The sequence below is a fragment of the Grampus griseus genome (assembly GCF_964374135.1).
Source record: "Grampus griseus genome assembly, chromosome: 21".
In the NCBI taxonomy this organism is placed as follows: Eukaryota; Metazoa; Chordata; class Mammalia; order Artiodactyla; family Delphinidae; genus Grampus; species Grampus griseus.
Genome location: NC_139015.1, coordinates 25,598,465 through 25,742,643, shown reverse-complemented (window position 1 = coordinate 25,742,643; position 144,179 = coordinate 25,598,465). Strand labels below are relative to the sequence as shown.

Below are 144,179 nucleotides of genomic sequence, written 5' to 3'. Positions count from 1 at the left end.
ATGTCACTCTGCTGCAAGCAGTAATCTTACAGTGTGTTTGCAAATCCTATTATTAACCATGTTTAGACCATATGAACCTTGAAAGACGTGACTGGAATACAGTAAAGCTGTAATCACATCAGTTTTTACTCTTGGTTGAATGAAAGGGAGCAAACATTTCTTTTTTACTTCCTCTCATTTTTGTTTTTCCTTATGAAGAGGTTTTCACCTTAAATCGTCAATCCTATGGTCTTTGAAAAACTGAGAGGTATTACTAAATGTTTAGCCACAAAACCTCTGGAATTTACTGCATTCTTCCATTTCTCCTTAAAAGAAAGATTTAAAACTCTAATCTCTTTATACGTAACCACATTCATACATAATTTTACATAAGTATAAAAATATAACCACATATATGCTTTGTAAAAAGATGCGGTCATTTTTTCTTTCTGTTTAGTTTGGTTTTGCTGAGCTCCTCCATCGTCCTCTGTCCCTTCTTTACCTCACATCAGCACCCAAGTGTGTCTGTGCGGAGAACCTGGAATGTAGCCTCGCAAATGTCCTCCTTATGCAAGTACTCTTAGACCTGAAGGCATTCACTTTTTTTTTGTTGCACCACACGGCATGCGGGATCTTAATTCCCTGACCAGGGATCGAACCCGGGCCCCCTGCAGTGGAAGCGCAGAGTCTTTTTTTTTTTTTAATTTTTAAAAAGATTTATTTATTTTTGGCTGTGTTGGGTCTTTGTTGCTGCGTGCGGACTTTCTCTAGTTGTGGCAAGTGGGGGCTACTCTTTGTTGCAGTGCGCGGGCTTCTCATTGCGGTGGCTTCTCTTGTTGCAGAGCACAGGCTCCAGGCGCACAGGCTTCAGTAGTTGTGGCTCGCGGGCTCAGCAGTTGTGGCACAAAGGCTTAGTTGCTCCGCAGCATGTGGGATCTTCCCGGACCAGGGCTCGAACCCATGCGCCCTGAATTGACAGGCAGATTCTTAACCACTGCGCCACCAGAGAAGTCCTGGAAGCATGGAGTCTTAATCACTGGACCTCCAGGGAAGTCCTGGCATTCACTTTTTAAGGCATTGTCTTATAACTGGGATATCATAGTATCTCTTGCATCTTACACTCATCACTGAGCAACGCCTTGTGGAAACCCCTCCTGGTCCTCTGGCTCCACTTTTTATTCTTTTAGTAAATAGCTGGATGATTCCCCAGTGGGGATGTGTCCTTGATGAACCTTCACTTTGTTTTCAGGTTTTTGCCCTATGAACAGTCACACAAAGAACCTACTGTTCATCCTTGTGGTCTTGAACCCATATCCTTACATAGAGTTATTTGTATCCGATAGAGTCTCAAGACTACAGTTGTCACTGCATTCATTTATTCTGTTAAGAGATGTTGCCAGATTGGTTTCCAAAAGCTGGAGGAGGAGAGTCAAGGAGAGGAAGCCAAATGTGGATAACACGCCTACTCCATGAATTTAAGTTGTGTGGATTGAATGAAGGGACAGGTGCAGAGTAAAGACCAGTACAGTTGACAATTATTATTAGTTCTTTTCCTAAAGACTGTGGGCTCCCCAGGTCACCACCTGGGTCTCTGCTGGTGGGGGGCATTCACGAGGTAACACAGTGGCAGTGACATTCGGGATTGTATACCTGGCAGGTCTACAAAAAAGGTGTAGAACCGGGAAGAGCAAAGCCTTGGAGGGCTTCCCTGGTGGCGCAGTGGTTGGGAGTCCGCCTGCCGATGCAGGGAACACGGGTTCGTGCCCCGGTCCGGGAGGATCCCACATGCCGCGGAGCGGCTGGGCCTGTGAGCCATGGCCGCTGAGCCTGCGCGTCCGGAGCCTGCGCGTCCGGAGCCTGTGCTCCGCAACGGGAGAGGCCACAACAGTGAGAGGCCCGCGTACCACACACACACAAAAAAAAAGCCTTGGAAGTCCAACGGACTCAGCTTTAATTGCATCTTTACCACTTTCCACTGTGAGATCTTGGGCAAGTTTCTGAACTTCTCAGAGCTTCAGTTTCCTCATCTACAGGATGCAGATAATGATGCCAGCCTCCTAGGGTGGCTGTGAAGAGGAAGCAACGGACTTGAGGCCCTGAGCAGACTGCCTGGTGCTCCTTACAGGTGCCACTTTTTCTCAGATGCCTTCATTATCTCTCTTCCCCCAGCAGACGAAAACCTGTTGAAGGCAGGAACTGCATCGAATTCATCGCTGCATTTTTCCCCCACCCCCAGCTGCGTGGCATGATCTTAGTTCCCCAACCAGGGAAGGAACCCACGGCCCCTGCAGTGCAAGCTCAAGAATCTTTACCACTGGACCACCAGGGAAGTCCCCTCGCTGCATCTTTATATATCCAGATGGATATACATATCCTCACTTGGTTTTCCCTTCTACCAACTACCTTAAGGTCTTTTGCTCAGTTAAACCAGCACTGATTAAAAACGAGAGGAAGAACAACAATTCTTTTATTATGGAAAATATCAGACTTCCACTATTATAGAGAGACTAACATAAATAACACCCATGATCCACTCCCACATTCAACACTGTCAACACGTGTTTAACCTTTTGGTTTTTTTTGGTTTTTTGTTTTTTGTTTTTGGCTCTGCCTTGTAGCTTGTGGGACCTTAGTTCCCCAACCAGGGATCAAACCCAGGCCCTCAGCAATGAAAGCATGGAATTCTAACCACTGGACCACCAGGGAACCCTGACCAGATTTTTTCATTCATCTCTTGATCACTCCTTCCCACCACCCCTCTTTATGGAGTATTTTAAAGTGAACCCCAGATATCACATGATATCAATTGTTAAATACTTGTGTAAATTTTCAGTTGCAGTTCTCAAAGTGTGATCTGGAGAACCCTGAGGGTTTTCAACACCCTATCAGGCGGTCTGCCAGGTCAAAACTCTTTTTATAATAATGTTAATATATTGTTTGTCTTTTTCATTCTCATCCTCTCATGAATGTATGGTGGAGTTTTCCAACACAGACTGAATGCAGCAACGGATCTGAGAATCCAGCTTCCTCCTATTAAACCAGGTATGAGAGTTGCAAATTTTTACTGATCTGTTTACAAAAATGTGCTACTGTGTGTACAAAAATAATGCTACTCTTCTCTATGTTTGTTTTGTCTTGAAAAATATAATCACTTTTCATAAAAACAAGTTTTTAGTTAACAGGTAATGGGTTCATTATTGCTATATTTAAAATAATTAAATGGATATATTAAAAATTTGTCAGTTTTATTTTCTAATGTAGAAAAAATACATCTATCAAAATATTTATCTAATGTAAAGAAAGCTCTTTGGGATCCTCAATACTTTTTTCAATTAGTTTTTCCTTTTTTTTTTTTGCGGTACGCGGGCCTCTCACTGTTGTGGCCTCTTCCGTTGCAGAGCACAGGCTCCGGACGCACAGGCTCAGCGAGCCCGCTCCGCGGCATGTGGGATCTTCCCGGACCGGGGCACGAACCCGTGTCCCCTGCATCAGCAGGCAGACTCTCAACCACTGCGCCACCAGGGAAGCCCTTAAATTAGTTTTTCAACTGATACTTAATTCTTCACATAGCATAGGATTCACTACTTCACAGTATAATTCGGTAGGCTTTAGTATATTTACAAGTTGGGCAACCATTACCACTAGCTAATTCCTGATCACTCTTATCACCCGAAGAAGAAGCCCCATACCTGTTAATAGTCACTGTAAATTCTTCCCTCTCCTCAGCCCCTTTCTGACTCCACTGATTTGTCTATCCTGGACATTTCATATAAATGAAGTATTTTGTGTCTGGCTTATTTCACTTAACATAGTGCCTTTAAAGTTCACCCATATTGCAGCAGATATCAAAACCTCATTCTTTTTTATGGTTGCATAATATTCCATTGTACCTATATACCACATTTTGTTTATCCATTCATCAGTTGGTGGACTTTTAGGTTGTTTTCAGTTTTGGCTATTATGAATAATGCTGCTAGGCACATTAGTGTCTAAGGTTTTGTATGAATACATGTTTTTAGTTCTCTTGGCTACATACCTAGGAATAGAATTGCTGGGTCATATGATTAACTCTATGTTACTCTAGATTTAACTTTTTGAGAAACCATCAAACTGTTTTCCACAGCAGCTGCACCATTTTACATTTCAACCACCAGTATAGGAGTGTCTCACTATCTCAACATCCTTACCAAAATTTATTTTCTGTGTTTTTGATCCTGGTCATCTTTGTAGGACTTAATAATTTCTAAAGCGTATAAGGGGTTCTGAGGCTAAAATGTTTGAGAATTGTTTTTCTAACAAATAACTTTAAAAAAACATGAAAGCATTTTTTGTAAATAACAAGTTCATAGAAACAGAGGACAGATTAGTGGTTGCCAGAGGTGGGAAAGGATGCAGGCAAAATGGGTGAAGGTGGTCAAATGGTACAAACTTCCAGTTATAAAATAGATATGCACTGGGGATGTAATGTACAGCATGGTGACTATAATTAATAAACACCGCACTGTATATTTGAAAGTTGCTAAGAGAGTAGATCTTAAAAGTTTTTATTACAAGAAAAATTTAATTGTGTGGTGATGGACGTTAACTAGACTTCTGGTGGTGATCATTTCACAATATATACATATATTGAATCATTACGTCGTACAGCTGAAACTAATGTTAAAAAATAAACATAATAACACTATCGAATTAACAATAATTTCACAAAGTTTTCTGAAACTGCGGTAATCAAGCTTGCCTAGGACAGACTCAATTTACACCTTTGTACCAGCATAACTATTAAAAGTGTCTCCTTTAACTCTCAATATGCCCTGTTTAGATGACAAATTATATGAACACCTTGTAACAGAACTATGTTCAGATTTCCCCAGTTGTCTTAAATATATCTTTACAATGTTTATTGAAAACAATATCCAACATTGCATTTGATTGAGGTGTCTTTAAAAACTATATCAATTCTCTCTTCCACTCCATTTCTTTCATGCTAGTTATTTATTGAAGAAACTGGGTAATTTGTGTAATTTCCTGTATCCTTAGCTTGGCTGATCCTATCGTCTTGGTGTCTTAATCTGTCTCTGTGTCCTTCCTATTTCTTGCCATTTTGTAGTTAGATCTAGAAGTTTGATTAGGTTTAGGGTCAATTTTTGTGCAACAGTATTTCGTTGATGGTGTGTATATACTGTTGCATTGCATCAAGAGGCACGTGGGATCGGGTTATCTCACTTTTAGTGATGTTAAGATAAATCGGTGGGTTCAGGTTTTGTTAGCTTGATCCAGCTATTATAAGATTCCCATCAATGTTCCACTTCATAATTCTAATAGCCATGAATGTTTGTTGCCTAGTCCCAGGGCTTCATTAGGACCTGTGAACAGTAACTTTCTAATTCTACTAGTTCTGTGTCATTTGTTGCCCTTACAAACTATTTGGATATCCTGAAATATATAGCAGAATAAATGCTTGATTTTTTCCTTTTACCAGTTTTCAAAATAAAGAGTAGGTGATCCAAGGATGAATGATGATTTTTTTCTTTGTTAGTATTACTATGAATGAATTAATGGATTTATATATATTAGATTATGTTTCAATCCATTAGTCATTATTCTTTTTTTAAGCCCAAACTGTTCCACTTTGGCCAAAGGGTGCCCCTTCAACCTTGCTCTTGGGTTCTTCTGACATAACCTCAGGAGTATTTGATAGCTACTTTGCTTTCTGTCATAATAAAATGTCACAAGCTCATCTTACACCATCCTTGCTTGCCCCCGTTCTAAAATCAGTCATTTCCTAAAGGAGTCCTGGTTCTTCTTAGTGGGCAGTGGCATTTAGATTATGAATTTGGACACTAGGGCTGCTCATAGGCATTGGACTGTCATTGCTTCTTGGCCTTTCAGTGGACACAGCTAGGATATACGTATTTTGTAAATAGAGAAAAATTAATCATGAATTCATACTACCATTGCCAATTCAAACTTTTGCTTATAGAATTTACATCTAATTTCATTGATTTGATACCTGTTATCTCTTTATCTTTCACCGCAGACCTTGGTTTCTATCAACACTACGATACCTGCTATTGTATATACACACATATGTGTAAAATATACGTGCAACAGCATCTAATTAACAATACCGGTATTATTACTAACAGTTACTATTACTAAATGCAGTTTGATTTCTTTGCCATGCCTTTCTGTTTTTTTTTGGTACGCGGGCCTCTCACTGTTGCGGCCTCTCCCGTTGCGGAGCACAGGCCCCGGACGCGGCTCATGGGCCCAGCCGCTGTGCGGCATGTGGGATCCTCCCGGACCGGGGCACGAACCCGTGTCCCCTGCATCGGCAGGCGGACTCTCAACCACTGCGCCACCAGGGAAGCCCCCGGGAAGCCCCCTTTCTGTTCTTAGGATAAGTCCCACTAAGGATATACAGTCAAAATCATGAGTTTTAAAGTCAGTTTCTTATTTTTCCATGCGGTTATGCCAGTAACTTGAAATATACTTTGATTCATGACTTTCTTTTTCTTTTAGGAAATACTTTGCATTTTCTTTTAAAAACTAATTATGTAAAGTACTTACATGATGCCAAAGTCAAAACTATAAGACAGAGTATACGAAACGAAGTCTAGCTTCCACACCCATGTTTTTCATCTTGTTCTTTTCTTATATGTAACCCTTTTTTATTAGTTTGTAATTTAGTCTGCCATTGCTGCTGCTTTAAAATGTGAGCAAATGCACCACACCTTTCTTAGGAGAGAAGCAACATATACATGGCCTCGGCCTTGCTTTTTTCACTTAAACAATATATCCTAGCGTCCCATGGCCTCCACAGAGATGGTCTTCATTCCTTTGTACGGCTGCACAGAACTGCATTGTGTGGATATACCGTGCTTTATTCAACCAGTCCTCTGTGGATGGACATGTGGGTTCAACAAATATTTACTGCATAACTAAACTGTGCCAGGCACTGGAGAGCAAGGCATGGTGTCTGGCCTCAGGAAACTCAGAGTGTAGAGAGGGTGAACGCTTGCAATACAAGTACTTTCCTAAGGGAGTGAGATCTTGGATCCACTTAGCACAAAGGGCACATGGAACACGGAAGACAGTGTCCCACACAGGAGGGATACACTAACTGTGGATTGCCATCTTACTCCCATAGGGGTCAATATCTGGGAGATCTTGATAGGGGAGAATCCCCTTGGGAGGAGTTTTTAATCAATGTTTGAAACTGCTTAGAAAATGATGAGTGCCACCAATTGGCCGGAGAAAGAAAGACCAAGGGAAAGACGTAGAAAGGAAGGGTCCTAACCATAAAATTACCCTGAAAAGAAAAAATGTAAGTTAATACAGGAGCTGTGGTTTAACAGTAAGAACTAACACCTGTATAAAATTTACTACGGACCAGAAATTGCTCTAAGCCGTTTAAGTATATTTAACTTTAACAATTCTACGAAGTAGGGACTATTACTACCCACGTTTTACCTTCGAAAAAAATTAGGGCACGGAGAGGTCGCCGAACTTTCCATCAAGGTCACAGAACGGGCGAGGGGGGTTGGGAGCGAGAAAGCACTCGCAGTCAAGATCCGCAGATCGGCTATCTGTAAGCGGTGCTGTCTCCAAGGCGAGACGAAAGCCCTTAAGTCTCTCTTCACTCTCACAGCCCCCCGGGGACCAGAGCCTACTCTTAGCGCTCTCCGGGCGCGGCCTCTCCACCCCAAGATCCGAAAACCCCGCAGGTCATGCTCTAGGCGCCTTGTGGTTCGGGGTCCAGAAAAATCCCAAAGCCCTGCGGGACGGTGGGCGTAAACTAGGCCGGCCGGCGGGGCAAGGTGCGTTTGAGCCTCGGTGCGGGGCCGCACGCCGCGCACGCCTCCACGAAAAGCGGCGCCGCCTGCTCTCCGACTCCTTCCGGTGTCCGCCGCCCGTTTCTAGGCGCTCCCGCCCCCGTCTTGGCGCAAATACGGTGTGCTTCCCCGGGCACCTACCACACAACGAAAGTTATGAGAAGTCACCGGCAAACGCCCTGGCAAAGCCGGGGACCGTGACCGGCCCCCGGGGAATCCAAGATCTAGGGCTCTCAGCTCCACCGTCCGAGTAGCCGCAGCAAGAGACCGGCCAGGAAAAAGTCGCACGGGGCCGTGGCTCCTTCCGCTGCCCCCACCCCTACCACTTAGGGGTGCCGACCCCGCCCCGGGAGCCGCCCGAACACACGCGGGGAAACACCTCACTTGCACACCCGCGGGCGGGCCCGAGCCACACCCGGATCAGCCGCGTTTCTAGCGAAATCCCCGTCGTCGCAGACCATTTTCAAACTCCTCGCTTACCAGCAACTTTCGCATTTTTTCCTTTTTAAAAGCCCACGGCAATCAACATTAAAAATCTAGCTGCAGAAAGAGAAAAATCAAAGCTAACGCAGAACTCGGAGTCGAACACGCCTCAATCACGTACTAAACACAGGACGACAAGCACTATCAACAACCAAACCATCGCAGGATTAAGAGGATCCTTCATAGTTCATGTCAGACGGGTAATGTGCCACAGTCGTAACAAGGTTGGAAGGAAGCACATGTCACACAAGCGCGTGAACACCCAATCATCACACTTATGAACTACAAAAGGATCAACGTGACTCGTCGGCTAAGGAGCCCCGGGTACGACCCACTAACTTCTCAGTAAGGGTGACAGATGTAGTGCATATTTACTTAGACTTGATATAAAGAGTCCTGTATATTTTATCACGATCACCGATATTGCCTGATACTTCTTTTGTTTCTACCTCAGTAAGTGAAAACAGAAACCAAATAGCGATGCGGCTATTATCCATGCAAATATACTCTCCATAGCTCCACCCTCTCTTGAACCCGGGTCGCTATTGCTTTACGGTAGTACGTCGTGAAATGACGGAGCGTAGCCGCGGTAATGGCGGAAGCTAGCCTTGTGCTTTGCGGCAACGACGTTTGCTAAGTCGGATCCTGATAGGCGCAGGCGTGCCGGAAGAGCTGAAGGTAACGGCGGCTCTGTTAGTGTCACGCCTTAGAGATTTATTTCTCAGGCTCTTTAGGATTTTTTTGTTTTCTCTTCTTCTTTTTTTTTTTTTTGAGTCTTCAGAGAGGCAAGAGTAATTTCTCCCTTCCACTGTTGGGAATCTGAGCTTCTGTTACTCTCAGAGAACCCCCTTTCCCGCATCTTTTCCTTTATACCTTTACTCTTCTGCGGGCTAGACTCTCCCTCGGTCCTCCAAGACGTCTCGCCGTTTTATTTGATTTTAGTTCTGTTCTTTGAGAGAATCCCAGCCCCGGAGTTATCTTTCCTTCCCTCTTTAGCGGACCCCTGCTCGCCTCCATCCTCGTCCTCGGTCTGAGGCATGGAGCCTGACGGCTCTCGGGAATCCCCACCGCGGGAGGGCTCTTCCTGTCCTGGACAGTGGCCTTTCTCCGCCCTCGGACAGGCCTTCTCCCAGATCTTGCACCAGTTTGCCGGTCAGGAATCCCGACGGGGCAAGGCCAGAAATGCAGCTCTTCGGGACCTCAGTGCTGTACTAGATGCCAAAGAATGTGATCAGTTGTTTGCGGGGAGTGACACCTCGCTCCGTGGAATGCCCGAGATGCTGGGGCAGGTGGCAAAAGCCCTGGGGAAGTATGCAGCTCCTCCCGAGGGGCCGGAAGGGGGAGGTGATCGTCACTCCGAAGTGGCCGAGAAAGCGGCAGCAGTTGGGTTACTCTTCCTTAAGCTGTTGAGGAAAGTTGAGACCGCTAAGAATTCCTTGGTTTGCTCTGCATGGAAGGCAGGCCTCCGTCACTTGGCAGGACCCATCTATATTTTTGCCATCACACACAACTTGGAGCAACCATGGACCAGCCCAAAATCTCAGGGCGTCGCTGGACAGGTGCTCGCCTTACTGCTTCAGGTTACTGAGTGTGGTTCTGTGGCTGGATTCCTCCACGGAGAAAATGAAGATGAGAAAGGGAGATTTACTGCGGTCATGGGGCTTCTCAAACCCGATTTGAATAAGTGAGTACTCCTGCCATAAGGGCCACCGACTTAAGCTTCAGACTAATGTTTTAGAAGGTTAGAGCTCAAAGGAGTCTTGTGTCTGCATCAGCGACATAAAGGTGTTGTAAGCCCAGAACGGTTGTGATTGTGATGACGTTAACTCGGTAGTGGCAAGTTCGACATTAGAACCCAGGTCTTCAGACTTGATTTTCTAGTGCTTTTTCCAGTCCTGACAACTGCCCTGAAATTGGAAGTTCAGTCCCATTTATTTAGACTTAACTTTCTTCAGTTAGATGGGGTTGGGGATTTGGAGAAGATTTAAACTTCCAGAAGATTTAAACTTATGGTTTGAATTTAAACTTAGGAATCTTGAAGCTCATCGCTACTTACTAGATATGGAAGCGTGTTTGGGATGAAAAAATAAAAGTCCTTTAGATTGCTGTTAGCTAAAGTATTTTCTGTGAGTTTCCACTTGCTACTTTGTACATTTGTGTTTGTGACCCTGGAGTGATGAGAAAAAAGTGAGTACATAACTGTCTTTTTACCAGGAATGTGGAGGTAAAAGGCTTAGTTTTGAGGATGTCTCTTGCTTCTTTTTATTGCTTCTGAATAGGACCAGTTTCATTATTTGCAATACAAAGATAACATTACCTGTTACACCGTATTTGAAGATTGGTTATGTGTGTAAACTCACTTTATAAGCTATAAATTGCTGTTTGAATATTGATTCATTTGCTCCCATGTGGTAATAATAATAATAGTGATACTAAAGACATTTCCTTTCCTCCTCTCTCCCTTCTCAACACTTTCTCACTGTAACCACCACCATCACCACAGATTCTTTACATAGCTGTGGTTATAACTGGCTACTTTTTATCGGATATTCTTTAGACCCAGAGCCCTGGGTGATAAATGTATTTAGTGTAAGTTCTGTACGTCATTTTGATCTAAATCTTAAAAATGTATGTTGTTAACATTGAGTTATCTTATGTGGAATGTATTTTTCTTTCAAGTATAAGAAAATATAGTTAGCTTGAACTGGACACCATGTCACTTAATGTGGTTTCACATTTCCATTTAGGGACTCCTGGAAGAGTAACCCAGCCACCAAACATGTTTTCTCATGGACTCTGCAAAAGGTCACTCGACCCTGGCTGAGCCAACATCTGGAAAGGGTACTTCCCCCATCATTGCTCATCTCAGATGACTATCAAACTGAGAACAAAATCCTGGGTGTCCACTGCCTCCATCACATTGTGCTAAATGTGGTAAGTGGCCTCCGTTCTCTGTCATCTGTACCGATGGTGCAGGCTGAGTCATCATGGCCATTCCTCGTTCATGACATCACTGCTCTGCTGCTGCCCATGTTTATATCTTTTATTAACTGGCTTTCTGTTAATGCTGTCATGTGACTCTCACTTCACTAATTTATATTTTTCTCTCTGTATTTTCCTCTGCCAACCTAGTAGGTTGTATCTTATAGGTGATGTATATAAGGAACGTAGACCATCGTCAGACTGAAGAACCAGACTTTGAGTCATTAACAACTGACTTTCAAGGAACAAAAAATTCAGAAGCTGAAAGGGATTTTACCCAAATGTGCAATCTATTACTCAAGGAAACTGCTTTTTTTTTTTTTAAACTGTATATTATGGAGCTTTTAAAATATACACAGAAGTAGAGAGAGTGGTATAATGAATCCCATATACCACGTTCAATCTCAAAAATTATCAACATTTTGCCAACCTCGGGAAGCTTTTAATTGGGTAATTTGTTTGATTGCAGCCAGCTGCTGATCTGCTGCAGTACAACAGGGCCCAAGTCCTATACCATGCCCTTTTCAACCACCTGTACACACGGGAGCACCACCTCATTCAGGTAATGGTAAGATTTGTTCATAACTCTGAGTCTGAGCTCTCAAATTTGAGTAGAAGGTGGCACTATGTGAATAAGAATACTTGGTACACATTTTACTCTTCTAGGAAGGTAAAGATGATAACTGAGAACCACTGACAAATTGAAAATATGGGGGTAGCAAATGACTAGAAAATGTCTCAATACCAAGAGACATCCACATTCCTGAGTCTCCACAGAAAAGCCAGTGTTTTATCTTCATCTGGGTCAATTATATATCACTTGGGGGCAGCTTTATGTCTGAAAAAGTTCTATTTTTTATTTTTAATTTTTTTTTAGTCTCACCAATTTATGAGCAAAAGAGAGATGGGTTCTTTTTCTGCTTTCCTTTTTCTTTATTTTCTCTTTTTGGCCACACAGCTTTCAGGGTATAGTTCCCCAACCAGGGATTGAACCCAAGCCCCCTGCAGTGGAAGCACCGAGTCCTAACCACTTGGCTGACCGGGAACTCCCAAAAATGTTCCATTTTTATTACTTTAAGTGTCTTCACTTCTGGGCTGCTTTTATATCAACACACACTCTGGGAACTCCTTGTATGTTGGGTTTTTTGTGTCATTTATTCTTTCATCCAGTAGACATTGAGTACCTACTGTGTGCCAGTAACCATTGTAGGTTCCAAGAATGAATGAGTCGGACAGGGTTTCTGACTTTAAGAAATCCTTTGGAGAGACATTTATGCAAATATATATACTGTATATTTAAATACAGTACAGAGTAATAAATCTATTAAAAGTTTTCTGTAAAGTGCAGTGGGTGTTGAACAGTAGGCAGCTAACAAGGTTTGGTGGTATTGAGGTGGTTTTAAGAGGATCGGGTAAGGAGGTGATATTTGCTTATAAAGGATGAATAAGAATTTCAGGCGTGGTGTTTGGAATCACACCAGGACAGACGTAAATGATAGGGTCCTGGGCAGGCTGCAGTGCACAGCATCTGCTGTGAAGAGACCTTCAAGCTGGCGGAAGAGTAAGACTTGGAGATCACCTTCCTCCCCACAGATACATCAGAAATACATCTACATGTGGAACAACTCCTACAGAACACCTACTGAACACTGGCAGAAGACCTCAGACCTCCCCAAAGGCAAGAAACTCCCCATGTACCTGGGTAGGGCAAAAGAAAAAAGAAAAACAAGAGACAAAAGAATAGGGACGGGACCTGCACCAGTGGGAGGGAGCTGTGAAGGAGGAAAGGTTTCCACACAGTAGGAAGCCCCTTTGCGGGCGGAGACTGTGGGTGGCAGAGGGGGGACGCTTCAGAGCCACGGAGGAGAGCACAGCAACAGGGGGTGCGGAGGGCAAAACAGAGAGATTCCCGCACAGAGGATCGGTGCCGACCGGCACTCACCAGCCCGAGAGTCTTGTCTGCTCACCCGGCGGGGCAGGCAGGGGCGGGGAGCTGAGGCTCGGGCTTTGGTCGGATCCCAGGGAGAGGACTGGGGTTGGCTGCGTGAACACAGCCTGAAGGGTCTAGTGCACCACAGCTAGCCGGGAGGGAGTCCGGGAAAAAGTCTGGACCTGCCTAAGAGGCAAGAGACCATTGTTTTGGGGTGCGCGAGGAGAAGGGATTCAGAGCACTGCCTAAACGAGCTCCAGGGATGGATGCAAGCCGCGGCTATCAGCGCGGACCCCAGACACAGCATGAGACGCTAAGGCTGCTGCTGCAGCCACCAAGAAGCCAGCGTGCAAGCACAGGTCACTATCCACACCTCCCCTCCCAGGAGCCTGTGCAGCCTGCCACTGCCAGGGTCCCGTGATCCGGGGACAACCTTCCTGCGAGAACACACAGCGTGCCCCAGGCTGTTGCAACATCATGCTGGCCTCTGCCACCGCAGGTTCGCCCCACATCCGCACCCCTCCCTCCCCCTGGCCTGAGTGAGAGAGAGCCCCCAAATCAGCTGTTCCTTTAACCCCGTACCGTCTGAGCGAAGAACAGATGCCATCAGGTGACCTACACGCAGAGGCGGGGCCAAATCCAAACCTGAGCCCCGGGAGCTGTGCGAACAAAGAAGAGAAAGGGAAATCTCTCCCAGCAGCCTCAGGAGCAGTGGATTAAATCTCCATAGTCAACTCAAAGTACCCTGCATCTGTGGAATACCTGAATAGACAGCAAATCATCCCAAAATTGAGGTGGTGGACTTTGGGAGCAGCTGTAGACTTGGGGTTTGCTTTCTGCATCTAATTTGTCTCTGGTTTTATGTTTATCTTAGTTTAGTATTTAGAGTTTATTATCATTGGTAGATTTGTTTATTGATTTGGTTACTCTCTTCCTTTTTTTTAAAATATATACATACATGTATACTTTTTGTCTTTTTCTCTTTTTGTGACTGTGCATGTATATGCTTCTCTGTGTGATTTTGTCTGTATAGCTTTGCTTTTACTATTTATCCTAGGGTTCTGTCTGTCTGTTTTTTCTTTTCTTTTTTTTTTTGCGGTACGCGGGCCTCTCACTGTTGTGGCCTCTCCTGTTGCGGAGCACAGGCTCCGGACATGCAGGCTCAGTGGCCATGACTCACGGGCCCAGCCACTCTGTGGCATGTGGGATCTTCCCAGACCGGGGCATGAACCTGTGTCCCCTACATTGGCAGGCGGACTCTCAACCACTGCGCCACCAGGGCAGCCCTTTTGTATAGTTTTTAATGCTTGTTATCATTGGTGGATTTGTTTTTTGGTTTGGTTGCTCTCTTCTTTCTTTTTTTTATTTTTAACAATTACAAATTTTTTTTATTTTGATTATTTTATTTTTCCTTCTTTCTTTATTTTTTTCTCCCTTTTCTTCTGAGCCATGTGGCTGACAGGGTCTTGGTGCTCTGGCTGGGTGTCAGGCCTGTGCCTCTGAGATGGGAGAGCCGAGTTTAGGACATTGGACCACCAGAGACCTCCTGGCCCCATGTAATATAAATCAGGGAGGGCTCTCCCAGAGATCTCCATCTCAACACTAAGACCAAGCTCCACTCAACAACTAGCAAGCTACAGTGCTGGACATCCCATGCCAAACAACTAGCAAGACAGGAACACAGCCGCACCCATTAGCAGAGAGCCTGCCTAAAATCATACTAAGTTCACAGACACCCCAAAACACACCATCGGATGCGGTCCTGTCCACCAGAAAGACAAGATCCAGCCTCATCCACCAGAACACAGGCACCAGTCCCCTCCACCAGAAAGCCTACACAACCCACTGAACCAACCTTAGCCACTGGGGGCAGACACAAAAAACAATGGGAACTATGAAGCTGCAGCCTGCGAAAAGGAGACCCCAAACACGGTAAGTTAAGGAAAATGAGAAGACATAGAAATACACAGCAGATGAAGGAGCAAGGTAAAAACCCACCAGACCAAACAAATGAAGAGGAAATAGGCAGTCTACCTGAAAAGAATTCAGAGTAAAGATGATCCAAAATCTTGGAAACAGAATGGAGAAAATACAAGAAACATCTAATAAGGACCTAGAAGAACTAAAGAACAAACAAACAGAGATGAACAACACAATAAATGAAATAAAAAATTCTCTAGAGGGAATCCATAGCAGAATAACTGAGGCAGAAGAAAGGATAAGTGACCTGGAAAATAAAATACTGTAAATAACTACCGCAGAGCAGAATAAAGATAACAGAATGAAAAGAATTGAGGACAGTCTCAGAGACCTCTGGGACAATATTAAATGCACCAATGTTCGAATTATAGGGGTCCTAGAAGAAGAGGAAAAAAAAGGACCGAGAAAATATTTGAAGAGATTATAGTTGAAAACGTCCCTAATATGGAAGGGAAATAGTCAAGTCCAGGAATTGCAGAGAGTCCCATACAGGATAAACCCAAGGAGAAACATGCCAAGGCAGATGTTAATCAAACTATCAAAAATTAAATACGAAGAAAAAATATTAAAAGCAGCAAGGGAAAACCAACAAATAACATAAAAGTGAATCCCCATAAGGTTAACAGCTGATCTTTCAGCAGAAACTGCAAGCCAGAAGGGAGTGGCAGGACATATTTAAACTGATGAAAGGGAAAAACCTACAACCAAGATTACTCTACCCAGCAAGGATCTCATTCAGATTCGATGGAGAAATTAAAACTTTTACAGACAAGCAAAAGCTAAGAGAATTCAGCACCACCAAACCAGCTTTACAACAAATGCTAAAGAAACTTCTCTAGGCAGGAAACACAAGAGAAGGAAAAGACCTACAATAACAAACACAAAACAATTAAGGAAATGGTAATAGGAACATACATATTGATAACTAACTTAAATGTATATGGGTTAAATGCTCCAACCAAAAGCCATAGACTGGCTGAATGGATACAAAAACAAGACCCACATATATGCTGTCTACAAGAGACCCACTTCAGACCTAGGGACACATACAGACTGAAAGTGAGGGGATGGAAAAATATTCCATGCAAATGGAAATCAAAAGAAAGCTGGAGTAGCAATTCTCATATCAGACAAAATAGACTTTAAAATAAAGATTATTATAAGAGACAAAGAAGAACACTACATAATGATCAAGGGATCAACCCCAGAAGAAGATATAACAATTGTAAGTATTTATGCACCCAACATAGGAGCACCTCGATACATAAGGCAAATGCTAACAGCCATAAAAGGGGAAATCGACAGTAACACAATAATAGTAGGGGACTTTAACACCCCACTTTCACCAATGGACAGATCATCCAAAATGAAAATAAATAAGGAAACACAAGCTTTAAATGATACATTAAGTAAGATGGATTTAATTGATATTTGTAGGACATTCCATCCAAAAACAACAGAATAAATTTTCTTCTCAGGTGCTCACGGAACATTCTCCAGGATAGATCATATTTCGGGTCACAAATCAAGCCTTGGTAAATTTAAGAAAATTGAAATCGTATCAAGTATCTTTTCCGACCACAACGCTATGAGACTAGATATCAATTACAGGAAAAAATCTATAAAAAATACAAACACATGGAAACTAAACAATACATTACTAAATAACCAAGAGATTACTGAAGAAATCAAAGAGGAAGCCAAAAAATACCTAGAAACAAATGACAATGAAAACACGATGACTCAGAACCTATGGGATGCAGCAAAAGCAGTTCGAGGAGGGAAGTTTATAGCAATACAGTCCTACCTCAAGAAACAAGAAAAATCTCAAACAACCTAACCTTACAGCTAAAGCAGTTAGAGAAAAAAGAAGAAAAAAAACCCAAAGTTAGTAGAAGGAAAGAAATCGTGAAGATCAGATCAGAAATAAATGAAAAAGAAATGCAGGAAACAATAGCAAAGATCAATAAAACTAAAAGCTGGTTCTTTGAGAAGATAAACAAAATTGATAAACCATTAGCCAGACTCATCAAGAAAAAAAGGGAGAAGACTCAAATCAATAGAATTAGAAATGAAAAAGGAGAAGTAACAACTGACACTGCAGAAACACAAAGGATCATGAGATATACTACAAGCAACTGTATGCCAATAAAATGACAACCTGGAAGAAACAGACAAATTCTTAGAAAAGCACAACCTTCTGAGACTGAACCAGGAAGAAACAGAAAATATAAACAGACCAATCACAAGCACTGAAATTGATACTGTGATTAAAAATCTTCCAACAAACAAAAGCCCAGGGCCAGATGGCTTCACAGGTGAATTCTGTCAAACATTTAGAGAAGAGCTAACACTTATCCTTCTCAAACTCTTCCAAAATTTAGCAGAGGGAGGAACACGTCCAAACTCATTCTACGAGGCCACCATCATCCTGATACCAAAACCAGACAAAGATGTCACAGAAAAAGAAAATTACAGGCCAATATCACTGATGAACATAGATGCAGAAAACCTCAACAAAATAGTGGCAAACAGAATCCAACAACACATTAAAAGGATCATTAAAAAAATTTTTAAAAAAAGGATCATACACCATGGTCAAGTGGGGTTTATCCCAGGAATGCAAGGATTCTTCAATACATGCAAATCAATCACTGTGATAAAACATATTGACAAATTGAAGGAGAAAAACCATATCATCTCAATAGATGCAGAAAAAGCTTTTGACAAAATTCAACTCCCATTTATGATAACCCTCCAGAAAGTAGGTGTCAGGGGAACTAGCCTCAACATGATAAAGGCCATATATGACAAACCCACAACCAACATTGTTCTCAATGGTGAAAAACTGAAACCATTTCCTCTAAGATCAGGAACAAGACAAGGTTATCCACTCACACCACTATTATTCAACATAGTTTTGGAAGTTTTAACCACAGCAATCAGAGAAGAAAAAGAAATAGAAGGAATCCAAATTGGAAAAGAAGTAAAACTGTCACTGTTTGCAGATGACATGATACTATACACAGAGGATCCTAAAGATGCTACCAGAAAACTACTAGAGCTAATAATGAATGTGGTAAAGTAGCAGGATACAAAATCAATGCACAGAAATCTCTTGCATTCCTATACACTAATGATGAAAAATTTGAAAGAGGAATTAAGGAAACACTCCCATTTATCATTGCAACAGAAAGAATAAAATACCTAGGTATAAACCTACCTAAGGAGACAAAAGACCTGTATGCAGAAAACTATAAGACACTGATGAAAGAAATTAAAGATGATACAAACAGATGGAGAGATATACCATGTTCTTGAATTGGAACAATCAACATTGTGAAAATGACTATACTACCCAAAGCAATCTACAGATTCAATGCAATCCCTATTAAACTACCAGTGGCATTTTTCACAGAACAAAAAATTTCACAATTTGTATGGAAACACAAAAGCTCCCGGATAGCCAAAGCAATCTTGAGAAAGAAAAACAGAGCTGGAGGAATCAGGCTCCCAGACTTCTGACTATACTACAAAGCTGCAGTAATCAAGACAGTATGGTACTGGCACAAAAACAGAAATATAGATCACTGGAACAGGATAGAAAGACCAGAGATAAACCCACACACATATGGTCAGCTTATGTTTGATAAAGGAGGCAAGAATATACAATGGAGAAAAGACAGCCTCTTCAATAAGTGGTGCTGGGAAAACTGGATAGCTTCTGTAAAAGAATGAAATTAGAACACTCCCAAACACCATATACAAAAATAAACTCAAAATGGATTAAAAACCTAAATGTAAGGCCAGACACTATCAAACTCTTAGAGGAAACCATGGGCAGAACACTCTATATGACATAAATCACAGCAAGATACTTTTTGACCCTAGTGAAATGGAAATAAAAACAAAAATAAACAAGTGGGACCTAATGAAACTTAAAAGCTTTTGCAGAGCAAAGGAAACTATAAAGAAGATGAAAAGACAACCCTCAGGATGGGAAAAACTATTTTCAAATGAAGCAACTGGGAAAAAGGATTTAATCCTTACCAAAGGGTTAAACTCCAAAATATACAAGCAGCTTATGCAGCTCAATATGCAAAGAACAAACAACCCAATCCAAAATGGGCAGAAGACCTAAATAGACATTTTTCCAAAGAAGATATACAGATTGCCAACAAACACATGAAAGGGTACTCAACATCATTAATCATTAGAGAAATGCAAGTCAAAACTACAATGAGGTATCACCTCACACCAGTCAGAATGGCCATTATAAAAAAACCTACAAACAATAAATGCTGGAGAGGATGTGGAGAAAAGGGAACCCTCCTGCACTGTTGGTGGGAATGTAAATTGATACAGCCACTATGCAGAACAGTATGGAGGTTCCTTGAAAAACTAAAAACAGAACTACCATATGACCCAGCAATCCCACTCCTGGGCATATACCCAGAGAAAACCATAATACAAAAAAGAGTCATGTACCACAATGTTCATTGCAGCTCTATTTACAACAGCCAGGACATGGAAGCAACCTAAGTGTCCATTGACAGATGAATGGATAAAGAAGATGTGGCACATATATACAATGGAATATTACTCAGCCATAAAAAGAAACTAAATTGAATTTTTTGTAGTGAGGTGGATGGACCTAGAGTCTGTCATACAGAGTGAAGTAAGTCAGAAAGAGTGCAGTCAGTCAGAAAGAGTGAAACAAATACCATATGCTAACACATATATATGGAATCTAAAAAAAAAAAAAGATTCTGAAGAACCTAGTGGCAGGACAGCAATAAAGACGCAGACGTATAGAATGGACTTGAGGACACAGAGAGGGGGAAGGGTAAGCTGGGATGAAGTGAGAGACTGGCATGGACACATATACACTACCAAATGTAAAACAGATAGCTAGTGGGAAGCAGCCGCATAGCACAGGGAGATCAGCTCGGTGCTTTGTGACCACCTAGAGGGGTGGGATAGGGAGGATGGGAGGGAGACGCAAGAGTGAGGGGATATGGGGATATATTTATACATATAGCTGATTCACTTTATTATACAGCAGCAACTAACACAACAATATAAAGCAATTATACTGCAGTTAAGATGTTAAAAAAAAAAGTTTCAACTATGGGGGGTGTGCAGAGAACATTCTGAAGACAGAAGAAACAAGTTATATAAAATCAGAGGTCGAAATTACCTTGTTTCTTATTTTATGCCTAGTCTCCCTCCTCCCACCTCAGTCTGTCACCTTTCTTTTTTAAATACTATTTTTGGTTTTGAGAACCCAGGCTGTGCTAACAGCCAGAAAGGTGTTAGGGCTCTTGAGATGGTGATTTAAGGAAAAAAAAAAAGGAAAAAAGACATAAAAGAAAGAACAAAGATCCCGGGAGAGCTAAAAGGGAGTGCCTAGACATTGACATTTCAGATAGGGCTGTGGAAGTGGACACAAATAGGATCATCTGAGATTCTGTTTGGGAGTGGTTTTATTGTAAATACTTGTAAATATCACTTAGACTCAGGAATTTACTGACAGTAGACTTAGACTCCTAAGTTTTGGATTAAAGTCTTAGCTCTGCTATTCTTCCAATTTTATAGATTAGCAAAGAATCACCCTGAGAAGGTATTAACTTGAGACAGTCCGATGGAGATAAAAGAATGTAAAAAAAGTTTGAAAATGTAAAGTAATATACATTAAACTTATTACTAGACTGTTTTAGAATTCTATGACATGGACCCCAAGGATGGTAGATTAGTGGAAGTTGCTAGAAAAATATGTGTGTTGTGAATACAAATTCGTTTACTACAATTCCTTTCTATTACTTCCTCCTAGGCTGTGCTCCTGTGTCTGCTGGATTTATTCCCCATCCTGGAGAAAGCCCTGCACTGGAAGGGAGATGCAGCCCGACCCACCACACATTGTGACGAGGTCCTGCAGCTGATTCTGACGCACATGGAGCCCGAGCACCGCCTTCTCTTACGCAGGACTTACGCAAGAAACCTACCGGCTTTCGTGAAGAGGTGAGTCCCAGGGCAGCTGGGCGTGGCCATACTCAACTTCAACTTCACTCTTTGGAGTCACATTTTCTCTGTCATTTTTAGGTTGGGGATCTTAACTGTCCGGCACTTGAAGAGGCTGGATCGAGTCATCATTGGTTATCTGGAGGTTTATGATGGACCCGACGAGGAGGCTAGATTGAAGATATTGGAAGCCCTAAAACTTCTCATGCAGTATACTTGGCCCAGGTATGACAGCCAGCAGACAGGTGTGCTAAGAGGGGCAAAACTCAGCCGATACTCCCTTCAGAACTTGCCCAGGTGTACATTCAGTACAAAGTATTAAGGACGTGCCATATATTTGAATACCTCCTGTTTTTCCATACCAATTGGATTTTGAACTGTGAAAGTGGCATTGAAGATATAATATAGTCAGTTCCTTCAGGTGTACATTTCTCTGGATTTATAATGCATATTAGAATTTTAAAGGCCATTTAGCAGTGCTACAGTAGACGTACTTAACTTTGTTCACCATAATGTTTCTTAAATCTGATAGAGAATGGAGCACTCATAGCACATCACTGAACATCTGTGGTAATCAGAATACTGATCTGGGATATATTTGCTTAGCATTCCAACTCTGGCTCGAGGTAGGTGTCCCGAACAGCAAGCTGGAACCCAAACATGTTGGGTCTGCAGAAGGCTCTCTTGCATGACATGTTTAATTCAGCGAGAGTCCAGTGCCTCAGCAACATGTGCGTGTCTCTGTTCTGAGCCGTATTCTCTCATCTCCTCATAATGTACCCCACAGTCACATTTGTAACGAGGCTGCATTTATTTGATTACTGTTTTTCTCCTCTACTGAACTAGAAGCTCCAGGAGGATGGAAGACTGAACACTTTAGTACACTGAGAACTCCAGAACTTACTCAGAACCTGGTATTAAGTACACAGATATTTTTAAAGTGACTGGAATAGATGCATGAATGAAACTGAATCAGACTAATACTGTCCAAGTAGAAGAGGTCAGCAAGCAAACGTAGAGGTCAGAAAATGAATGTCAATTATGGAGGGGCCGGGGCCTGGGGAGTGGGAAACAGCAAATTGTGTGTTGAGTGATGACAGGTGGAGGGCTGAGCAGCACACAAGTTACAGGAAAACACTTAATGTTTTTTAGATCAAGATGAGGGATGGAAACTTTTCTTCTCCCAGTCACATTTCTGCCCAGAAGTATAGTTTATTTATATTTTCACACTACAAGTTAAATTATTTTTCAGCTTCCTTAAGGCTTTTTAGTTTTTTTTTTATTGTGGTTAAAAAATACATAAAATTTGCCATTTTAAAGTGTACAATTCAGTGGCATTAAGTGCATTTACAATTTTGTGTAATCATTATCATAAAAACTTTTAGAAACGCTAAGTAGAAGTAAATAGACTGGGCCTAACTGGTGGTAATCTAGGATCTAGAAATATAGTGACAGAAAACTCAAATTGACACGTAAGTCTCAAAAGCCAAGCTTATTTCCCTCACTGTATTTTTAATCTCCAGGCCTAAGACCGCATCAAAGCTAAAGAACTATGGACCATTTCCTGTTCTCTGGTCAAAAGTATAGGCCCCTGGTAAGGGAGGTCCCAGTTCTCCCTTTTCAGGAGGGGCTCTTTGCTTACGGTAGGACCATGCTTATGGAAGGAAACTAGGTATTCCTGGGCAGGCCAGAATGTCAGTGTGTATGGGCAGCATGCTGTAGAAAAAACCAAGGGCCTTAAAGTTCAGAAATCTGGAGTCTGGTCTCTAGTTCTGCTTCCAGCTCTGTGGTCTTAAATTTTGACTTCAGTTCCTTCATTTATGAAATGAGGGTTTTCTACTAGATGGCCTTTGAAATCTCTTTCAGTTTTAATATCCTGATTCGGAGTCTGAACATCATTTTTCTTCTTGATTCCAGAGTTCCCTGTAGACTTGTGGTCTTACTGAAGGCTCTCTTGAAACTGATATGTGATGTAGCAAGGGATTCAAGCCTCACACCCGAATCTGTTAAGAGTGCCTTGTTAGAAGAGGCCACAGACTGCCTGATTCTTCTGGACCGCTGCTCTGAAGGACAGGTGAAGGTAAGGGACAGTCTGCGACTTGGCTTCTGATAGGCTTCTTCATCCTCAGGTAATTCCTGTGATTCTAATTTACATTTAAGTGCCTGACCAAGTCTGTAAATGAACGTGGGGGCTTCGAGTCTCTACCTCTGAGCCTTCTAGCCTTCAATGGAGTTTGATTAATACCTTATTCTTCCTTTAAACCTATTCAGAACTGTTTAGACCAAAAGGCAAGAGGATCAGTGGATGTTTCTGGAGCCAGGACAGAGAATGGGCAAAAGGATCATGATCGAGAAATTTAAGTTCTGTTCTAGTGGTCTGAATGAAAAAAAAAAAAAAAACAGGTTGAAATAATGGGCTATAAACCACCAAGGAGTAATAATTTAGGTAGAGTAAGCAATTCAGTTACCAGAAATATTTCCAGTTTTTCAGAGGCAACTGTGTTTTCTACATGCTTACTTATCCACGTGGGAATTCTTCCTTTGGTCTCATATTCCACAGAAGTTAACTTCTCAAAGCCATAGCATACAATAGCTGTGTGTCCACGTATACATAATTTATAAATTACTGTCTCATTTCTTATCCCATTTAGAAATCAATTGAAAGTTATAAGGCAGCATGAAAAGAAATTCATATCCTAAAAATATTTAGGGGTAGCATGGTTTATTCAAATTATTTCATCTTGGCTTTTTAATCTTGGGCACTTTTCAAGCCCTAGATTTAATCTGATTCACCCTGACTGGTAGTAAGCTACTTCTCTGTGCTCCAGTAGGACATTTCCGTTTCTAAAGTTACACCTGTTCTGTGAACTGTGCCCTAGTGTCATCCGTCCTTCCTTCTTTGAGTATGGTACCAAGAAAGAACCACCAAGGTAAAAGGAAAACACGTATCAAACAAACAAACAAACAAAAAACACAGTGTTTGGTTTTATGTTTCAGGGTCTCCTGGCTAAAATTCCCCAAAGCTGTGAAGACAGTAAGGTGGGGAACTGTATCCGAAGAGTGCAGCAGGTTTCTGAAGGAGCTCCCTACAATGCAACTTAAGACTTGTATTACTTTCCTGAAGAGGAAAAGATTTTCTTTCTGTTCCAATTGTTTTAAATGGAATCATTTCAGGAAAAAGGTATATTTATATTAAACATTATAACTTAGATCTTCTTTTTCCTTCTTTCCTTTTTACTCCCATAGAAGTAGGGAAAAGAAAACATGAAAAAATTGAAGTCTGGACATTTCTAAATAAAGGGGGGAGGGGGAGGAATGCAGGGGGAGGATACCAAGGAAACGGGTGGGTAGCATTTAAAATTTAGAAATATTTACACCCACAAACTCATCGGTTACGTTTCTTGGGCTCAAGCTGTTACTCCAGCACACGTAACAATGCTATAAAAATACTCTGTTCACAATTTAGGCTTTTCTCCACTCCCTCCCATATTTTTTGCCCCACAGAAGTAGCATAAATATTAAAAACACAAATATTGTGTTAAAAACAAGATAAAGAGCAAAACCCAGAAGTGTGTATGTGTTTAAGATAAAAAAAAAAGGGAAGAAGTTCAAAATGTCCAGTCCTGTTTATAAACGTCTGAAGGGAAATCACGTGGTTTTGGCCTTGGCCTCGGGCTCTGTCTCCAGCTCGTACTCTATCTCTACGTATGCTTTTTTCCTCCTCAAAGGTCCTTTCAAGGGTGCTTTGCCTTTGTGTTTAGTGTCAACGGCCTTTTCTTCTTCCTCACTGGAGGATTTATCATCCTCATCTTCATCACCGCTGGCGTCCAGTTTATCCATGTCCTAATGTGGGGAGGGAAAAAAATAGGAAAGACGCTAGATTCATTCCCCAAACTGCCTATTTAGAACTAAAACTAGAGAATTTATCTGCTCTGTGTGACCAGAACTCCTCTCCCCCTTTTTTGTCTGAAGCCAAAGGACAGATTTTTACCCATGAACCTCACCTCAAAATCACTTATGTCACTCTCATCAACTTCATCATCTTCCACAAACTCTCTTTTTCCCACATCCTAAAATAAAATGTAACTATTATGTTCAAGATACATAATGAAAATTCAGCTTAGACATCTGGTTTTATTCTTTGATAAGTGCATCAATAACATAAACAGAATGAGAGTCTACTTACTAGGCAAGCAAAATCAACTTATTTCCAAGTTTAATACTTCTGAATTTAAAACACTTCAGGGATATCAATTCTCATGCCTGATTTAAATCATTAGAGATAAAACATCCTCATTTTAAATGGTTAAAATCAATATACAGTACAAGAGCAAACAATTCTTTGCACATTCAACAAAAAGTATTAATTTCAAATATTAAAAAATAGTTTACTACTAGGAAAAGTTACACCTGTGTACCTGTGTGAGTCTATTGTGAATCTACTTGTTAAATTTGCCCTTTACCTAAAAATACTATCATTTAAGTACTTCCCCTATATTAACAGTAAAATTAAGCCCCTTGTAAATTTCAGTAGGTTGCTTAATGTTATATTCCCTTAGCTAATAAGGACCCTTCATTTGTCATCTTGCAGGAAAAATTTTAGAATGCTAATAAATAAGATCAAATTGTCAATGCATAAATAGTTTGTTGGCTGAACCTGGAGAACAAAGCAGCCACTTCTGAACCAAATTAATCAAAAATGATAGGAAAAAATAACCAAATATCTATTTTGGTTAGGGAAATGAAAATGATATTCTCTCTCAATTACATAAAAATAGATCTCATCGGGCTGGTGGCGCAGTGGTTAAGAGTCTGCCTGCCAATGCAGGGGACACGGGTTTGAGCCCTGGTCTGGGAGGATCCTACATGCAGCAGAGCGGCTGGGCCCGTGCGCTGCAACTACTGAGCCTACGCTCTAGAGCCTGCAAGCCACGACTACTGAAGTCTGTGAGCCCAGGGCCCGTGCTCCGCAACGGGAGAAGCCACCGCAATGAGAAGCCTGCACACCGCGACAAAGAGTAGCCACCCACTTACCACAACTAGAGAAAGCCCGTGCACAGCAACGAAGACACAACACAGCCAAAAATAAATAAATAAATTAAAAAAAAAAAAAAAAGATCTCATCCCATAGATTACTGCTTGACAAAGCAAAAACACAAAGCTTACTTTATCTTCTTCATCATCTTTTTCCTCAGCATCTGAAGAGCCACTGTCTGCCTCCTGCTGTTCCAGGGCCTTGTCGAAGGCATGGATGGGGAAGTTGTAGATGTCGCCATACTAAAGAACATAAACGTGGGTCAGCTTTAACCACATTTGGATCTTATGCTTGAAGTCCACTGTCCAACAAGTATATTATTTTCCTCAGTGATCAAACAAGAATAATTAGTAATATTACTATATTATTGTCAGGCCTAGAGCCAGCAGTGTCTTTCAAAAACCCATATTTGACATTTAAATAATCAGCGATTAATACCAAACAGGCACCTTCTATGAAGGATGGATACCAGATCACTTAAAACTTAATAGTCTATAAAACCCATGGATTGGAACAAATGTAATTTTGCTGATAAAGGGGAAATAGTAGGAAAAAGTAAGTTTTATTCATGTTGTTTCTGTAAATGACATAAATTTTTCAAAAGACAATAAAAATTCATTTTAAAGAACCTTAAAAGTCTAGGATGAATAGGCAGGAGGATCGAAACTGTACGGCTTTTATAGAGAGATCTGGAGTTGTTGTGTTTGGGAGGGGGAGTTGGGAATAATGGCAAAAAAGGAAAGGTCTCTCTACTGAAGTATCAAGAGTAACTAAAGTATTTTATGTGCTTGATCAGAAAACTAAAATGAGGAAGCCAGGGCCTATATGATATCTATTTTATTCCAGTAATAAAATCAAGGTGAAGATCTTTCTAGCATCCTTAAAAATAAAACACATTTCCCACTATTCCTACATTTCCTAGCATATTACCACCTAAAAAATAAAATCTGTACCCCAAAGTTCCTAGCTTTCTCACCGTATCTTGTTTCAGTCTCTCTAGCAATTCCTTTTCGATGGCGTTGTCCAGCTGAGCAGCTATTAATGCCTTTTCCTGTAAGAGAAAAAGAGCAAACCCATTTACTTCATTAGACTCATTTTTCAGCCTGTAGAAGTGGGAGAAATCAAGTTTTTATGTGAAAGATGTAATCCCCTTTTCCCTCTTACTGTAATAGGAACTTCTGCCTGTCCAACCAGATATATGTATCTTTAAAAAAATTCCTATGGTTTTATGAATAGATTTTTTAAAATAGTTTGATCATTTATTTTTATTTTTTTAAATTTATTTATTTGGTTGCACCGGGTCTTAGTTGCGGCTCGTGGGCTCCATGGTTGTGGCATGCGTGTGGGATCTAGTTCCTGGACCAGGGATCAAACCTGGGCTCCCTGCATTGGGAGCATGGAGTCTTAACCACCGCGCCACCAGGGAGGTCCCTTACGAATAGATTTCTAAATTAAATTCTACAAATTCTTTGACAGATACACAAAGCAAGTAGGTCTACATACATTTAAGTGTCTCAGAAAATTAGAAGTCCTGAAGCAGACTCCATAAAAGCTGCGAAAAGGAAACAGAGACCTTCACCCATTTATGCTTTCTAAAATGGTGTTAGATTCCATGTGATAGATAGAAAGTAGATCAAAAAATCTCTTCAGTGGTCTTTTGTAGGAAATGATACATGGTATCAACCTTTACACAAACAAAACATAAAAATGTAACCTCAAACTGCCTTTCTTGCCAAAGACTGTGCATTAATTTGAGAGTAAAAATCATAGAGAATGTTAGTGTTACACACTGAAGCTATGTTAGGATGAACAATGCACAGGATCAATTACAAGGCAGGGAGACTGGGAGCACACAGAGCAGTTAGAAGGTTACTGTGATCTACATTTTTCTCTAAAGCGGGTGCTCACACCTCAGGGGTGATCCACTGAGATGTAGCAAGCAAATACTCAAAACTTTTTTGTATATTTTTTTCTTTAAGATATTAACTATTACACATTTTTATGCACACTCACATAGCTGCCTTGACTCTGTCCATAAAGGAAATAGTTGTGTGTCACATTACAGTGAGCAAGATATGCCAAGGGAAAAAATACTGCACAAGAGTTTGAAAGTGGTGGCCTCACTCCTTTATTCAGATTATTGCAGCCTATAGCTATTTGCTTGGTTAAGTGGATTTACAGATGATACTGAATACTTTGCAATAAGATAGGGAGTAGTAGTTTTAAAGATGTATGCTGGTTATTTAATGATTTAGTACTTTAAAAAGAGTTGTAGAACTTAAAGAACCATGCATTTTTCACAAAGAGAAAAATGTTCCAGATTTGTCAACCTTTTCTAAGATGACAGATGGCTGTCAGCAGTATGTAACGTAGCAGAAGTTTTTTTGTTTGTTTTTATTTTTGGCTGTGTTGGGTCTTCGTTGCTACACGCGGGCCTTCTTTAGTTGTGGTGAGCGGGGGCTACTGTTCATTGCAGTGCGCGGGCTTCTCATTGCAGTGGCTTCTCTTGTTGCAGAGCACGGGCTCTAGGCGCACGGGCTTCAGTAATTGTGGCTCGCAGGCTCTAGAGCACAGGCTCAGTAGTTGTGGCGCACGGGCTTAGTTCCTCCGCCACATGTGGGATCTTCCCAGACCAGGGTTCGAACCCGTGTCCCCTGCATTGGCAGGCGGATTCTTAACCACTGCGCCACCAGGGAAGCCTCTGTAGCAGAAGTTTTAAAAAATAAATACACTCACTGTTCTTTCAAAGGAAAGGCAATATTTTAACAGTGAGTTTGAAAGAATTGTTTTTCCAAAAAAACCTTGTTCTGTGGCTAGAACATTTAAAAAAGTGATTACATCTATATGTGACATTGCTGAAAACGTGTCTTCTATAAAAGCTGCAATCACACACTTAAAAAATTTGGAAACGCCATTTCCTAACCCATTTAAAAATCTTCCAAATCTATTTCAGAGGGCTTCAAACTTATTTGGTAAAAATAGAAAATTTTAATTTCTTCTGAAAGGTTTGCAAGAATGCCTGTTTTGACTCAGGGAGGATGAAAACTCACTAGCCAGATTTAAACAAAAATGTCTGCATAATTGGTGGTGGAGAATGAAAAATGAACAGCAAGTACTAAATGCAGGCACTCAAAAATGCCCTCCTGGGCTTCCCTGGTAGTGCAGTGGTTGAGAGTCCGCCTGCCAATGCGGGGGACATGGGTTCGTGCCCCGGTCTGGGAGGATCCCACATGCCGCAGAGCGGCTGGGCCCGTGAGCCATGGCCGCTGAGCCTGCGTGTCCGGAGCCTGTGCTCCGCAACGGGAGAGGCCACAGCAGTGAGAGGCCTGCGTACCGCAAAAAAAAAAAAAAAAAGGCCCTCCTTTCTCTCTGTCTCTGAGCTCTCTATCACTTATAACAGCGCTTAAAGGCAAATTTACACTGCTGAGAACCAAACCTTCACTTCACTACATCACAAACTTTTACTTGTAATACACCTATTGGTGCAAATATACATGTATGATAACATTTACAAGTAATATATTGGGGAGCATATGTTCAAAAATTTTACTGATGGGGTGAGTGATCAAAAAAGTTTGGAGATTCAATCCTGGGTTTCGGCACCAAAAAAATAAGTTTGGAGACGAATGATGTAACAGGTTTGAGATACAGAACTCTATGTGATTAATGGAAACAAAAGCATCAAGATTATTAAAGCTATTTCTTGATAGGATATGACAAATGACGAGGTAAATGTCTGTTGGTGGAAGGATGGTAAGCAAAGCAAATAGCTAGAATTACTGAAAATGTGAACTTGTCAGGAAAAGGTAATTTCTGGGTCTTAAAAGCATAAGAATACTCAGCCTGAGTGAGGTCTCATGAGGTGGACTGGCAGACTGCTCTCTATGACAAAGGCTGGAATTTCCTGACTAGATTCTCCATGGATAGCAAAATATTATCATCACTGTTCACTACTTCAGTAACAAAGCTGACAAGTTTACTTCAAAGAAACAAATAATCCCAATTAATCCCTATTAATCCCTTACCAGCAATTTCAGAACCCCAAAAACCCAGTTTAGATGCCTAACATGACCTGAACTGACATGAGGCTCCTTAAAAAAACATTTTTTAAATTCCATCTAGTGTGTATTCATCTAGTGAAACATTGTTATATTTCACTGCACAGCTACTAGTGTGTTTAATGAGAATGCTCAAAGCTGGCTGAGGGTAATATGTAAAACATAAGATTGGCAACATACCAGAATTCTAAATGTGACCTCAAGAATTTCAGACAAGGAGTTGTGGATCTCTATTTAAGGTATTTTTTCTGTTCTCCATTACACATACCCCCAAAGTACCCACATTTTAACCTGCCCTGAAAGTCATAATCTTCAGATATGGAATATCAGATAGCATATGCAACTAATACTGTTGTCCATAATCTAGGGCCCGAACGGTTCACAGACAGCAGTGACTGAATCGTTCTCATGAGACCTGACTACCTGACTACAGCCCTACCCTCAATGAAAATACAGAACCTACGATTATCAGAATAAGTTACCTCTCTTCTTTTTTCCCTCCGTTCCACCTTCTTACTCAAAGGAACAAGTTTCCTCCTACGGGAAATAAAACACATGATCAGAAACCCCAATTACATGTTCTACGTTCCTTTAAAAAAAAAGATAGAAGAAAAAAAAGGATTGGAATTGATTTTGTAGGGCTCAGCTAAATATAGCAAGATTACATAAAATTTTCTAGATAGTTAATGCTATAAAAAGTCAGGCATTTTTACATATATTAGACATTGTTCATATACATGGCTGTTTCAGGATGCCTTACAATGCTAAAGATTAATGCTTCCGCAAGATAAGAAAAAATAATTTTCTACAGAAGATTGACATCTCTAGCTTTCTCTGCAGGTCACAATGAATTAGGGCCTATCACTCCTTAAAGACGGCATGCAATTAATTCTGTGGATTTCATATCATTTAAAAAAGTAAGTTTTCAGTGAACCCACAGTAAAGTTCTTACACTCCATTTCACATTTTTAAGATCATTTTCAACTCCCTAATTTTAGGATTCCCTCAGAGTTAAAAAGACAATTTACTGAAGCTGATAATCAAGTTGTAGTCTACTGTTTTTAAAATCCTGCAAAATTAAAGGGCACAACTTTAATCTGTGGTAAAGCTACTGCTGCTTAGCATGTCATAAAAAATTACCCAAAGTTGAACTTAACAGAAAACATTACTAGAGGTTTCACAATATCTCAGCTTCATAATAAGATGCATGGAAAGGTAATCTAAAAACAAATAAATGAACGATCAGTACTCACTGCCGCTTTAGTGTAAGTTTTCTAATTCGAATTAGGTACTGGGTGATCTTGGTGAATCTCTGCTTACATTTGTGTCGAATGAAACGGGGCCAGTAAATTAGATTTTCATCTATTTGCTCCAGTGCTTTCTCATAGTTTTTATGAAGCCGGACCTGTTAAACAGAAAGGAAGCTTGAAGGGCAAGGGTCATATTAAGTCTTCGCTGTTAACGACACTTATGGGGCCTAATAAGGACGGCTCCAAGAATTTAAGGTAGACATGGTCAAGGAAGTGAGAAAAGCATGTGGCCTTTTTGCTCTTGATCAATGGTCGTCATGATTTTATGTCCTAAGTCTTACCCGTTCCCAGAGACGCCTAGGGAAAGCTGCTCGTTCTATAACCTTCATATACAAGTAGCACTGTCCTGCAGGATAAATAGTTTTATTATTATTTACGGAGAGACTAAAAAATATCCTTTTAAAAGCTGTTGAGTACTTCTCTTGGAAGTTAAGACCGAGGAGTTACCTTTCTCTTCTTTGATAGTGGCATACTGACTGTTTGCCAGGGGACAGGACGACCGATTACACAGTCCAGTCAGGCTGTATTCATTTCTGCAAAAACTCTGAGTCTTGGTTCTAGAATGAGAGGAAAAGAGCAAAGATTCTAAGATGGGATGCGAAGAGGGCAACTGACGGAATCTGTATCCAAGTTGAAAATCTAGACTCACCTTATTTTGAAGGAACAAAATTGCTTGTTTCCTAGTGTATCCCAGATAACCTGCAAGACAAAGTAGAAACCCATTTCAATTGCTCTTACCTAGCAGATGCCATATTAATCCAAGAGAACAATGCGCTAGGGCAGCACCCTGCTTTACTGAGGAAATGAGTCTTTGAAGAATGAGAGGGCAAAGAAATGCTTTGTAAAATAGTCTGATTTATTTGTTTTTTTACACAAATAACAGATTCTTGTAGGAAAAGTAAATACAAATTAGCGATAACCATAACCTTACTGCCCAGAGATACAATTTCGTAGTGTTTTTTTTTTTTAGATGTTGGGGGTAGGAGTTTATTAGTTTATTTATTTATTTTTGCTGTGTTGGGTCTTCATTTCTGTGTGAGGGCTTTCTCTAGTTGTGGCAAGCGGGGGCCACTCTTCATCGCGGTGCGCGGGCCTCTCACTGTCGCGGCCTCTCTTGTTGTGGAGCACAGGCTCCATACGCGCAGGCTCAGTAGTTGTGGCTCACAGGCCTAGTTGCTCCGCGGGATGTGGGATCTTCCCAGACCAGGGCTCGAATCCGTGTCCCCTGCATTAGCAGGCAGATTCTCAACCACTGCACCACCAGGGAAGCCCCAATTTCGTAGTATTTTAATTTGTATATTATACCAACTAGCGTGCCTATATGTATATTTTAAACAATATGAGATTATATATATAGTAGTGACTTTTTTTTTTTTTTTACTTAATGTGTTCATTATGCATCGTTGTCACACACTACTAGATTTTTGGATATACGTACCACACATACCATGATTTTACCTCATTGACAAGGAAGATCCTCTGTTGCTATCCTCCACTAACTCATATGCTCTATATTCATTCAGCATTTATTGTACACTTAATACTTAAGTAAGACACTGACATTTCAAAGTCCTGACACACAGGAGGCACTCAGGCACGTGCTGAATGAAGGAAGGTACAATCCTTAAAAAGATTTTTCTTTCTAGCTACAGAAAAAGAGATGTAAACAAAGCATCACAAAGCAGCAATCTAAATGCCACAGCAGAGGTGTGTAACAGCGTGAGAGCCTTTGCGTGAGCTGCCTGCAGGAAGTGGGAAAGGCTCTGAAGTAGTTAAAGGGAAAAACACAAAGAAGCATTAAAGAATGGAACAACTTTTTTGGAATTTTACAGGATGTGTGTTTGGCAGGGGATGGTGGGAAACAGGTAAGAGGAAATGAAACTGGAGAAGTAGGAGCTAATTCTGGTTTGTGGCTTTAAATATCATCTCCAGGTTGATGACTCCCAAACTGTCATCTCCTGGTCAAACTTCTCTTCAGAGCACCAGATTTGTATATACATGCAGCTGCTTACTTGACATCTCCACTTGAATATCTAAAAGGCATCAAACACATTCACAGGTCCAAATGGAGCTCTCAATTCTACACCTCTCAAAAGAATACTGGGTTCCTTCCCTAGTCTTCCCCACCTCCATAAATAAAACCACCACTGAAAGGTTTGTTCAAATCCAAAAATCCCTTGATTTTTCCCTCCTTCATTTCATCCATAACCAAGTCTTGCCGGTTACAATGATAAAACAGATCTGTAATTCATCCATTTCTTTTCATGACCACTCCCACCTTATTGAAGCTACTTTCATCATGCTCTAGTCTCCTTGCTTTCATTCTTTCTCTCCTTCGAAAGCCTTTCACACAACTAAAGACATTTTCACAAACGTAAATCAGATGTCACTTCTCATTTAAAAAAAAGCCTTAAAACACCTCCTCCAAGACTCTACATGATCTTGTCCTGCAAAGATACCCAACTTCACTCCCTACCTTTCTTCCCTTGATTTCTATAACACAGTCACACTAATGTCCTTTACCACATTCCTTCTCTCTTACCTCCAGATCTTTGTATTTTACTGTTCTTACTGCCCAGATTGATTGCTTTTCCCTCAGCCCCCAGTGGCGGTTCCTTCTCATCTTTTAGATCTCGCCTCAGATAACCTTCTATTCAGAGAAACCTTCCCTCATCAGCCCTATCCGCATCAACCCGATATTTCTTTCATAGTAGTATTACACGGTTCAACTGTATTTAATTTGTTCACATGTTTATTGTCTCCCCCGCCAGAGCTACAGTAAAATAGAGGTCTTTTGCCTGGCTTAATAACAACCAAATCTCCAGTAATTACTCTTGGCACACTGTAGGCGCTTGAATATATCTCATACAAATAACTAAACGAATAAGTCTAGGATGCTTCCAAAATTTTGACGCGGGCAGAGAGTGGAGCAAACGTAAAAAAAAAAAACCTAACACAGGAAAAGCAGGTTGAAAAGTACGGTGCACGTGGTTGAAAAGGATGCTTAAATTTGGTGTCTAAACTTCCCCGTACCGTCCCCCAGGCCGCCACCCACCCCCTACCCCGCCGCCTCCCGAGTCCCCAGGGGACCATACGCAAAGTCCTTCCTTGCTAGGCACCAAGGCCTGGATACACCGACCCTAGGGGTTGAGGTGGCGGTGTCCTGACCCCTTAACCCCGAAGTGCCCGGGTAGACACGTGAGGGCCCCACGCTCGGAAATCAGGGCTCTGGAAGCCTCGCTTCCGGAGCCACCCTACGCTAATGGGCCAGCTGAGTAGGTGGCTTCTGAGTCTCCTAAAGCGAGCGAGACACACTTCATAAAACCCGGGTGGCAGCGCAACAAGACTCACATCATCTGACTGCATCTTGTCAGCGGTTCAGCAGGCTGAGCCTGGCCAGGACAGGGAAGCAACCATACTGTTTCCGGAGAATCACTTCCGGGAATCCCAGTCTCGCCTATCGCGAGAGTTCTGAGTTCTGCAAGGGTATTACGCGGCGCTCCTTGACTAAGGAGCGGTCTAACTTCTGCGTCCGCCGCCAGGTTGCCGCCGCCACTGGACTGTCACCGCGCGCTCGTACCGCTTAGGTTTTGTCCCCGGCTCCCCTTGGGACTGTAAACCCGGCTAAGGGCCCGTGGGAGCCCGCGCAGGAGCCGGCGGCATTTCGAAGGGCGGAGGCCGAGAGCGCTGGGAGCGCCCCTGTCTAGCGAGTGGTTTGACGGTCCCTGGGTGTTAGCCGCCGGCCCCGGCCGCTGGGCCTTCCCTCCGCGGGGCGCGCACCGCCGCCGGCGGGGCCTCAGCTCCGGGCCGTCGGGGCTGCAGTGTTCTCGCTCCTTCGCTGAGTCTGTGGACCTCAAACGCGGGCTTTTTAGACTTAAGACCCTTGCTTCCGCACTTACCCCCCCCCCCCCGTTTGGTGTGGTATTGGGTCCTGACTTTTGAAATTCCTGGGTCAGATATTTTACCCCCCGCCCCGCGCTTTTTCTTTTGACAGGGGAAGAAGAAAATCTTTACTAGCTCATACCGTTTTTCAAAAGAAAAGCCACTTCAATACCAGTGGAGTAAGAAAGGCACAATCCCAGAGTAAGGATGGCCCTTAGTTTGCATATCACATTATAAAATAATTTAGTATATCATAAATAGTATAATTTTGTTGCATGCAGATGAAAACTAGGCATTAGAACCACCCTGTTAGAAAGCATTGATTTAGCACTGGTTTGGGGAGCCAAATTTAGGTTATAAAAACCAACTTCAGTCTACTAGATGTTTTGGGGCACGTCAGTCAACCGTCAGCAAAGCTGTTTCCCATTAGAAAAATGGGTGTATGCAAGGACTACAGGTACTATCGTAACAGAGAAGCACAAATGTGACTTCATATTGGATCTGCTGCTTTTAGTTCACCTTTGTATTCTCTTGCTTTTGCTACAGCTTAATAACTAAAAGAATGTTGCCTGTAGCCTGAAATATGCGGGAGAGCCCATCCTCAAGGCTCTGACCTTTAAAGGTGTAACCCTTTCCCATTCATATAGAGATAAAGTTTCAGAGCAGAGAACGTTTGCCTTCTTGGAGGCTAATAGGAGCATCTTGACCTGACGTAGTGGACGGCTGCAAGAACAAAGAATTATGGCCCCAAGAAGTTTGCAGCAATCAGCCACACCCCTTCCCCTTTTAGTGTAAAGAAAGCCACTATCTTCTCCATCCGCTGGCTTTCCGAATAAAATTGCTCTTCCTTGCTTCAGTAACTCCTCTTTTGATTCATTGGCCTGCCATGCAGCGGGCAGTAGGAGCTTGGATTTGGTAACAGTATGTTAAAAGCATAGTTTACATTGCTTCGTAAAGAACCAGTGTGATGGTTGTCACTAGCCTACTGCCTTATGCAAGGCTGGTTTAGAGACCAGAGGAAAGTCATACTAGAAATACCCGTACCCTTTTATGTTAGTAAAATCAAGTTTAAAACTGGATTGGAAGTTTGGAAAATGTGGAAGAACTCAAAAGCTGGACGAGACTCACCACCTGGACTACAGCACACTCCCCGAATTAAGTAGGGGAAATAGTGTGTGTTTTCAGTATGATTTACTATAAAACTCCGTCCCTGCTCACCACCAACAGGTGAGTCCCGTAAATAATTTTTTTAAATTGAGGTGTAATTGACATATTACATGAAATGTTATGAGTAAGATATTGGAGATTGTAATGCAAAGCTGCCGTTCATGATTTTTGTGTATAGTGAGTTGGCTGTAGTATTTTACAATTGTCTGTTTAAAAAAAGAAAACTTATATCCCCTTTCAACTTTATTGTATTTAATTCGTACAAATTGTGTGTGTGTGTTTTAGAATACAGACTAATTCTGATTTTTTTAAAAAAATCTCTCAGCAACTTTCAAGTTTGCAACAGTATGATTAATTACAGTCACCATGCTGATTATATGTTATATATATATATCCCCATGACATATGTATATATATAATCTCCCCATGACTTAGTTATTTTATAACTGAAAGTTTGTGCCTTTTGTCCCCCTTGGAGCATTTTGCCCCCATCCCACCCCTCCCCTCTGGCCACCACCAATCTGTTCTCTGTATGAGCTCTGTTGTTTGGTTTTGTTTTGAGGTTACATATTTAAGTAAGATCGTAAGGTATTTGTCTTTCTCTGACTTATTTAACTTAGCGTAATGCTCTCAAGGTCCATCCATGTTGTTGCAAATGGTAGGGTTTCATTTTTTATGGCTGAATAATACTCCATTGTACATATATACTTCATTATCTTTTTAAATTCATCCATCGATAGACACTTCGGTTGTTTCCGTATCTTGGCTATGGTAAATAATACTGCAATGAATATGGGAGTGCATACATCTTTTTGAGTTAGTGTATTCATTTTCTTTGGATAAATACCCAGAAGTGGAATTACTGGATCACATGGTTCTATTTTTAATTTTTGGAGGAACCTCCATATTGTTCCCCACAGTGGCTGCACCAATTTACATTCCCACCAACAGTGCAAGAGGGTTCCCTTTTCTCCACATTTTCACCAATACTTGTGTGGGTGAGAGGGTATTTCATTGTGTCTTTGATTTCCATTTCCCTGATGATTAGTGATGTTGAGCATCTTTTCATGTACCTGTTGCCCATCTTGTGTGTCTTCTTTGGAAAAATGTCTATTCAGATCTTCTGCTCATTTTTTAATCAGATTGTTTGTGGGTTTTATTTGCTATTGAGTTGTATGAGTTTTTAAAATATATTTTGGATTTTAACCCCCTATCAAACATGATTTGCAAGTATGTTTTCCCATTTAGTAGGCCGCCTCTTCATTTTGTTGATGGTTTCCTTTGCTGTGCAGAATCTTTTTAGTTTAGTGTAGTCTCACTTGTTTGTTTTTGCTCCTGTTACCTTTCCTTTTGGTGTCAGATCTGAAAAATCATCGCCAAGACTGATGACAAGGAGCTTACCACCTACGTTTTCTTCTTGGAGCTTTATGGTTTTAGGTCTTACATTCAAGTCTTTAATCCATTTGGGGTTGATTTTTGTGTATGGTGTAAGATAGTCGTCCAGTTTTACTCTTTTGAATGTGGCTGTCCTGTTTTCCCAGCACTGTTTATTGAAGAGATAGTCCTTTTTTCATTGTATGTTGTTCGCTCTTTGTTGTATGTTAATTGACCATATAAGCATGGATTATTTCTGGGCTTTGTATTCTTTTCCAATGATCAGTGTGTTTGTTTTCATGCCAATAACATACTGTTTTTTTATTACTATAACTTCATAATATAGTTTGAAATCAGGAAGCATGATGCCTCCAGCATTGTTCTTCTTTCTCAAGATTGTTTTGGCTATTTGGGGTCTTTGTGGTTCCGTACAAATTGTAGGATTGTTCTATTTCTCTGAAAAATACCATTGGAATTTTGATAGGGATTGCACTGAATTTGTAGATTGCTTTGAGTAGTATGGACACTTAAACAATATTAATTCTAATGCATAAGCACAGAATATCTTGGCATTTTCTTCAGTTTCATTCATTAATGTCTTACAGTTTTAGTGTACAGATCTTTCACTTCCTTGGTTAAATTTATTCCTAGGTATTTTATTCTTTTTGATGCAATTGTAGATGGGATTGTTTTCTTAATTTCTCTTTTTGATAGTTCATTATTAGTGTATAGAAATGCAATAGATTTTTGTATATTGATTTTGTATTCTGCAACTTACTGAGTTCGTTTTTTAGTTGTAACGGTTTTTTGGTAAATAAAATTGACTTGCAACCACCTTAGAAACGGCTCTTAACAAGTTTTCCTCCTAAAGAGTGAGGACTTCAAATGGAAATGCAGAATGTAGAAACATCCTCAAAGTGAGACATATTTTTTAAAAAATAATTACAAGTAATACAAGAATGCAGGCTAGTTTATTTTCTAAAGCCTATTAAGTGAGAAGTAAATGTTTTCTTTCACTCCTCTCCTTCCAAAAGCCTTTAGTTAATTCATCAAATAATTTGGAGTACCTGCTATGTGCCAGATACAGTTCTAGGTGCTGGAGATGCAGCAGTGAAAAAAAAAAGGATCTATGCTCTCATGGAGCTTACTTGGTAGCGAGGAGACAGATAGTAAGCAAATAAATTATATGACGTGATGTCAGGCAGTGGTGATGTTATAAAAAAAATAATAAAGCTAGGTCAGTGAACAGAGATGGAAAGGATGATGCTCTTTTAGAATGGGTAATCAGAGAAGGATTCAGAGGAAATGATATCTAGGGAGCCTCAGTGAAGTGAGGGAATAAGTCATATGAAAACGTATGAGTATCTGTTGAGGCAAATAAAGAGAAAATGCAGAGTCCCAGAGATAAGATGCTTGGAGTGATCAAGGAGTAGCACAGGGAACGTGTGGGCCAGAGGGTGGTGAGAAAAGGGGAGAGAGAAAGGACATGAGACTGGGGAGCAGACTGGGGCCAAATTAGGCACAAGTGTAGTCAGCCTCGCCTTCACAGTAAAACAAACTGGAGGCTTTCAAAAATCCTGACACCAGATTTCTACTTCAAAAACTTTGTAGAGACAATTTTTTTAGTGGAGAGATATATTATGTTCAAGACTTGAATGTTTCACTGTCATTAAGAAATCTGTTCTCCACTGTTTGATCTATAGATCCGGTGCCTTCTAAATCATAATTCCGATAAGATGCTTATAGAATTTGACAAGCTTATCGTGAAGTGTATATGGAAATGCAAAGGATCTAAAAGAAATAGAAAAAAATATGTATGTGTAGGTGTGTGTGTGTGTGTGTATACAGACATACGCACAAACACACACATAGACCAACAGAGAAAGAATGGCCAAGCAAGTGGCACCAAATGTTAACAGTGGTTGAATTTAGGTAGTTAGAAGGTAGTAGGATATATTTTTAAGGTATGGTTCAGAAGATTTGCAGATGGATTGGATGTGGAATGTGAGAGAAAGCAAAGAGTCAATGATGACTCTGCCATTTAGGGTCTGAGCAGCTAGCTAGGTGACCAGAATGTGCTGGGAAGTGTGCAAATTTGGTGGGTGGTCAGTTTTGGACTTGTTAAGTTCAAAATGCCAAATTAGATATACAAGTGAAAATGCTGAAAAGGCAGTTAGTATACAACTCTGGATTCAGGGGAGAAATAACACTATAGATATATATTTGGAGCTCATTAAAACCATGAACCTGGTGAGATCACCTTAGAGCTGTAATGTTGACATTTTTTTCTGGGGTGCTCCCTAAAATAATTTTGGAAAACTGTGTGCTCCATCACACATTATTAAACTGATACCTAGGAATTTTCATCGTAAATTTAAATAGTTAAAATTATGTAATTTATGGTATATTATAAACATGGACATGTTAGAAGATTACATTTGGATTCTTGGAACCTAAATATCATAGAGATTTGAAAACAAAAATCTTTAATTTAAAAAAATGGAATAAACCCTAACAGTCAGAAATATTATATAGTTCCCCTTCTTCTTGAACAAAAATATATTCTATTTCCTCAACAGAATTTTATCCTAATGTAATATATTTTTAATCTTGAGAAGTGCTTTATTGATTATCCTATCATATTCCCTACCAGAAATATTGTTATAAATTGAAATAGTTTTTAAAAAATATCCGGTAATCTTAAAGGTCTATGTATTATGAAAAAAACGTTATGGAATGAGTTATCGTTGTGATTATTATCAGTAGAAAATTGACTAAGACACTTCTGTTAGAACTTTTCAACATGTCTCGTATGTCTCTTAAATTTTACTATAGTCAGTTATATATTGCCCTCCTTTTTAATGGTTCCTAGACCATTTTTCCTCCCCACAGCCCTGTGCAACTGTTGAAAGCTCTGCTCAGCATCTCAACATCCTTTCAGCTACATATTTTTGCTCACCTTCTAGGCCTTTGGACTGCCACCTTCAAAATGTAGGTTCCTTGAGGGTGTAAGTGGGCTCACCGCTCTGGCTTTCCCTTCCCTTCAGGATGTAAGCCTGGCAAGTGTTCATATTTTGTCATCTTTTCATCATATTCTGTCAGCTTTAACAATTGTTCTTGGTAGTAGGGTGGGTCAGAAATAAGTTAGACTACTTTGGAGCCTTTCTTGATAATTTTTAACAATGGTAATATCAACCACCTTCAAGGGAGATAGCTGTCCTGCTACAAAACACCTAATTGTGAGGCACGGGACAGATGAACAAGGTGAATACCATTTCCTGACAAGATATTAAAATTTATTTTAGGGCTTCCCTGGTGGCGCAGTGGTTGAGAATCTGCCTGCTAATGCAGGGGACACGGGTTCAAGCGCTGGTCTAGAAGGATCCCACATGCCGCGGAGCAACTAGGCCCATGAGCCACAACTGCTGAGCCTCCGCGTCTGGAGCCTGTGCTCCGCAACAAGAGAGGCCCGCGCACCGCGATGAAGAGTGGCCCCCGCTTGCCACAACTAGAGAAAGCCCTCGCAGAGAAACAAAGACCCAACACAGCAAAAATAAATAAATAAATTAATAAGCTACCCCCAACATCTAAAAAAATTTTTTTATTTTAAACATATAGTATTTGCAGCAATGTGCAATGGCACCAAGTTTTAGAAAGAGAATAGTGGAACAGAACAGAGAACCAGAAACATTTCTACTCATAGAAGGAAAGCCAATATATGACAGAGGTAGCATTGCTGATTAGTGCAGACTGGATGAATTATGAATAAGTTGTGTTGGGACAATGGGTCATTCATGTGGAAAAAGATAAAATTGGATATTATATTATAAAAATTTATTTCATAGAAGAATAAAGACCTAAATGTGAAAACAAAATGTTAAAAAGAAAATAGAGGAGGATATCATTATGATCTCAATGTAGAAAAAGATTTCTTAATTAGGGTACAAATAGCACAGACCATAAAGGAAAAGATTAGTAATTATAACCTTTCACAAAAATGAAAGGCTTGTGGGCATTAAAAGTCATAATAAAGGGACTTCCCTGGTGGTGCAGTGGCTAAGAATCCGCCTGCCAATGCAGGGGACATGGGTTCGATCCCTGGTCCGGGAAGATCCCACATGCCGTGGAGCAACTAAGCCTGTGCGCCACAACTACTGAGACTGAGCGACACAACTACTGAGCCCATGCGACACAACTACTGAAGCCTGCGCACCTATAGCCCATGCTCTGCAACAAGAGAAGCCACTGCAATGAGAAGCCTGTGCACCACAACGAAGAGTAGCGCCCGCTCACCGCAACTAGAGAAGGCCCACGTGCAGCAACAAAGACCCAACACAGCCAAAAATAAAAATTAATTAATTAATTAATTTTTTAAAAGTCAAAATAAAATGAAAAGAAAAAACAGGGACTATAAGCAATTTGAAATGTATATTATTGAAGAAGAATTAGAATCCTGAACACATGATGAATTTCTACTAATCAATAAAAAAGAGAGAAACATCAACAGAAAGTGGGCAAAATATGTGAATAGGTACATCACAGAAAAAGAAACAGATGGTCAATAAACACAGGAAACGATGTGCTCATTCTAACCTATAATTGTGAAATGTGAATTACAAATATAACTAGATACCATTTTACATCAGCAGAATGTCCAAAGTACACCCCATCAATCATAAAATCACAGATGGAGAGGATAAACCAAAATTCTTATTCTGATATGATATATACAATATACACAACTCCACTTATGAAGTATCCTCACCAAAAACCAATTTGATTTTGAATCTGATTAAGTTTCATGATTTAAATATCATTCTGCGTGAAATAGGAGGGATGTAGGAATATGTTGGATGACATCATAGCCATGTGTTGGGAAAGGTCATCAGAAAGACGTGACCCCAGGTTTGGCCTTCAAGCTGGACCCGGGCATTCAGCGGCTGCTCACTCCCTCCCTGTCCTTGAAATGTGCCCTCTGCTTGCCTTCCCCAATCTAGAAGCTGCCCAGGGACACAGCCTGGAGACAGTCATGCAATGTTGAGACCACATGGACTGTGTACATGACCAAGCCCAGTTAAACTTCTGGGTAAACTTGTAAGATTTGGTGGGTGGGTATGGAAATCTACTTGTCTTACAGCCTCCGATGTAAGTTCCTTTGCTTATTGAACCTGCTGCCCACCAGTCTGGAGTGGTCTGCCTCTTTGGTTTCTCCCTTCCCTGCTTATAGTGGCGGTGGTGCTGGGGTAGGGTGGTGATTTCACGTTTCACCCAGGAAGCTCCCTGGGAGGCTGCAAACCAACAGCGGAAGAGTGAGCCAGGAGACCAAAGAAATGGGCTGTAGGAAAGAGGGATCCACAGGGGGAGATCTCAGGTGGGCCCTCCACCTCTCCGTGGGCAGGCGTGGCTGATGTGTGGGATGCTTGTGGGCCAATGCATGCGTACAGGGGCGCCCTGAGAACGCCGGCTGCTGCCATGCGGTGTTTAAGGAACTGTGCAGAGTGCCCTGTGACAAAGAAGGTAAACTTGTGGCTGCCACGGGGGGCTGGCCTCTACTGGGGGCAGTTCGGGCTGGGCATCGATGCCCAACTAGAGGCTGAAATGAAAGTTAAAACGTTAAAGGAAGAGCTGAGGTACGGAAGGACGTGCAGTATTCACTGCTCTGCTAGCTCTGGGCTGACACACAGGGTGGGAGAGCAGGTTGGTAAGTTTAGAGACCTGAGCTTGTGACAAAACCTGGTTAGGATACCAAGAGGTGGAGTTTCTAGGAAGAAGAAGAAAAAGAGGAGGATGTTGAAGTGATTGATGAGAAAAGAACAAAAAGCCTCTTGCCATCTGACTCCTAATACAAAGGGAAACTTTAAATAACAATTACCCCAAAGCCTAGGAGAAAACTTACATTTGTTCTCTGTCCCTTGTGGTTGTAAATCTTACTGTGTTTTTAAAACGTAAACACTCCAGGAGTTAAACAAAACATTGCCCATAGATGCTAAAAAAAAAAGGGGGTGGGTGAGTGGATGGAGGGCTTTTTCATAAAAGTTCTCTTGCCAAAATCGATTTGTAAAAGAACTAAGGTTTTGTTTTGCTTTTTTTGTTTTACAAAGCTAGTAGAAATAATAAGGATGAAAAAAAAATCAGTGTATATAAAAAGTAGAATGTGTGTTTCTGGTAAAAGAAGGGTGAGATGCACTTCTGGTAAAGAAAATAAAATGTATTTTGTTTTGTTTTTAGATAAAAAATGTTGCACAACGTAAAAGCTGAGGATTATGCTTTATTGGAGGACATTAGTGAGGAACTGTTGCAAAGAGGTAAGGGAGGAGCCTAAATATAGGAGTTTTTGCAACAAACCAAAACAAACACACAAAAACTATGTAGTCAAACCTCAAAAGATTACTGCTAATCACAAAAACAGACATCTCAAGTTAATGATTTTAGTGCTTTTCTGTGTATGGGAAGATGCAAGCGTCTGGGTTCACTGAAATTTTTCCACTGATATGCACTTAACTATCTAGGCCCAGTATCCTGTTTTTTTCCATTCTGAATTCCCCTTAGGGTACACCATCAGGTGTGACTGTGGTAGCTGATGGACTGATGGTGGGGAACATTTGTTGTTTACTGGAATGTCAGACATCTTTTTGTCCACAGATATAAAAGACATGTTTTAAATTAAAAAGATAATAATTTTGTCCTAAAATAAAATTATTATTTCAAAATTTAAAAAGATAAAACCTAATGAGATATAAAAAGTTACAAAATGTTTACGGAAATCACAAAAGATTTGTAAAATCACAAGTTTTGTAAAAATCAAAAGATTTGTGAAGGAAAAACCTTTAAAAAATTTATTTGTGGTCAAGCTAAGATTAAACTAAATTATTTAAATTTAAGAAAAAATTAATGTCAAAAGTACATGGTACAAAATTAAAATTTGGTTTTCTCTCTGTTAAAAGAATAAATTTTTCTTAGATTATTACTCTGCTTTTTAAAAATTGTGAACAAAGGTTTTTCTTTACCTTTAATATAGTCTGCCTAGAATACAAAGATTTTGTGTCTAAAAAATTTTTATCAGCTCTTTAACCATGGCTATTTTAAAGTCTTTTGTCATTTACAGACAGTTACTGTTTTACTGTGATGCTTTTACAAAGGTGTTTCTACAAAGGTGCTTCACCTTCATAGAGATTTACAAAAAAAAAAAAAAAAAAAGCTCCAACAAGTACACATTTCTGATAACTAAGATCAACTTGCCTTCGCATGGGAAAGACAATAATAAACCTTTCAAGTGCTTCCCCCAGGTTACCTACACAGGTTACGCATATGTCATGGGATGGTAACCCAAGACCTGTCCCTGGTCTCCTTCCTCACATTAGTAAAATGGGCCAGTTACATTAATGATATAATATTAACATGTGAAGACTTGCCTCTGTTGCAGGACACTTTGTAGGTTTTGCTGAAACATATGGGAAAAAAAGAAAAAACAAAAGATGGACAGTGAACCCGGGGAAAATTAAAGCTCCAGACACCATATAAGGTTCTGAAAGTCATTTGGTCAGATAAGATGCAAGTTATCCCCAACACGGTTTTTGGTAAAATACAAGACTATACAACTCCTAAAAATGTAAAAGAATATAAGCCTTTGTAGGGGGTTGGGGTTTTAGAGAACTTTTATTCCCCGCCTGCCACAATGCCTCTAACCCTTATGCCACCTGGTAAAAAAAAAAAGGACATGTGTGCAACTGGGGGTCAAAGCCACCTTTAAAAAATAGAAAATACTAGTAAAACAGATTAAAGCTCTGGACATCTCCCAAGCAGGACTACATTTGAGTTAGATGTGTCTGTGAATCCACAAGGTCTGGGTCAGATACTATGACAGAGATGACAAAAGAGGAAAATGCCCCTAAGATTTTGGTCCCAACTCTGAAATGGGACAGAACCCCAACCTAGAATCCTATAACCGGTAAAAATATGGAATGAAGGAGAAATCAAGACATGCTCAGATGAAAAACTAAGAGAATTTGTCGCTGGTAGATGTATCCTAAAAGAATGGGTAAAGGAAGTTCTCTAAACAGAAATGATCAACATTGGAGTATCAGGAGGGAATAAAGAACGTGGTAAGAAAAATTATGGATAAATACAGTAGGTTTTGCTTCTCTTCTTGAATGTTCTAAATTATGTTTGACAGTTAAAGCAAAAGTTATAACATTGTTTAATGTGGTTCTAAATGTATGTAGAGGAAGTACTTAAGACAATTACGTTATAAATGGTGAAGGGTAAAGAAATGTAAAGGGAAATAAAGCAAACCTAAATGTGTATGCACCAAACAAAAGAGCTGCTCAATATATAAGGCAAAAACTGATAGAACTGAAAGAAGAAACAGACAAATGCACAATTTTAGCTGCACTTCAACAATTGATAGAACAACTAGACAGAAAAGCAGCAAGCATATAGAAGACCTCAACAACACCATGAATCAATGGGATCTAATCAACATTTATAAATTACTCCACTCAACAATAGAATGCATTCTTTTCAAGTGCACATGGAACATATACCAAGATAGACCATATCCTGAGCCATAAAACAAACCTCAATAAATTTAAAAAGAATTGAAATCTTACAGAGTATGTTATCTGCCTACAATGGAATCAGACTAGAAATTAATAACTGGAAGAATAATAGGAAATTTTCCAGACATGTGGAAAGTAAATAATATATTTATAAATAATCAATGTAGTCCCAAGGGAAATCAATGCATACATTGAACTGAATGAAAATTAAAAATACAACATCTCAAAATTTGTGGGACACAGCTAATGCAGTGCTGAGAGAAAAATTTATGGCATTAAATGCAAATACATTAGGAAGGAGGAAAAGTACCAATAATCTAAGCTTCTGACTCAAGAACCAAGAGAAAGAAGAGCAAAATCAACCGCAAGCAAGCAGAAGGGAGGAATAATAAAGATAGGGACAGAAATCATTGACATTGAAAACAGGAAAACAATAGAGAAAATCAGTGAAACAAAGAGCTGGTGCTTTGAAAAGATTAATTGACAAACTTGTAGAGACTGACAAATTTAAAAAGAGAAAAGACATAAATTTCCAATATCAGGAATGGAACAGGGGATATCACTAAAAATATCAAATGGATAATAAGGGAATACTATGAACAAATTTACACACATACATCTGACAATTGTGATGAAGTGAAACAATCTCTTGAAAAACACAAACTACCACGATTTCCTGAATATGAAACAGTAAAAAGTGAGCCATGCAAATGCCTGGGGAACGACCATTCTAAGCATATGAACAAGCAAATCCAAAGGGGCTGAGTTTGGGCAGGCTTGGTGTGTCTGAGAAACAGCAAGGGGGCAGTGTGGGTGGAAAGCAGTGAGTGAGCTGGAGAATACTGGGAAAGAAAATTGGAGAAGTAGCCAAAAGCCAGATCGTATAAGACCTTATAGTTCATGACTTTATTTTACATGGCTGTTTTTGAGTGGAATATGGACATGATCTGATTTGTGATTTGAAAGGATCACTCTGGCTGTCATGTGGAGGCAAGTGTGAAATCAGGGAGCTGTTGGGAAGATATTATAGTAGTCAAGATGACATGATGTTGACCATCTTTTCATATGCTGATCTGCCATCTATATATTTTCCTTGGTGATGTGTCCAGGTCTTTTGCCCATTTTTTAATTGGGTTGTTTGCTTTCTTATTGTTGAGTGTTAAGAGTTCTTTGTATATTTTGGATAACCGGACTCTATCATATATAACTTTGGCAAATATTTTCTCCTAGTCTGGACTTGTCTCATTCTCTTGACCTTTATTATCTTTAATGTCCAATGGCCCCTCTTTTATTTCTGATATTAGTAATTTGTGTCTTCTCTCTTTTTTACTGGTTAGCCTAGGTAAGGGTTTGTCAATTTTATTGATCTTTTCAAAGAACCAACTTTTGGTTTCATTGATTTTCTGTCAATTCCCTGCTTTCAGTTTCATTGATTTCTGCTCTAATTTTTATTATTTCTTCTCTTCTGCTTCCTTTGAATTTAATTTGCTCCCCTTTCTTTAGTTTCCTACAATGGAAGCTTAGCATATTGATTTTAGATGTTTTCTTTTCTAACATTCAATGATATAATTCAGTGTTACAATTTTCCCTCTAAGCTCTGCTTCCACTGCATCTCACAAATTTTGATAGGTTATATTTTCATTTTCATTTGGTTCGAAATATTTTGATTTCTCTGGAGAATTTTTCTTTGACTCGTGTTATTTTGAAGTGTGTCATTTAATCTTCAAATATCTGGGGATGTTCCAAAATATAGCCAAGTATTTTAGAATAGTTCTGTTACTGATTTAATTGGTTTAATTCTTCTGTGGTCTAAGACCATATTTTGTATGATGTCTATTCTTTGAAATATGTTAAGGTGTGTTTTGTGGCCCCGTTATATACCTGTCTTTTGTGTACATATGTATGCATGTTTTCTAGGCATGTACCTTGGAGTAAAATTATTTGACTCTAGTAAATACTGATAGACAAGTTTTCCAAAGTGGCTGTAACAATTATACCCCCACTAAGAGTGCACAAGAGTTCCATGTGTTTCACAGCTTTGCCTTTGCTCAGTATTATCAGTTTTAAAATCTGTAGCCATTTTGGTGGGTGTGTAAATAGTATATCATTGTTGTGTTAAGTTGCATTTCCCTGAATGGTTAACGAAGTTAAGCATCTTTTCACGTACTCATTGGCTATTTGGATTCCTCTTTGGTGCAGTGCTGTGTGTCTTTGGTCCCTTCCCTCCCCCTTTCTGTTGGACTGTGTTTTCCTTATTGCACTGTAGATGTTCTTGCTTTATTCTGAATATGAATTCTTTGTTTGATAAATCGATTGCAGATTTCTTCACCTACTCCCTGGATTGTTTCCAATTCTTTTAATAGTGTCTTTTGATGAACAGTATTTCTTACTTTTAATGACATCCAGTTTATCAGTCTTTCCCTTTGTGTTTTCTAGAAGTTGATATCGTTACTATCAACCTGCTTTTACAGAGAAGTTAATTGAGGTGCTTGGCACTGGAGCTCTCAGGACCTGGAGGAGAGTGAGGCAGGCCTCTGGCAGCAATCACTGTCAGGTTCCTGCAAGCGTGCCCAACATGTGCATGACTCTGAGGGTCAGTCCCTCCTCAAATGTTGATCCCTAGATGCCTCACCTCAGTCCTGGCCCTCCCAAGGTCTTGAAAGACCTCCCTAGGTTTATCACTTCCTGTCTAGACTAGGCCAAAATAATTTTAGTTGGGTTCTCTGAGTTTGGAATTCAGTAGCTAAAAGTCAGTAAAATAGAGCTAAATGATCCTGCTCAGGCTACCGAACACTGGCAGCTGATTAAAGGTACCCAGGCCTCTGATTTGCTTAAAAGGTTCTCAGTTTTCCTGAATAGGTGACTTTGAAGGAGCTCCACTGTTAGAGTTTGAGAAGCAGAAGAAAGAGGGTCTCAGGAGCCTCCCAGAAACTTGAGAGGGTTGCGCGCCCCGGACTGGCAAGTGAGGGGCGGGCGTGTGTTTCTCCAGAACCGAGGCGCCGCAGGCTTTTAAACGGGGCATCCATGAAAACCCGGATCCAGGATCGCTAGGCCTGGACGCGCCGAGGGTTATCCCCTTTCCCAAATCTCCTCTCCGAGTCTTCGCCTGAACTCCGGCCGGGCGCAAACTGAAAGTGAAAAACCGCGGGGCTGCAGCCGGCCGTGGGGAGCCTACTTCTCCATGACGAGGTGAGTGTGAACCTCTGGGTCTTTCCTGGCTTGAGCAGTGGCTTGGTGGGAGCAGAGTCTCGGTGCCGAGAAACGAAAAGAGACTTGGCTGACGCGCGCGGGAGCTGGGACGCTGCCCACCGGACTCACAGCCGTAGGAAACCTCTTTGTGCCCAGACGGGAGTGTGTGTCGAGGAAGGCGGGGTAGTATGCTGAGAAAGAATCCAAGTCTGCTTTGGGAAACCTTGGGCAGTGCTTTCCAGGGACACTGCCTGAGATGCAAACCCATCTGGCTGCTGAAAAGCACAGGTGGGAGGCAGTGATGAGCAGGGGCCTCGGCGGGAGCCCCGGGAAGCGCGCGGGTTCCCGTCGCCTCCACCCCTACCCCCCTCCCAAGGAAGGTTTTCGCGTACCTCCCCCTCTGCCACGATCTTCCCAGCCCCACCAATTCCAGAACCTAACTCCGCCTCTGTGCTTTGTGAACGGCTTCCTTCTTCCCCGTGTCTTGACTGAGAATCACTTGTTGCTAATTTTGTGTCCTGAAGTAGGAGCGATTCTGGCTGTCGAGCTGTAGAGAGCATTGCGTATTTAACGGAGAAGATGCTCCGCGAGAGTCCCCGGCACTGCAGGCTTTGCTTATCATATGCAAGCCATTTCTTAGGTATTTTTGCACCTGATTAGTGCCCTCAGAACTCAGCTAGTGTAACGTATAAAAAGAACATTGGTGTGATTTTAAGACATTTTGGGGAGATCTTTTAACGCTTCTTTAATATACAGCAAATGCCACGCAAAATGACTGTTTTGCTCCAGCAGGCCCCAACTGTCACAGAGCCCTGCGATAGTCGGGTAGAGTAGTATGCATGTCGTGACCTGGATTGTTCATTTCATTTGAGGGCTGCTTGTAATTTTGAATCTGGCAAATTGGTCTTCAGGACCTCAATCTCCTTATACATCCTTCCTTCTCTGAAGATGAGACACCCTAGAAACTCATGACCACTGGTGGGCTTGTTAGTGATGTCACTCTACAACTAGGGCATTGTTTCTCCTGCCTGGTCCACGTGATCTCCCAAGGGGGACTCTTAAGTGGGTCCTGGCTACTATCTGCATTGAATAAGCGGCCCAGGTATTTGCACAATAAAGGGGCAGAGCCACCAATCTAGGCTCAATGTTAGAACTTTCCCCCTCTCCTGCCTGTAAGCCAGAGGCAATGTCCTAGCATCCGAGGATCATGTAGGTCTGCCCCATTTTTGAAATTGCTGTCCTGACTCTTCATTTGCTGCCTTCCTGCTAGATGGCAGTGTGTAACAGTGAATTTAAATATACAGTCTCAGCTGTTACTGTTCTATGGCTCATCTTAAATTCTTCAACGAAAAAAAAAAAGTAGTTTTCAAGTTTTATCTTAAAACAACATTTCTGAAAAAAATTCACACTAGGGTTAAAGTTAGGAAATAAAGAAAATGAACGTATTGTTTGGACAAACAATGATGTGATTCATATATGTGTAATTATTGCTCAGTTTGCAGACGTTTCCAACCCATATTTAAATGCTCTCTAAATTTGGAATGTAAAGAGTTGATGTCAGTAAGAAATCTAGTACCTAATTCAATTACCAGCATTCTACAATAAACATTTGTAATAGGGTTCTTGACCATGAGTTTTTAAACATTAAAAAAGATAAGTTTATCTTTATTTACAGTATTTTTCAGACATTTACTTGAGAATAAAATTTGAGTTTTCAGAAGTTAATGTTGAATTAGTCAAAAGGAGAATAAAGATCAAGTAATCCTAAAACTTGTCATACAGAAATATTTCTTGTTTTATATATTTCCAGAAATCTTTAGTTTGTGATAACGCAGATTGTCTTGATCACTGTCTCTTTACTTGATTAATTTTTCTTCTATGTGGCGCTCTTGGGCACTATTCATGGGATCAGAGAGCTCAATTTTGGGATGCAACCTCAGAAGATCATCTGGTCCAGCCCTTCGTCTTTAGGCATCTGAAGTATTAGCCAGATTTTGTCATTGTTAATCGGTTCCTCACTCATGATTACATGAATGATCAAAGTGGTGAGGGCCTTTAATTCACAACCTTTTGCCAGGAAGGAAAATTGTTACTGAGTAACCAGTTAGCCCTTGTTGGAGAAAGAACAGTTACAAAGAACACCTTCCAAGGAAAAAGACGAGAAAGAAAGAGTCGTATTCTCGAGGCGCTGGTTCAGCTCTTAGTGTGACACAGAGTTTTCCCAGTCTTGGACCCTCTCCTCCACTTAAAAAACCTATTTTTTTGGAATGCTTTTATTTGAGTCTTTTTATTTAGTTGTCTGTCTGGGTTTGTTTTTATCTAGTTTCTACATTAAGTAGACCCACTAAGTGAGATTGTATAAATACTGTATAATTTGAGTGCTTCAGTATGTGTCTGGAATTTAAGAATGGCATCACCTTCAGTTCTACAATAGAAAAGTAAAAGTGCTCGTGCTGCAACTTCCTTCCCCCAGTTAATCACCCCTGTTAATCACCAGTCTTGATTCACGAGGCTGTCAGTATCCCTTTCTCTCTCATTATTCTCTTTGTTTCTCCTGCAATGTGTGCTTGGCCAAGAGGATCACCTTCCCAGATAGAAATCTGCAAGCCAGAGCACTCTACCTAAAAATAAATACTCAGCAAAATCTGAAGTCTATTAAAAAAGGTTGAGGAACACATTAACACAAATAAATGTTAGTAAAGAAAACTGGATGAAAGTGAAAACTGTGGAACCATCACACCATGCTCATCAGGCCAAGGGACAGTCTTCTGATAATTAGCAACATTGGTCAACTTTTTTTTTTTGTTTACATTAGTCAACTTTTTAATGTTCGACAGTTGTTTTATATGTACCCAATAAAGCAGCTTTAAAGAGTTTCCTAAAACCCCCCAGCATTCTCTCCACTGCTGTGATAGAAACAAGCACAAGGTATGGATCTAGATCTCCTGACTTGGTACTAGGGAGGAGTAACCCTTCCCAAAGCAGGTAGCCTTGAACGTCCAGGAGAATGGCTATGGTAGTGAAAGAGGTGTGGGTGTTGTAGGTAGGGACCAGAGCACAGAACAGGAAGCTGTATCCCAGGAACAGCCAGAACAAAGGGTATGTGTGGTAGAAGCTAGAGAAGTAGGGCAGGGTCCAGAGAGTCTTGTTTTCTAAACTGATGAATTTGGTCTTTATCTTGAACTCTTTGGGAAGCCATTGATGGATTTTAATCAGAGGAGAGATAACCAGTCTACATTCCAACAACATCTCTACAGCTGAATGGAGGATGCTAGTGGGTCAGACTGGTAGAAATCCCAGTTATCAAGCTTTTGAAGTCAAATGATGAGGAGTGTCCGTGAGGACAAGTAGAATTGAAGAGAGTTAGTTAAAAATTGCCTGGAGAGTTGTCCGGAGGCCCTTAGACCTTCCCATCTGCCTGCCTTGTCATCAGCCTTTCCCAGGACAGCACCCCACTTAAAGGGACGCTCTGAGGGTTTACCCGTCATAAAATGAAAACAGGTTGGGAGAGTCAACTTATTTGAAAATGACACTTTGGTGTGAATAATTTGTTTGGTAATTAGATACATTCCTTTGAAAGGCTCTCCCTGATATACCCTTAAACTCAGTTAAGACAGTCGCTCATTAACCCAAATGACTCACCAATCACTAGAGAAGAGATGATCCAAGGAGGCTTCCCAGAGCTCCCCGGTGTGTGTCACCTAGGGTTGGCTTCTCATTTTACACTCAGAGACACAGGGCGGAAGTCTTCTTAGTCCCATTTCTGAGGCCCTTAACCTGCACCTTGGGCCGGCCCTGTGTGGCTGACATTTGAAGCTGGCATCCTCAGGCTGCTAATTCACTTTAAGACGTTCAGTCTCTCTTCTGTCCATTTTAATTCAAATTAAAGCAGACAACGCTGAAATTATTTTGGAGTGAAAGTGTTGCTGGTTTTGATGGAATAGCATTTGCAGGAGTGTGAGATGGTCACGCTCAGCTCCAGACCCCTCTCTGGGCAGCAGATGGCCGGCCCCAGGCCGTGCACACAGCCGTAAGATGCATTTCAGGGCTCAGTGCTTGGGTCAAGAGGGTCGGTTAGTAAGTCCATTTCAGATGTCATCTGCATGGTTGTCTGAACAAACACACACTACTCCAGCCTGGGAAGGACTGTTCTGGGGCACTCTCTTGGAGGACTCTGAGATTCACCCTGGGGGCAACGATGAAACAGAAGGGAGCTTTCTTCTTGGGGACCCATTGGAGTCCCATTGTATTGGAGCTTGTTGGCCTTCACGGTGCTCTCTGCAAGCCCATCTGTCCCACCAGCCGGGGAACTGCTTACTTGATGAAAAACTCCCAGGTAATTAATGCCATAGGTATATTCGGTTGATGTGCCCCAAGGCCTGGTTGATTGCTGCCTGCTCTAAATCATAATATCATCTACACTAGCTGATTCTCTTCTTTAGTGGTGGGTATTTACCCACAGCTCAGTCCTTGAGACCACACTATGTACTTCTGGTTTGGGGAATATAACCTAAATTGAGATTCTTTGGATGGAAGGGAATTTGTAACCTTAAATTCTTCTGTCATAATTTGTACAGCCATGTAAAGACTTAAAAAGGCCCGAGGACAGGTCTGAGCCATGTACTAGCTGTAAAAATATCCCAAACTGTGTCCTCACACACTCTCTCCATCTTTTGTTTTCCTTTATTCCTGACTCTTTTGTACTCTTAACAAGCTGTCACTATTTTCCCCTTCTCTTTCTTTTCCACTGATCTTGGAGTCAGGTGACCTGATTTCTAGACCCACGTCATCTTTAAAAACTATGATTGTGGGTAAATCACTTAAACGTACAAGGATCTGTTTCCTTATTTGTGGGAACCGAGAATAATAATAATGGCCATACCTACATTACAAAGTGGTTAATGGATAAGATTGAGCGGAGTGATATATTGAAAAATCTTTTGAAAATGATTTAGCTTTATATCCATTTAAAGTGGTAATATTATTTCATTACCTAATCTGGGTTACATTAATTGTAGTTATAATAAATTGCTTTTGCATATAAAACAAAAAATAGATAACCTTTCTGTTATAAAAGGGAAAGGAATAATGAGAGTTAACATTTATTCTTTACTGTGAAGAAACTGGGGCTTAGAAAGATTTAGCAACTTGTCCAAATGTATATTACATATAAATGACAGCTAGGATTGGTGCCCGAATGTGCTAGCTCCCCATTTTATGTGATTAATAGCTACTAGCATCTACTGAGTAGAAGGAAAGGTGCTTTTCAGGTTCTTTTGGACTTTTGATACTTTTTTCCCTGGTACATCATCTGACAGAGAGCTATTGTACACAGGTTTTTTTCTGTGATTTAGGCAGATAAGCTGTGAGTGTTAGTATTATCTGGTGGGAATTTTATAGCCTTTGTGTTAACAAAATATAAAAAGAATGTGTGGGACTTCCCTGGTGGCGCAGTGGTTGAGAGTCTGCCTGCCGATGCAGGGGACACGGGTTCGTGCCCCGGTCTGGGAATATCCCACATGCCACATGCCGCGGAGCAGCTGGGCCTGTGAGCCATGGCTGCTGAGCCTGCGCCTCCGGAGCCTCTGCTCTGCAGCGGGAGAGGGCACACGGTGAGAGGCCTGTGTACCGCAAAAAAAAAATGTATGAACTTCGGAGTCTGACTAGTTTCTGGTTGTATTACTCATCAAAGTTATAGTCTTGGGCAAGTTACTTTACTTCCTTCAAATTCAGTTTTCTTACCCTTAAAAATGAGGCTAAAAATTGCTACTTCATGAGTTGTTGGGAGAACTGAATGAGCTCATGCATGCTGAGTACTTAAGAAAGGACGTAATAGGTCACTCAACAAATATTCGTGATCTCTTTTTCTTTGGCAAAGTATTTCCTCCTTGTGAAGTTCCAGTTGATCTGTCAGTATCATACTTTATATGAATTCAACTTCATTTTCCACTTAAAGCTATGATAAAAATTATAATAATATTTAAACATGAGGATAGCAAACATTTCTTGGATATTTATTATGTGTCAGGCACTGAAATAAGTGTTTTGCCAGTTTTATCTCATAGAATTGTCACAGTAACTCTCTGATTAGGCACCTTATTTTCTACATTTTGGGACTTGAATCAAGGAGAGGCTGGGGAGTTGAGATTTGAATCCTGGCAGGCTGACTCTAGAGCCCGTTCTCTTAGGCGCTGTGGATTGTGAGACTTCTGTGGATGAAAGAAGAAAACTGCGCTTTTGGCTGTTTCTGAGACCAAGAGTTATTTTGTTTCTGAGGAGAAGAAATAGCCTAGACTTAAAAGTTAATTAAGGTAGATGCATGAGAGGGGAGCATACCTTTAAGACCAAGGCATTTAGCCAGAATTCTACATCATTTTTATATTTCTCATTGTATCTTCAATTCTGTATCTGAGAGGTGTACAGTCAGATCTTAGATCAACCCTTGGAGCACTCCCTTCCTCTGGAATGTTGATCCTTGCTTTCCTCTGAACTCCACAGGGTCATTTGCTCAAGACATTTGACTTCAGAGAACCCCGGGAATAAGAGGCATTCTATGGGACTATTTAGTGCATTTAAGAAACTTTTGGAAAAGACCATCCATTTCAGATGGATGGAAATCTTATTTCAAGATGTCCAGAGAACCGTACTGCCCATGTAACCCACTGCTTTAGTGCATTTGCCATAAAAGACTAAACAAATAAATCAGTAATCTGAATTCCTTATGTTGTAGCTGAAGTTGTTTTCCTTGGGGGGAACTGGGGTCGGTTGATCATTTTCCATTTCTAATCAATGCCTGAAACTTTGATTTGTTTGTTCCCTAATTTTTACAGGAGTGGGTGGACAGTCCTGGTTATTTCTGCTCCACTTCTCTGCTCTTTTGAAACTCAGATAGAAGGAAATGACTACATGTCAATGACTTTTGGAATTCAAGTCTGATGGCAGGGAAAATTAAGTGGAAGCATCATTTTAGTCTCGGGACCTGATTGTCGATCTCTCACTCTCCTGTAATGGACTTTCTGACCTTGGGCAAGTCACTTCATCTCTCTGGTCCTGGTTTCCTCATCTGTGAGTGAGGTATTAGGTCTAAATGATCTCAAAGGCTCCTTTTAGTTTTAAAGCTTTGGGTTTCTACATGGTAACCCTGCAAGAGTACATTTATGAAATCTTCTGCACTATGGCTAAAATATTGCTCATTTGTTACAGATTTTTTTTGATGCCTTCTGGTTTAAAGAAACTCCAGCTGCTCTTATGATCGCTTAAGAAGACTGCATGCTGTTCCCTTTCAATGCCAAGCCAGGCCCACTCAGAACCTCAGTTCTCAGTCCTCCATGGAGACCAGGTCCCAGCAGGAATGGCAGTGGAGGAAATTGGCACCCAGATGGTTCCTCCGCGTGAAGGTGTCTTGGGCTGCGGGCCGACTCGAGAACACCTGGTAACCAGGCTAGCCCTCTGTCAGTCACCCAGGGCAGGGCAGCATGGTGCGGATTCAGAGGAGGAAGCTTCTGGCATCTTGCCTGTGCGTCACAGCTACTGTCTTTCTGCTCGTCACACTCCAGGTACCAAGAATTTGGGTTGTGCAGTGTTGATTCCTGGGCCTTTGCCACCACCCCATTCTCTCCCAGTACTTTACTTTTTGCATCATCTCTCAGGATCAGGATTTTCTATGTAAAGCAAGGAAAATACTTTCTTTTTTAACAGACAAAACTGAGGTTCAGTGAGCGGATGTGTCAGGTTTAGTGAGTGGATGTGTCAGGTAGAAAGAAAATCAGTGGGTTAGGGGATCAGTTTGTGACTCTTGCAGGGTACTGGTTTTACAGTAACAGAAGGTAGAGTTCTGTCTGTCTTACTGGGTCAGAATTGGATGGCTTCCTCCAAGTCATGATCCCTTCTGAAAGATACCATTCGTTTTTGTTTTGTTTTCTTATTTTGGCCCTGCTGTGTGGCTTGCAGGATCTTAGTTTTCTGACCAGGGATTGAACCCCTGCCCTCGGCAGCAAAAACACAGAGTCCTAAACACTGGACCGCCAGGAAACTCCCCTCTGTTTTTTTTAAAATAATTTTAATTAATTAATTAATTATTTTGGCTGTGTTGGGTCTTCGTTGCTATGTGCGGGTTTTTCTCTAGTTGCGGCGAGCGGGGGCTACTCTTCATTGCGGTGTACGGGCTTCTCATTGCGGTGCAGAGCACGGGCTCTAGGCGCACAGGCGTCAGTAGTTGCAGCACGCGGGCTCAGCAGTTGTGGTGCGCGGGCTCAGTAGTTGTGGTGCGCGGGCTTAGCTGCCCTGCAGCATCTGGGATCTTCCCGGACCAGGGATCGAACCCGTGTCCCCTGCATTGGAAGGTGGATTCTTAACCACTGCGCCACCAGGGAAGTCCCCGAAAGATGCCATTCTTGAAGAAGTAGTGACTATTCTGAGGACAAGCTAGTCGTTCTGCAGAACACACACATCTGCATTAATAGATTTGTCTGTAGTGGGGTGAGTGACCTGAAACGTTTCCTGAGTCCCCCCGTTTATTTCATTTAGTTGGTTATTCTCAACTTCATTTGCTGATTTCAAAGTAAAATAAAAGTTTCATATTAAAAGTAGAAATACGAGTTGAGATATTTTAGCACCCACTCAAGGACCAGCTGTCCATTTCAAAATCCAAAAGGACTTTTAAAGATTATTTGTGGATGTGAGTATTTCAGACGTGGAGCTGATGGAGACAGAAGTGTTCTCTGGGCGTGTTATTCTGGAGGGCTTCCCTTCTCCTCGCTTAGGACTGAATGAGCTTATGCTTATAAAAGGACTTCGGCAGATAGTACTGCACTGTACTTCCACCACCTTCCACGGCCAGGTTGGGATTCTGGTCAGAGGAAACCCCTGGCTCCCTGCTTGTCTGTCTTGGAGGTGGGTATCCAGGACCTGCTTGAACTGGAGGGGCTGGAGTTTTCTGCTTTAGAAATCTCTCTCCTTAAAGCAATCCCTATTATTCGATGTTTTTTTTTTATTAAAAAAAATTTTTTAGGCCACGCCCTGTGGCGTGTAGGATCTTAGTTCCCCAACCAGGGAACAAACCCGTGCCCCCTGCATTGGGAGCGTGGGGTCTTAGCCACTGGACCGCCAGGGAGGTCCCAGTCCCTATTATTTGGATATGACCTTATACCTCACATAGTAGACTTTGATCAGAAATGTGGAGCAAAATTTGTTTTTGAAGTTATAAACATGGCTTTCTAAACGTGTTTCTTTCAAGTTCCTGGTTGTATATTTGCAGGGAAAGCTTGGGTGAAAAAGAGTGTTTGTAGCTACAAGTCAACTCCATTCCATCAAGGTACTGGGGAATAGCCACATTATTATGTTATCATAAAGAGGCTTAGAAAGCTATTGGCAAGGGTTTTTAGTTTTCAGTGATGGTCTTACTGTTCTAATGATGACTTTGGTGTCACAAGCAATCTGTGCTTTTTTTTATTTGTTTGTTTGTTTTTTGTGGTACGCGGGCCTCTCACTGTTGTGGCCTCTCCCGTTGCGGAGCACAGGCTCCGGACACGCAGGCTCAGCAGCCACAGCCCACTGGCCCAGCCGTTCCACGGCATGTTGGATCTTCCCGGACCGGGACACAAACCCATGTCCCCTGCATCGGCAGGCGGACTCTCAACCACTACACCACCAGGGAAGCCCTGTGCTTTTTTTTTTAAAAAAAATAGTAGAATTCTTTCTTCCGTTTGGAATACTATGTGGCGTTTGCTGAGTGGCTCTTAATAGCTTTTTTGGCCTTGACTCCCTCAGAGAATCCAGTGAACGTTATAGACCCTCCCCAGGGAGTTACAGACTCTGTATCACCTCAGTGGGCGGGGCCCTCTTCTGACACTAAAGGTAGCAAATACATAAAGAAGGCACCACCACTGGCTGCTGAGAGTGGGGTCTGCGGGCCACACAGGTAGTGTCCTCTGTTGACAAGTGGGCCAGTTAATACATGAAAATATGCCTTCTTTTACCGGCTTTATTTATTGTATAGTGTGACTACTAATGTTTTGTTATATATGAAAGAGACCAGCCCCTACTTTATACTGCTCTCTCTAACATATTTTTGTAATGCCATGTCAGTATCAAACCTTAAAGTTTGATGAAAAGGCAGCGCTTTTGGAGAACTACTGCCCCTCTGATTTCACTCAGTCCACCCTGCCCTTCAGATTACTGTGATTGATGATGTAGCTCTCCAGGACCCAGACTCTCTTGAAATAAATTAAAAAACAAGGTTTTAAGTGAGAAGGAGCCCAGTACCTATGCCATCTCTATGCCATAGTGGATATTATTAGAAATATAAAATCCATGTTATGATTCCTTTAATTGTACTGAAAAGAAACCAATTGGCAATTTATAACTTATTTTCCCCAGAGTGTAATCCCCAGCAATAGCCAGAGAATAACCCTGACTCTCACAGGTTTCATTAAGAGACACAACCACTTCTGGATTCTATACTTGCCTATGAAATGGAGGAGAGATGTATCTGTTATGTGTTCAGTGGAATGAAGCATCCTTGTTGGTAGATATTTTGGAGGCTATGTCCCTACCCTAATCCCTGGAAACTGTGATATGTTACTTTACTTGGCAAAAGGGACTTTGTAAATAGATGGGATTATAGTGACACACCTTGAGGTGAGGAGATAACCCTGAATTATCTGTGCAGGCCCAGTGTAACCACATGAGTCCATAAAAGAGAAGACTTCCCTGGCTGTGTTCAGAGAGAGATACGATAACAGAAGGGTCAGAGATGTGCAACGTTGCTGGTTTTGAAGATGGAGGAAGGGGGCCATGAGCCAAGAACTGTGGGTGCCTCTAAAAGAAAAGCAAGAAAACGAATTCCCCACCAGAGTTTCCTGAAAAATGCCATAGCCCTGCCAACACCTTGATTTTAGCCCAGTGAGACCATTTCAGACTTCTGACCTCCAGAATTGTACGATAATAAATTTGCATCATTTTAAGTTGCTCAGTTTGTGATAATTTGTTATGGTAGCAATAGAAAACTAATAAGAAGCTAAATCATCAAGATGAATGGGAGATGTACAGAAGGAAATTAAACAGTCTGACACTGGTAATAATCGTCATCTCTTTTAGGTAGTGGTTGAGCTGGGAAAATTTGAAAGGAAGAAGTTTAAAAATTCTAATTTGAACGACGGACATGCACAAATGGAAGAAGAGCCTATACATCTCCATCCATTCCTTAAGAGAGAAGGACTGACCCTGAATAGGAAAAAAACACTGGCAGCTGATAGCTACCCCATCATGCTCTGGTGGTCCCCACTGACTGGTGAAACTGGAAGGCTAGGCCAGTGCGGGGCAGACACTTGTTTCTTCACCATCAACCGGACCTACCTCCATCATCACAGGACCAAAGCCTTCCTCTTCTATGGTAAGTAGGGCTTTTGCCTTTCTCCCTTAGCTTGCTGACATCCTACTTCAATGCTGAGTTACTGCCTTTCTCCCAAGGAAGAGATGGTGGGCTCCCCTTGAAAGCACTTGGCACGCCCGATTTCCTCTGCACTTGCTCTGTGGAAGGCCAGAGCATTGAGCAAATACAATAAATCAGTGAGCTGGACCAACAGAGGGGTGGTTGGCTGGGCCACTTGGTATTTATGGGGGAGAAGACCTAGTTCTTTTCACCTTTTCACACTTGGGTGTTGTGCTTACTGAACTTGTTATTCAGGAATTGGCTATTGATTATACTGCTGATACCAATTCAGAATGTCATCTGTGATAATGGCCAGGAGATTTTGATGACCATAACAGATGTTTAATTGGACATAAGCTCAGCACAGTATGATTTCATTACTCAGAAATAAAAATAAAAAGATTGTTCAACATCAGCTTTCAAGAGCAAGTTGGTATTCATCACTTCCCGAGGCTGATTATATGTCATGCTGGCATTGAAGGGCAGCCAGACCCAGCCAGTTGGAGGTAGCAAGATGCCAACAGCTGTTAGAAATATGGAGCTCCTGGGTGCTGAGTGATAGGGGCACGGGGAATACAGATTAGCAAGCTCGACCAGAGATAGGCAAGGTTAATCACTAAAGTTAGGAAGTCAGTGAAAGGACATCTGCTTTAGAGTATGGTATGAATGTGTGTGCGTGTGTGTGTGTGTGTGTGTGTGTGTGTGTGTGTGTGTGTAGTGCTGGCTTTGGAGTGGCAGGACTGAGACTGGGCTGTAGGGCTGAGTCATCCTCAGTGATCTGCCCAGCAACAACTTAAGTAAAGCAGAAAATGGGCTCGGCAGGAATCAGGTGGTGTATGTGCCCCACAGTTGGTCAGGGCTGCAGAGCAATGGGCACTCATGCCTGGTAGAGGTGAGGAGGCAGGGAATTCCAGGCACTTACGCATCCAGATGTGGTGGAGTCCAGAGCCTCCAAAGGCCTGCAGGTGTCCCCATGCACTTGCTTTCCTCCTCTGCTCTTCGAGGGGAATCAGTGTAGGTCTGAGGAGTGAGGGCTGTTTGTACAGGGCCAGGCTGATGGCTGATTTTTTCTGAGGGGCAAACAACCATCTGAATAGTGTCAGATGCTTATTTTGAGCATCACTTGATTTCAGGTCCCACTGAAGGTGTAATGTAACATATTGGATTGCATCCTGATACCTTTTTCTAAAATCCAAAGAATTCTGAATTCTGAAACACATAAATCTCTGAGAGTTTGGATAAGGGACTATAATCCTCTAGGGGTGTTTTGAGATGAAGCAACATTAAATGTATGAGTTTAATTTCCCAAATTTTACCAGGAGCCCCTAGACATACTTCAGTTAGACACAAAAATATATAGATAATGTAATGGGTACTTACGTACTTACTACATAGCTTAAGAAATAAAATATTACAAGTAAAATTGAAAGCCTCTATGAGCCCCTCACTGACCCCATCCTGTTTCCTTCCTCCTACCTGGAGGGAATCATGATCCTGAAGTTGGTGTGTGTGTGTGTCTGTGTGTGTGTTTAAACAACATATAATATTTTTTGTATGTTTTAAAAATTATGTAAATAGTATGATATGTTAACTTTCTCTCTGTGTAACTTACTTTTTCTCTTACATGGTTTTTGAGGTTTGTTAATGTTGGATCCTTATAGCTCCAGTTCACCCATTTTACTGTTGTATAGAATTCCATTGCATTTATATATCACACTTCATTTAACCATTTTCCTATTGTTGGACATTTAGGTTGTTTTAAAAAAACTTTCTTATGACAAAAAACGCTACAGTAAACAATCCATGTACATGTGTGAGCTTTCACGAAGATTCATACCTAGCAGTGGAATTATTTGTTATGAATTTACATTTATGAATTTCCAGACCAATATCCAGAGTGGTTGTATCACAGTCACTATCTTTTAAACGTTTAAAACTTTTTTTTTTCCCACGTTGTACAAACCCTAAGATTCTCTTTACTCACTGGTCCATTTCTACAACAAATACATCCAAAACACTATATAATAAAATTATTTACAACATTTCCAAATGAGAAGATTCCTTTTGCCCCACTACTGCTATTCAGACACAGTACTTCCACAGCACCATACATTATTAGAAGATCTAAAAATGCTCACCCTGTACTCTAGGCTGCTTAGGAAATGTGAAAACTAATAACATAATCGCATTAGCTCCTCTCAATACCTGGCAACAGTATAGAAACCTTGAACTTCATCTTGCAACACCAAAAGGGTTCAACAACTCCGCTTTCCCCATTGCACTTTATGAAACAGGTTGCAGGGACCAGGAAAAGGACCACATTATTAAAATGGATTTTAAAAAGCCACAGCTCAAAACTGCTTTTTGTAAGCTTCACACACATTTACAAATATCAAGTCTTCGTCCAGCTTGTTTACTTGGATTTTCTTCACTCGGATTGCACTGCACTGGTTATGTCTTCAGTCGGGCTGAAGGCTGGAGCAGGCCAAGAGGATGGCTTATGATGTCCATTTTCCACACTTTCAGAAGCCACAGCTGGCTCTTCAGTTCGCGAGTTTCTTCGGCTTGGAGTTTTGGACCTTTCAGTTATCTCTTTAGGCTCACTGCTTTGTCTAGAGACCGTGGCAGCATTTGCTCAGAGTTCTGGTCTGGGAAGAGACCCCTGCAGTGCTGTGGCTGGAGTTTCCTTCGGGACTAAACTCTGAAGGGGCTGGTGGTCGCTTTGAAAATTCGGGCAGTTTAGGGCCTGAGTTGTCCAGGTTAATTCCCTGTTCTCTAGGCAATGGTTGCTCATCAGCCTCCTCCAGACCAGGTGGGCGAGTACCTGGGGTGTTCAGATCCTGCTGACTATTTTTCTTCTTCCAAGGGGGTTTCTTCTTCTTCAGTTTATTTGCATTGGTATTATTTTGCTTATTCTTTACCCCAAAATGGCCTGCAGAGATATCGCTCTGCAATAAGTTGACCAACAATGGGCTTGTTAGCGTGACCTCCTTACTGACCGGGAAGCCTCATTCTGACCACAGGACATCTGATTTCCATTGGGTGCTCCACTGAAAGGTGCGTTGAAAGGCATCCCATGGCCTGAGAAGTGGTTTCCCGAGGCACTGTTTCCCAGCATGGCCTGCACGTCGGCAGAGGGGGGACACCATGTTGCTTTGTTGCACGCTGACGTCAGGCATCATCTGAGACAAGCTGACATCATTATTTGCTGTAGTAGCAGGATTGCCGTGCTGCTGGGCCATATGTGGGCTGGGTCCTGGTGGCCTCAAGACCTGCCCCTGAGCCTGAGATGGACTGTAGCTCACGGGCCCTTGCTGGGGCAGCATCTGTCCTGACATCTGTCCCGTAAACTGCACCATGTTTCCTTGCATGTTTGGAGTTGGTCTCCTCGTTATCAGTGCTGGTCCCTACATGACATTAGATTGGTTCTGAGTGTTAAAACTGTTGCTTATTCCCCTGCATCTGATTGGTCATAATCTGCTCTATCATTGGGTCCTGTTGAAGCAAAACTTGCCCCTGAGGCCCCATCATCTGGTTATGTGGTACCCTCATTTATGGGCTCTGCTGGGGAAGCATCTGCTTGGGTGGGGTCATCCTCTGGGACGAGAGCCCAGGATTTTGGCTCTGAGGATCCACTGTCATCTGACCCTGCTGCATAATAAGCTGGGCCCTTGAAAGGATCATAGGGTTCTGAGGGTTCAAGGTACCTTGTTGCTGGGCCTTCTGGCCCTGGGAGGGCAAGATCTGCTGGTGCATGCTCATCACCTGAGATGGTGGGCCCTGCTGGGGCTGGCCTTGCATGTTGCCCAGGTTCACCTGAGGAACCCCAGAACTACCAGTCTGTTGGCTGTTCGTGTTGCCATGAATTGCCCTGAGGCTGGGCTGCATCATATTTGGTGGCCCATGGGACACCTGCATCTGGTTTTGAGGAGGACCAGCTCCTTGACCACCTGCATGCTGGACATTTTGATTTGCTTGAAGCTGAGGGGCTCCTGAATTTCCAGGAGTAGTTGCTGTGGTCGAAGGCACCTGACCTTGCATAAAGTTTGGATTGGCCTGTCCTGTTGCGAAGCCAGGTGGGAGGCGTTTAGGCATTCCTGGACCACCTGCCATGGGAAAGCCCGCCTCCATCCTAACTGAATTTCCAGCTCCCATGGGTCCATTCATTCTCACATTTTGGCTTTGGTTCTGAGCCAAAGCCAGGTTGATAGCACCTTCCCCTTCAGTCTGAACGGAGAGAATTCCCAGATCCCGAAGCTGCTGGTTGTTGCTCTGAGCCAGGATCCGTAGCCGCTCCGCTGCTTCCCGGGAGATGTTGAGTGTCACGTGCACACTGTTCCAGGCCTCTACCTCTGTACCTTTAGCTTGCTGGATTCCATGTGTAACAAATCGGGTACTTTCTTCAATATTGTATCCAATTTCCATTTGAAGTCTTTATCATCTGTATTTCCTTTGAAGGCCACAAAGATTGTGGAATCCTCCAAAATACTATCACTTTTTGAGTCATCACCTTCTAGTCCAGAGTCAAAGTCCATCTCTGAGTCCTCCACTGTTGATGAACACAAGGGAGTATAGATGTCTTCTAAGTTTGGAAGGTCATCCATAACCATGGTGAATATTATTCCAGAAGCATATGCCAAGTGGACAATAAAAAAACCAAAATGTCTTTCTTAATTTTTATCATTTATCCAGGTCATCTTCTAAGTCCAAACAAGCTGGCATTTTTAGGGCCTGTATTTTAAGGTAGCAGCCAAATAAAAATTCTGAGTGCTGCCCCAGCCCTCCTGGGCGGGCCTCTTAGCACCGGCCCGGGCCGAGCGTCCCTGCGGCCCTCCGTGTATCCCTCCGTCCGTCCTCACGTGCACCTGTCTGTCCGGCCAGTCTGGCCATCGGCTCCCAGCCGCGAGCAGCCCGACCAGGCTGGGCCTCAAGGACCCAGCGGAGAGGGGGATGGGCTGGACCGGGCCGGGGCTAAACATTTAAAACTTTTTAACATGTTATACATGCACATAGAGCTCCTGTGTTTTCAAGTAACACTTTGATTGTGACTTCTTGGTTTTTCACTTTTAGGCATTATATATTGATTCTTACTACGGAAGATGAGTATTTAACTCTCCTCCCTCCCCCTTGCTCCTCCCACTCATTTCTCAGCCCCATATTCTTCCCCCATATATCATCATCATTTTAGATAGATTAGCATCTAGTTTTTACATCATCATGTAGTCACAGTGAGCCATGATTTAAGATACTAAGATTTATTTTCCTGTACAAATTGTTTTCCCTGTAGTGGCACCAGATATTCTTTTTTTTTTTAAATTTATTTATTTAATTAATTATTTTTTGGCTGCATTGGGTCTTCATTGCTGTGTGTAGGCTTTCTCTAGTTGTGGCGAGTGGGGGCTACTCTCTTCGTCGTGGTGCGCAGGCTTCTCATTGTGGTGGCTTCTCTTGTTGCAGAGCACGGACTCTAGGTGCACAGGCTTCAGTAGTTGTGGCTCGCGGGCTCAATAGTCGTGGCTCGCAGGCTCTAGAGCGCAGGCTCAGTAGTTGTGGTGCACGGGCTTTGTTGCTCCGTGGCATGTGGGATCTTTACGGACCAGGGCTCAAACCCATGTCCCCTGCATTGGCAGACAGATTATTAACCACTGCGCCACCAGGGAAGCCCCCAGATAGTCTTAAAGAAATGTCTCCCAGAGATTCCTGACATGTCCAGTTAGAGCTGTCATCCTTTCTGCCTGGTGCCCAGGTGCTGTCCTGGCTGCCCATCAGTCTGGGGATTCCTTGTACTTCGTTTGTGTGTTGGATTTTCTGTTTCTCTTATGCCTTATCTTCCTCTGTCTTGGTTTGTGTCTTCTTCTTTTTCTTTTTTTGGCTATGCGGGATCTTAGTTCCCTGACCCGGGGTAGAACCCATGCCCCCTGCAGTGGAGGTGCAGAGTCTTAACGACTGGACCACCAAGGAAGTCCCGGTTTGTGTCTTTATTTCAGTGTGTCCTGAGAAAGGTTCACGGAAGGTAAGTTTTCAGAAACTTTGTATGTGCGAACATGTGCTTATTTTACCTTTACTTTCACTGATGGTTTGGCTCAGCATAGAATTCTAAGTTGGAAATTCTTTTCTTTCTGAATTTTTAAGACATTTTCCCACTGTATTCTAGCTTCCAGTGTTATTGCTGAGGAATTCTGAGCTATTTTGATTTCCTGTCCTTTGTGTGTGGTGTACTTTTTTGTTCCCTTCTCCCTTCTGCGGAGAACCTTCGCTTTTTCACCAGTTTGGAAATTCAGTAATGATTGCTTTCGTGTTTGTCTCTTTCCTTCCACTGAGATGCGCACTCAAATATCTGGTTGCCGGGAAGCCTACAAAGCAGTATTTACGTAGTGAGTTTTTTGGACTCACAGACTTGCAGAGCATGCACTTAATTTTATCTGCACACTTAAGACCCGATTCTTCTCTCAGGGATGGACTTGCCTCCAACCAAACTCCCAGGAGACTGATGTGTCAACCAGGATGCTTCTGGTTTGCTTTTCATATCTCGGATTTTGTCACTGTCCAGCTCCCAAAACTGTCAGTGACTCCACTGAGAACTGAATATATGCCATTTTTATTGCCCTGCCACTGAAGGCTCTGTGTAAAGACTCAGGCCTGCCTTCTGAGCTCAACTCCTGTGATTATATCAGCTAAACTTACGTTCAAAAATCAAACTGGAATAGTCAGCATTTTAGGCATATGCCACAGATGTTCCTGACTTAGCACCATTGTTCATTCAATTTCTATGTCCTGGAGCGTTTTTTTAATTTGTCCTGTCAAAATAATCTACTGAACGCTACCGTTTGTTTGGCAGTGTGGAGGAATAATACAGTTTTTGATGTCAAATAGTATAATCTTGAGACACAGATATTACCAAACTGTCATGCAGTGCTGAAGGGTGTATATACCATAAGAGAACTGTCGACAAGTTTTGTGGGATTTCAGAGAAGGGAGAGAGCACACATGATTGGAGGGGTCAGGAGAGGCTTCATAAGATCTCCTTCATAAAATAGGGGAAATCTGAAGTAGGCCTTGAAGGATGATGGAATTGGATTATGTTGGGATTGGAGGACATTTCAGTATGAAGAGCAGCATGAATGGGGGCATGGAGGCAGAAAATTACGGGTAATATCTGAGGTTGCAGCAAGGAGGTTGGTTGGCTACAGCATGATTTTATGTAAGAGAGAGACTAAGATCGAAGGATACATTGGAACCAGAGCATGGAGAATCTTGAACTTTGGCTTAAGATTTTGCATCAAATTAGAGGATGGTGTGAGGGAGCAAGTGAAAGTTGAATGGCCTTTTAAAAACCAACTCAAATATAACACCTATGAATGCTTTCTGATTCCCTTCCATTGGATGTAGCCTCTCTTCTCTAAATGTTCAGAGGCATTTTATATCTCTTTTATGTCATTTAATTGAGCATCTATTAATACAATATGCCAGGCACAATGCCAATGATGAGGAATGAAGAAGATAAATAAGGTAACTATGGCATTTGGTTTTGTCCTATATCATCTTCTCTTCCATATTAGAGTGCAAAGTTCTTGATGACAGGGCAACACTTCACCTTTGTACTTCCCCTCTCCCCTATAACGAGCATTGTGCCTTGTACATGCTAGGCACTCAGGAAATAGTCACAGATACGTAGAGCCCTAAAGGACCTGGGAGTCTAACCTTCTCTTTGTCGAGGCGAGGAGTCTGAGGCTCAGGAAGGTTAAGGATGTGCCCCCGATTACACAGGGGTTAGCGGCAGAGCTGGACAGAGAACCAAGATGCGCTGACACCTGATCCTGTGCTCCTCCTCCGCAACTGTATTTGAATGTACACTCCTGACTATAATAAAACCTGGATATTTGGATTTTGGAATTGCTTACAGTGTATGGTTTGTAGCAAACCAAATTAGAAATTCAGTTCTTTAATAAGGTCTATTGAGCAAAATAGAGTGAATACAATACACTTTTCTGTCTGAGGGTTCCATATTCTAGTTAAGTAGGTCACTTACAACTGCAAATGGTACTCTGGTACAGCAGGATTGAAAAAGGAAAGGCAGGAAAATGATTCAGGTGTCAAAGGCTGACCTAATTAACAGGAATGGAAACTCAAAGGATTATGTGACCTTGAGGCTTCTGTGAACCAGAATTTATTTTTTTTAGATTTTATTGAAGTATAGTGGATTTACAACATTGTGTTATTTTCTTCTGTACAGCAAAGTGACTCAGTTATATATATATTCTTTTCATATTCTTTTCCGTTATGGTTTGTTACAGGCTATTGAACATAGTTTCCTGTGCTATAGAGTAGTACCTTGTTGTTTATCCAGAACCAGGAATATTTTTGACTTTGTTTGCTTCCTTTATAGCTTCCTTTCTCTTTTTTCTTTCTAGAGATGATTCATTTACTTAATATAAACACATTTCTGGAAGTAATAGTTAAAGACTTTCACGGTGAAATACAGTGAATTCTGTGTCTGGTTTGAGTCATTTGAGACATGAGGCTTCAGCTACATCAGCAATTCTCTGAAACAAAAATTAAGCAGTCACAAGTGAATAATTTTTTTAAAAACAAAAGTCCTTAGAGTTAGAGAATTTAGTCTTAGAAACCATCACTGTAGTGATTTCAAAACACAACTCTGCATTTTAAAACAGTTCTCTTGAAACCTGTCTGTCATGAGAGAGGGGTTGGAGTGCCTTTGATGAGAATGAGGGTAGTTAGGGTCGGGAACTGCTTTTGTTTTGGGTGAGTTCCTGAATAGAACTTTTAGTAAATACAGGTACATGGACAGAAAGAGAAAAGTAGGCTACTGAAATGTTTAACTTCTCCGGAAAGTGGATATTAGCACGCCTTTTTGAAGTCTGGAGGTTACACACAGGAAGAATGTGGGACTGGTCTTCCTCAAAGGAAGACTACAATCCATCGCTCCAAGACTGGATCCTGAGTGGTCGGTGGGGCCCCCGGACCTTCATTCCAGGTGCAGGCTTCTTGCTCCCCCCATCCATGGATTTCAAAATATTTGTATCTATTCTTTTTCATATTCTTTTCCATTATGGTGTATTACAGGATATTGAATATAATAGTTCCCTGTGCTAGACAGTGGGACCTTGTTGTTTATGTATTTTGTATGTAGTAGTGTGTATCTGCTAATCTCAAACTTCTAATTTATCCCTCCCCCAACCCCTTCCCCTTTGGTAATCGTAAGTTTGTTTCTGTGTCTGTGAGTTTGTTTCTGTTTTGTAAATAAGTTCATTTGTATCATATTTCAGATTCCACATATAAGTGATATCATATGATATTTTTCTTTTTCTGACCTTACTTCACTTATCGATAGTATGATAATCTCTAGGTCCATCCGTGTTTTGCTGCAAATGGCATTTAATGGCTGAGTAGTATTCCACTGTATATATGTACCACCTCTTCCTTATCCATTCCTCTGTAGATGGACATTCAGGTTCTTTCCATGATGTGGCTATTGTAAATAGTGCTGCTGTGAACATTGGGGTGCAGGTATCTTTTTGAATTAGAGTTTTCTCTGGATATTTGCCCAGGAGTGGGATTGCAGGATCATATGGTAGCTCTATTTTTAGTTTTTTAAGGAACCTCCATACTGTTTTCCACAGTGGCTGCACCAATTTACATTCCCACCCACAGTGTAGGAGGGTTCCCTTTTCTCCACACCCTCTCCAGCATTTATTATTTGTAGACTTTTCAATGATGGCCATTGTCACCGGTGTGAGGTGGTACCTCATTGTAGTTTTGATTTGCATTTCTCTAATAATTAGCGAAGTTGAGCATCTTTTCATGTGCCTGTTGGCCATCTTTATGTCTTCTTTGGAGAAATGTCTATTTAGGTCTTTTGCCCATTTTTTGATTGGGTTGTTTGTTTTTTTGTTACTGAGTTGTATGAGCTGTTTGTATGTTTTGGAAATTAAGCCCTTGTCAGTCACATCACTTGCAAATATTTTCTCCCATTCCATAGGTTGTCTTTTCGTTTTGCTTATGGTTTCCTTTGCTGTGCAAAAGCTTATAAGTTTGGTTAGGTCCCATTTGTTTATTTTTGCTTTTATTTCTATTGCCTTGGGAGATTGACCTAAGAAAACATTGCTACGATTTATGTCAGAGAATGTTTTGCCTATGTTCTCTTCTAGGAGTTTTATGGTGTCATGTCTTATATTTAAGTCTTTAAGCCACTTTGAGTTTATTTTTGTAAACACACATTCTTTATTTATGTTTCTTACTGTCCCTTTAAGACCTCACTCAGGGGGTTAATTTTCACCGTCCTCTAACTGGAAGCTTTGGCTGAGCCCCGGCTTTTGTGCTCATTCTCAGGGAATGGACAGTTTTATGGTCACTTTAAGTTGCAAACACACTTTCAAGCTTAGTAAATGGAGCGTTCAGCCACATGCCATGCCTAGGGTTACATATTTTTGCATCCCCAGCTTGGACCTCTCTCACGCCACTGCAGGCCTGCGGTCCTTCTTCTGCAGTACAGATCTTTCCTCTCTCTACACTCTGCTTGCCTCCTTCTTCCTCCCTCATCTGCTGCTTTCTGGAGACTAGCAGAGTTGCTGTGAGGAAAGGGAGGAGAATTAAGGAGGCTGGACATTTCTTAGTTGGCCCGTGTGGCTTTATGTCCTGTGAACTCGGCAGATGGTTCGATCTGATGGCCTTGAGTGGGTCTGGTGGATGATTAAAGTGTACTTTTTCTATTTTGGGGCATTTTCATGGCATTTGGAGTTTCCCTGATGGAACCCTGGCTTTTCCAGTGTCCTTTCCCAGTGAGCCGCCTCTCTGTTCCAGATAGTCACGTGGGACAGCTTTCCCAACACATCCAGCTTCTTTCTGCTGAGCTCTGTATGTCTGCCTAGGGCTCTTTGTATTAGGAGGACCCAAGACTCCCCACTCTGTCTCACCCCTTTCTGTATTCTTGACCTTGCTGAGGAATTCAGGAGTCGTAGGACAAGCACTCCTTCATTCCTTCTGTGAATTCTGCAAGTGGGGGCTTCTGTCTCACAATTACTTTGAATCTTGATATCTGTCCTGTCAGTTGCATCCCAACATTCAGTGATACAACGTCTCTGCAGAGTCACAGTTTGCCAGGTCCCTTGCCACGTGTTGGAGAAGCACAGAAAACAAACAAGTACAGTTTGGTAAGATTGTATCACAGTTGATACGGTAGCAACCTTGATAGACTTCCTTATACGGATGCCCCTGGTCATCTTGACTGTACTGAGTGTCCCTGACACTTCATGAGTGACACATCTGTGAACTGTTCTCAGGGTAATTTCTGCCAGTCTCACCCATTATGAGTTGATTCTTACTAGTACTTTTTTTCTGGAGGTTGACTTTCCTGGGCCCTGTGCATTGAATGCAGATAGTAGGTAATTGCTTTTGCCAGGTTAAGACTTACTTGGGAGATGGCAAGAAAATGGACTTACTTGAACTGTGTGGACAGCAACAAAGTTGAACGTGAAAAAGAAGGTCATAACTAAGTGATAGATCACATATGATATACAATAAATGTATAGAGATGTAAATGTGTATTTATCTATCTATCTACATATATACATCTTTGCTGTAATCAAACCCCTTACTTTAAATAAGAGGTACAAACTGCTATGTATAAAATAAGCTACAAGGCTATATTGTACGGCACAGAGAATATAGCCAATATTTTATAATAACTACAAATGGAATATAATCTACAAATTTGTGGATCACTATGTTGTATACCAACTATATCTCAATTTAAAAATTGCAAAAAAATAGCCTTTATTTCTGTTTAAGCAAATAATTATCGCATAATACTTTACAGAAGGTAAAGCCATTCTCAGAGCTCTGCTCAGACTCCGCAGTGACTGCCCATCGCGTTAAAATTCCAGGTCCTCAGCGTGGCCTCCGACTCTGCAGGCTGTGCCCCACTCCCGGTCTGTCTCTTACTCTTGGTCTGTCTCCCTGGCTCACTTCTCTCTCCTCCGGGCTGCTTGCTGTCCCTCAAACAGGGAAAGCCTGTTCTAGCCTCAGAACCTTTCGTTTGTTCTTCCTCCTCCTGGAATGCGCTGCCCCGGGTTATTCCTCCCCACCGATTGAGTCTCTGCAGGAGTGATGTTTTCTCAGAGAGACCTGTTTCCTCACCTTCTTTCCAAAATAGGGCTCTCCTCCCACATGACTCTCTGATGGCGTGGACCCTTGCCCGGCTTTATTTCTTTTCATAGCACTTAATACCCCCCCGCCACCAGAAGTTCTCTTACTATTTTGGGACCGGTTACCTGTTGTGCCCCATGTTGGAATCTAAGTCAGGAGAACGGCGACTTCGTTGGGTTCACTGCTGTTACCACACTGCTTGGAACAGTGCCTGACACGTAGCCAGGCTTCAGGCGACGTTGTTGAATGGATGACTCAGTAAGTGAAGCCGGCCTTGATCCTCACATGGAATCGGGGAGGAAATGAGAACATTGGTATTATCATCTTCACTGGGTCTTAAGATGTTATATAATTTACCCAGGTTGTGCCTGGCATTCTTCTTGAATGAGTGCATTAGACCCTATGATTAAAACTCTGGTTTATTTAAATTACATTTTATCAAATTTATTTGTGTACCTAGTTGAATTAAACACTCTGGTACAAGGCTTATTTCAAAGAAACAGCAGAATCTGCCCTCCTTTTCCAGTCCCTGGAAGCAATCACTTTCTCCTCTTTCAGCTCTCTGTTTTCTTAATAACATGCTTATATTTTTACTTCCTAATTTTGCAATTTTGTAATTTGTAATTTGAGGCATTATCCATTGACTTCCCTTAAGGGAACATGGGGATTTCAGTTAGATTGTTATTCAGCGTTTACGTTATTATAACTCACATAATTGCAATTCACAGCTCAGCTATGTAGTATGATTACCCTTCGTGTCAGTATTTTTAGGCGTTTTCTCTTGGGCTGGTCACATTTCCCAGAGAGGATCCTTTCAGTTCTCTACCTGGAGGGTACAACAGGGGTGGTCATCTTCTGGGAGCTTCTTACTGCTCAGCTCAGTCTGTAAACTCTCACTTAATTCTTTTTTCAGTGTGATGCCCCTGACCTCAACTAGACCGTGTACCCCCTGCCCGAAGACCCTTTCTTTTGAACTCCTGAGAGTAGAAACCTCCAGGACTCTTTCAGGGTGGGGAAGGGAGAGTTGCTCAGTTGCACAGAATAAAGGGATATGGGCTTTTAACTGTCCCTTAAGATGACTTTTAAACAGTCCTCTATGCTTAGTCCCATATTCACCTCTACTTTTGGATTGTTGACTTAAAGAAAAACACACACATAAGAGCTGTGAGTTTAAGTTGTATTCAGGATCTTACTGGGGACTATAATGCAGGAGACAGCCTCTCAGCTAGCTCTGAGGAAACTGCTCCAAAGAGGTCAGGGAGGAGCCAGTTATACGTGATTTTTGGCTGGGGGTATGCGTGGTCCAGCACACGTCTTGGTGGAAGATTACTGCTAGTCACAAGGAACGGATATCTCAAGTTAATGATTTTAGTGCTTGTCGATGTATGGAAAGACGGAGGAATCTGGTGCATTGAAATTCTTCCTAAGATACGCATCTAACTATCCAAGGACCTGCTTGTCCAAAGCACAGAGCGTCCTGTTATCATCTTACTTTCCTCTCAGAATGTTCTGTCTGTCAGCAACTGCAGTGGGTTATGACTTAATGCTTCTAGAACTGGATGGTGAGCAACTCTCTTTGTTTACAAGCTGCACCTAATGCTGTCAAATTCTTGAACATTCTGTGGGCTTATGGGTAAATTAGGTGGCTCATTGGCCTTCCCCTGCGGACTTTAGATTAATCCTTCTGGAGTCTAAGTGACTCTCTTCACGCTGCTTTCCATCATGATTGCTATTTAATTATCTCTCTTTGCCTCTTTGAGATTATGCCCTAAAAAAAAACCTCTTGACTATTATTTTTATCTTTTTTAATTATTAAAATTTTTTTATTGTTGTCTCTAACTCCGAACCAAGGTTTATTCATGATTGTCTGACAAAAAGAGAGCCAAGAAAGTACGAATGAACCCTCTATTACTTGGAAAAGGAGGAAGGGAGTTCACTGCGCCACCAGGGAAGCCCAACTTTGGCCCTTTTGATAGGAGTTGTGGTAGCTTTGTTAATCATTCATGCAATAGAAGGTGTGGGTCATTCTTTCACATTCATTTCCACCTCTAGAAAGTTTCTGCAAGTGATGCGAGAATGGTGGAGAGCTGAACCAAAATTCTCTGCCACTTAAATTTCTAAAACTTGAGAGTTTTTGATCTTACTTGTTTTGCTGTGGGTGAGTGGTTCCCAGACCAAGCTCATTCCAAGATCATAGATGAACAAACAAACCAACCCCCAAGTCTCTGGGCCACACTCCAAACTTACTCAGAATCTCTAGTGTTGAAGACTCATAATCTGTCAGATATATGTCAGTTTGCCCACGTGGGACATTGGCTTGAGAAGCATTTCACAGGGCTTTTGAAAGGTGTGGGAAGTGTTGGCCAGAGATCTGAAACCAAATCAAATCAAAACAAAACAAAACAAATTTTCAAGAAAGAAAACAACGGTAATGCACTGGTTTGGTGCAGCTGTAAACAATATTTATACTTGTAATAATTAAAGTACTGGGTATACCCTGGATCAAAAATGGATGAGGAGGGAATACAGGTATGTGGAGGGAAGGGAGAATTAAATCTACACCTTCCATAGCAACAAGACGATAGGTATTACCTAAAACCGAAAAATCAAGAAATACCACGTTAACCCTGTTATTTAGATATTTTTGAAGTGCAAATACAGAAGGAATGCCTGAAAAAATTGGGCTGGTGACCTCTGGCATGTAGAAATAAGGAGTGGAGTAGGGCAGCACCCTGCTGTCTTGTGTTATCGTCTTGATAAAACTGTTTTGCATTTAAAGCTATATACAGGTATTAATTTGATATAAATAAAAAGTGAATTAACAGAGACATTTTGTCCTAGGAGATAGTTAAGCACAAAGACAGTAAGAACAGTTATTAATAAATTATCCAATTCCTAGGCTTTTTTGCTTATCGATACATTTTAGGAAGAGTGTTCATTATGCAAATACATTAATATTTTACAGCTAAGGTACTCATTTCCTTCCATGAAAAAAATTGCCTATTAATATTATCTGATTTTCAATCTTTCCAGCTAAAAAAATAAATCAGCTGAGTTTTGCTAGATTTACTTTGATATAAGGACATAGGCTGTAGTGAGTCTCATAATATTTAGTTTTAAGGGTTTTCTGGTCAGGACTGGGAGTTCTCTTCCCCTTGTTTCTGACTCAGCCTTTTTGACCCTCTCTGGTCTTCCAGCACCTGTGGTAGTGTAAAGATCAAAGGAAGAGCAGAAGTGACTGAAAATCAGAAAGCGCTTTTCAGGTTGGGCTTAAAAATCTGAAAGGAATGCGCTTCCCTGGTGGTGCAGTGGTTGAGAGTCCGCCTGCCGATGCAGGGGACACGGGTTCGTGCCCCGGTCCGGGAGGATCCCACATGCCGTGGAGCGGCTGGGCCTGTGAGCCATGGCCGCTGAGCCTGCGCGTCCAGAGCCTGTGCTCTGCAGCGGGAGAGGCCACAACAGTGAGAGGCCCGCGTACCAAAAAAAAAAAAATCTGAAAGGAAGCACAGTAGTGACAAGGGCCAAGAGTCAGGCGCTTTCCTGCTGGAGCCAGCGGACAGATTTCATTACTGCAGTTTCAGCCATTTGGGCCAATGGATATGCTGGCGCCCATCCAGTTCTAGGCAGATTCTCAGAGATCCTCTGAGACCAGCTGGCAGCTTGTTCTTCAGAGCAGACAACATAGGCGCACATCTCTCATAGGTGCCCCTCTCTCCCAGGCGCTCAAAATAAAACCAGCCAGCTTGGGCTTCCCTGGTGGCGCAGTGGTTAAGAATCCGCCTGCCAATGCAGGGGACACGGGTTTGAGCCCTGGTCCGGGAAGTTCCCACATGCCACGGAGCAATGAAGCCCGTGCGGCAAAACCACTGAGTGTGCGCTCTAGAGCCCACGAGCCACAAGTACTGAAGCCTGCATGCCTAGAGCCCATGCTCTGCAACAAGAGAAGCCACTGCAATGAGAAGCCTGCGCACCGCAACGAAGAGTAGCCCCTGCTCGCCACAACTAGAGAAAGCCTGCGTGCATCAACGAAGACCCAACGCAGCCAAAAATAAATAAATAAAAAATTAATTAATGAAAAAAAAAAAGAGGGGCAAGAGAGCTTGCTTCCTGTCTCTTAAAAAAAAAAACAAAACCAGCAAGCTTTAATGAATACGTTTTCTTGCTCTTAAAAATTAAAAAACAAAACAAACCTAAAACAGCTTCAACTAAAGAGTAAGTACAACAGAAAATTTCTTTTTTGCAGAGTTTACATTCACAGTTTGACCCACACCACCTCAATAAGTTCTAGGGCACAGATTCGAGTCTCCTGACCTTGGAGGGGGGATACTTGGAGACTCACGTGCCACTACTATATATAAAATAGATAATCGGCAAGGACCTACTGTACAGCGCAGGGAACTCTACTCAGTACTCTGTAGTAACCTATATGGGAAAAGTGTCTGAAAAAGAATGGACATATGTATATGTAAAACTGAATCACTTTGCTGTACACCTGAAACTAACACAACATTGTAAATCAACTATACTCCAATATAAAATAAAAATTTTAAAAAAAAGAGAAGAAGAAAAAAAAGAACAGCCAGCATCTGTCCATCTCTCAACTGGCTTTGTGTTATAATGTTGTGTATGCTGGAAATCTCCTGAAATATTAGTGAAAAAATAACCTCTTTGAAGAAAGTAAACTACTAACGCTGATAATGGAAATGAGGACCAAGAGAAGTATTTTAAGAAACAGTGGTTATCAGGCAGAAGTTAGCTATTTAAATAGGTTAAAGAGTAGAATATTGGGCTAACTTAAGGTTTGGATCTGTATGAAATAGACCACATAACTCCGTTTTTTTGAGGAAATCACGTGCTACCAGTGTTCATGATTTGGGAGAGTTTGAGAATGTCTCAGGATGTATCCCTTCCTGATGTTGGAGATCTGTTCTTCATTCATTAGTACAACTGACATGGAAGAAACATTTATTATATGTGTGGCCCTGTGTTAGGTGGTGGGGTTATAGTGGTTCTATTACCTGGTTCTATAAGCCTGTCTACAACGGGCTCTGCCCTCATGGAGCTTATGAAATAGGTAAATAGGATGCTACCAGGCAGGGATAAGCATTTTGGCTTGAGATGGAGTGATCAGGGAGGCCTCTCTGAGGATGTAACATTTGAGGCTGAGTCTTGAAAGGTGGGAGAAGACAGTCCTGTGAAGATGGAGGGAATTAATTTCAGGTATAGGGAACTGCAGATGCAAATGAGAGTGGAAAGGAGTTTGATGTGATGGAGGATCGGAAAGAAGGTCACTGTGCTGGGTACAGACTGGGTGTGAAGGAGGATAGAATGAGATGAGATTCGAATGGGAGACAGGGGACAGGTGATAAAGGGCTCCCCAAGACAGGGTGAGAGAATTGGATGTGTTCTAAGGGCAATGGAGAAATAGCAGAAGGTTTTAAGCAGGGGTGCTATGCTCTGACTTCTGTTTTGCTCTGTTCTCATTTATGCTGTAAAAAGGTCCCTGTGGCTTCTCCTCGGAGAATGGATTGGAATGTGAAAGTGGAAGCAGACACAGTTCCTAGTAAATAAGTGGAAGTGATGTTGCTCTGGACTAGGGTGGGATGCAGTGGAGAAAGAAATGGGCAGATTTGAGATGTGATTTCAAGATAGAATTGATGTCCTGCTGTCTTAGTGGTATCTGTTTTCATTTATGCAGGTGTCCAAGGAGAAAAATTCACTATGCGTATTCATTTAACTCCTTGGCCTCTCAGATACTTAGTTCCACCTTGTGTTACCAACTTACCACAACTGTGATGGATAAAAAATGCTATTCATTTCCTTCCTGACAGGTGAAAATAATAAGTCAGTAAATTATTGATCACTAAATATTTTGCTTTCAGAGATATGGAAATATTTAGTCCTTAAGGTTATTGCCACCTGCATATTTTACTTTCCTGAGTACAGACATCTAAATTTGACATCCAGATCATTGGTGACTATATATTTCAGCTGCATATGAGGAGCAGTGATTAAAATCTGTGTGTGCAAGGGTAGTCATATAATTTACCACCAAAAAATTTAAGGTCTAGAAATGTAAATACAAATTCATCAGGCTCATTCATTTACTGATGAAGCCATTAGCATTTAATTAGTAAGTTAGGAGAAAAACATGCAGTGTCATATATAGGGGTCATGCCCCCCCTTCCAAGAGTCTTGAATCGCCTGGAAAAATTAAGAGGAAAATACAGCATTTTGTTTTCCGCTTCATATCAAATCAACATCTCTGGAGATGAGGTCTGGGAATCTGTGCTCTTTACAAGCTCCCTAGGAAGTCACGTTGAGGCCAGTCTGGCGGGGGTATTGGGACCAGCTTTTAGATGATCTCTTAGGTGGCTTCCACCACTAATATTTTATGACTTAATATAAAATCTCTAAGTTCCATCATGGGAATTTGTAGATGAGTCTTTGCTTTCATATCCTGTTGTCACTTCTGTATGCCTGTGATTTATTTGATGCTTAGTGTTTGGTAACAATATCCAATTATAACTTCATGCCTTTGGGAAAATAAAATCCCCTTTAAAGACATCTGCTTTGTGGCAAAGTTTCCAAGAATGTTTTATGTTGAGACTGGAAAACTTTGTAATTGAAAATGTGGATTTTGATGATTCTTTCAAAGGAATTATGCAATTAGGGTATTCTTTTAGCCACTTGGGCACAATTTAGTCTTTCGGGAGCACTTAGTTATTGGACCAGTGCAGCATCCGATGATGCCTGAAAACATCAGAACCAGGGGCCTCTGCTTAGAATCAATTCTTATTATTGAGCTGATGCTGAGCAAAAGCATGGATCCAGGAGGGATGAGATACAAGTTTTTCTTGATTGTCTCAACCCAGTGGTGCGCAGACCCAGAATGCACATCCTTTGGGGAGGGCGGAGAGGGTTCTGTGTGTTGCTGTAAAACTGTAAAATTATTGAGTGAGGCTGGCTGGGAAAAGGGGCCAGGGGTTCAAGGTCATTTGACTCAGGTGTCTGTTGCAGTGCACACGTTCATAGATTCCTGCAAAACAATCCCTTTAAATTCCCCATTGATCAATGGCTGTAAAGCTCCTAATTTCAGAGATTCGAGTCTTTGCTACATGATCGGCTAGCGTGGCCCTTTTTTTTCTTTATTCTCCAGGCAACTAAACTCTAGTTTTTTTGTTTAAACTCTAGTTTTTATTTTTATATCTGACATCAAGCAGCTTGCAACCTTCCTAGTTTAAGTTGTCTCGTAATTTGAAGGGAAGGTGAGTACTCACTCCAATTTCTCAAGTTGCCTACTTTCAGCCTCTAAATTCAGTTTTCCAAACACTCCCTGGTTGGGTTGCCAGTATCTGGAGAGGAGTTGAAAGCATAAAGAAGAAATGAGCATTTTTGCTTTTCATGGTAACCAAGTGACTGCTTGGTTTTTGCTTATCCTATAACTTTGATCCCCTTAGCCAATGCTCTGTCTCAATTGACATTTGGTACCAGGGCACCATTGTGCTCATACAAGTAGTTGATTTTCTCAGTCCCAGTTTCGGCATATGAGATGGTGGTTGGTAATGGTGTTGGTGGTGAGTTTCAGCACATGGGAAAGGTTTGCTAGGCTTAAATATGAACTAGATTCTTTCTTTTTTGGCCTCGCGGCATGCAGGATTTCAGTTACCCGACTAGTGTTGGAACCTGTGCCCCCTGCAGTGGAAGTGCAGAGTCTTAACCACTGGACCGCCAGGGAAGTCCCTAGATTATTTTTTTGTTTTAGTTAAGATCAAGTGTTTCTCCTCCTTTTCCCCTGCACTCATACCTCATCTGCCTTATTTACTGACCAGGATTTTTGCCCTTATCTCCTCTTCCTCCCCAGTTGCTTCATGCATTTCTGTCATTAACTATAGAAAGTTTCTCTTTGTAACACCCCGTCATGCTCCTTTTTTTTTTAACATGATATTTATTTATTATGTTTTTGGACATCTTTATTGGAGTATAATTGCTTTACAAGGTTGTGTTCGTTTCTGCTGTATAACAAAGTGAATCAGCTATACATATACATATGTCCCCATATTCCCTCCCTCTTGCATCTCCCTCCCACCCTCCCTATCTCACCCTTCTAGGTGGTCACAAAGCACCGAGCTGATCTCCCCGTGCGATGCAGTTGCTTCCCACTAGCTATCTTTTTTTTTTTTTTTTTTGCGGTACGCGTGCCTCTCACTGTTGTGGCCTCTCCTGTTGCGGAGCGCAGGCTCCGGACGCGCAGGCTCAGCGGCCATGGCTCACGGCCCCAGCCGCTCCGCGGCATGTGGGATCTTCCCAGACCGGGGCACGAACCCGCGTCCCCTGCATCGGCAGGCGGACTCTCAACCACTGCGCCACCAGGGAAGCCCCCTAGCTATCTGTTTTACATTTGGTAGTGTATATATGTCAATGCTACTGTCTCATTTCGTCCCAGCTTACCTTTCCCCCTCCCTGTGTCCTCAGGTCCATTCTCTACGTCTGCGTCTTTATTCCTGTCCTGCCGCTAGGTTCATTAGAACCTTTTTTTTTTTTTTTAGATTCCATATATATGTGTCAGCATACGGTATTTGTTTTTCTCTTTCTGACTTACTTCACTCTGTATGACAGACTCTGAGTCCATCCACCTCACTACAAATAACTCAGTTTTGTTTCTTTTTATGGCTGAGTAATATTCCATTGTATATATGTGCCACATCTTCTTTATCCATTCATCTGTTGATGGACACTTAGGTTGCTTCCATGTCCTGGTTATTGTAAACAGTGCTGCAATGAACATTGTGGTACATGACTCTCTTTGAATTATGGTTTTCTCAGGATATATGCCCAGTAGTGGGATTGCTGGGTCGTATGGTAACTCTATTTTTAGTTTTTTAAGGAACCTCCATACTGTCTCCAGAGTGGCTGTATCAATTTACATTCCCACCAACAGTGCAAGAGAGTTCCCTTTTCTCTGTACCCTCGCCAGCATTTGTTGTTTGTGGATTTTCTGATGATGCTCATTCTAACTGGTATGAGGTGATACCTCATTGTAGTTTTGATTTACATTTCTCTAATGATTAGTGATGTTGAGCATCCTTTCATGTGTTTGTTGGCAATCTGTTTATCTTCTTTGGAGAAATGTCTGTTTAGGTCTTCTGCCCATTTTTGGGTTGGGTTGTTTGTTTTTTTTGATATTGAGCTGCCTGAGCTGCTTGTATGTTTTGGAGATTAATCCTTTGTCAGTTGCTTCGTTTGCAAATATTTTCTCCCATTCTGAGGGTTGTCTTTTCGTCTTGTTTACGCTTTCCTTTGCTGTCATGCTCCTTTTTATATCACATTATTCCTTGGGAGAAAGAAGCTGAAAGTTGTTTTACACTAGCCAGAGTACTATTAAATACTCAGGTTGACAAGAAGAACTTCTCTCTTCATGACCAAAGGCAGGTCAATTTTATGTATTGATATTTCCATACTTTTCAGAGATAATGGTGGCTTTTTTTTTTTGGCAGCGAGAGGGTAGGGTGAGCTATACCATAACCAAACTATATACCCCCAATTGCTGAGGAACTCTGTGGTGGAATGCAAAGACCTGGTGTCTTGAGAGTCAGTAAGAGCTGGTCTGGATTCATCTCTACTACTTGTTAGATCTGTGACGTTAGCACTGTTACTGAAACTCTTTAAGCTTCTTTTCTTGTTTGTAATATGAGGATAAATCCAGTTTCTTTAAGATTTTTGTGAAGTTTTAAGATAATTCATGTAAAATGCACATTGTGTTGCCTGGGGCATGGTAGACGCTCAATAAATAATGACATAGAATTATTAATATAACCTGAGAGTTACCATAATGTTTATGTTCATAGTATTCCTTTATTATCCTTTTGATGTCCATGGGATCTGCGGTGATGTCCCCCTTTTCATTTCTGATATTACTAATTTGTGTCCTCTCATTTTTTTTAGCCTGGCTAGAGTTTATTGGTGTTATTGATCTTTTCAAAGATCTAGCTTTTGATTTTATTGATTTTTCTCATTTGATTTTCTGGTTTCAAGTTCATTGATTTCTGCTCTAATTTTTATTATTTCTTTGTTTCTGTTTGGATCTAATCTGCTCTTCTTTTTTGTACTTTCCTAAGGTGGAGACAACGTTATTGATTTTAGATGTTTCTTCTTTTCTATTATATACATTTAATGTTGTAAATTTACCTCTAAGCACTGCCTTCTCTGTATCCCACAAATTTTGGTAAGTTGTGTTTTCATTTTCATGTAGTTTAATTTTTTCTTAATTTTAAGGTTTCTTCTTTGACTCACATGTTACTTAGAAGTGTGATGTTTAATCTGCACATATTTGGGGATTTTCCAGTTATTTTTCTGTGTTTGATTTCTAGTTTAATTCCATCATTGTCTGAGAGCAGATATTGTATAATTTCTATTCTTTTAAATTTGTTAAGGTATGTTTTATGGCCAGAATTTAGTCTTTCTTGATGAATATTCCATGTGAGCTTGAGAAGAGTGTGTATTTTGTTGTTGTTGGATGAAGTTGTGTATAGACCTCCATTATATCCAGTTGACTGTTGAATTCAACTATGTCTTTACCGATTTTCTGCCTGCTGGATCTGTCCATTTCCGATAGAGGGGTGCTGAAGTCTCCACCTCTAATAGTGGATTTGTCTATTTCTCCTTGCGTTTCTATCAGTTTTTGCCTCATGTAGTTTGACAGTCTGTTGATAAGTGTATACACATTTAAGATTGTTATCATGTTTATATTTAGGTGACCTAATACAAAGAGTGCTGATAATAGGATTGTAATAGATTTAAAAACTAAACTAATAGAGATGATTTTTTGGGTAAAGAAGATTTCTTTCCTTCTGAGTAGGTTACTGTCTTTCTTGCTGATCCACATCCTCTTTCTGTTTGGGGGGAAGATAGGACTGTTACAGAAGGAAAGCTTGAAATTCATATTCAGCATTGAATTTCATGATAAGATATTTTCTGTAAGATAATAACAGCCTTCTAAAGTCAGACTGTTCTCCTGAGGGAATTTTCTAAATTATTTTAGCTCCCACTTTAGCATAACAGGAACTAAGACTAGAGTACTCGGCTCATAGGTTTCTCCTGTTGAGATCATTCTTCCATCTGTGACAGCTTGGTCACACGCCTCGCTGCTCCTTGGTATAAGGAAGGGAGAAAGCTCATCCTCTCTGGTCCTAGGTGTTGGGGGGAAAAGACCCAAGACAGAGAAGAGGAGGAAGGTGGAGGCAGGTTTACATTTGTCCTTATCAACCCCAAATCTTGCCTCGGGCTCAGATTGTGAAGAGGAGCCTTTAGAAATATCTTGATCAGGTGAAGAAACCACAAAGACAGGCAGGTTTTTGTGGGGTCCAGTGATGGTTCATTGGTCAGAGCAGCCCGGCCAGGCAGGGGTCATCTGTGTTCTTGTGTTGTATGTCTCCTAATGGGGAAGTGCCCACCAGCAAAGGCTGTGGGTGGATACCTGGCTAATGCCCGGTAGAGTGTGTAGCAGAGACTCAGGTGCAGTGTGACTGGACGCCTCAGTTTGCCTGGGACAGTCCTGTTTTCAACTGCAGTGCCAGCATCCTCTCCAGTCAGTGCCTTCTGTTTAAAAGTGCCCTAATTGTACCATAAATGATGTGCTTATCCTCAGAGAGGTGTGTCCCCAGAGAGCAGTAAGGGGGGGCTGTGTCATCAGCAGGGCATCCCCAGCCCTGGCAGGGCTTCTCAGGAGACCAGATCACGAGTTACACCAGGTGCCGATGTCAGCTGTCAAAGCAGCAGGATGTCCACTTCAAGCTCAGAGAAATCAGAGGACACCACACAGGTTCCAGGACTCTTTTCCCCTGGCAGACATGGCCATGGAGAAGAGGTAGAGAGGGAGGTAGGATCTGAGAAGGCTGACAGACCTTTTTACCTGGAGAGAATGGATAGTACCTAGGAGGATTGTTTTAAGGTTCTCCGTTAGATTGGACTGAATCCATTGCTTTTCCCTTATGCCCAGTGGATGGGCATTTAGGAGCAAAAATGGATCAGTTATACAGGAGAAACACTCCATTTCCTCTTCCATGTCTGAATTGCAGTGTGTGAGCAAATTTTGCAGCCTGATCATGTACAATTAATTGCCTTTCCTACAGCTTCTTTGCATCCTTGCTGTGCTTTCTTTCCCAAGGTCTCTAAAGCTCTTTAGACAAGATCACTGTAAGCCTTGTAGCCAGTGGTTGAACTTTTCTAAAAATAATTTAGCACCAAAATGGAATAGACACAGTCCCTATTTTTCACTACTTCACATTCAATGCTCATTCAATTCAATACTGTCCACAGACGTTGGCAGTGCTTCCTGTGTGATTGGAGTTCACCTTATATCTGCAATCCCTTTAAGAAGTGACCTTCAACATGCACCCCAGTGTTCATAGCAGCACTATTCACAGTAGCCAAGACATGGAAACAACCTGAATGTCCATCGACAGAGGAATGGATAAAGAGAATGTCATATATATACACAATGGAATACTACTCAGCCATAAGAAAGAATGAAATAATGCCATTTGCAGCAACATGGATGGACCTAGAGATTATCATACTAAGTGAAGTGCATCAGAACAAGAAAGACAAATACCATATGATATCACTTATATGTGGAATCTAAAATATGACACAAATGAACTTATCTATGAAAAAGAAACAGACTCACAGACATAGAGAACAGACTTGTGGTTGCCAAGGAGGGGGCAAGAGAGGGATGGATTGGGAGTTTGGGGTTAGCAGATGCAAAGTGTTATATAGAAAATGATATAGAATGGATAAGCAACAAGGTCCTACTGAATAGCACAGGGAACTATATTCAATATCCTATGATAAACCATAATGGAAAAGAATATGAAAAAGAATATATATATATATGTATATATATATCTGAATCACTTTGCTGTGCAGCAGAAATTAACACAACCTTGTAAATCAACTACATTTCAATAAAATAAATTTTAAAAAAAGATGTGATCTCCAGGGACACATTGTATCTGAAGTTGGGAAATGCTTATAGATAGTGTTTTAAAAAAAAACTTTTGGGCTTCCCTGGTGGCGTAGTGGTTAAGAATCCGCCTGCAAGTGCAGGGGACACGGGTTTGAGCCCTGGTCCGGGAAGATCCCACATGCCGTGGAGCAACTATGCCCGTGAGCCACAACTACTGAGCCTGCGCTCTAGAGCCCGCGAGCCACAACTACTGAGCCCGTTAGCCACAACTACTGAGCCCGTGAGCCACAACTACTGAGCCCGCACACCTAGACCCCGCGCTCTGCAACAAGAGAAGCCACTGCAGTGAGAAGCCCATTGCACTGCCCCCGCTCGCCGCAGGGGGAGAAAGCCCGCATGCAGCAACAAAGACCCAATGCAGCCAAAAATAAATAAATTTTAAAAAACACAACTTTTAATTAATTAATTTATTTTTGCTGCATTGGGTCTTCGTTTCTGTGCGAGGGCTTTCTCTAGCTGTGGCAAGCGGGGCCCACTCTTCATCGCGGTGCACGGGCCTCTCACTATCGTGGCCTCTCTTGTTGCGGAGCACAGGCTCCAGACACGCAGGCTCAGTAGTTGTGGCTCACGGGCATAGTTGCTCCGCGGCATGTGGGATCCTCCCAGACCAGGGCTCAAACCCATGTCCCCTGCATTAGCAGGCAGATTCTCAACCACTGTGCCACCAGGGAAGCCCCAAACTTTTAAATTGAGACATAGCGTTCCTAAATTTCATGAAATCTTAAACCACATGCTTAAGATTATTGATTAGTTTAATGAGTCAGTGAATTTCGTTATTAATGACCTCCTTTCTTACCTGCTCTTTCCTTACCTGTTCTCCTGCTTATAGGAAGCTTGAATGTGAAGGATTAATTCAAAACTTACAGAGTTGAACTTAATTTCATAAACTCCAATAGGTGAATTTTATGGGCTCTTTAAAATGTTGCATATTGTGAGAGGGGGGCCAGTCTGAACTCAGGCCCCAGCTCCAGGTGCAGCCCCCGGTCCCACCTTCTTCCCCTTCCTCTCTTGACCACTCCAACCAACCTAAGCTCCCCTGAGTAGAGGGAGCCCACGTCATCATTTTACACTAGGGAAACAAAGGTCATGTTAGCAAATACATGTAGGCAAATCATTCCCTTAAACAAAAACACAATCCCCTACTCACCTTTTATCACCTTTTATCGTTCTCCCTGTACAACCTGAATTCTCCAAGAAGCATATCCTAATCATCTCCATCTTCTCACTCTACCTCTTACTTGCTTCTCAGTTCTCTGCTCCAGCCCCACCTTTCCACTGAAACAGCTCTTGCTAAATTATCAGTGACATCCCTGTTGTCAGATCCTCCAGATTCCTAACTGAATTGGAGGCATTTTCTAGTCCTCAACGTACTTGACTTCTCAGCAATATTTGACATCGGTATCTAGGTCTTCCTTCCTGAAATATCCTCTTTCCTATGCTTTTGCAACCCAGCATTGCTGGTTTTTCTTCTTCTTTGTCTGCCCTCTGCCCTCGCAAGACCCTTTTGTAGCTGGCTATTGGATGTTGGCCATCAAGACTCATCCACGTTCCTCTCTGTTTCTTACTCTAGACTTTCTCCCTTGGCTGGTGGTCTCCAATCCCGTCAGCCTAAATGCCTGCTTCTTATAACAATATGTAATTTAAAAAATATCATGCTTTCTCTGTAATATAAAGAAAAGTAGTTTATGTGTAATAGGCATTTCAGTATGTGTGTGCTTGGCCATATGAACTCATAATGATGTAGCTAAGTGCTAAGTGCTGTGCCTCTGTGTAGAATCATTGGTTGTGAATGTGGGTGTTGTTTACGGAGACTCTACCTTGTAGACAGACAGAGAGGTGTTGAACTGGCACTCAGTTACCTCAGACAGTGATGCGATTTTCTGAAATGGTGAGTAGGTCTGGGTAAATACCAAACAGTAGTCCACTCTTCCCTTAATTTACATGGTTCCTACATTCCTGGAAAATTCAGTGTCACTTGAAACGAGGCAAGAAATACAAGCTTTGGTGTTTATATGGTAGATAAAGTTAGATTCCAGGCCCAGATAATTAAAAACAGGTTTTTAACCTCCGTGGCATGTGGGGCATGAGACATTTCTTCTCTGTGAACTGCACTGCGTTTTGCAAAGTGTCTGGCACCCTGGGTCCCCTCCTGGGAATGACAGTAGCAATCCCCAGTCACTGTGAGATAGCCGCCCCCATCTCCCTACCCCCAGAAAATTCGCATACCCCCTGGGGTCCTGCGCAGTAGTTTAGAACTACTGCCCTGGGCCGTCTCCTCCTGGGCAGGGGCTGCGGCCCAAAAGCAGACAACACCCACGCTTAAGTCTTCACTCCAGACCCCTCTTCTGCCTCCGTATCTGAATAACTGATGTCTGCTTGTATGCATTTTATGGGTCACAAAGTCACCTCGAAACTCAGGTAATGGCTGCAGTGTGCATCCATTTATGCAGGTCAGGAAAGTAGGGGTCATCCTTGGCGCCCTCCTCCCCCTTACCCTCCATGGGTATCCAGTCCATCATAAAATTCTTTCGATTGTATTTCCTAAATACAGCATATAGTTTCTAAATGTTTTTTCTAATCTCTTCATTTTCTCAGGCTCTACCTTTACAGCTTTACTCTAATCCACCATAACTGGGCCACCACTGTGGCCTCCAGCTCACCCAGTTGCACTCTCCCGCTTCCTCTGGATGCACTGATTTTCCTGTGGTCCCTTGTAGTTCCTATTGTTTCCTCCTACCATAGACCTTAGAACACGTGCTGCCTCCCCACGATGTACCTCCTCCCTCTTCATTTGTCTATTCCACTCGTCTTTCAGTCTCAGCCTGAGTCACTGCCTCCATGAAGCCCTCCTTGACCTCTCTGACCTCTCTATTATAGGCTCTCTTAGCATTTCATAACACGTTAGAGTTCTGGCCTTACGTTTACTTATGTGATCAGTTGATTAATGCCTGCCTTTTCCACTGTATACTGTAAGCTCCATGAGAACAGGGGCGTTTCTGGTTTTGCTCACCATTGTATTTCCAGTACTTGCCATAGTGCCTGGCACACAGTAGGCCCTCAATAAATGCTGAGTGTTCCTGAAGCTTGAAATGAGATTTTTGCGGCCGGAGTGGCTACCAGTTCCGTTTTGTGACAAGAGGGGGCAGCAGAGAGCTGCCAGAGGAGAGGCCTTTGGTTTGTCTTTTAGGTTAGAAAATGCAGTTTGTCAGGCTGTTTAATCAGGAGTGAGGGGAAAAGGAGGGGAGAACACACGAGTGAAAACTGAGAAGCAAAAGAACAGATTATCCAGAAGAGAAAGGGAACCAGAGGGAGAAACTTGTAGCTGGAGTTTGGTAGAGGAGCCCGGGGTGGCAGAGGTGAAGGGGGCTGCTTAGATGTGAGGTGGTCAAGTTTGTGGCTTGTTGCTTCTCAGGAGGCCTCTCTAGGGTTGGAAAGATTCCTGCCCCAATAAACCGAGAAGCCGTATGATGCAGATGGAGATGTAAAGAAAAGGGAGGAGCCACTCTCTTCTTGCCAGCCACAGCTTTGTTTGGGAGCTTATGACACATGGTGGGAGTTCTACCCCTTGCATGGGGGACAGGACTGATGAGGGGGTGGGAGGGTGGAGGGAGTTCGGGGTGCTGGGACAGGAGAAGAGGAAGGGGAGGAAACTAGTATTTCTCAGGTACCCTCTGCGTTACAGGCCTACAGTAGTCCTGGAAGGTCCGTATTATCCTCACTTGAATGATGAGGGTGCTGTGACTCAGAGTATAATAGTATGCTCCAAGACATATTCGTGTGGCTAAACTGAGCTTCTAGCCCTGACTCCCTTGGCTCACAAACCCATGATCTTTCTTAGATACTCTGGTAACTTCTGAAAGATTTTGGCAACGGCCTTTTTAAACTTATTATGCCTAAAGAGAAACAGGCCCTATTCAGTTTTGTCCCATGTTGGTAGATTCAACATTTACACGAGAAATTATTATCCCTGTTTACGGACTTGTTGGCTCTTGGGAAAGCAAGTGTACCATAAATATAAAATATTGCAATTTAATCTCTATGAGATGATGGAGGTTCACTAAACTAGTGGTAATTATTTCATGATGTATGTAAGTCAAATCATTATGCTGTAAACTTATACAGTGTGGTATGTCAATTGTGTCTCATTAAATCTGGAAGAAGAAAAAGAAAAAAGAACCCCCCCAAAATTGCAATTTAACTGACAATTTGTTTTATTATTATTATTATAAATTTATTTATTTTTGGCTATGTTGGGCCTTTGTTGCTGTGCGTGGGCTTTCTCTAGTTGCGGTGAGCGGGGGCTACTGTTCTTTGTGATGTGCGGGCTTCTCATTGCAGTGGCTTCTGTTGTTGCGGAGCGTGGGCTCTAGGCGCGTGGGCTTCAGTAGTTGTGGCACATGGGCTCTAGAGCACAGGCTCAGTAGTCGTGGCGCACGGGCTTCAGTAGTTGTGGCTCGTGGGCTCTAGAGCGCAGGCTCAGTAGTTGTGGTGCACAGGCTTAGTTGCTCCGGGGCACATGGCATCTTCCTGGACCAGGGCTCAAACGCGTGTCCCCTGAATTGGCAGGCGAATTCTTAACCACTGTGCCACCAGGGAAATCCCTGAGAGTTTTTTTAAAATTAATTAATTAATTAATTAATTTTAAACATCTTTATTGGAGTATAATTGCCTTACAATGTTGTGTTAGTTTCTGCTGTATAACAAAGTGAATCAGCTATATGTATACACATATCCCCATATCCCCTCCTATTTCCTGCATCCTCATGTCCATTCTCTACATCTGTGTAACTGACAGTTTATAATCTCCGAACAGAGACTCAGGATCTGAAATGTCCAAGGTCTGTGTGCATGTTTATGAGGGTCAAACGTTGCAGGAATTATCATCCTTGTTTTATATGGATGGATACAAACTCACTGTACTGTTTTCTTGGCCAAAGTGTTAATCAAGGGAATACGGATGTAGGAAATAGGATCTCTGCTCATAGATCAAGAGCCAACATTAGAATGACCTTGAGCTAGTTAAAGAATTTCCGACCTTGACTAGAACTGTTGGAGGAGGAAGATTTGTGTGAAGCCCTGCAAGGGAATGCTTCTCCAGAGAACTCAGCCCACGCTGTTGTAGCTGTTGACACAGCATGATTTGAACACGCAGGTCCAAATGCATCTCTTTGTGATCGGCAAAGCAAGGGTGGGACAGGAGGAGGAGCAACCATTCTGGAAAAGGAAAATGGTTGAAGTTGGGGTGGTGGGCGGGGGACAGCACAGGGCTCCCCCCTTATCGAAGAGCAGTTGAACACATCTTGGAACTGAACGTGTGTCAGCCTTTTGGCAGAGAGAGATGTGTGATTTTTATCTAATAGTTAATAAAGCTTAGGAAGAAAATGCATTCTTTTCATTGCAAAAGTGTGGTGAAAAGCGGGTGGTTTTTGATTTTGTTTTTTCTCTTGGGAGGGGATGGAGGGTGTCAAGGGGAACCTTCTGTCATTTAATCTCTCCATTTTCTCCCCAGGAATGATTTAGATTATATTGTCCGTGTTGCCTTGTCTGTATTCCTTAAATATTTGGTTTAAGCAGTTATTAATGACAACAATGACCACTTTCCTATGTGATCCTTCATCCCTCCTGACTGCCCACAAATAGCAAAATGAGTTCTGAAATCAGTCACTTGCCAGGCTCACTCAATCTTTTTGGAGCATCTACATGTTGGACTTCTGTCCAGCACTGTATTTGATTCTGTAGGAATATACCTTCAAGGGATTGAAGAAATGGCAAGCAAATGCATTCTTTTCCCCAACTGAATAAACAGTTATTAAGAACTCAGAACACTTCCCATTAATCATGATCAGGTTCCAAGACCCTCCCGTCAAAACCTTTTGAATCCATAATGAAGCCAGACCATAAAACTAATAGTCCAAACCTGATTTTTGGGTCCTAGAAGTAGGAGAATTACTACATGGAGAGGAGAGACGATCCAAGAGAAAGAGAGCGTGTGACATTTGAAGGTTTAAGTAAATTTATAGTTTATGAAATTTGATATGCTTTCCCTTGACATGACACTAGAGGGCAGTATATACAGTCAAACCTCGTAATGGAACCGGCTATTGAATTCTTATCATTTCCAGTTATGCTTTTTTATGTTCAGTGTCACCCCTTAATTCTTTTCGTTTCATTAAATAAATAAAGGGAAAAAGACATTTAAATTATATACAGCCATAACAAGAAATATCTTATGAGGATAAAGAATTTTGTTAAATTTTACGAAAGTAATGCATAAGCAATTTAAAAAATGAAATGGTATTAAAAGGTTTTTTAAAAAAATTTATTGGAGTATATTTGATTTACACTGTTGTGTTAGTTTCAGGTGGACAGCAAAGTGAATCAGTTATACATATACATATATCCACTCTTTTTTAGATTCTTTTCCCATTTAGGCCATTGCAGAGTATTGAGTAGAGTTCCCTTTGCTACACAGTAAGTCCTTATCAGTTTTCTATTTTATATATAGTAGTGTGTATGTGTCAATCCCAATCACCCAATTTATTACCCCCCCCCCCCGACCCCCTGGTAACCATAAGTTTGTTTTCTACATCTGTAACTCTATTTCTGTTCTGTAGATAAGTTCATTTTAGGTTCCTAAAAAGAAGGTTTACCTTCTTTTTAGGTTCCACATTATAAGTGATATCATATTTGTCTTTCTCTGTCTGACTTACTTCACTCAGTATGACAATCTCTAGGTCCATCCATGTTGCTGCAAATGGCATTATTTCATTCTTTTTTTATGGCTGAGTAAATATTCCATTGTATATATGTACCACATCTTCTAAAAGGTTTTTTCTTAAATGAAGAAAAGTTCTCTTTCCCTCTCTCCCATCCTGTTTCCTGTAGCTTTCCTGGAGTTTGTGTTCATATATCTAAATAGTATGTGCATACTTGTATTTCTTGAGACAGTTATTTGGTTTATTTTTAATGACATCAGAAATCATTGTTTACTACATAATTGTTAGAATTTTAAGTTTTCATCTTGGTACTTTTTACCCAGCTTCAACAAGCATCAATCTTCTCTTATTTGTGTTTGATTATCCCTACATTCCTCCTTGCCCTCTTAATTATTTTAAACAATTTCTAAACAATATATCATCTTACATTTCCTTTTTTGATACTTTTTAACTTAGAGCTAATAATTGCCTTTAAAAAATTACGTAGTTTTTATTAATTCATTATCATTAATTTTATTTTAACAGTTTTCCATCCGATATATGAAATGCCTATCTATGTAGGTAGAATTTTTGTGTATATAAAACAAATAAATTTTAGGTACATAAAGTTTAAAAAATAAGTGGTCTGACGTATTAGATAATCTATTCATTTTATTTCTCCTCCAGGGAACATTTGTTTGCACACCCCTCCCGCTCAGTTTGAACTTGTTACTTGCTAATTCTGCTGAATATTCTCATCCTGGAATTTCAAATATCCTGAGGGTTTTTTTTTTCTTTTTCTTTGCTGCTTTGTGTTGGGTGCCTTATTTCCTGGGTCTATTTCCCCGCTTTCTTGACTTACTTCCTTGAGTGGCTGCAGCCCCTTCTAACTGTTTCCTAAGAAGAGTATAAGGCAAGTTTATCCTCCTTCAGAATTTTGAAAGATTTGCTCCGTTGGGTTCCAGAAGTCCGATGTCATTCTGATTCTTCTTCCTTTGTAAGTGAACTTTGTGACCAGTCAGTCACACAGGCTAATTTAATGAAGGGGCCTTAGATTTCTGATTCTGGTACAGCTTTCGGTCTTTGAAGGAAAGGCACCATAAGTACTAACTAAGAATACCGGTAGCTGGAATTGGGTTCACCTTTATATATACCTCTTTGTATATATACCTCTTTGTATCTGGTAGTATTTTGCTATCCATTCCTTTGTAAATAACCAGTTTTCTAAAAATTCATGGTGTTGTGGCTTGATGTGGGTCTTTTTTTCCCATTGCGATGGACACTTAGGCCTGTGAATGACATGGCCAGTATTTTCTGTTTTGCCTTGCATGGCTCTGAGGTTGAAGAGTGAATTGACTGGACCGAATTGCAGTTCCAATGGTATAGTCATTGCTGAGTGTTTTTGAGGCCTTTTTAGCTTCTCACTGGTTCACTGTTTATTCCCAGGGCTTCGCTTTTGCTTTCCTTGGCTCTGTATTTATGTCTTTGAAGATATTTTGAGGACTTCTTCAAAAAAGTAGCTTGGTGATGTTGATTTCGAAGGTCGAGAGTTTCACTGCTATTGAGGGCTTTACTGTCCCAGGTCTTTAGACTTAAAGACAATGAAAATGTGTAGTTAGTAAGGATGGGTTTTAAATATGGTGCATTGTTATTTAATCACTGCTCATATGTTAACTCTGTCAAAGTGGTTTGAGTGGCCTGTATAATGTCCACGAGGAGGTGTGACTTGGTGTTCAACCAGAATTGGTTGGTAGTGGTCACATGCCTGTTCTGAGCTGTGAATGGTGAATGCTTGGCAAGTACAGTTAAGAGTTTTGAGTTTCAAAACTGTCTGATGGGCTCCCCTGGTGGCGCAGTGGTTGGGAGTCTGCCTGCCGATGCAGGGGACATGGGTTCGTGCCCCGGTCCGGGAAGATCCCACATGCTGCGGAGCGGCTGGGCCCGTGGGCTGTGGGTGCTGGGCCTGTGCGTCCGGAGCTTGTGCTCCGCAACGGGAGGGGCCACAGTGGTGAGAGGCCCACGTACAGCAAAAAAAAAAAAAAAAAACTCTGATGCTGCTCAGTGAGATTCACATGTGCTTTATTTAGAGCTGATCCTGAAATGGTCTTCCAGATTACCCCCTCTTAGTTTGGCATGTTGTTGTTCTAAACCCCAAATGAAGATTTTTCTAAAGATTCCTTTTCTAATTAACTAATGGTACTAGGCAGTTTTTCATTCGAGATGGAGCCATTCAGTAAAGTGGAAACCAACACCTCCTCTTCAGCACATCTGCTAGGGAGCAGATTGATAGAAATGCTGCTCCGTGGTTCATTTTGGCCTCATTCCAGCTGAGCTCTAGATTAAAACTGCTTCAGCATTTCCCTGTCTGTCTCCTTCATCCTGATTTTGTGATATTCTATCTTAATTTTCTTATGTACCTTGGATCAGTGAATGTGCTATTTTCCTCATAACGTCGTTCACCAATTCTAATCCTCTCACTCCTTTTCTGCAAGCTCAAAGATATCTCTGCGGTGCCACTATTTTTCCTGAGCACTAGCTCCGAGTTCCTGGGGGAGGATTCATTTTCAAGGCGTGGTATCTGAATGGCCTGGACCAGAACACCCGGCCGCTATCCACTGCTCATTATTAGATGGAGGGGACCTGACAGTATGGTAGGAAACCTGAGTGAAATGGCTGTTCAGGGTGGTCATCAGTAACAGGTGGCTGGCCTGAAGGGTCTGGCTGGGCAGATGGCACTGCTCTGGGGCCCCTGCATGCCAGCTCAGCTCGACAGTTGCAGAGGAGGGAATTGGCTCTGATGTTTCCCTGGGCCAGGATCTCAGCTATGGACTAGACTTCATTACGTACCAGCAGATGGGAGAGTCAACCCAAGAACTTTCCATTTCCTAGTTGGGAACTAATTCTGGGAAGATGTTTGGCTCTGTCGGCGCAGTGCAAAGAGCCGCTTTCCTGGCCAACAGGAACCCGCAGACATTTGGCACATGGAAATTTACACGCAGGCACACGCCCGAGGCCCATGAGTCTTAGCCCTCACCAGATATATAACAAGTGGGAGACTTCTGGCTTTTCACTTGAGAAATTTCCAGTGCAAGTCCATGGAAGCTTCCCCACGGGCCTTTTAAAGGCTGGACTGCTTTCTTCTCCCACAGTCACCACCAGCATGCAGAACCTCCCCTCCTGTGGGTGCTGCAGGATCACAGCTATCGCCGGACTGCCTAGCAACAAAGCAGATTCCATCCGTTCCAGCCTCAGATGCCAATTATTTTCAGTGCCTACCAGTTCTCTGGGTAGTATTAGAATCAAGGAAGAGGCAGAGAACTGAAAAGTGATGGTTTCCTTGCATCAGGGTAAGGTTAACATCCTAAAAAACCAAATACTCAAGGTCTGTTTCCCTTGAAGGGTAGGGTCACTTAACGATTCACTGAAGGGCATCGGTTTGAATCCTCTGTTCCCCTCTCAGGTACCCCATCCTTTCATCCTGGAAGTCTTTTCCTCCATCCCCTAGTATCTAGCCAACTCTCAGATGTTTCCTCAAAGTAAGTAAATAGGGCCTCAAGGTCAGAATGGAGACCACCTCCTGAACAAAAGCCACTTCACACGTTTTTGTTAGATTAGGTTCCCACAGCTGGGATTATCTCTGTACTAAAAGCTGTTTGTGTTGGGCTGCTCTAGTGCATTATTAGAGGCACTGAAATCTACCCCACCTCCCTTTCTATTGTACCTCTGGTCTTCTAGTCTTTCGATGAGCTTATAGTTATAACAACAGCACAACGTAGAGTGGGAGAACAGTAGCTATGCTTTTCTTTCGATATTTCCAGAGAAGGAATCTGTACAATTTCCTGTAATCAAGGACTGCACAAGCTCTGAGTGAATTTTGAATTTATTTTATATAGGGACCAGGGTAATGTGATGCTCCCGTAGAGCTGGGAGTGACCATAGATCTTTGACATTCCCCAAGCCTCGGGGATCCCTCCAAGAGCATCCCTAAAAGATGTTGCCCCAGTCTGTCCTGAATCTTTTGGGTGATGGAAGATCTCACTCTTCTTTTAGAAGTCAACTCTTGAAAGGTGAAGTTTACATATAACAAATGCACACATTCTAAGTCAGCAGTTGGTGACAATTTATCAGTTAAGACATTTCCCCTGTGCCCCTCTGTAAGCCAGTCTGCCCCTACTCCCTGCTCTCTGCTATCCCTTTGATCTGATTTCTATCACTGTAGGTTAGTTTTGCTCGTTTAGAGACTTTGTATAAATTGAATTGCACACTGTGGACTCTCTTTTGTCTGGCTTCTGTCTCGCAGCATATATTTGAGATTACTCTATTTTCTAGTCAAAAACAGATGAAACTCTGATCTGTAGCCCACACTGACAGGCAATAAAACTCATGCCCCTTCTGCCTGGATGATTTTTTCTTTCGTGGGAGTGTGGCCTGGGGGTGACTAACTGTCTGGAGTTGCCCAGGATTCACGTGGTTCCTCGGATACAGGATTCTCACTGATAAAACTGGAGAAGTTCCAGGCAAGTTGGGATGAGTTGGTTGCCCTAGCCCCCTCTACTAGATACCATAAAGAACATTAGGGCACCAGGGGAATGAGCATCTAAACAATAGAGGAAAGGCAAGAAAAATGGACATTTTATGTTTCTTCACCTTAAGGCTCAGCTACAAGGGACCCAACTCTGGGAGAATCCCTCTGGAAGCCATGCAGCTATAAGCCATGCAGCTGGAGGACTGGGTTTGTATCACTTACCTGATGTCAACTGATTTTTTTAAAAAATATTTTTTATAGTTTGGTTCCCTATTAAGGACATACTATGCTTCCTTACTTTTCTGCTTTCCAGGATACTATTTTAAGAGCTCTGACATTCCCAACAGTTAATACTTTTGTGATCAAAAAAATTGGGAAAGCACCAAGATTAACAAATTAAAATAATAATTATTATTTCAAGGTGCTTGGTTTGATGGGCTCCAGCTTGATTATTTTGATATGTTTAATCTTAAAACTCCAACCACTTTTTCAACTGAATTACAAGGCGTTGCGCTAACGTGGCTTCTCTGAGGATGTGTGCTAATCTCTCGTTTATATCTGAAATAATTCATCCACTGGATGTTAGCCGAACACATTCACCTGCTGATGTTCAAGGAAGCTATAATCTGCCTGCTCTCCTTCTGGGGGCGGATGAAATTCCTGGCAGTTAACTGTGCCACATAAATTCTGAAATATGATACCCTTATAAGCATGCAAGACTCCAAGGGCAATCTTTCCTAAGTGGCACTGGGGTGATGTGGCAGTTTGGGGCTGTATCTGTGAGCCTTTACGTGTTATACAAAGCTTGTGAGACTTTTTTAATGCTTCTCTTCAGAGAGGTGTCTCATTTTTTCCTCTAATTTTTGGATGTTTAAAATTTACACAATTAAGGCATAAATATATCACTAACGCAATTTAAACAACAAAGAAATCTACCAAGCAAAGAAGGAAAGTTCAACCTTACTTCCTTAATCCCCATCCCAGTTAGATTGTTGGTGCTCCTTCAGAATTTTTATGTATAATTGAATTCAGCCTGTGGTTTTTTGTTTTTGTTTTTGTTTTTGTTTTATACGGTACACGGGCCTCTCACTGTTGTGGCCTCTCCCGTAGCGGAGCACAGGCTCCGGATGCGCAGGCTCAGCGGCCATGGCTCACGGGCCCAGCTGCTCCGCAGCATGTGGGATCTTCCCGGACCGGGGCACGAACCCGTGTCCCCTGCATTGGCAGGCGGACTCTCAACCACTGCACCACCAGGGAAGCCCCCAGCCTGTAGTTTTGTCTGTTTTTTTCTTAAACTGAATCATACTGTAGATATATATTGGTTTTTCCATTTAAACATATGTTTTAAAGATTTTTGTCATGTTAGACTATATCAATTTACTTCATTATTTTTAAAGTTATGTTGATTTATTGGTATAGAGGCACCTAAGTTTAGTTAACTATTCCCCTGTCAATGGTTATTTAGGTTGCTGTTTTTCTGTTACATTACCATGAGCATACTTCTATGTCTTTGCCCATATATACTCTTATTTCTCTAGATATTTGAGAATAGAGTTGCTGTGTTAATGGATAAATTAAGTTAAACTTTGGTACATAGTGCCAGGTGGGTCTCGACAAGGCTGTACCAATTTCCCCTCAAAGTCTGAATTCTTTTAACATGTGAAAAATTTGAAACACAATGAAAATGGTATGTATGTGTATAGCTGATTCACTTTGTTATACAGCAGAAACTAACACACCATTGTGAAGCAATTATACTCCAATAAAGATGTTTAAAAAAAATGAAAATGGATAATTAAATTTTGCAAGCTCAAACAGCAAATTGGGAATTTGCTCTGCTTTTAATAAAATCTTATTTGTTGTTTACTTATACATTTGATTCCTATAAAGCTCAGAAAGGACAAGACACTTGGCTTATTGATTTAACTTGCCAGTTATAATTTCATGGACTTTGCATGAGCTCAGGATTAGAATGAATTTTAATGATTTTCTATGACTGACTGCTAAGATGTTTCCATAGAATAAACACTAATGAAACTGTGGTCAGCATAGAATAGTCCAGAAATGACCTCCGCCTAGAAGATCTTCCATACCAAAGATCAGTTAAGAGTCTAGTTCTTTAGCTTTTCCTTACTATCTCATTTTTTAATTTTTATAACTCACTAATTCTTTCTCAAATCATTGACTCTGTCAAATTTTTTTTTGCGAAGAATTAATAACTGGATGTCAAAGTGTTGCTAAGGCTTCATTATTTTTTTATGGGGTGGTAGTATCACTAGTCTACCATTAAGTACTACCATAAGTGATTAAAATAAAATTGCTATATTTGTCAGAGTAAATGAGGCAGGAGAAAGGTCCTAAGATGATGTAGTGATTTTCTCATCAATTCATTTCACCTCTTTCTCCCTAACTTAATATATCCTTTTATGTTTTTTTTTAAATAAATTTATTTATTTTACTTGTTTTGGCTGTGTTGGGTCTTCATTGCTGCGCACGGGCTTTCTCTAGTTGCAGCGAGCGGGGGCTACTGTTCGTTGCGGTGCGTGGGCTTCTCATTGCAGTGGCTTCTCTTGTTGCAGAGCACAGGCTGTAGGCATGTGGGCTTCAGTAGTTATGGCTCGTGGGCTCTAGAGCACAGGCTCAGTAGTTTTGGCGTACAAGATCCCACATGCCGCGGAGCACCTAAGCCTGTGCGCCACAACTACTGAGCCTGTGCTCTAGAGCCCGTGAGCCACAACTACTGAGCCCGCACGTAGAGCCTGTGCTCCGCAACAAGAGAAGCCACCTCAATGAGAAGCCCATGCACTGCAAGGAACACCCAACGCAGCCAAAAATAAATAAGTAAATAAATTTATTTTTTAAAAAAGTGGCTTAGCAATCAAGGCATTTATTTCTTAAATCAGCCAGAAATCTGGGGTAGGATACCTGTTTGTTCAGCAGTTCACCATGTCACAGAAGCATCCTTCTCCTCTGCCATTTCTGCACATGGTCATCTAACGGCTGTGGCTGCTGAAACCTCTGACCTCAGCTACCTGAGCACGTCCATCAACCCCCAGACTGTGTGTGATGACCTCCCTCTCCGAGCAGCCTCATTTTCTCACTCCATGTCTTGTACTTTTGCTCCCAAACACCTGCTCACTTGTTGGCACTGCAGCTTTGGAGGGCAGGTGGGGATATACTGAGCCGCGAAGCAAGACATCTCACCTGTTAGGCTTCCCTCGTCAGGATGAGAGTGTATGAGGGGATTTTCATTTCTGATTTTGGGGCCCACGGTCTCTATAGGATAGGGTGTGTTTTGGGACAACTTTTATCTTTCTTTGAGTATGAACAATTACAGCATGAACTGTTATCACTGTGAATTTTTTTCAAGCCATATTAGCTGTGACTCTACTGAAGAGTTGTAGTAAATATGTTCTTATTTGAATCTTACCTACACAGGCTCACATGCTGGCACACTGGCACACTCATGCACACTCAGACACTCCTACACCCCGATGTGAAGCATTGCTGTCCTTTGGGAATGTGGATGATCTTTCTTTTCCGCCCATTCCCCTCTACCCTCTGGTGGTTCTTTTATGTTTTTTTAGTGCGATAAAATTTCTTGTATCGAGCATTTATTATATGAGGAATTGGATGAAAAAATTTAAACAAAATAACAATTATAGGAAAGTATTTATGTTCTTTGCTTTATGCGTTTACTGTCTCTTTTGGACTGCCATAGGAGGGTGCATTTTATTTGTTTATGGTATTAAACTTGGGCCTATAAAATATAATTTATTCATTATGTTACTAAGGATTCTTAATGTGGACCTAAAATCCTTGGTGAAGATTAGATTTTCTGTGTATATTAGAAAATCAAGCTGAGTATCCTAGACATGATTAACTTTGGAGGACAGTTCTTTCTTCCTTTCTTCCTTTCTTTCTTTTCTTTCTTTCTTTCTTTCTTTCTTTCTTTCTTTCTTTCTTTCTTTCTTTCTTTCTTTCTTTCTTTCTTTCTTTCTTTCTTTCTTTCTTTCTTTCTTTCTTTCTTTCTTCCTTCCTTCCTTCCTTCCTTCCTTCCTTCCTTCCTTCCCTTCTTTCTCCCTTTCTCCCTTTCTTTCTTCCTCCCTCCCTCCCTCCCTCCCTCCCTCCTTCCTTCCTTCCTTCCTCATCGCATGGCTTGCAGGATCTTAGTTCCCCAACCAGAGATCGAACCCAGGCCCTGGCAGTGAAAGCACCAAGTCCTAACCACTGGACTGCCAGGGAATCCCCTGGAGGACAGTGCTTTATTCTGCACTGTTCTCTCTTGGGTAGAGAGAGACTCTAAGGAAAATTTATTTTTCCAGGTCATAGCTTCCAACTAGGGTCAAAAAGTGGCTCAAAGGCTAAGTGGGATGGAATGATTTGGCAGTTCTGTATCTACCTGGTGGGTAGACTTGCTTTGGAAAAAGCAGTCAGTTGTTATTTATTTATTTATTTGGTTGCACCAGGTATTAGTTGCAGCAGGCGTGCTCCTTAGTTGTGGCTTGCCAGCTCCTTAGTTGCGACACATGTGCTTCTTAGTTGTGGTTGGTAGGCTTTTTAGTTGCGGCATGTGTGGGATCTAGTTCCCTGACCAGGGATTGAACCCGGATCGTCTGCATTGGGAGCGTGGAGTCTTAACCACTGTGCCCCCTGGGAAGTGCCTCAGTTGTTGTCTTGATCCTTGGTTTCAGAGGATGTCATTAGCTTGGAGATAGTTTGCTGTATACGGGATTGACTTCTGTAAAATGTCCCTCCAGCCAAGCGTCTAAGGCAGATGCATGGATGGCCTGCTCTGAAGTTCTAGTTGCTAGTTCAGAGTTTAGATTTTTGTCCCACAAAGTGGAAAAATTGGGAGAATAAATATTGAAATGACTGTGTATTCTCAACGGAATAATACTACACAACTGTTAAAAAGACTAGGGCAGCCGTCTCTGCCCTGACATGGACATATCTCCATGGTAGTTTCATGGACAATGCCAGGTTCACAACCGTGTGGATAGCCTGTATTCATTTAGGTAAACAAAATTTCCTTAATTCTAAAAAGCATTGTTCTTTTTCAAATTTAATATCTCTGAAGTCAGCATGTATTTTGCATTTCTAGCCTTCCCCTGAGCATCGGCAGTAATGTAGTTGCGATTGCCTGTGTGGGCACGAACTGGGCTGTCCTTCCGCCTGGCACGATGGGACCGCTGCAGCCCTTGGATGTTTCCATCCACAAACCAGTGAAGGGCCATTTGAGGAAAATATGAGTCAAGTTGGTGTCGGAAACCTTTCTTTGACATCTTCTGGTCACGCCAAGAAAGCATCGGCATCAAACTTGGGAATGGGTGTCAGTGGTTTGGGAGAAAAATCTCAGAGGTGATAGTGGAGCACTCTTTTAAGCAGTGCTGTATTGCTAGCAGTCTTTTTTCTTTTCTTTTTTAAAAATAAATTAATTTTATTTATTTGTTTTTGGCCGCGTTGAATCTTCGTTGCTGTGTGCGGGCTTTCTCTAGTTGTGGCCAGCGGGGGGCTACTCGTTGTTGTGCTGTGTGAGCTTCTCATTGCAGTAGCTTCTCTTGCTGGGGAGCACAGGCTCTAGGCACGCGGACTTCAGTAGTTGTGGCACACGGGCTCAGTAGTTGTGGCTCGTGGGCTCTAGAGCGCAGGCTCAGAAGTTGTGGTGCATGGGCTTAGTTGCTCCGCAGCATGTGGGATCTTCCCGGACCAGGGCTCAAACCCGTGTCCCCTGCATCGGCAGGCGGACTGTCAACCACTGCGCCACCAGGGAAGCCCGGCAGGTGGATTCTTAACCACTGTGCCACCAGGGAAGTCCCCCAGAAATATTTTTCTTAATGACACTAAAAATAATGGTACATCTTATAATTTATTTTTCCTAGATTCAATTAAAGGTGACTCCCTTCCATAAAACCTCAGTGGGGATGGAAGAACAGTAGTTATGTAGGCCTGTTTTAGAATAAATCATTGAAAAGGGGTCATTTTGAGGGAATGTGCTAAAGGAAGTAATCACCCCCGGTCACCCCTCTTCCTGCCCAACTGTATTGGGTGTATTTATTCAGAGGTTTTAAATCTGAATTTGTGCGCTTGGTTTAAGGAATCAGAAAAGGTACATCAGGCCCCTGTTTAGTTCAGAGCATGAATTTCAACCTCGCAGTAACCATGCTTGGGGAGGATGACTGGCAACTTAAATTTGCATAATGGCACCTTTACACTGGTTCAAGAGGAGTCTGCTCTGGCCTTCCTTCAGCCGTGCCCCTGCATACAGGGTGAAGAGCCCACAGACCAAGTCACTTGCTCACCTGTGGCCATGGAGCCCATGCCTCTGCACTTAGGCATCACACTTCATGCACCAGGATCCCAGAATTCCCTGCCCCCAATGCCAAGGTGGAGCCCACTTCCAGATCCTGCACTGGCCGCTTCTCTGGTTTATCCTCCCAAGAGCAAACTGGGCTGTCAGTATGCACCCCTGGGCTTGAAGGATGGCCAAGGGGGTGACTGCAAACGTGTGGCATGTAAAAGAAAAATTTTGCGCCAGACACTTGTTAAAAACAGCAAGATAGATTTTATTCAAGTTTCTGTAATAGAGGAGAGAGACTTCGTATAGAACTGAGCTCAACTCCAAGTCCAGCAAAGACAGCTGGGGACCAGCAAGCAGTGAGGGGGTCAGCAGAGGGAAAATTACTAAGAGGATATCAATGGCAGGATGATTCTCGCTAAACTGGCTTAATAAGATTCTTTTTTTTTTCTTTTTTAAAATTATATATATTTATTTATTTATTTTTGGCTGCGTTGGGTCTTCGTTGCTGCGTGCGGGCTTTCTCTAGTTGCGGTGAGTGGGGGTTACTCTTCGTTGCAGTGCAGGGGCTTCTCATTGCGGTGGCTTCTCTTGTTGTGGAGCACGGGCTCTAGGTGCGTGGGCTTCAGTAGTTGTGGCACATGGGCTCAGTAGTTGTGGCTCGCGGGCTCTAGAGCGCAGGCTCAGTAGTTGTGGTGCACGAGCTCAGCTGCTCTGCAGCATGTGGGATCTTCCCGGACCTGGGCTTGAACCCGCGTCCCCTGCATTGGCAGGCGGATTCTTAACCACTGCGCCACCAGGGAAGGCCACAGGATTCTTGCTAAAGGCAGCCGGGGGACTGAGCCGTCGAGTGTCGGGGGTGAGGAGCTTGGTCAGACGTCAAGGTGGGGCATTCTCCCTAGACCAACATAGCCGGATTCCCTGCTGAAACTGGGCTCTGCAGGCCAGGGAGGTGGCCAGCCGAGCTTGCGGCGTAGTGAGCAGAGGGCGCAGGACAGAACTTGGACTCGCAGAACGAGGTGTCTGCGTCCATATGCGCAGGGTCCGCACGGTGTGGGACAGAGCCAGGGGTGGAAGGAATGGGGGACAGGCACACCTGCATTCTAGCGTGGAACTTGGAGGGGTCTGAGAGTTCTGAATGGAACCTGCCCTTCAGCTGCAGATTCCTTTGAGGGCCTTGAAAGGTGGGGCGGAGGTTGTCTGGTGGGGACTGTTTCAGTGGTGGAGAAACCTTAGAGACAACACACCGAAGAGCTTCAGGAGGCAGCTGGACAGTGGGGACAGACAGGGCAAGGCCCAGAGGAGGGAGAGCAAGTGGGTGTTTCCCCTGTGGTGTCTTGAGCGAATGGAGGGGAAGGTTTGAGGGATTAGATGCGGGTGAGCCAACAAGTGAGGAAGAATCCTCTCCCTCCTCTTCTCACCCCATGCCAGGCCCCAAAGAGAATCATGGTTTGTGGCAGAGAATGATGTTAATTTTGAATAGATGTTTTCCACATTTGGTGTGAACCGTTGCTGTGCACATTTAAAAGCGCCGTGAATCTATATGTATGTAAAGGTAGAAGGGTAAAACGTTTAGCGGCGTGTTAGATTGATTTATAGCCTTCAAATGTTCAGGCCTATGGTGGGCGGGACTCTCTTTGTACTCCTGCCTCTGGCCCTGCTCTGTTAGGAAGGGGACTACAAAGTTATTGACTGGCCCTCAGCATGGGTTCAATAAGGGGGCTTGAGAAATTTCCACACCCAGGGGTAGAATGGACAGATGCCTAGCTGAACACGTATACTTGAGAGAGGACTGCATGACGTGGAATGGATTAAGCGGCAAGTAAAAGGACTCATGAACAGAGAAGATGGGAGAAGAGGGAAGAATATGGGTCCAGAAGTTAGGACTCCTGCCAAAGCCCCTCTGAATTGGCTAGAGCCAGGCTGTCTGCAGAGGTGCCTGTGTGGCATTTTTAGTTAACCCTCAGAACCTTAGAGAAAATAGATGACCTGATGGGGCTGTGTGGGTTGGTTAAGGAAAGTCACATGAAATGGCTTTAAAAGTAGCAATGAATTATGCAAATGATAATGTCATGAGGCAGCCCCTTGGCCTGGATTGTTTTTCCTCCAAAGTTTTAGATTCCTCTACTGGGGTATTTTTGTGGGATCACATTTTATGGGGAACACCATTTTACAGTAGAGGTTCTTTTTAGAAACAGGTGACCTCTGGGGGACATTGTGTGGGAGCATTTCTTTTTTCTGAGTGAAGGTGTGCCTCTTCCCAAGTGGGCTGGGTTTAAGCTGGGTAATATTTCCGTGAGTGTCTTGGAAGTGCCAAGAGTAAGTTATTCAACAGAATCAGCATTGTAGTGGGGCCAGTGATCTCTGTGGTCCTTTACCATTAGCCAGTCTCAAAACTCTGGCCCCTGCCAGGGATCTTTAACTCCAGGTACACGACTCAAACTCAATTTTCTTCATAGAGTGGGGTTAATAGTATGTGTTGCCTTCTGCTTCTGCCAGTTTGTGTGGGAACCATAAAAGAAGAGCATATGCCCCTGCAGAAGAAAGGGAGCACATAAACATATCATAAAGGATGGTCACTCCTCTGCTTCTCTGCCATTTCAGATTCAGTCCCCATCGTCAGCAATCTGACATCGTTCGCCAGCATTAATTTTATTCCATTTGTGCTCCAAGTTGCAATTCCCTTTACAGTGCACTTTAGTGCTTAAGATCTCTCTGTCAGCTGTTAAAGGAACGAATGAGGGCTTCCCTGGTGGCGCAGTGGTTGAGAGTCCGCCTGCCAATGCAGGGGACACGGGTTCGTGCCCCGGTCCTGGAGGATCCCACATGCCACGGAGCAGCTGGGCCCGTGAGCCATGGCCGCTGAGCCTGCGCGTCCGGAGCCTGTGCTCCGCAACGGGAGAGGCCACAACAGTGAGAGGCCCGCGTGCCGCAAAAAAAAAAAAAAATAAAAAATATATATATATATATATAGGATGGGGATTGATAAGGGCAAACTAGAAATCAAGAAAACAAAAAAAAAAAAAGAAAAAAAAAAAAAAAGGAACGAATGAATTTGTCAGTATTCAGTAAACACAAAATAACCCAGAGAAACGAAAGTTTAAATCTGAAGTCGTTAAATGTAAGAGCCAGTGAAATGGCTGTATAAAACTACTGAACCAATCATACGCAAGTTAGTCACATTTTTATGGATTTATCATAGTTTAACTGATTTTCATTTCTTTAAAGACCCCAGTTCCAACTCTTGTTATAGTGGGCATTGCCCTGGAGTCAGAGCTAGATAACTCAGCTGGTTCCTGAGCCACATCTGATACCTTTCAGAAACTGCTCAATATCACCACTCACATTCTAGGTCGTGATATCCTCAAAGAAGTATTTTAGGTCTGTTATGGTTCTAATTTTAGAATTCTGAAGTGTTTACCATCTGAAGCTCTAAGTTTAGGAGAGGAGCTTGCTGGGCAAAATGACATACGTTTTTTAATCTTCCTCAGGGAATTTTAGTTTGGAAGAAAAACCTGTTTTAATGTGATCGTGTGTGTGTGTGTGTGTGTGTGTGTGTGTGTCTTAGGGAAGTAACTAGGAAATACTTTTTAAAGTAGCAAATAATGGGAAATGTTTCTGGAAAGTTAGGTCCCTTAAACTTTCCTCTCTATTAAAGAGGCATTCCCCCACTATTAAAGATAGTCCCACTCCTACAAACGAAACAGAATTCAGATGTATGAGAACCTCAAGCTCTCATTTTTAAAAAACTGTGTTTGTTTTTAGGGCACAAATATAAATAAATGTTTCTTGCTTAGGTTCTGCAGGCTTTTTTTTCTACTACAGATTGCACATTTGAGGGACCTTATGCTCTTCTCTCCTTCTTCCCAACATCAAAGTTCCAGTAGCAACTTGGCTGAAAGAGCCTGGAAGCCTCGCCTCGAGTTATAATGAATGAAAAGCTCATTAGAACTGGTACCAGTTTCAAGTCTCATTCCTATTACCAACACACAGACCTAGATATTGGCCCTGAAAAGGTCTCAACAGCCATTTTTAGTTCCTCTTATGATACTTTACTGATGTAGCCAAACACTGATGAAAGGCAGGCCCTCTCCATTCTCTGAAGCACTGGAGGTAGGCTTTGTGTCTTTCTGCTCTGCATTTTGGATCTTTGCTGTGGCAACCACAGGGTAAGGCAGCTTAAGAATCACCCATGTGCCAGATAACAGCGGCAGACAGCCACTCGTGTGGCCATCTCAAGGCACCTGTGCCGGATCCCCCTGTTAATTTTAGACCCACGTTAGTTTTAACTGTATTCCCTGCAGTCTCTAATCTTACATCTGGATCCCTGCCTCTGACTCCTATGGGTTGGACTCTGGTTCTTCCTGTCCCAGGCAGATGGCCTTGATTCTCTGCTCTGCCTTTGGTGGAAGCTTTATGTTCTAACTCAAATTTATGGGTTCAGTTCCCATTGTTGGCCACTTGACCAGCCTAGAACCTTTATGAGCAGCAGCTAGTTCAATGTGATAAATTGCTTTTCCTCTCAAGTTCTCTTTCATGTCTTCATGTTTGGCTATTAACCATTACTGACCATCCAGCTCTGCATGCCATTACATTTCAGGTGTGTGGATGAAATTCTTTTTTGATGCTAAAGGTCCAATGTAGCAAATGCCAAGTAAACAAATATGTGACCATTTTTAGATGTTAGTCTTTCATTCCTGATCACTGAGAAATGAAAGCCTGTTATCAAGACAGTAGTATGTACTTTCTTCAGCAGTTTCTATGGGCTCAGTATATGTCTTCCAGCATAATTTTATTTGGTTTCTTTTTAACGTCTTTATTGGAGTATGATTGCTTTACAATGGTGTGTTAGTTTCTGCTTTATAACAAAGTGAATCAGTTATACATATGTTCCCATATCTCCTCCCTCTTCCGTCTCCCTCCCTCCCACCCTCCCTATCCCACCCCTCTAGGTGGTCACAAAGCACCGAGCTGATCTCCCTGTGCTATGCGGCTGCTTCTCACTAGCTATCAGTTTTACGTTTGGTAGTGTATATATGTCCTGCCACTCTCTCACTTCGTCCCAGCTTACCCTTCCCCCTCCCCATATCCTCAAGTCCATTCTCTAGTAGGTCTGTGTCTTTATTCCCGTCTTACCCCTAGGTTCTTCATGACCTTTTTTTAAATTATTATTCTTAGATTCCATATATATGTGTTAGCATACGGTATTTATTTTTCTCTTTCTGACTTACTTCACTCTTTATGACAGACTCTAGGTCCATCCACCTCACTACAAATATCTCAATTTCGTTTCTTTGCTGAGTAATACTCCATTGTATATATGTGCCACATCTTCTTTATCCATTCATCCGATGATGGGCACTCACGTTGCTTCCATGTCCTGGCTATTGTAAATAGAGCTGCAGTGAACATTGTGGTACATGACTCTTTTTGAATTATGGTTTTCTCAGGGTATATGCCCAGTAGTGGGATTGCTGGGTCATATGGTAGTTCTAATTTTTGTTTTTTTAGGAACGTCCATACTGTTCTCCAAACGTTTCTTGATTAACTGATTCCTCACTGATGTACTGTTGGCATTAAAGAGTATATATTTATTAGAGAGAGTGTGCACTGGCATTAAATAATTAATCTTTATGAATTCTACCAGAGAATATGTTTTATTATGCTGGAAGAATTTATTTGGTGTGTTTTTCCCCAGTGGATGCTAGAAGATGGATTTTTGTGTGTGTGCCATTTTCTTATATTTAAAAAATCAAATCACAGGGCCAAAAAATCATCAGTGTCTGGAACACCTTAGAAATTCTGTATTACGTATTGTGATAATTGTCTTTAATTCTTCTCTCTCAGTTATAGAAATAACTTTTTCCTGATTGGGTCTCCACGCACACAGTCAGGAAACAATGGCTTACCATATCCATCATTTCTGTCTGCACATTATCATGTTTCAGAGATTTCCCCAATTAATCTTGTGGAAGCTGGAATCACTCATAACTGTAATCCTGTTACGCCTTCTTTATTTCTCGATGTGCTTGTTAATTCATGGCCATCCTGTAGCGGTCTGTAACATAGCGCTGTTATCAGCTCTGAAGTCTTTAAAAGCCTCTTGTCTACCATTTTTACTACGGTTGATTCGCTGCGCTTTGTTGAAATCGATCATTTTGGATTTGAAAAAATATTATTTTCCTGTATATTTGTTCTGGCTACTTTTGCATGATTTCACTTTTTTTCAGTTAATCAATCTGCCAAGCTGGTTGCTTTTCCCTTTTTGGCTTCCTTTCTCTCTCTCTTTTTTTTTTTTTTTTGCGGTACGCCTGCCTCTCACTGTTGTGGCCTCTCCCGTTGCGGAGCACAGGCTCCGGACGCGCAGGCTCAGCGGCATGGCTCACGGGCCTAGCTGCTCCGCTGCATGTGGGATCTTCCCGGACCGGGGCACGAACCCATGTCCCCTGTATCGGCAGGCAGACTCTCAACCACTGCGCCACCAGGGAAGCCCGCTTTTTCTTTTTTAAGAACTCTCTATCTCTTCATTTCTCCTTCCCTCTCTTAGGCAATGCCTCTGGAAGAAAAGCCAGGAGGCAGTGGAATAAACTCTTTAGAATCAGGATAGACACTTCTCCCATTTCCCTTTTCATAAAATGAGAGAGGGGGTCCCTTTCCTTGATGATTCTCTCCCTGAGCAGTTTCTAGGGTGAAAGCTTCATGACTGACTGCCAGGCATTTTGCAGACACCGTAATATGCTACTTATTTATAGCCTCAAACTTCTCTGTATACTAATCTTACCAGGTGGACTCAAACTTAAACCCCAGAGTTCTTTGGACACACTACATTGTCTTTTCTTCTCCTAGGTACTGACTTTAACATAGATAGCTTACCTCTGCCTCGGAAAGCCCATCACGACTGGGCCCTTTTTCACGAAGAGTCTCCGAAAAACAATTATAAGCTCTTTCACCAGCCAGTCATCACCTTGTTCAACTACACGGCCACCTTCAGCCGGCATTCCCACCTGCCACTAACTACCCAGTACCTGGAGGGCACAGAAGTCCTGAAGTCACTCCGATACCTGGTCCCCTTGCAGTCCAAAAACCACCTTCGGAAAAGCCTCGCTCCTCTGGTGTACGTACAGTCCGACTGTGACCCACCCTCAGACAGAGACAGCTACGTTCGAGAGCTGATGACGTACATCGAGGTCGATTCTTACGGCGAGTGTTTGCGAAACAAAGCTCTCCCTCAGCAGCTGAACGGTCCAGCCTCTATGGACGCTGGTGACTTTTATAGGATCCTTGCCCAGTATAAGTTTATCCTTGCTTTCGAGAACGCGGTTTGCGATGACTACATCACTGAGAAGTTCTGGAGACCTCTGAAACTGGGGGTCGTCCCTGTGTATTACGGATCACCCAGCATCGCAGACTGGCTTCCAAGTAATAGAAGTGCTATCCTGGTATCAGAATTTTCTCACCCTAGAGAACTGGCAAGTTACATCAGACAGCTGGATCACGACGACAGACTGTACCAGGCCTACATAGAATGGAAGCTGAAGGGTGAGATCTCGAATCAGCGACTTCTCACTGCTCTCAGGGAACGGAAATGGGGGGTGCAGGACATCAGGCAGGACAACTACATCGACGCATTTGAGTGTATGGTGTGCACCAAGGTGTGGGATAACATGAGGCTCCAGGAAAAGGTAAGCAAATCCAGGTTTGGCAGAGAGGTGCTGGGATGGCCGTCTTGATGTTCTCTGCTGCTCTGCATTATTCTGTTGCAGCTGCCCCATCACTGGTCCTCACTTCTATCAGAGAGGCCAGGCTCTGAGGCAAGGATGACTATTTCATTTTTATTCTTTGAGGACTGTCATGAAGTTTACCAGTCCTGTCCCTCTTCCTGAAGGCCTTAAATTCTCCTTTATTGTTTCTTCTGGAGGATAATATACTGCAGGTGCTGGGCAGTAATACAAGGAAGCTGCAGGGGAAGGAGAAGGCCAAAAAATTTAAAATATGGAAAGTTCTGAATCTCATCCACATGGTCAGTCCTCTAACCTCTCCATCAAGGCTGTGGTTTATGCCAGACCCCTTATGCTCATGCCCCATGGACTGCCATTTTGAAACTTATTTTCATTTCATATACACACTCAATTAACCTCTCTCTCTCTGTCTCTTTCTGTCTCTCTCTCTCTCACTTCCTGTCACTCCCTGATTGTTGCTCTTTCTGTGTGTGGTACACACACATGCTTATTAATATAAAGAGAATATTCAAATAATGTTGGGGATAACCCTTAAAAGACTTCTTTTTCTTAAATTATTAAAATTAAAGTTCTTAGTAACATCTTCAAATTCTAGATGCTCTTTTTTTTTAAATTAATTAATTTATTTTTATTTTTTGGCTGCATTGGGTCTTCGTTGCTATGCGCGGGCTTCCTCTAGTTGCAGGGAGCAGGAGCTACTCTTCGTGGCGGTGCGTGGGCTTCTCATTGTGGCAGCTTCTCTTGTTGCGGAGCACGGGCTCTAGACACGTGGGCTCAGTAGTTGTGGCACGTGGGCTCAGTAGTTGTGGCTCGCGAGCTCTAGAGCGCAGGCTTGGTAGTTGTGGCACATGGGCTTAGTTGCTCCGCGGCATGTGGGATCTTCCCGGACCAGGGCTCGAATCCGTGTCCCCTGCATTGGCAGGCGGTTTCTTAACCACTGCACTGCCAGGGAAGCCCTCTAGATGCTCTTAATGTTTATTTGCTTACTTTATTATTTATGACAGGAATGGTTCCACTTTATAGAGAAGCGAATTCATTAAAATGAAACTTGTTGAAAGAAAAAGATTACTTTCAACTGTCTTTGAAATCTAAAAAGAAATGAGATGGCCCTACTTGGCTGTCACCCATCATTTCCTTGACTCCCATATACACATAACGTTTTATCTAAATTCTCTGAAGGCAGACAATTTTGTTAAATATTTAAATGTTTATTTTAGCTAGCATAGAAATTTCAGGCCAAACATAAACCTAAATAGTGTGTGGAATTATTTTAATGTATTGAATACATACTGTATGAGGCTTTCGTGTGCTAAATATGTATATGCTTAGACAAATTTAAAATATGTGAAACATTATTTTCCTAATTTTAATAATGATGAGAATTTAAATTATTTTATCTGGTTTCTTATAACAAAGTTTTATTCATAAAATCTTTATTTTAAGCTGAGCGTCTTGGTCAGCAACAGGAACACTAAATATTACATCATTCTTCTCAGGGAATGCATCCTGATTTCCAGTGACTTCCTTTATGACCTAATTTAGAGGGCCACCTTACAGCAAAAACCAAAAGACACACACACACACACACACACACACACACACATACACATGCCACTGCAAAAAACACATGAGAAAGTAGAGACCACATTAATTGCCCACGCTATACCAATGATTGACTCGGAAAATATATCAAGGCAGAAAACAGAACTTCTGAGGATGAAGGTTTGCCTGGGCTCATTTTCACGATCCTTTTCCATGTTGGAGATTATATTCACAGAAAACTGAAAGAAGCACACAAACCCTAACTGCTCCCGCATCTCACAGAACCCTATTGGGGTGATTACTGGGGACTGGAAAAGAGGGTATAGTGACATTGGGGAATAGCTTTTTCAAAGATATAGGAGGATACGTACATTCGTGCATTTCCCACGGAACCAGCTCTCTGGTTGTGGTATTTCAGAGTGCCGGAAGGTGGTGTAGTTGAATGCCCTTCTCTCTGGAGTCTTTGAGGAGAAACAGAGTAAGCTGTCCTCCAGCATGCTCTCATTCCTCCCAGAGAGGTGGTCAGTGGAGGTGACTGGAAGGCTTTGCTTGCATTTCAGAGAACTTGGTACAATTCTCAAACACAAATGTGCTCATTATTGAAAAGCAGAACAAAACATACCATGAAAGTAAATTAAAGGGTATTAGGCCAGCTGTTTTCATTTGTGTTTATAAGATTTGTTACAGCTTATATATATGGTATGCCTTAAAGTAAGCTATGTAAATGTTTCTTCACTTTTTCTCTTTCAGACAAATAAAAGCTGAAAGAAATAATTTGATCTCCTCAACTCGATTATTTTTTATCTTACAATTGATAGTAGTTTAAATCATGGTATTTAGATGTACAAAACACTATTAGAATATTCAATGCATTTCCCCTTCCTCTATTCTGCTTCCTCCTGTCATAAACGTACAAACCTAGTATATTAGTTATCTACTGCTGTTTAAACAGTAGTGCCACAAACTTAGCGGCTTAAAACAACAAACTTTTGTTATTTCACAGTCTCTGTGGGTTAGGATTCTGGTCATGGCTTACCTGGGTTCTCTGGAAGGCTGCAATCGAAGTGTCAGTCAGGGCTGGGTTCTCATCTAGAGGCTTAACTGGGGACAGGTCTGCTTTCAAACTCACATGCTTGTTGGCAGATTCAGTTTCTTGAGGTTGTAGGACTGAGGGCTTCAGTTTCCTGCTGGCTGTAGGCTGTAGGTTGCCCTCAGCTCCTAGAGGCCACCCACAGTTCCCTGTCCTGTGCTTCCCCCACATGGCTGCTTGCTTCCTTAAAGCCAGCAAGGGAGGGGGAGATGCCAAGACCAGTACTACAGTCTCATGAGTGTAACCACATACATGTAATCACATACATCCTCTCACCTTTGTCATATTCTATTGGCTAGAGGCAAGTGACAACACCCACAGTCGAGGGGAGGGGATAACATAAGGGCATGAATACCAGGAGGTGTGGATATCATGGGGCCATCTTGAATCTGTTCCTCACACCTAGCGAATCTGAGTGGGCTTATTCTCGGTGTCATTTGCTTGATTTATATAGGGGAAAGTCTTTCAGTATTGAAGAGACCAACCCAGGAGTTAATGTTAGTTAAAGAACATTTATTGATACATTATCCTGTCCTCAAAGAGGCTATAATAGGGGAGACAACATGGAGTAACCAGGAATATAACTTTACAGAATTGGGATAAACTTAAAACAATTAGTTTTACTGAGGTATAACTGATGTACAATAAACTGCGTATATTTAAAGTTTACAGTTGGATTAGTTATTACATGTGCAAACGCCTGTGAAACCATCACTTCAGTCAAGATGACAGACATTTCTATTCTCCCCTAAACGTTTCCTCATGTCTGTTTGTAATCTATCCCTTTTCCACCCGCTTCTTCAGGCAACCACTCATCTGCTTTTTGTCACTTTTGACAAAGAAGCCAAGGCAGTTTTCTAGAATTTTGTATAAATGGAATCATGTAGTGTGTATTCTTTTGTGTCTGGCTTCTTTCATCCTGCATGATAATGTTGACGTTTATCCACAATTCTGTGTGTATCAAGAGTCCATTTCTCTATATTGCTGAAGTTTGGATATACCAAAATTTGCTTATCCACACGCGTTTCCAGTTTTTGGCTGTTACAAATAAAGCTGCTGTGAACATTCATGTACAGATCTTTGTATGGATATATGCTTTCACTTCTCTTCCGTAAATACCTAGGAGTGAATTGGCTAGGTCATATGGTAGATGTACGTTTAACATTTTGAGAAACGACTAATTTATCTTCTAGAGTTTCTCCATCTTACATTCCTGCCAGCATTGTATGAGAGTTCATTCATTAACAGTTGGTGTGTGGTCATTCTTCTAATTTTTGCCTTTCTATTGGGTGTATAGTGTATCTCACTGTGGTTTAATTTACATTTTCTTAATAACTAATGATGTTGAATATCTTTTAATGGCTTATTTGCTGTCAATATCTTCTTTTGTGATATATCTCTTTAAGTCTTTTACTCATTTTTTAAAAACTGGGTTGTTTGACTTGTTATTCTTGACTTGTAAGAATTCTTTATATACTGTGAACACAAGTCATTTGTCAATTATAAAATTAACAAATGTTTTCTTCCAGTCTGTGGGTTGTCTTTTCATTTTTTTAATAGTGTCTACAGAAATGTAGAGTTTTTAATTTTGATGAGTCCAGCTCATAAATTTTTTCTTTTATAGCTTGTGCTTTTTGTAGCTTGTTTAAAAAAATCTTTGTCTAACCCAGGGTCTCTAAGATTTGCTTCTGTTTCTTCTAGAAGTTTTGTTGTTTTAACTTTTACATTTAGGTCTATGATCCACTTAGAGTTAATTTTTGTGCTGTGGTATAATGTAAGAGTTGAGGTTTGTTTATTTGGATATCCAATTGTATCAGCCTCATTTTCTGGAAAGATTATTCTTTCCTGATTGAATTACCTTGGCTTCTTTTTAAAAAAATCAATTGGCCATATATGCATGGGTCAGTTTCTGTGCTGATCAGTATATCTATATTTGAGTACTGTTGCTTTATAATAAGTCTTGAAATGAGGTAGTGTTAATCTTCCAACTTTGTTCTTTTTCAAAATTATTTTCACTATTTTCGGTCTTTTGCTTTTCCACATAAATTTTAGATTCATTTTATCAGTTTCTACAGAAATGCTTGATGGGATTTTCATTGGGATTTTGTTGAATCTATATGTCAATTTGGGGAGAATTGACAACAATATAGAGACATTTAATCAATAAGCATGATATATCTGTTCATTTATTTAGGTCTTCTTTAATTTCTTTAAACAGTACGTTTTCAACTGTAATCTCTTCAAATATTTTCTCAGACACTTTCTTTTTCTCTTCTTCTTCAGGGACCCCTATAATTCGAATGTTGGTGCATTTAGTGTTGTCCCAGAGCTCTCTGAGACTGTCTTCAATTCTTTTCATTCTTTTTTCTTTATTCTGCTCCTTGGCAGTTATTTCCACCTTTTTATCTTCCAGCTCACTTATCCGTTCTTCTGCCTCATTTATCCTGTTATTGATTCCTCTAATTTCAGTTATTGGGTTGTTCATCACTGTTTGTTTGCTCTTTAGTTCTTCTAGATCCTTGTGAAATGTTTCTTGTATTTTCTCCATTCTGTTTCTGAGATTTTGGATCATCTTTACTATCATTACTCTGATTTCTTTTTCAGGTAGGTGGCCTATTTCGTCTTCATTTATTTGGTCTTTTAGGTTTTTACCTTGCTTCTTCGTCTGTAACATATTTTTTTGTTGTATCTTTTTTTTTTTTTTTTTTATGGGTGGGGCTGTATTCCTGTCTTGCTGGTTGTTTGGCCTGAGGCGTCCAGCACTGGAGTTTGCAGGCAGTTGGATAGAGCCAGGTCTTGGTGCTGATATGAGCACCTCCGGGAGGCCTCACTCTGATTAATATTCCCTGGGGTCTGAGGTTCTCTGTTAGTCCAGTGGTTTGGACTCAGAGCTCCTACCACAGGAGCTCGGGCCTGACCTCCAGCATGGGAACCAAGATCTTGCAAGCTGCATGGCACAGTCAAAAGCAGTATAATTTACAAAGAATAAAAAACAAAATAAAATTTAAAAGATAAAAATATATTAGGAATAATAAGAATATAATTTAAACAACTGCAACAAGGTAAAACAAAACCACAACAGAAAAAAGAAAAAAGGGGGGGGGGGGAACAAGCCTAAAGGAGCAGAACGATAACAAAGTATAAAGAATAAAATAAAATTAGAAAAATAAAAGATTTATTAGAAAACATAAAAATATAAATGAATCAACAGCAAGGTAAAACAGAACCCCAATCTAAAAGAGGAAAAAAGAAAAAAAAAGCCTTGGCTATGGGGGGTGGAGTTTAGGCAGGGGTGGAAGTTAGGTAGGGGCGGGACCTAGTCTGGGGTGGTGACATTTGAGCCTGGGCGGGGCAACGTTCAAGCATAGGGTGGGGCCCCTGCCTAGGACCTGTGCGGAAGGGGAGACGCAGCAGATCCAAAGCGGGACCTCGGAAGTGTGGAGTTCCGGAGTTCGGAGTTAAGGCCCTGGGTGGCGGGGGTGGGGGGTGGGGGGGGCTTGGGCTCTGCAGGCAGCAGGAAGGCTCTGCGGGCAGAGAATTAGGCCCGGTAGCCCAAGAGGCTCCCCGGTGCCTAAGTGGACAGGGAAAGCGCTGGCCACGTTCCCTTCTGTTCCTCCACGCCACACCTCAGGGGTCTCCGCCAGCATCTCCCCTGTCCCCACTGGACCCCTAACTGTGGGTGGATCCCGCTGGGTGTAGGAACTCCTCCCCTCCCCCAGCCACCCCCCAGGGGTGCCAGGTCCCTGAGGTCTGGCCTTTACTTTTGCTCCCCCTTCCCTCCCTCCCACTCCCTCAGGACCCATGCGGCTGGAGGAGGTCTCAGTGGGCAGAAGATCAGGCCCAGGATCTCAGCAGGCTCCCGGGGGCCCAAGCGGGCAGGGGAGACCTGTCCATGCTCCCTTCTGATCCTCTGCCCTCCCAATGGTCCCCCAATTTACCCCTTCAGTGTCGGATCCCTTCCCCTCCCCCAGCCACCCCTCAGGGGCTCCAGTCCCGTCCCGCCTCCACTTCTCCTCCCCCCTCATTCCCCCCAACATTCCATGTACTACCCGGTCGCTGGGGGTTCCTCCCGTCCCCTTAGGTGTCCGTGGTCGCCCACTGGTGCCTGGTAGGTGCCCTGGTTGTGCGAGGATGTGAATTCCGCATCCTCCTAGTCTGCAATCTTGACTCCACCCCCGAAACCCTACTATCTTCACATTAAAAAAAAATTTTTTTTTGAAAAAGATGTACATGTGCATAGGTTAAAGTATCAAATAGTTCTGCAAAGTTAGTTTTAAAAAAAAGTCTTCTACTTCTTTTCCCTTTTCTCCTTCCCTAGAAGCAGCCACTAATCACCATAGTTAGCTAATTATTTTGGTTATTACTCAATGTTTCTAAATAACATGCTCTTATACACTAATTTTTTGATATTCAGTGTTTCTCTGATGATAGATACGAGCAATGTAGTATACTATGATTTGTTTCCCTTTGTACAGCTTTTGGTTTCCTTCTAGTTAATACTTGTCTTATTTCTTACTTGTTTATTTTAAAATTTTAATCACTAATTCAATCCTTGTTGATTGTTTAAATCTCCTTTGAAGACATTCAGCTATACCAGGCATCCAGTTCATTTCATCTTGCTGAGTAAATCTCTCCTGGAGCCTTCTGACGTACATCAATACGTCTGGCTGCCCTCTACACTGTGTAGAACATCAGCCTGAGATCTCCCTTCCCCAGCATTTTGGGAATCTCCTTGTCTTTTTCTGTTGTGTTGACACTTCTGTTTCCTGTATGTTTTCTTCCTTTTTTCTTAGCTTTCCCTCTTTCGTGGGTTGATTGTATCCTCATATAGCTTCCTGGTGTATGGGGGTTGCCTGAAATGTCTTCATTTTATTTTAATATTTAAGCTATAGTTTAGCTGAATGTAAACTATTACAGTGGTCATCAGTTTTTCTCAGAATTTTGAAGGCATTTTGTTATTGGCTTAAACAAAACTTTAAATTTTGAAATGATTTTAGATTGACAGAAGAGTTACAAAGATAGTACAAAGTTCCTGAATTCTCTTCACCTGGCTTCCTCTAATGTTAACATTTTACATAACCATGGCACATTTGTCAACACTGAGAAACTAATATTGACTGTTAGTACTACTAGGAACTGAACTACAGACTTCAGTCCTATTTCACCAGCTTCTCCACTCATATCCTTTGTCTGTTCCAGGATCAGATCCAGGATACCAGACTGTAATCACTCCTCATGTCGCCTTAGACTCTTTAAGTCTGTGACAGTTGTGCAGTCTTTCCTTATTTTTAATAACTTTGACATTTTTGAAGAGGACTGGTCAATACTTTGTAGAATGTCCCTCCGTAGGGTTTCTCTGATGTTTTCTCATGTTAAGACTTGGGTTTTGGATTTGGGAGAATAATACCACAGGGGTGAAAAAGGTCTTCTCATCGTATCATTTCAGAGGATAAATGATATCAACATGACATGTTACTGGTGATGCTAACTTTGATCACTTGGTTAAGGTGGTGTCTGCTAGATTTTTCCTCTGTGAAGTTGCTAATTTTCTCTTTCCACGAAGCGAGTCACTAAGTCCAGCCCACCCTCAAAGGGAGGAGAATTAAGCTTCACCTCCTTGAGGGAGGAATATAAAATAATTTGTGGACATATGTTAAAACCACCACAATAAAAAAAAAAAAAAACACCACAATAATTAATAAATATCTGGGGGGGAGGTATTTTGAGGCTATGCAAATACCCTTCTTCTCCTTAAAGTTGAACTAACTAATGTTAATATTCATCAATGAATTTCACCACTGCTTTTTAACTTCCAGTGTTCCTGTCCAGAAATCCAAAACCATCCTAACTTCTGACCCTCAGAATTGGTCTTTTCCTCTTAGGAATGTTGTAGAATCTCTTCCTTTTTCCCTGTGTTCTAAAATTCCATAAATGGGACTTCCCTGGTGGCCCAGCGGCCAAGACTCCTTGTTCTCAATGCAGGGGGCCTGGGTTTGATCCCTAGTCAGGGAACTAGATCCCACATGCCGCAACTAAGAGCCCGTATGCCGCAACTAAGAACCGGCGCAGCCAAATAAATAAATAAATATTAAAAATAAATAAATAAAATTCCATAAGAATGTACTTTGGCACGAGACTGTTTATGTTGAATGGATTGAAGGACTGAATGAGACAAGCTATGTAACACACCTAGCAGAGTATCTAGTGCACAGAATACTCTCAATGTTAGATTCTTTCTCCTTCAACTGTTCAGCGTGTAACTTTGTGGACTCTATGGAGTGAAGGTACTTGCTTCAGGGAACATGAGACTTGTGTTAACTTATCTTATGTTTTTAATTCTCCCCCCCCCCGCCCCTTCTCTCAATGCAGGGCTTACCACTCAAACGATGGAAGGCAGACATTACCCACCTGAGCTGTCCAGAGCCTACAGCGTTTGCTTTCTCACCCCTCGCCCCACGTCGGAGCTCTTTGCGAGAGATGTGGATACCAAGCTTCCAACAATCCAAGAAAGAAGCCCAAGCACTAAGGTGGCTGGTTGATAGGAATCAAAACTTTTCAACTCAAGAGTTTTGGGCCCTAGTATTCAAGGACTAATATCAAAAAGTGTCAGAGTTCTATTTTCTAGGTTGCCTTGATATCTGAATATAATAGCTGCTCTGTGGACAACCCACTAGGATGAGAATTAATGGGTGCAGTACTCATAGTGAGCTCTATTGAATAATAGATATGAGTTACCCCTAGGGGTCACTTCTCTGTTTTTTATAGTAAAAAAGAAATATTTCGTATGAACACTGGTCACCTTCAGTGTACATGTCTGGACCCGCATCCCTGCCGCCTTGTGTGGAAATTCACCTCCTGTAGAATGAGTGTTTTCCTTGCTGCAGGGAAAGAGTCCTTGCAAGGAGGGCAGAGGGTGTAGCTGTGGATTCTCACACTCACCTCACTGGCTGTGTTTATTGGTATTTGGCAAGCCCAGTGTTCCGACGCTGAGCAGGAACATGAAATGCGTTAGAACTTGGCAATGAGGGATGCCATCTGTTGGTTTCCAGGGATGTGAGTGAGTAGTGAAGGCTGCGTGGGGTTGATCCGCTGTCTCCCCAAATCTAAAGAACATAGCACATCTCTGCCTCTTCCATACTTTCAGCCACCTCTCCCGCCTTTCTTAGCACCACCTTGCCCTGCGTCCTCCCCCGTTCCTCCCTGGAGCGAACGTCTTGGGAAGACGTGCCTCTTCCTTGTGTGTTTTGAGTGGTGAGTAGTTCCCTTTGTTCCCTTATCCCACTGAGCAGAATAGTACAGAGAGTCCTGTGGTTCAGGCTGGACAGCCTGTGCGTTTTGATCGCTGTGAGCATGAAGGTGAGTGCCCTGGGGAACTCCAGTGGTGTGGAAGCGGATTTGTCTTGTCTTAGGGTGACGCGCAGCCTGCAGTGGAGGGCAGCCCTGCCAGTTTGGGAGCATTCCCTGTCATTTCTGATCCCGTCACAGAGCAGATTCAGCTGTCTTACCTGGAGCTTCTACTGGAGCTTCTCGGAAGACAAGGAGAAAACACTGTCTCTCGTTCTCTTTCCTTGTGAGCGTGGGGTGGCTTCTAGATCACACTAAAGCCTGCTGCCACCCAATGTGTGACGGCTTTGATATTCTTTATTGTGGAAAGACGTAAGCTCTAGAGGACAGGACGAGTCCTGGGTGCTCATGTCCCTGATGTGGCATCAGGGGAAAATGAGGAAAGCATACTCTCGGCACCAGCGGCTTTTGTATCGCAGGCCAGTGCCTTTCTGTTCCTGCCAAGGGTGATCTCTTCCTTACGTAGCTGTCTTTCTGGCTGTGCCAGAGAAATAAGGACTGAAACCAGTACGTTCTTTTAGCAGCAAGAGGGGTCACATTGTTTCTCCCCTCTGACTGGGTTCTTCTCCATCCTAGCTCTGCCATTAACTAACTATGATTTTGAACAAATATCTTAACCTCCCTGGGCCTTAGTTTTTGTACCTAAAAAGAAGTGATTGGGCTGGTCTTGGAAGTTCTTTTCTGTGTAACATTCTTTAATTATCAAAATTTAAGAAGTTTCATTTTGTATGTGTTTTTACTAGGACAGTAACAAACTAGGTTAGAGCCACTGTGTGTTTTTCAAGGGAAGCACACTCTTCTTTAAAGGAGGAAGCATACTTATTGGGTAGTGTTGGGGATGGAAAGGAATTTATTTATCTCTCTGCTCTTTTATCTGATAATATCAAAATGGAAAGGATTGGAAAGGCCAGAATTAAGTTGTATTTTAAATGGGTTTATTTGTTTGTTTCTTTTTGTTTTGCGATACGCTGGCCTCTCACTGTTGTGGCCTCTCCCGTTGCAGAGCACAGGCTCTGGACACGCAGGCTCAGTGGCCATGGCTCACAGGCCTAGCCGCTCCGCGGCATGTGGGATCTTCCCAGACCGGGACACAAACCCGTGTCCCCTGCATCGGCAGGCGGACTCTCAACCACTGCGCCACCAGGGAAACCCATTTGTTTGTTTCTTTTCTTCTCTTTCTTTTTTCCCCCACTCTTAAAAAAAGCCCAGGATATGATTTGTGCCTCTGATGAGACATTATCGAGTAGATTCAGTTCTCCTTCACAATGCCTTAAGCAGATACCCCCCAGTGCTTATGTGCTGCATGTAGGTCTTTTTTTTTTAAAACTTATTTAATTAATTAATTTATTTTTGGCTGCGTTGGGTCTTCATTGCTGCGTGTGGGCTTTCTCTAGTTGTGGCGAGCAGGGGCTACTCTTCATTGTGGTGTGTGGGCTTCTCATTGCGGTGGCTTCCCTTGTTGTGGAGCACAGGCTTCAGTAGTTGTGGCATGAAGGCTCGGTAGTTGTGGCGCATGGGCTCAGTTGCTCTGCAGCATGTGGGATCTTCCTGGACCAGGGCTCGAACCCATGTCCCCTGCATTGGAAGGCGGATTCTTAACCACTGCGCCACCAGGGAATTCCCTGCATGTAGGTCTTAAACCCCAACATTTCATGTGTTTTTTTGGTTCTGCTTGGTTCTTCTTCACGAGTCCATCGATCAAATTCCCCCTAAACCTGTATGCAGTATGTAGCCCTGAGCAAATTTAGTGAAATAAAATCATTGCTCATTTAATGTGGTATAAAAATTTTGTGGAGGAAGAGGATAAAGGAGAGGGAATTTCATGGGATTAAAAATGAGGTGTAAGGCCTTCCCTGGTGGCACAGTGATTAAGAATCCGCTTGCCAATGCAGGGGACACGGGTTCGAGCCCTAGTCCGGGAAGGTCCCACATGCTGCGGAGCAACTAAGCCCTTGGGCCACAACTACTGAGCCTGTGCTCTAGAGCCCACGAACCACAACTACTGTGCCTGCATGCCACAACTACTGAAGCCCATGTGCCTAGAGCCCGTGCTCCACAACAAGAGAAGCCACCGCAATGAGAAGCCCGCTCACTGCAATGAAGAGTAGCCCCTGCTCACCGCAACTAGAGGAAGCCCGTGCACAGCAACAAAGACCCAAGGCAGCCAAAAATAAATAAAATAAAATAAAGAAATTGTAAAAAATTAAAAAATAAAAATGAGGTGTATTTCAAGAAAATAAACCAAGGATTCTTTGGAACTCTTTGAGTACCCATAGATTTGAGACTTTATTATTATTTTTTGCTTAACATATGTGTCTTTTGCAGTAGGGTTTTCATTAATAAGATAATGCCCTCTCGTCTGTGATAATTGCTGTCATGGAGTGATTCTTATCTGCAAAACGGGAGCTCTGCTTTTGGAGTTCCATGGAAGGCCCTCCGTGTATTTTAGCTGTGTTGACCCCATCATAAGACACCTTTCTCTTTACCTCAGTGACTCCATTTCTGAAATATGACTCAGCAAGTGTCCTACCTCACAGGCTGTTGTGTGGAACGGCTCATGGCTGTGAAGGACTTCCTGCAGTGCAGCTTTCTGTTTAGTGCTTCAGTACGCTTTACTTGGATTTTCTCAAAGACTGATGTTCAAAGCAGTATGACGAGGTGGGCAGAAACCTTTTCAGAAATATTGAAGAAAATGATTACTAATGTTAGTTAATAGTCTTTACTTCTTCACCTGAAAATGGAGGCAACTTTGACCTTTGGTCACGTAGCAAATATAATGTTTCAGAATCTGAATGCTGACTGGCTTCTTTGTTGCTCTTAAAGACTGGATTCTAGCAACTAAAATATCGGTTGAGGTCATTATCATTATTAGTAACAGATTGAATGCATACAGTGTTCTATGCACTTCTCAGAAATAAAGACAAAGGCAAAAATGAGCATGGTTCTTTCAGGGTCAAACATTGTGTATTACACGTAGGAGAATGGCTCAGTATCAATAGAACACCTTAAGGATCTAAGCACAGTCCAGACCTGAACTTGAAATTTGAAATACCCATTGTAATATTGTGCATTAAAAATTATTAGTAGCACATAATTCCTGCTAAAGACAACAGTTCCTTAGGGGAATCCAGTGTAAAGTTAATTTTCAATGAATAATGTTGATTATCTAAAGTCAGGAGGGTATAACTCTGCATAAATGACATATGTCTTTCTTAGAATCTTCAAAGTAAACAGTATAGAAGCCCACAGGCCACAAATAAAGGTAGTCAGTTTATGTTTCAAGTACCTTTGCAATCTTGAATATTTTACAAAGAATTTCTTCGCCCTTCTTTCGGAAATTTCTTTCCTTTGTTTCCATTTTTGTTGTTGTTGTCGTTAGGTAATATCTTAGATAATAATATCTTTACCACGTAATTCTAATGTCAACATATATCTTTATTTCCTTTTGATTACAGAAATGAAAATGCTTTAGGAACTCAGAGGGAATATAGAATTATGAGCTGTGACTGGAATGAGAAAGACCTGATTTTAGTCCCTACTCTTTGATGTACCATCTTTATTACCTTGGTCAAGTTATTCGACCTTTTAAAGCTGTATCTTGTTCATGTGTCATGTTTGCTCCCTGTGAGGTGGTTGTGATGATTAAGTAAGCTTGTGTTCATACTTCTCTCAGTAAATGCGAGCTGTAGTTGTTCCAGCTATCTGTGGCCATCACCCTTCTGTTTGTGAAGACCCGGGTTGAGATTGGTTCAGGAAAAGGGAATGACTGATGATTGGACCAGGGATGGTACCCTTTTGTTCTTCGTTTAGTTGTTTCAAACATATTTATTGTTATGAGATGGGCATTGTGGTAGGCACTGTAGCAGATACAAGCAGGACAATGGAGAAAGGTGAGAGGGGCATTGTGATACGCGGATGGTATTAAAACCAGGGACAGAGGAAAGCTTGAATTGTGCTATAACTGTCTCTCCCTTCCATGGGATTTCTGATGGAGTTTTACACAAAGTTTCCAAGAGCATAATGAAACTCAACGACCTCTTTATAGTAGCTGTGCAAACCCAAATAAACCCAGTGCAATGAACTCCAGTAAAAGCTGGATTTGAACATATAATCTAGATTTGAAGCCTAAGGAGCATCTTCTATGGCCTTTCTGTTTCTCAGTTCTCAGTCTTAGGACCAGCCTGTTCAATGTGCCAAGAGAAAGGAGAGAAAGTCTGTAGGTCCTCACCCTGCTTACTCATTAACCAAGGATCAAAACAGGAATAAAATAGGGGAAAACCTCCTAGGAGACAAGCCCTCTTTGCTCTCCACTCGCTATGGATGCAAGAATATGGGGTGCGTTGCATGAGAGCTCCCTTTTAAGTCATAGTAACCTCTCTGACTAGTAAATGTGACCTCATCAATATCCCGGGCCCAACCCATTAAATTAGTGACCCCGTTGGTGCTGGTGGAAGGGGGATTATTAAGGACTTGGGCAGGATGCAAGGTGTGAGAAGGGGCAGGAGTGACCCTCCATGACTTTTGTCCTCTCAACTCATTGGGCTTAACAGCCAAGCCTGGGGTCAGTCAGAGGTGGACTGTATCCCCAGGAGGGTATGACCTATCATGATCAACAGAGACCTCCTTTCACCTTCCTGGGCTTCTTCCCTGATAACTACCCTTGCTCTGTGGTATCCCCCTGGAGCCAGTGACATGAGCCGTTCAGCTCTTTGTCTCTTGAAGCTTCTGAAGTGAATCAGGACTGAACGTTGATCAGTGTCTCCAGGAGAATTGTGGACATTAAGTCAAAAATTTGTTCCCTATTTTATTTCCCATTGCAAACCATGACTTACTTCATCATCCAGCTTTGCTCACCAGAGGAGGTTATACAACCAGCCCCAATAGGCCATTAGGAATACTTGGAATTTTACTATCACAAACTCCTTAATTAAAAAAAAAAACTGATTGAGTAGGTAATTAAAGATTTTAGAGACTATCAGTGTAGGTAGCTGGTGCCGTTAATGGTTTTAAGGCAAGGGCAGTATCCCAGGAGCCTTTGGAATGAGCCTCACATAGGTTGCTTCTTATGTATACAGAGTAAACGTGACTGCAGACTCATCTGATGAGTCACACTCACAGAAAAATAAAGCCAGTTTACTTAATGATGTCCTTGATGAAGTAATAAAAATGACTCATTTTATAAAACGTTGACCTTTGAGTACATGTCTTTTCAATATTCTATGTGACAAAATGGGGCGTATATATAAAGCATGTCTGCTGCACACCAAAGCACAATGGGAATCTCAAAGAAAAGCACTGTGTGATTGTTTGAGTTGTGAGCTAAACTTTTCCCTGGAAAACCATTTTTGCTCAAGAGTGTCTGGCAAACTGTGGGTTGTTCAGTGATGGGTTTTTGTCAGTCAGCTTCATGGAAATGTAGTGAGCCTGTCACTTTAAGAGAACCAATAGACTTTGTTGGCAATGATAAAATTTCAGCTTTCAAATGGAAATTAAAATTTTGGAAAACTAATTTCCACCACTTCGAACTTGACAACTTCCTGATTCTTGAGACTTTCCTGATGAGACTAACAAATGTTACTTTTGACATTGAATGGAAACAGAGGTGATGACGTGTAAAGGAATTTTTATTTTTATTTTTTTTAGGTAAGAAGTGGATTTATTTAGAGAGAAACACACTCCACAGATAGAGTGTGGGCCATCTCAGAAGGTGAGAAAGGCCAGGAGTTTTTAGTTTATTAGTTTGTTTTTATAATTTGAAGGAAGGAAGAAATAGTGTTATATACTAGAGAGAGAGAGCATTTGTTTTAAATTAGTTTTTTTGGTTGAAGTGTTCCATAAGGGAAAATGGAGTTTCTAGTGGATATTTTTAAAATTATTGATCACTTGAAAATTGCGGTAAGGTAAAAGGTAATCAGAACTTTCCATGAAGGAAAAGAAGCCTTTGGTTTTTTTCACTAGGGAAACAAGGAAAAAATGTATTCAAGAACAAGAAAATTATTTTTAAAATATTATCAAGGAAATTATCATTATTTGGGTCACTCAGAATGTCAGGCTGCCTGGAATTTATTAATTTACTCAATAATTTTTTATTGAGCACTTAATATGTGCCAGGAATTATTCTGGGCCAAGAGGCTATAGTAGTGAGTGAAACTGACAAAACCCCTGCCACCATAGAGCTTCCGTGTTAATTCTGGTAGGGGAATGAATATGGAAACGCCTTAGCAAAATACAAACCACTTCCAGGAAGGTTTTGTTTCTTTATTCTGTAAGAGCCCCTTGAGATGGAATTTACTTCCTGAATTTCTACTACTCTATTTGAAGCATGAGATATGATATAAGTGGATTATATTGATAGAGTGTATTAAATGTGCTATATTGACAAGATGGTTAAAAGTACTGAAAGTTCAGATTCAGAGTGAGTTGGCAAGTCTGAAAGCAAATCCTTTCTCTGTTCTTTTCATTTTTTACTCCATTGTTTTATTCCTGTTCCCCAGAAGAGGAGACATTTCTCCTGTCAACGTCATGTGATTTCTGGCAAGAATAAGAACTGACTTGGGAATGGCAATAACAACGGTGCGCTCACCGGGCAAGCCATCCTGCTGTGTGGCTAAACTCCATCTGTTCACCTTCAGTACAGGGGCTGGGGCAAGTCAATATTCACTTAGTTGCAGCACCTGAAAAAGTTTTATCTTACAAGCCGCATTCAGTCATCGTGTATATAGCTCACACACCATCAATAAGAAGACTCATTTCACCAGTGAAATAATATTATCTGCTAGTCTGAGAGAATGCAGGTCACTTAGATGAACATCTTTAGGTAGTAAAGTATAATCCCAGATGTCTTCTACTTCCTGTTTTCATGGTCTAAAATCCCAACTTCAGTGTATGTCTTTAGCCTGGAGGTGATGAAGCAAAAATAAGAAAATGAAACACATCTGCTCTGACGCCCCCTCCATAATTTGTTTATTTTTGCAGTAACTCTAGGGATGCCGTTGAAAATGAATTTTTATAATCTTTTTTTTAAATTGAAGTACAGTTGGTTTGCAATGTTGTGTTAATTTCTGCTGTACAGCAAAGTGATTCAGTTATACATATATATATTCTTTTTCATATTCTTTTCCATTATGGTTTATCACAGGATATTGAATATAGTTCCCTGTGCTATACAGTAGGACCTTTTTGTTTATCCATTCTATATATAATAGTTTGCATCTGCTTATCCCAAACTCCCAATCCATCTCTCCCCCACTCCCTCCTCCTTGGCAACCACAAGTCTGTTCTGTACGTCTGTGAGTCTGTTTCTGTTTTGTAGATAGGTTCATTTGTGTCATATTTGAGATTCCACATATAAGTGGTATCATATGGTATTTGTCTTTCTCTGTCTGATTTACTTCACTTAGTATGATAATCTCTAGGTCCATCCCTGTTGCTGCAAATGGCATTATTTCATTCTTTTTTATGACTGAGTAGTATTCCGTTGTATATATGTACCACATCTTCTTTATCCATTCACCGTCGATTGACGTTTAGGTTGCTTCCATGTCTTGCTATTGTGAGTAGTGCTGCTGTGAACATTGGGGTGCACATATCTTTTCGAATTATGGTTTTCTCTAGATATATGCCCAGGAGTGGGAGTGCTGGATCATATGGTAGCTCTGTTTTTAGTTTTTTGAGGAACCTTCATACTGTTTTCCATAGTGGCTGCACCAACAGTGTAGGAGGCTTCCCTTGAGAAAAAATCCTTTTTGAGATAGGGAATGTGGAAGCTCATATTAAAAGAACTGTATTTTACTTCACCTAAGATGGGGAAGCAGGACACAGTAATTATATACATAGCTTATGCAATACCATATCACTCATAAATGACAGGTCCAAATTTCAAACCCAAGATTGTTTTGTTTGTTCACGTTCTTTCCGCCACACTCTGTTTTCTCCCGTGGGGAGAGAAAGAGGTGGCTGCAGTTCTTTACAGCACCTCTGAAAAAAACATGTCCCTATCCCCACTGATACGGAAAAATCTAGTACTACCCTTACAGCCTTTAAAATAGGTATGAAATTCTTTACTAGTGGAGGGGAGTTTGTGTCGTGCTTATAAGTCAGTCTGTTTCTTCTTCAGAAGCTTTCTCGTGATATTGGAATTATAAGTAATTTGGTTTGTATATATGGGGAAGTGAAACACTTGGGAAAGCCCATACATTGGCCTTAGACACTCCCATCTTTGGGAAGGTCTCAGTTTTGCTAGTATTGCGCCTGTTTGTTTGCAGAAGCTCATGCAATTCTGTAGGCACAAGTCCTTCTTCCCCATTGTGAGAGCTGGCAGAGCAAATCTCACAAAGGACTTGTGAAGTAATGATGATGTATTTGTGTGAACAACAAGAGCTCAGAAAAAAATAATGTTTGGATCTTGGAAGTGACACTCTAGTAAACCATGAGCATGGTTATGGAGCACCAGCTTTAAGGGTGAAAGAAAAGAGTGTGTGATGTCATTTCCTATGGCCTACTTATTATGCCCATTTCCACCCTCCCCACACAGGTCCCAGATCTAAGAAACAAAGATACCATTCATCAAGGCTGTGTTCTTTCGAATTTGATGCTTATCCAAAATTTCCTTCAGTTTTGCAATTATAGGGGATAATGTGGTTCCCCCAAATTCCTATTCTGCCCCCCTCTTTTGGAAAAGCAATACCTCCAAATGAACTTCATAATAAGAGGCTTTTGCGTTTTCAAAAACTGAGGGGCAGTGCCAGTGACCAGGAGCAGAGGGTATGGGCAATGAAGGAGCGGTGTGGGACATGCACTTCCAGAGGAGATGGAAAAAGAGCCTCAAGCTGGTGAGGCCAAATTGTACACTGAAGCTGAGACACACGGTCCTAGTTCCAGAGAAGAGTCTTCCTACAGGTTTCTTTACAGAGGCCAACATCTCCGTTTTGATTTCAGGAAATCCCCAAAGAGGAAATGAGATGTTGCAGGCTTTGGGCTTTGGGGACAGACTCACCAGAGAGATACATTTCAACAGCCTAAAAATTGCTCTTCTTGGCTTCTGAGGACATGCAGCCGAGCCACGGTGAGCCCCCCTTCCTCCTTCTGTCTGCAGCTGGCTCGGGTGCCCGGCGTGTCACCACCCAGCACCCCAGAACCAGTGTTTCCTAAACACAGCCACATTCCTCCCCTCGACACAGGACCTCTCTGCTCATGTTGCACTAGTCTGTAACAAGCTAGAGGGTCATTCACGAAGGGCATGGAGAACAAGGAGAAAACAACCCCTAATCTTGTGTGGACTGGGAAGAATCCGTTTTGGCAGGCACCGGACGGGGACTGCTGTAGAACTCGGGGTTGAAACAGTCTGATCTCAGCGCTGGCAGCCTCTGCGATGACCTTGGAAAAGACCTTGTATCAACCTGATCAGAACCTCCAGACAAAACACGTGAGTTCAGCCAAACATTTGAATGTTTCCGACGTTCGCCTGTTCTCCATCACGGAGAGACAGTCTTCATGGCGCTGGACTTCAATTTGACCCTCAAAAAAGCTGTTGAGAAGGGGTCCCTCTCTACTCCCATTCTCTCCTTTTCCAACACCCCCATAAACAAATTATGGGGACATGGTTGGGCAATACAGGTATATCAAGCTCTCGTCCAATCTACATATTACCTGGAATACAGTGGAGGTGGATTTGGGTTAATTTGGAGAGGACTGGAAAGTGACACCAAGACAGGGACCTTGAAGTGTCACCAGGATTTACAGATCTTTCACAATGCTGTTCTTCGCATATGTACTTGCTGCCTCGCAATGAAACAGAGAACTTGGTCTCGGGAAGTGCCCAGCTTCCCTCACATCTTGTGTTTACATGTGTCACATATTTCTTCAGGGCACTGCCCACTGGGGTAACAGATTAATCTGAGGTAGTTATTAATTGTTTGATGTCTGTTATATGGGAGGATAGGATGGTGCCAGGGTAAATGATTTGAGAATAGCCAGGGGTGAGCGACAGCATTGCTGTTTTCTCATCTCCCATGGACTTCAGACCTTCCAAGTGAGCTTGGCAATTACCTAAAAAGAAAGGAGTGACGTGGTTTTACCCAGTGGGGGCTTTCATTGTCCATTTGGGTCCCTTCGTTTACTGCATCTCAAAGAAACCATGACAACCGTATTTGTCTCCATTTCCTCTCCCCTCGATGCTTCTGGCTCCATCTGTTCAATACTCACCAATGGAGTCAACATTTGGTCTCTTTTCTTATTATAAACAAAAGTGCACTTATGTGAGTTCATTTTTTGAAGAAACATAAAATAAAATAAAAACGGAAAGGTTGTGTTTGGCTTGATAAATTGTTCAATACCTTCTCTACACCTCCTCTTTCTTAATTTTCACTGACTCGTGACATGTTCATTTATTTGATTTGTCAGAAGGTGCCTGTGCAGTGTGCAGAGATGTGTCATCCCAGGAAAACAAAACCAAAACCAGAACTCCTGCTTTGTAGGTAGATATCTGTGTGATGAAAAAATGCCTTCTCTGTTTTCAGTCATGGTGTGCACGTCTAGATCTAACCATATGCCTTTCACTTCCAAAACCTCAGATAGTGGAAGGTGGGTTTGTCTTCTGAAGCTTTCTGCAAGCTCTTAGGGTCACGTGGCTCTTTGATGAGCCCTGCACAAGAAAGCAGTAACTAAGAGGAGGAAATAAATATATGGCTCAACTCCAGTGGGACACCAGTGGGACCTCTTTTTTTGTGGTGTAGGGTGTCCTTTTACATTTGAGTCCCACTGATGAAGTAGTCCAGGACAGAGCCATCCCAGGCTCAGGGGTCCTGGCTTGGAACTAGTGTTGCCTTTGCTATTAACTACCTTTGTGACCTTGAGCAAAGCATTTTACCTCAGTACGAATCCCAGTTCCTTCATATGTAAAATGAAGTAGAACTAGATGACATATAAGCCCCCAAAGAGCTTTTTTATTTTTTAAATATTTATTTGGCTGCGCCAGGTCATAGTTGTGGCACGTGGGATCTTCGTTGCTGCGTGTACGATCTTCAGTTGCGGCATGCGGGATCTAGTTCCCTGACCAGGGATCGAACTTGGGCTCCCTGCATTGGGAGCGTGGAGTCTTAGACACCAGGCCACCAGGGAAGTCCCCTGCAAAGAGCTGTAAGATGGTACTATTCTGTTTCATGGCTAAACACTAAACACTAGCTGGTGATTCTGCGAGTTTTCCTCTCCTACCCCTGTGATACAGTTCTTGCCTCTGTCCTCTTCTTATCTCACTCCATAACTTTTCTCATCTATCTTGTCCACTTCGCATTTTCAACTATCATTCGTATACTTAAGACAAAACGTCTTAAAAAATGAACTTTTACTGCATTATAATCACATAAACTACAGTGTACCCATCTCAAGTTCAATAAGTTTTTTTCAGATGTATACAGCTGTGTGTCCTCCGCCACAGTCAAGATGTAGAACATGTATATCACCCCAGTAAGACCCCTTGTTCTCCTTTCTAGTCAATACTCCCCCATTCCTGGCCCTAGACAATCAGGGATCTGTCTTCTGACATCAAACATTTTTTTCTCCTCAAAGCCACGCTTCTAATCATGATCAAAGTGTATGTTCAACTACCCACTGGGAAACTTGAGTTAGATTCAACCCAGGCCCCTTGACCTTAACGAGATGGAAATTGAGATCTTTCTCCATAGATCGGTCTGTCAAATCTCTAAAACTACACATCCGACCATCCTCTCTCTCCATGTTAACCCATCCTATTTAGCAATCTACTCTTTTAACGTATTCACATCAGTTCCTTCCTTCTGCCACTGTTTTGTGTAGGACCCCTCACCAACCACAGTCTAGTCCCACCAAGTTCAGGAGCTCCATGAGTCTCTTCCAAGGTAATGCCCCACATCCTTCGACCTTGCAGCTCAAAGACCTTTGCATAGCCTTTCCCCAATTTATTTACATGGTGTCAACTTTGTAGTCTGCTCACTTTGGGACCTTTCTTTCAACAAAAACCTTCCTCTTGTAAATCAGACACTCCCTAGCTTAATATCCTTTAATAGGCACACATTCCCTCTGGGATAAAGACTCTTCTGAAACATCCCTTCCCTGACTTTCTAAGCTCACCTCTTACATCTTCCCCGTTTATTAGCATGCCCCTGTGCTCTGCTGTACCAAACTAACTGTACATTGCCTGAACACTCCATGCTTTCTTCAGACCTCTGCATCTTTGTGTACACTTTTATTTCCTCTGCTCGGAATATCAGTTTGATGAATCCCTATTTATGCTTCAAGACTCAGCTCAAATGATTTCCTCAGTGAAGCCTTCCCTAGTACCCTCAAAGACTATTATTATTTTCTCTTCTTTTCCTTCATTACACATTGTATATTTCTCCTTTGTAATCACCAAGATTATACTCCAGTGTAGAGAAGGAGGGAACAGGACAGCCCATTCCCCAAATGGTCTTGACAGTTGACAGGGTAAGCTCACATGTACATACTTACATGTGTGCACAGCCCCATACCCACAGGGAACGAGGAAGAACATTGAAGAGTTTTTGATTTGGGGGTCTACCTTCTAGCTCATTTAAGAGTTTCAATGAGGAGGAAGGCTTTGGGAGTCGCTCCTGCCACAGTTCATTAACTTCTCCTTGTCTGGTCTGTCTCAACTGGTATGAGACTTAGCACGTTTACTTTTTGTTGCCCACTCAGGGTCTGCTTCTCTCTGCAGGTGAGTCTCCTCGCACTGCTAAGCCCTCTGCTGGATGCCGCCCCAGGTGGAGGGAAGGAGGCTTCCCTGATATTCTGGACGATGTAGCATCTGCAATCCCATAGGCATGTCCTGTAGATTGTCCTGCTAAAATACGATGTGTCTCCTGTTCCCTCCTCTCATCCTTGTCTGGTGTGCATCTGAGATCAGGAGGAGAAAAGTGAGATGGGAAAAACTGATCCTGCAATGTCTCTAAGAGGACTTACTGTATAGCCACTTTAATGATCTGTTTACATGTTTGTCTCCTGCAGACTAAGTATCTTGAAGGTCAGATGGTGGTTTTTTTGTTGTTTTTGCGGTAGGCGGGCCTCTCACTGTTGTGGCCTCTCCCTCTGCGGAGCACAGGCAGAGGGAGTGAAAGTAGTATTACTCTGATTTTTGCAGATGGGAAAACAGATTCAGCGTGTCAAATAACTTATCCAAATTTACAGCAAGTAAATAGCTGAGTCCAGATATAGAGCCAAGTTCATGACCATTCTGCAATATACTTTTTTTTTTTTTTTTTTTTTTGCGGTACGCGGGCCTCTCACCGCTGTGGCCTCTCCAGTTGCGGAGCACAGGCTCCGGATGCGCAGGCTCAGCGGCCATGGCTCACGGGCCCAGCCGCTCCGCGGCATGTGGGATCTTCCCGGACCGGGGCATGAACCCGTGTCCCCTGCATCGGCAGGCGGACTCTCAACCACTGCGCCACCAGGGAAGCCCTGCAATATACTTTTTAAAGAAACAGAATTGTTCCAAAGCATGTACTTAGAGATCCCTTAGCTGACAAAATAAAATGGACAAGCAGCACTTTTTTGGTCATGGAATTGGTATATTCTTCATGTCATCTGAATGTTATGTCTGTTCCATGTTGGTCATTTGTGCAGTGTATAATCCAAGGCTCCGCTTTTAATTGGTGATTAAGAGAGACGGGTTTGTTGGTTTGACACTGAACCAAACTCTCAGATGACAGAACATGATGAGCCTCTATTGATCTAGAAGTTTATCCAGAACAATAAGGTGAGTACTCCAGAGAGGAAATTTAGCTCACTATTAGGCATTTTGAGTGCCTCTCACAGAGTTTTCTCTTTTTCTTTCCCTCGCACTGAGTGGTAGGCTATTATTTAAAAATGTATTAAATACCAAGTTCTGTAATTGCCTGGTTACTATCATCTTTCCTCTTTTCACTCCCCACTTTTCCCCCTGCCATCAGGATGACACTTCCTTCAGGCACTCAAATATTTCATCCCTCAAAAATGGAGTATAAAAACACATTAAAATATACCACACATGGTGATTGTCAGAAGAAAATCACCCAGAACCTTGATCTCAGACTTATCTTTCAAGTGATATAAATCCAATTTATCTCACTCCCAAGTTTCTTTGAATTTTAGTGTCTCAATCACCGTATGGTAACATTGCTCTCCAGAGTAATTTAATAAAAAGATGAAATTACCCCACATACATTTTTAACTGCACCTCTTTCGATCAAATAGGTTGATGTCAGAAGAGTATTCTTTCCTGAATCAATGGCAAATATGTTTTTAATACAAACTATGTTAGTCCAGAAGAAATCTGTTGGTGCAACAGAATACTCAAGAAAAATATACTCTTTTGGCTAAATTATGAGTCCCTATTGCATTAGACAATTTCACATTTCACATTAAATCTTTATTTCGATGCTTCTTATTTTTCAGCTCTGTTTATTCCTGGGGCCCATATAGGGTGTCAAAGATATAAAAATATCATAAAACCAGGCCATAAATGAAATTAATTTTAGGTGCAAAGTAACTTACCTATGTATGGAAGTAAATTCTACTGATCACTTTTACTGAGTAAGGGATTTGCATATTGTCTCCGGGATAATTTGGTAACTGCTATCTTGGGTTGTTTTCTGTCCTTTTGATGTGTGTCTGTAGTCTCTAAAACATCTTAGATTTTAGCTGGAACATCCACTCTGGGGGCTCTGAAGTGGAGCTCATCTGCTTTTCTGCAACATAACCTTCATCTGTGTTTTTGTTTTGCCTCTGCCAGTGAAGGAAAAAGGTCAGGGCATTAACCTCTCCCTCCATTAGAAGGATGCATTTCTGCTTTCATCTGATTAGCTGCTGTAATTTGAAGCTTTCAGTGCCTGCAGATAAGGTGGGAGGCTGGCAGCAGGAAGGGCCATGGGAGGCTTTCAGAAAGCACACTGAGAGCTGTTATCCTGAGTTTCACTCAAAAGATCAAATGTCAGGCCTGCTCACCCCAGCCTGATCCTCAAATTCTTGCATATTCATTAACCGTCACTACGTAGTTACTTGGGGAAGTTGTAGCGAGGCTTCAGACAGTTTCTGTAGGTCTCAGGGCACATGGAACCAAAGCAGCCAGTAATGAGTTCAGATCTCTTAGCACAGCTTGTTCTCAGGGGCAAAGGGTTTATGTAGCCGTCTTCTTTCCCTCTTTTAAAACATAAAAGTCAAAATCTGAACATCTTAACTTGATTGCATTTATTCATGGAGTTTAGTTTAGTGATCTCTTTGGTATTAGCAGGCAAAGGAACTAACAGGGAAGATGGGACCTGCTATTTCTGGAAGCCTGAAAAGACCTCTGTAAATTCCCAGCATGATGCGGTGATGGTTTTCACAGGCAAAGGGCTTGAAGGTACCAGCATCACATTTTTACATCTCTCTACTCTACCACTTCCCCAAATATGAGAGAAGAACACTTGTACTTCTTAAAATAAGGCCAGATAGTCTCTGAACACTTTTGCCTGACTAGCAAGATGATGAATATGAAAGAGATTCTGTTTCAAATTTTTGGAGTTGGATATTTTCTTTTCTAGAATGCTCTCCCCTTTTTCCTAGGACAATTCCAGCATAAGAAGCTGTTTGTGAGAAATAACCACAGAAGTAAAATCCCTTCCACACAAAGAGAAAACCCATGGACTTGAAATATCTACTCAGTTAGTTCTGGAAGCAAGGCTGGACTTGGTAAAATGGAGGAGGTCAGATAATAAACTTGGGGTCTGGCTCTCTCTTATTTTACTTCTTTGGTTTCCACATCAGTAAAATAAAAGAGTTATCTACTTGGTTATTGCTAATACCTATTCTGGTTTTAGTATTCTATGATTGGTGAGGCAACATATTTCAATTTACAACTGGCAAACATTAAGCTTGTATATTGCCATTCTTACTGGTTATATTCATGGCAGACAACACTAATTAATTGTGAAAACTTTTCCTGCCAACCTTGGAATTCTAAGGCCTTAGAATCCTTTTCATCACAGAATTGCAAGCATCTATTATCCATCAGATGAAGACAAAACTTACATGCCATTCCAGATATAATGAACAGAGAGGTGGTGACAAGGCAGGGGACTAGACGGAGATTTTGTCCTGTGTCTGCTTTTATACATCTGTGTAACTCTCAAGAAGGCAATTAAATATTTTAAAATTAAATTTGATATAGGTTTTTGTGTGAAAATAAGTTTTTATTTCCCTGGGATAAATGCCCTGAAGTGCAATTTTTGGGTCATATGGTAATTGCATATTTAGTTTTTAAAGAAATTGGCAAACTTTTTCAGAGGGGCTGTAACATTCCCATCAAATATATATGAGTGATCCAGTTTTTTTGCATCTTCACCAGCATTTAGTATTCCCACTATTTTTAATTTTTACCATCTTGATAGGGGTGTAGTGATATCTCATGGTGGTCTTAATTTGCATTCCCCCAATAGCTAATAATGTTGAACATCTTTTCATGGGCTTTCTTTGCCACCTCTATATCTTTTTCTATGAAATATCTCTTCGTGTCTTTAGCCCATATTCTAATTGAATTGCTTCCTTTTTTATTGCGGAGTTTTGAGAGTTTTAAAATATATTCTAGATACTAGTCCTTTGTTGGGTAAGTAGTTTGCAAACATTTTCTCCCACTCTGTAGCTTGTCTTTTCACCCTTTTAACAGGATCTTTTGCAAAGCAAAAGTTTTTGATTTTGAATTTATCATTTTATGACTTTAATTTTAATTATAATTAATTCCTTTTAGGATCTGTGTTTTGGTGTTAAGTCTGAGAACTCTTTGCCTAGACCCTAGATCTCAAAGATTTTCTCTTGTTTTTTCCTAACAATTTTTTAGTTTTACATTTGATATTTAAGTTTGTGATCTATTTTAAGTTAATTTTTATATAAGGTATAAGACTTAGCTCGAGGTTCTTTTTTTTTTTTTTTTGCCTGTGGATATCCTGTTGCTCCAGTGCCATTTGTTACAAAGGCTATCTTTCCTCCTTTGCACCTTTGTCAAAAACCACTTGGGCATATTTGTGTGAGTTTATTTCTGGATTCTCTATTCTGTTTTATTGATCTATGTGTTTATTCCTCCACTAGTACTATACAGTCTTTAGTACTATAGCTATATAGTAAGTTCTGAAATGAGTAGAATGATTCTTCCCATTTTATTCCTCTTTTTCAAAATTGTTTTAGTTCTAGTTCCTTTGCATTTACATATAAATTTTAGAATAATCTTGTCTATATTTAAAAAAAAACTTGCTGACATTTTGCTAGGAATTGCATTAAAACTATATCAATTTGGAGAAAATGGACATTTTTATTGTGTTCAGTCTTCTAATCCATCAATATGGCATTTCTCTCCATTTATTAAGATGTTTGATTTCTTTCTTCAGTTTTTTTTTTTTTAAAGCGTTTTATTTTATTTTATTTTTTTTTGCGGTACTTAGGCCTCTCACTGTTTTGGCCTCTCCCGTTGCGGAGCACAGGCTCCGGACGCGCAGGCTCAGCAGCCATGGCTCACAGGCCTAGCCGCTCCGCGGCATGTGGGATCTTCCTGGACCGGGGCACAAACCCGTGTCCCCTGCATCAGCAGGCAGACTCTCAACCACCGCGCCACCAGGGAAGCCCTCTTTCTTCAGTTTTGTGTAGTTATAGCATATGAGTCTGGAACATGTTTTGTTATATTTACCCCTATGTATTGTTTATAAGTGGTATCGTATTTTTAATTTTTGGTGTCCATATGTTCACTGCTACTATAGAGAAATACAATTGATTTTTGTATATTTATCTTGCTGAACTCACTTATTAGTTCCCAGAATTTATTTTGGGTTCCTTGGGATTTTCTGTGTAGATAATCATTATGTCATCTGTAAACAGAGACAATTTTATCTCTTCCTTTCTGATCTCTATGTCTTTTTTTTCCTTTTCATGCCTGATTTCATTGATTAGAACTTCCAGCACTATGTTGAATAAGAGCTATGAGAGTGAATATTCTTGTTTGTTCCTGATCTCAGGGAGAAAACATTCAGTATTTAACCATTAAGTATAATATTAGCTGTAGGTTTTTTGTAGGTGCATTTTATCAAGTTGAGGAAGTTCACCTTATTTCCTATTTTTCTGAATTTAAAAAAAATTTTAAAGTCACGAATGGGTATTGAAATTTATCAAATGCTTTTTCTGCATTGATTGATATGATCATGTCATATTTTTTAGCCTGCTAGTATGGTGGATTACATTGATTTTTTAAAAATATCGAACTATTCTTGCATCCCTGGATTATACTCCACTTGGTCATAACATTTAATTTAAAAAATATATTTATGAATTCTCTATACTAATATTTCATTAAGGGATTTTGTGTTTACATTCATGAGGGATATTGGCTGTAGTTGTAATTTTTTCTTTTGTACTTTGTCTGGTTTGGGATCAGAGTAATACCTGTTTCATAAAATGAATCAGGGAGTATTTCCTCCTCTTCTATTTGCTGGAAGAGATTATGCCTGGGGGTCTGCCCTCTCCCCCTTCTTTCCCTTTTGGCAACCTTGTCGTTGCCTCAGCCCCCTGCCTTGTCCCTTCCATGTCCCTGCTAAAGTCCACTGTTGAGTAGAGCAACTTGTCTTAGTTCTTGCCCCACATCAGGAGTAGTTCTGTATTCCACTGTGATTTCCATGACTTCATTTGCCATTTTGTTTTGACCTGGTCAAGAGCTGGCATAGACCTTTCTTAGGTCTCAAGTCCTAGAGTAGCCTCCAAGCTCCCTGAATCCTTTTCTATGTTATCCTCAAACCTCCCCATCCCAAAGACCCAGTGGTGTTGCTAGAGCTGGCTCTTACTGGCTCATGAGAACCAGCTGTCAAATTTTTAGGAATGTTGTGAGCTGGTTGTTAAAAACAGTCACTATTAAAAATTAAATTATACAATATTACAATTAGATAAACTGTTTAAAAACAAAGGTTAAAAACACTCAAAACTTCATTGCTTCTTGATTATTTTGCTACAGGTTTCTATTACCTGTACCCTTGAGGTTATGTACTTCTATTTTACCTGCGTGGTAGAAATACTATAGAGTTGTGTGCTGCTGCACATCTTCCCAACTTCACAGGCAGTGATGCCTCCTCAGGAGCTTGAAACTGGTCTTGGTGGGAGTATTTACAACATGGAAGCTGGAAAATGCCACAGATCAGGTCGAGAGTTATTGTTTTGTTGATCAACTAGACTTAAGAAAATGATGGAGAAGTGCTATTAATGCAGATTAAACTTTTGTGTCATGTCGTTACCTGTTACATTATAAATAGTCCCCAAATTGAAGAAGTAGTCTTCCAGTATTCAAAACTGTCGTCCAGTTTCACAAAGAAGTCGTTCTCATGTCCTTGAGTAATGAGTGGTGTCCTAACGTATGTTTGTGCTGTTTCATTGTTTTATTCATTAACGTAAACAAAAATACCAACCAACGTTCATGTCAGAACTACATTCATGCCATCAGTGACATGAATGGAGTTTTGCTAAATTGCATACTCAACAAGCATTTTTTCAGAGACTATTTTTGTCAAAACATTGTCGAATTGCAATTATGGATTAACAACCGATAAGAGTTTGGCAAAATAAGAGAAAGTATTCTGTGAGAATAAATTTCTGTTCAGAATTGACACCAAAACCTGTTATTGTTATTGATAAATCATGTGCTGCATAGCCTTTATATGAGTAAAATTTATAATATATGTGTTTACTCACGTATTTTTTTTCCTGGAGAGCCAGTTGTTGAACTTTTATCAGCATACTACGGTGCAGACCTTAATCCTTGTCAAGGTACTTCTGACATTTTATTTTAAAGGGTCCTTTCACAACCAGAAGTTGCACTTCCGTTAAAGCTGTGTGTGAAAAAGTTTTGCTCACTTGACTCAATTATTCTCAAAGCCTTAACATGTAATCCACCAATCCACCAGCAGGTGTCACTGTGGTGTAGGGTCACAGTCAGAAGGACTCCAGTTTTGAGCTTCCTAGAGAAGTATTGTTGGAGTTGAGCTGCTTCCAATTAAGTTACACACTGAACATCTCCTCAAGTCTCTTTACAGAAAGACATGTCACACCCAGGTTCTCCGAAAGCAGGCAGCACAGTAACTGAGGCATAATCTGCTGGTTCTGTTTGCTTACTTGTTTTGCATTTTTAATACTGCTATTACATATATGTTCAGAAAGCCCCAGATACCTTGTGTTTAGCTCTAGAGCTGTATATGGCTTGCTGTTCAAAGTGTGGTTCACGGACCAGCATCCCAAGCATTACCTGGGAGCATGTTAGAAATGCCGCGTCTCAGGCCCTGCCCCAGACCTACTGAACAAGAATCTGCATTTTATTAATGTCACCAGGGCTCCTAATGCACATTCAAGTGAGTGTGAAAAGCACTAGTGTAAATGACCCTTACGTTGACAGTTACTGTGAAGCTAAGATAAGAACAAGGTGGAAACATAACTTTCAGCTTCATTGGTCAAGAAAATAAAGTTAGTGGGCAAGAGAGCAATATTTCCCAAGAGAGACGTCTGATACTTTCCTTCGTGCGTGTTAGATTGCCTATCCTTTTTCTTTCTTTTTAAAAAATTTTTGGACAGAAGGACCTTCCTGGATTTTTTTCTGCACAACCTGGCCTCGGCTAACTTCCCCAGTGTTATCTCTCGCCACCTCCCTTCCACACTCTGTATTTCAGCCACACTAAATTACCTGCCAGTGCGACCTTCTTAAAACTCCCATCTGATAAATTTCTCCACGCTTAAGGTGGCTTCCTGTAGCTCTTAGGATAGAGACCAAAATCTCTGCCATGTTTTACAAGGGCTCCTAAGATCCAGCCCTGTCACGCTCTGTGGTCTCCCTCCTCAGCGCCTCTCTCCTCCTTAGACTCACTGTTTAGCCTCAAGTGCTCTCTCTACCTCTCTCTCTATCCTGAGACTTGGTCCATTCTGTTTCCTCTCCCTGGAATGCTCTACCTGCTACCCCAACTCATCTATTGCTTGACTGACACCTTCCTTAAAGTACTTGGGGGGCCTTTTGCAAATCCCTTAGGTGCATGAGTGTCCTTCATCCGATGACCCTCTAATACTTGCATTTTCATTTCATAGTGTTTCTTAGATTTCGACTGTTTCTTAGATGTATCTTTTCCCTGGTAGACCACTTGTGTATAAAGGATGGGAGTATGTCTGTCTTGTGCATCCAAAGAGTCTACCATGGCCATCAACACCTTACCTGTCTGGTCCTTGATCTTTCTACTTTCACCACCTCCTGCCACTCTTGCCTTCCCGCTTCCCTTGTTCTCCCTGCTCTTCCCCAAACATACCAAGTACCTCTTGCCACAGGTCTTGGTCCTCGCCGATCTTCTGTGTGGCTCCTTCCTCATTTTCTTTAGCCTTTTATGTCTTTCCACCCAACCCTAGCAGAGTATCTAGAGGCAGCCTTCATGGGAGGTGTGGTGATATGCCTTGGTTTAGGTCTTGTAGCACATTTGCCTTTTGTTGGATTGCTTGTTGTCCACGGATAAACAGGAAGTAGCTGGTCTGTATTGTATACATTTTATAACGGTGTGGCTCTGAGCAAAATTCCCTTTCCCCACGAACATCAGGTTGCTGAGGTCTGCTTCTCCGCAGGCTCAGATGAAGATGATGTAGAAGAGAATGGAGAAGAGGTTGCCATTGCCTCTGGGGAGTAAAGAGCCGGGGCAAAGGAGACTTGGAAGATGAGGGGACTGAATAGCAGTGAGGATTGTTTATTGTTATTTGGTTTATCTATTAAAGTCTGAGAAATGTCTAAGACCTTTTCCTTCCTCATTACTCACAAGTTTACAAAAATAATATTATTGATGCAGGGAAGAGACTAAAATGAAGCCCAACAATCCAAGTTGGGCTTTTTCTTGGCGTGAAAAGAAAAGCTGTTGTTTTGAGAACAAACGTGTGTCTCCATTCTTTCCTTCATTCAGCTCCCTGCTTAGAGAGCACCCACCCTATGCAACGTCTTGCGTTTTCTTACGCTGACTGCAACACTTACACACACCAAACCTCCAGCCCCTGATGAATTTATCCTTCAAAGCCTTGCAAGTTAAACTTGCATGTTAAACTGTTCCTATGGGAAACCTTTCTCTGATTTATTCCCAATGAAGAATTCCTCACTTTTTCCCTACCTTGATGTGTATAGTTTTATTCACATGATTTAGTTTAACACGTAGTTACTTCAGCAAATATTTGTTAAGTGTCTACCCTGTTCCAGGAAATGTGCCAGGTGCTGGAATGATGAATGTGAAAAAGCATAGTGCCTCCCTCCAAGCGTTCGCAGGCAGTTTGAGAAGCCCACTCTCGATGGACGAGACAGAACGAAAACCTCAAACTCAGAAACGTGAAGTAGCATGGTGTGTCCAGAAAGCAGCCCCTGGCTTGGTGTGACCGGAGTGTAGGTTATAAGGAAGGGATGATGGGGGAGCATAGTGAGAGATGAAGGATGAGGCAGGCAGTAACAATAATAATATTAATATTAACTACTACTACATTTATTTGCCAGGCACTGAGC

General features: G+C 41.8%; 3 protein-coding genes and 1 pseudogene across 5 annotated transcripts; 2 read left to right on the top strand and 2 right to left on the bottom strand.

Moving 5' to 3' along the window:
* The first annotated feature begins 8,957 nt into the window (after positions 1-8,957).
* On the top strand, positions 8,958-27,203 carry TTI2 (TELO2 interacting protein 2). The gene is made up of 8 exons (XM_082680184.1): positions 8,958-9,981; positions 11,045-11,231; positions 11,749-11,841; positions 21,023-21,210; positions 21,292-21,435; positions 23,128-23,290; positions 24,208-24,391; positions 26,406-27,203. The coding sequence occupies exons 1-7, from the start codon at positions 9,335-9,337 to the stop codon at positions 24,310-24,312; spliced, it is 1,527 nt and encodes a 508-aa protein (XP_082536310.1). The 5' UTR covers positions 8,958-9,334; the 3' UTR covers positions 24,313-24,391; positions 26,406-27,203.
* Positions 24,309-35,050, bottom strand: MAK16 (MAK16 homolog; the record flags this gene model as incomplete). 2 transcript variants are annotated; one of them, XM_082680186.1, is made up of 10 exons in its annotated part: positions 24,309-25,053; positions 25,215-25,280; positions 26,377-26,487; positions 27,222-27,296; positions 30,786-30,840; positions 31,557-31,708; positions 31,895-31,959; positions 32,061-32,170; positions 32,263-32,312; positions 34,965-35,050. In XM_082680186.1, the coding sequence occupies 10 exons, from the start codon at positions 34,977-34,979 to the stop codon at positions 24,859-24,861; spliced, it is 894 nt and encodes a 297-aa protein (XP_082536312.1). In that variant the 3' UTR covers positions 24,309-24,858. The 2 variants fall into 2 exon arrangements, with proteins under 2 accessions (XP_082536312.1, XP_082536311.1); XM_082680185.1 differs by lacking the exon at positions 34,965-35,050 and having other exon boundaries at positions 24,839-25,053; positions 32,263-32,336.
* Positions 35,051-57,130: 22,080 nt separating this feature from the next.
* On the top strand, positions 57,131-120,892 carry FUT10 (fucosyltransferase 10; the record flags this gene model as incomplete). Its single annotated transcript, XM_082680510.1, has 4 exons — positions 57,131-57,339; positions 60,881-61,175; positions 110,774-111,609; positions 120,668-120,892. The coding sequence occupies exons 1-4, from the start codon at positions 57,259-57,261 to the stop codon at positions 120,890-120,892; spliced, it is 1,437 nt and encodes a 478-aa protein (XP_082536636.1). The 5' UTR covers positions 57,131-57,258.
* Positions 63,628-65,824, bottom strand: LOC309838856 (nuclear receptor coactivator 6-like; annotated as a pseudogene). The gene has a single exon. The product of its transcript is annotated as a nuclear receptor coactivator 6-like (transcript).
* Positions 120,893-144,179: the final 23,287 nt, after the last annotated feature.

Excerpts from the sequence above, each read along its gene's own strand:
- TTI2 (XM_082680184.1), top strand. The coding sequence starts at position 9,335 with ATGGAGCCTGACGGCTCTCGGGAATCCCCACCGCGGGAGGGCTCTTCC. Across the intron at positions 21,211-21,291 it reads CTACCGGCTTTCGTGAAGAG|GTTGGGGATCTTAACTGTCC; the intron begins GTGAGTCCCAGG and ends TGTCATTTTTAG. Across the intron at positions 23,291-24,207 it reads GCTCTGAAGGACAGGTGAAG|GGTCTCCTGGCTAAAATTCC; the intron begins GTAAGGGACAGT and ends TTTATGTTTCAG.